The sequence below is a fragment of the Lytechinus variegatus genome, chromosome 14 (assembly GCF_018143015.1).
Source record: "Lytechinus variegatus isolate NC3 chromosome 14, Lvar_3.0, whole genome shotgun sequence".
In the NCBI taxonomy this organism is placed as follows: domain Eukaryota; kingdom Metazoa; phylum Echinodermata; class Echinoidea; order Temnopleuroida; family Toxopneustidae; genus Lytechinus; species Lytechinus variegatus.
The window spans coordinates 23,138,513-23,242,078 of NC_054753.1; the positions used below are offsets into that span (position 1 = coordinate 23,138,513).

General features: G+C 36.0%; 2 protein-coding genes across 3 annotated transcripts; one reads left to right on the plus strand and one right to left on the minus strand.

The window, feature by feature from the left end:
- Window positions 1-43,092: 43,092 nt before the first annotated feature.
- On the minus strand, window positions 43,093-70,522 carry LOC121427249 (E3 ubiquitin-protein ligase MIB2-like). Of its 2 annotated transcripts, XM_041623569.1 has the most exons (22): window positions 70,375-70,521; window positions 66,554-66,785; window positions 65,357-65,528; window positions 64,657-64,763; window positions 63,230-63,424; window positions 62,317-62,468; window positions 61,167-61,277; window positions 60,538-60,642; window positions 59,761-59,932; window positions 59,130-59,263; window positions 57,578-57,726; window positions 55,595-55,751; window positions 54,859-55,013; window positions 53,346-53,472; window positions 52,640-52,849; window positions 51,553-51,728; window positions 51,134-51,228; window positions 50,347-50,576; window positions 49,616-49,724; window positions 47,729-47,794; window positions 46,333-46,416; window positions 43,093-44,326 (listed from the first exon to the last, which is right to left on the minus strand). In XM_041623569.1, the coding sequence occupies exons 2-22, from the start codon at window positions 66,780-66,782 to the stop codon at window positions 44,046-44,048; spliced, it is 3,216 nt and encodes a 1,071-aa protein (XP_041479503.1). In that variant the 5' UTR covers window positions 66,783-66,785; window positions 70,375-70,521; the 3' UTR covers window positions 43,093-44,045. The 2 variants fall into 2 exon arrangements, with proteins under 2 accessions (XP_041479503.1, XP_041479504.1); XM_041623570.1 differs by lacking the exon at window positions 46,333-46,416 and having other exon boundaries at window positions 70,375-70,522.
- Window positions 70,523-76,512: 5,990 nt separating this feature from the next.
- On the plus strand, window positions 76,513-100,307 carry LOC121427410 (spermidine synthase-like). Its single transcript, XM_041623787.1, has 8 exons — window positions 76,513-76,865; window positions 82,694-82,814; window positions 85,029-85,121; window positions 87,859-88,012; window positions 93,714-93,797; window positions 98,002-98,147; window positions 99,115-99,237; window positions 99,764-100,307. Exons 1-8 carry the CDS (start codon window positions 76,735-76,737, stop codon window positions 99,809-99,811), a joined length of 900 nt encoding a protein of 299 aa, XP_041479721.1. The 5' UTR covers window positions 76,513-76,734; the 3' UTR covers window positions 99,812-100,307.
- The last annotated feature ends 3,259 nt before the right edge of the window (window positions 100,308-103,566 follow it).

A 103,566-nucleotide genomic window follows, 5' to 3' on the forward strand; every position in this document is an offset into this window, starting at 1 on the left:
CTTAACAATAAGGTTTTATCTGGTATACGTGATTACTTCATTGCATTTACTTCATAAGTATATATTTATGTATATTACACACCGTTTAATCGTGCATGAACACACAGACTGAGAGAGAATCTGATAACTAAAAAAAAAATGCTTTAAAATATATAAGAATATATAAATATATATATATGTGTGTGTGTGTGTGTGAGTGTGTGTTTGTGGTGTGTGTGTGTGTTCATTAACATTATTTAGAATGTGCAAAAATAGCAAGTCCCCATGCATGATATTACAACCCAAAACGCCAAGGTTTTATACATATATGAATTCTAATTCATATTCTAAAATAATTTTGAATCTTTAAAACTATATTTCAGAAATGTAATGCCCTATTAATGCGAAGATTTTGTCATGTGACTTATAAAACACAAATTTTTCCGAACTAATACTTTTCATTGAATACAGCTTACCAATTATGAAACGCAGCAAGGAAATATACTAGAATAATGCTTAGAAAAATACTTCACGTGTTGTATCCACAAAAGGACAAACGGATTAAACAGAGTTTTTGTGTTATACCACTATAAAAATAAAAATAAAAATATATCACTTCCTTATGAATCCTATACATTACTTTACTAACTTAATTTATAGCTTACTATCTTCTGAAGAAAGCATGCCCATTTCTCAAGTAATACAAAAAATAAAAACAGATTTCCCTATCACTTTCGTGGTTTATAAGGGATTTTTTTCTCGAGGAACCTTGAAGACCTCAGCCAATCAACTTTAACCCCTTCTAGCGAGCAGCCCGAAATAAGAAAAAAAATATTCCATTGAATTTCTTATCTCTACAAAACACGATAAAATATGTGTATTAGTCAAGTATAAACTTGTTCAAGATAATCTTTTAGACAAACTCAAAGAGTATCTCTTTTTCTTTCTTGTTTTTTCTGACTTGCTTGTGATTTTGTTTGGACTGGGTGCGTGTGTGAGCGTGGGAAAACAAACGTTGCAATGAGGGTTACCTTTGTAATGGGGTGGTATTAGTCGAACTAGTCTTTGGCAAACACCAACGGCACTCGAGTCAACAACGCCGAGGGGGGAGGGGATCGCTCGAGACGTGACGGGACATAATTTTACCTTGCTATCGGCAAAAAATAACTTTAGGGGGTTGTCCATGAAAAAGAGAAGTAAAGGAAATACCATGGGGAAAGGTGTGCGTGTTGTGCGTGAGGGGTTGTGGGTGTGGGAGAGGGTGAGGTGTGTATGTGTGCGAGAGAGAGAGGTACCCTCAGGGTGAGGAAATAGAGTATTGTGTTGTGTATGAGTGTGTGTGGATGTGTGTGTGTGATAGAGAGAAGGAGAGAGAGAGAGGAGATTTATGGAGAAAGTAAGCAAGAGGTAGAGAGAGAGAGGGGGGAGCGGAAGAGAGAAAGATAGACAGATACAAACTCTATATATTCGCAGATGGAGGGATGATATTAAGAGACACAGGGATATACAAAGTGAAAGAAAAAGAAAGGAATGTATAATGCAATAAATATGAAATAAATACAACTACAAATACTCCTGTATACACTTTTTATCCAAGCATAAGCAGAAAAATAAACCTCTTGTTATTCGGTCAAAAAACTATTCAAAATGAAACTATACGTCAAACATTTTTAAGCCACCTGTATATGGAATTTCTTGCTTTCCCGTTTTAATTTCAGTTTCTTTTCTCTTTGCCATGTTTGCTCTTAACCTATTTTCTTTTACATTTTTGGGGTATTTTTTTATTATCAATAGGTATGATAGGAGGCATTTATTCTTCGGCATTGATAACGTCATTTCTTATGACGATGACCACACACCTATTTTCTCTAAAAAAAATATAATGTATTTTCTTTATTCAACAAGTTGTATAATTTGGCAGTTCCATAATGAAATTCATTCTCGTCCATCTGCCTCGTTTCAATGATTTCTGTCAAAATAAGGCATTTCTTTATGATGCACTTTGTTTTACCATGATATGTTTCAAAGAAGGTTAAGATTCTTAGATGATTCTGCATGCGGCCTAATTAAGGGAAAGAATTTGTATACACTATTTGTTATTTATCACGGCAACATGATCATAATTTGTGTCATTTTCCCCACAAGTTTTTTTCCCCCTTCACAGCATTATTATTCTTACTTTTATCAACTTTATCATTATTATTGTTTTCTAAATGGTAGTACTGTATCAATGTTATTTTCATTATCATTACTATCATCACCGTTATATTTATCATTATCACCATCAATTTCGTCATCATCATGATCATCGTCACCATGATCATCATCATCATCGTCATCATCGCGGTTGTCAATTAATTGTCAGGCTGATTGTCTACTGGACGTGATTTTCCTGAAATTGAAACTGCAACCGAGATATTTTATTTCAAAGAAAGTGCACTACGTACATGTCAACACGAGAAAAAAAATGGTTAAATTGTTTTAAAAGATAGTCGTATGATCCCCACCAAAATTTCCAACCCCTTTTGTTCAAGTCAGATTATCTAGATTAATCCCTTAAATTCGTAAGCCATTCGAATCGAATCGCAGATTTCCCTTTTATTCAGAGGGTGCAGATCCCGTAAAATCCCAAACGTCTGAAGCAAAGATTAGGCATAGAGTGTACGACTTCAGGACGAAAATAGTACAAACTAGAGGTCAAACGAATATCAAAAAGATTTACAGAGCTCTAAGTTTATCACTCCATAAAGTTAAAAACGTCGAAAAATATCTTTTTAAGTAAAAAAAAAAAAGTTCGTTGAGATACGGACGAGACTTCGTGGCGACCATTGGATTCTCTTACAACAAAAAAAATCATTGTAAAAAGAATAATCCTGAGAACTTTGATATTTTGTATTATTGAATATATCATTTAAAGTACGTGACATTTTTCAGCAAAAATAATACAAAAGTAAACAAAGACATCCGCCCTTTATGAAAATGAATCAAGTGAAGTCATTTCTTATATTATTCACCGCCCAATGAATTACATGAAAAAAATATTTCTTCATTTATCAGTATCTTAATCATTTTCGAGCAATGAAATACAATTAATGACTTGTATATCGAGATTCTGGAAAGTTAGGCCTAAGCATTATACGAACAAAATAATTTAATGACTGATAAAAATCAGGTTTCGTCATTACGCACAATCTAGATTTCGAAGTGAATGTTTGGTTGCATTTCGTAATTTGACAACCCCATGCCACAAATCTCTATACTGGATTGTATTAATTTCGTTTAAAACAGTAAGATTATCCATCGAAGCAAACTTTTTAACGTAAGTTTTACATCCTTACACGAGCTGGAAAACCACATTTTCCTCCTTTTTCTTATTTCGAATTTTAGACAAAAATTGAGGTTATCAGGTCATCCCTTTGATATTTGAATTCGCTTTACGTTTAAGCGTGCCTTTTCATACTCTTTTATCAACCCAATTAAGAGCCATTGTGTTACCTTTTGATGAAATTTATACAAAAAATAGACTCTTTTTAAGAAAAGTTTACATGACTGGCGATCGGGAGGCGCCGGTCAGACGAAGTGAAGGACTGTAATTCGATTATCCGGGCTTAGGGTTAAAGATAAATACCCGGCGAACTATTGAAAGAAAGGCGGTGTATATCCACGCACTTCGCCCTTGTATAATCAAAGCACTGGACAACGACTAACGCCTAAAACAATCTTATTCACCCCCTTGTCTCTTTAGGTTTTTGTCCGTAATCCGTATTACTAAATCGGATAAAGTTATTTCTACAGTTAAGTCAACATATCAATTGCATCGATGAGGGATAAGTGTTTCGATAAACCTTCTATACCATTCCGACTCCTCCCCTTCGGATGGTTTATAAAACTTTGTGAATGTACACGAACATGACGAATAAGGCAACATATAAATGCTCTATGTTAATCAATTTGAAGGAATGAAATTGAAATATGCTGATGTAAATTTGGTGAAGATAAGAAATACATTTTACCGTCAAGCATCATAGAGTTGTAGATGTCTCAAATAAAAATGCGTTTCATATTCTGCTCGTTCGATAAGTCATACTTAATTAAAGGACTTCTTGAAATGTATTATGTTGGTAAAGGGTAACATTAAACTGGAAACAAAATACTGCATTTGTTTTATTATCTAAAAAATCATCTTTAGAAAGAAAATAAACTTTCCATGCATGATATCAACATGATCAATCGAGTGTCTTAGCATTTTACTGTTTAAAATATGTTGTTTGTTAATGGGGGAGAGTCTCTACACTATATAGAATTTAATGCCAATAGACTAGAAAAGTGGTAATAACTGAATTTTCGGTAGCTGGTAGTTTACTGATGATAAGATTGCATTCTGACCTTACAGAGCTGTGAATAAAAATTTCTGATAGAAATGTATTATTCAGCATGTTCAAATTTATCTTGAAATGTTTTATTAAGATAATCATCGTTTTAAAACTCTACATTACAAATTAGGTGAACACATTTCAACTTGGTCATGTCGGTGGTTGACTTAAAGCATGGACCTACATGCTTAGAGTAAGCTGTAAAAAAATCCGTTCATTTTGAAATAACCTCTTACCGTTCAGTGAACGAGAATGGAATTTAGTTGTATTTCCTAACATTCATTGCTTAAGATGATCTTTAAAGGTTTTTTCATAGCTTTTAATACAAGGGCCCTCGAAGTAAATTAAGTGCGTTTGTTCCGAAGGGAGCTCGTCAGCTTTTAATACAAGGATCCTCGAAGTAAATTAAGTGCCTTTGTTTCGAAGGGAGCTCATCAATATCGCAAATTCTGTCGGTTTCCGCCCCAAATTGTGATCGATAGAGGAAGAAAATAAAAATCTATATCTTTAAATGCCTTCACTTGTGACACAATATCAGCTCATAAGTGGATGTATTGATCAGCATTGTTTTGGTCACACGACCAACAATATTTTTAAGGATTATGCTCAAAAGTCACCAGGGACAGTTGATCTTAATACATCATGGTCGTTTAAACGTGCGCAATGACGAAACAATGTTGATCAATAGTGAAATTGATATTTTTAATTGTCAGATTAAATGGTTGATTACACTTAAGAGAATGTGCGTCGCCCTTTTAATAAGCGTTCCTTGTATAAAAAGCGTGACATCATGACAGAGAAAGAGGTTTGAATTTAAGACTTTTATATTCAATGAAGGAAGTCCGCGTGGCGTCACTTTTAAAACAAATGAAGAAAAGTCAGCTGATTAAGACACAAGGGCGTGGTCTAAAATAAATTCTTTCTTCAACATTCACTCAGCTCAGTCCGGTTACACTTTTGACGAGCCTTTTAAAGCACGGACCGGATAGTGAAGCTTAATTCAATCAAATATTTATTTTCTTCCACTTGACATTATACAGGTTACATCCAATTTTATAGAATATAAAGAAATCAATAATGGTAACATTGAATGTGAACATATGTGATTTATTTACATGGTAGAAGGCGTAAAACCCCCCCAGAAAGCTGTTTAAGAACAACCGGAAGCTTAATTGAAAAGGTGGACTTTCTGTATTTTATTCATTTGGGAACAATTTTCATTCATTTGGGAACAAACTGGAAAAGGAAGTAGAGATACATGCATATGTTAGATTCGGTCATGACGATATAGAAAATGAACTTAAATACATTTGAATAAAATTTCAAGTGCATGTTTGTACGGGTCGTAGCACATATACACACTTAAAATGTTGGGCAACATACTGTCCACTGTGTTGGGTAATGTTTGTTGTTAAAATATATATATTCTGGGCAATTATTATCCAATTTAGCAAATTTATTACCCAACTTTGGGCAGATTTTAACCAATAGTTGTGTGGTCATTATTTTGCCAGGTTTTTTTTAAAGTTTGGCATTTTTTGCCCAACTATTTTGAGAGTGTAGATATGATACATGAAAGAAATTTGATTTCTACCTTATTTGATTTTTGCCATGCTTATCAAGTTAGTATAGTTTTTGATTGATTCATAAAAACATTAAATATTCAACTGCAAAACATTATAGAAATATAATTAGTTTAAACCAAAACCTTTACTTATCAGAGAAATATTTCATTCGATCATTATTTATAGAGTATTTATAGAGTATATGGGTATCAAAATATTGCTAACCGAATTATTGGTTGACAAAATGTCTTACCATCTTGAATTATTAATGGATTTAAGTTTCAAGTGAAAAAAAATCATTTTTATTTCAGGATTATATATATTATGACTTACCAATCCCATCAAGGAATATCATTAATTAAACAAATTATTAAAAAAAAAATCTGGTTCATATTCCGCAAGAACGATACGGTTCGGTTATTAGCCAAAACACACAGGATGTTTAATTTCAGCTCCAATTCATCATCCCCAAGTCTTACATATCATTTGCTAATGATTGACATAGGCATATAACCTGAACCCTCCATTCTTCAAAATTAATCGCTATGACCTTGCTAATCTTACCATGAATCACGCTCCACTTATTGTTTGAACTGGAAATAAAAAAGCAATAAAAAATTATGAATATTGTATACCCTTGCCATACTTACCGCTCTTCCGCTACACGCGTCCCGCATTGTGTCATAATATTGATTTCTTACAACCTCTTGATTTATGCAGTGGTCTTATGTATTTAATTCAATGGAGGACAGAATTTTGATGCTATCATAGACACAGATCCAATTAAGAATTATATATGACTCCGATGAAGAACTGATAACGTGTGGTCTTTATTAATAAGTCGTTAATAATTTATCACCCGGTCAGCAAAATAACGTATTGTTCTCGTGGTTTGTTTGGTCATGGGGTGGAATGGTTTAAAATTTACGAGATATATCTATTGAACGGGGTGAGATATTAACACTAAAATTGTGTTTTGGGTGGTGGCTCGTAAATTTATCCTTTTATGGTGGAGAAGATAGTTTCTTCCGTTCCCCGTGGCAAGGGGCCGGGGGATAACAATCTCGCCTCCCCTACCCTCTCCTCCTCTTTCTCCTCATCCCCTCCCCTCTCGCGACACGAATACAACGAACGGCGCACTCCCTCACATTAACACGCCATATAGATGCACTATTAAATACCGTAAATGGCACCCGGGTCTCGGACACACACACACACACAATATACATGTATATGAAAACGCATAAACACACACTCTCTCTTTCTCACTCACTTTCTCTCTCTCTCTTCTCCCTTTCTATCCACCCAACGCCAATTTGCCGCTCTCTCTCTTCTTTTCTCTCCTCAAGTCCATTTGTCTTTCTCCACCGTTCCCTCTATAAATTTCTATCACTCCTCATTTCTAGTACCTGCACTTAAATTCCTATTGAAACGTTTAATTAATGATTATCAATCTTTTAATGTCTATTAATAACTCTCCTTCTGATTACATTAGTTTATATCTGTTTTGTTTGGAACTTACAACACTTTCTACGCCTTCCTCGAATGGCTATGTAGGCCTATTTTTTAATCGAGAAAATAAAATAAAAAAAAATGAATTCAAACGATCCCTTAAAACCTTTTGGTGGACATGCGTAGACATCGCGGCATGCACAGTGCGTAGAATTCCGATGTATTTTGTGTCCACGGCGCGGGTGGCGCCTCCTCGTGCCCGCCACGAGCATGGATGAGATCGTGTGGCCGCGAGGCGGTCTGCTTGGCCTGCAGCGTAACAGTTTTCCTAATACCATGGTCACATTTGTTCTACGGCGGCCTTACGGCGAGTCGAAAACAGCCGTTTTATCAATTTTGATTCAAACCACCTATATGTAGTTGGACAAAAATGTTAAAACGGCTGTTTTCGACTCACCGTACGGCCGCCGTAGAACAAATGTGACCATGGCATAACTCTACGGCGAAGACGTACTCAAATCAGCCTCATAACACCCAATGTGTTTAATTAGGCCCATAGAGTTATGATGACTATAAATCTTTTCTTAATTTTCAAACTAATAAAGTATACATAATCATTGTTAAAAGTATGTGTCTTTTTGCTCAAATAGCAATCGATTTTGGTGATTATTCAGGCTGAAAATGATTTTTTTTTCTTGATTTTGCTGTACATGGCTGATGTGTGCTGAAATTAAGCGTTCTTTTTCTATTGTTCTAAGTTCTATTTTGTCTCATACTGTAATACGATAACACATCACCGTGTTTTTCTTATCAACCACACAAAAAAGCGCTTTCCTTGTATATACACTGTAAAACCTCTGTTCAAAACTTTAAGCACGATGTTTAACCCGTAATTCTTAAAAACAAGTTGTTTACACGTTTTAAAAGTTATGTGAACTTTAATTTTTTTATAACAACTTTACAACAATAGTATTAATAGTGACTTGCTTTATAAGAACGCGCTTAAAACTTTAAACATCGTTTTACAATGTAGAATTCACTCTTGACTTCTCTGTCGGCTTGTCACACCAACGGAAATGACTCCGGATCGATGACAACTGGAACATAATTTTAATGGTATAACATCAATTTTGGAGTCGGTATCAATGGTGTGTCTGAATGAATGGTGCCTGCATGGGACCATTGCGTTTGAACAGTTATGAAGACCTCCCTGGGGACAACCAACTCCGTTCATTCTCTCTTCCTCTTTTACGGTATAACAAACACAGCACAAGATGGCACTATACTCTGTAAGCATCCGATATCTCAACCGAAACTGTAACACTGGCGTGACTGGAGGCACAACTTGACAAACGAAATTAATTGTGAAGGGCCAACAATAACTCCCGATCTTTAAACGAATGTCAGATTTTCAGTATCCAGTGTTGAAATTTCATTTAATGTTAATTCTATTTTTATTCCTCGTTTGACATTGTTTGACACAAAAAAGAACAACAATGTATGATATAAAATTACAGACAAATGAAAAGTATACAAGTAACAATTTTATACAATAAAAATTTGTAGTTTAAGTTGAAGACCTGCATTAAAGCAAGCATGCAGGACTGCGGGACCCAAATGAAATGAATAAGTAACAAATGGTGGAAGACAATTACAAATTTATTACCTCAAATAGACAAATGTGATTTCCATTTTAAATACAGAATACGAAACACAGGAAGGGATTGAAATTAAACATGTTAAATAAAATTGGGCAAACCAACCAAAGTATAGGTGAATATGGAGTACTGAAGTGATGACGTCACAAAAAACTCGTTTTTTTTTTTGCATTTCAGATTTTTTGTTATCATATTTTTGTAAATCATGATGAAATACCTCAACTACCAATATTTGGTGCGAATCGGTCAATGGGGGCCTGGGATATGACCTCATGAATACCTAATTAGCCCCAAAGAAGTCACTGCCTGTATGGTTCTAAAAGTTAGGAACAAGGCCAATAATAAATTAATACATCATTCCTTTTCTTTTTTTCTTGGTCTTGTTTGTTTTCTTGTTTTTTTTTGGGGGGGGGGGCATGGCCACCAAGCACCCCCATCTGTACACCAAATTTCTGAAAGTGGTTGCCGATGTCTGGATTTTCAAACTCTGTGGAAGTTAATTCTACAGGGTTGACCCCGCATAAGCAAAGATTGGTATGAAACAGACTTGTTGATAATGCAAATTTCCAATTACATTATATCAAGCAAACGATAAAATACGTACCTATTAAAGAACAGAACCTTTGCTTTCCATCATTTATATTCCAGCCTGTCTTGAAGTCGTTCGTAACTTAAAGAACAAACATAATAGTCGTGAACCAAAACAGATTCATGATTTTGTTTTCCGAAACTCATAACTAGGTGCAGTATTGGAATTATTTCATTTGTATTAATTCCGTAATTCACAAGTCCATTTATTTGTTTGTATTATATGTATGTTTGTTTCCTTTATTGTAAAGCGCATAGAGGATTTTCAGTTTATTATGTGCTGTATACGAGAAGTATTATTATTATATTATCATTTTAGAGTTTGTCCAACACGGCTGGAGCTGATAGCCCCTTTGGAAGAAACTTGAGAACTTTTATGTTTGAAAATATGAGATTCTACGTTTTCTTGGTATTTTTACTGGATGTAAATACTTTGACCATACCACTCCCTTCCTCTACTTTTAAATATGTTGAAGAAAAATACATACATTAAAATCAAAGTGAATTTGCTGATGTGGTTTACGGTACACCATGTGGAGTGTTATAGAAACAGTGGATAGAAGAAGAGAAGAAGTGGATAGGCGAGTAGAGATGATGAGTAGTATAGACTCTCTACTACTCATCATCTCTACTCGCGGACTCAAGCCAGCATCTCCTCATCAGCTCTACTACTCAAGCTGTTCTCACTCAGCATTCCTTCTGGTTTACAGTCCTTTTCATGACTATTTTCAAGAAAGAATACACTCTACTCTCAAATCGCCACTTTCTTGCCTTTCTTCTATTCACTGTTTCTATAACACTCCACATGGTGTACCGTAAGCCACATCAGCAATTGTACATGCCATGCAAACCTTCAAACAACATCCAAAGTGAATTTAGATTAAGAAAACTAAAACGTTCGAAAATGATCACCCATAGGCATATTAATATCATTGTCAAAGTAAAAAAGGTGAGGGTGAATATCCCTTGGAAAATGAAAAGCCGCCACCATGCATACTAAGTATAGCCGAGTGTAGAACAGGGGGCCGTTGCAGAAAGAGTTGCGTTTAAACGCAAGTAAAAAAATCAATCGCATGTCCCAAATGCGCGCTGTTGATTGGTTGAAAATCAAGTTGGGTATGATTTTTAGAGTTGCGATTGATTGCAACTCTTTCTGCAACGGACGCCTGGCGAGCTTTATATCTGATTGTGTATACAGGGTTACGAAGCCAGGGAACAGATAAGCATCATACAATGATCACATAATTGTACATTGAAGTTCTTTAATAACATAATTGGTTAAATTAATTCAACATCTTCTTAATATACACCAAAGTAAAGTAGAGTCAGTATGAAAGGCAACATTGTAGAGAAACGGTCTGTAAGAATTATTAATGAGTAACATCGGTCCAATCACGCATCCTTGGGATACCCCACAAGTACACGTTAATGAGACAATTCTAATTGTGGCTGCGTCCTAGCTGTACTATATCCTTTCCAATCATTTTTGCGGTGAGCGTAAAGCTTGATAATTGATTATACAGGTCCATGCAATTACTCCAAATCTCCGAAAGAGACTTTCAAATGGCGGCCGAGGAAAAGGGAAAATTCATATCCTCTTAAAACCCTAACTACATTTCTCCCGAAATGTAACTTCTCCAATCGATTGCTCTTCATTGTGTCCATTTTGTCGGTATTGTATAAGGATATTTTTCCAACAAGATAGAAGCTTAGAGTTTGGAAGATGGAGAAAATGAAACAGTTGGATATTATAAGGCATTTTCGCATACTCATTCAACCGGATGCACGTCTTGAATAAAAGATCTTTTACCCTTACTTCTTTATTCAATGAAAGTCATCCCATATTTTGCTGTATTTCCTAACAACCTAGTAGTTATTGTCTTTAATTCAAGCTTTCAAGCGTAAGTTTACCAGGCGATAAAGGTGTATTCAAATCAGAAAAATATTTGTGAAGGATTTACCACAACGTCCAAAAAAAGAAAAAAAATGGCAACTGATCATACAGGTCCATAAAATTATCTCCGTAAGGGACTTTCAAACGGAGGCTGACGAAAATGGAAAATTCATCTCTTCACTAACCCGAATAACCTATAGTATTTATTATCTTTAATTCAAGCTTACAAATGGAAGTTTACTTGGCGGTAAAGGTGTGTTAAAAACGGAAAAAATATTTGTGAAGGTTTTACCACAACACCCCCAAAATGTAATATAACACAAATTTTCACAAGTTACCATTTTAAATTTCTCTTATGCAGTGCGTATCAAAAAAAGTTTACACTTTGAAAAAAACCTGGGAATTAAAAAATATACAACATGTGGGTATTTTTTTCACCTATAATCTTAGGTTTGGGTCTCATCTATCCAATGAAAGTAAAAGTTTTGACAGAATGTTACACTTGAGTGAGCACTGTCCATTTTTGTAAAGCTCGCAGAAATCTGCGCACTGTGTCAAGTGGAAAGGGCGAAATCAAACTTACCCTGCGACACATTTCTCATACATTTCCCTTGCACTTTTAGTCAATTGAAATAAAACGGATACATTCAAGCATCTTGTAACAATTTTGCCGCCCAAATTGACATTTCAACACTTAGTAAGCATAACCTTTAATCTTTTTGTGCCAGCTGGATCTTAGGACATAACTGAATCTGAACAAAAGTTTATTTCAGACATCTCTAGCATTTTTTCACTAAGTTTTATCATTTAAAGTTGGTTTACATTTCATTTTTCATTTAATACTTGTTTCTCCACACTTTTCCCAAGCTTGACAATGATTATCAAAATGAAAATCAAGCCTTAGCCATTTCATGTAAATTACAGCTCAGTGTAAAGCAAATATCGTCACGATGGCCTCGGTGTGTGGGGAAGTGGGGTGGGGCGCAATGCACTCTTCGAAGTGTTTTTGGCAAGGAAACAAGTTTAAAAAGGTAAAAGATATCTTCAAATCAATTTTCCTATCTAAATTCCACATGTTCTTCATGATTAAGGTCTACTTTTATCCGCATAACTATTTCAAAGTTCTGCGCAAATCATTTTTCACTAACTTTTCAAAAGTGAGTGGTGCTCACTCAAGCGGAAATATTTTTCGACAGTTATATCGTCATTTGCTTAAATGGATCTGTACCAATGTTAAAGTGTGGAAAAATCTTCAGGAAATTGCAAATGTATAATTTTACAGGATTTTTTCAAAGTGTAAACTTTTTATACGCACTGTAGAAGTGGAAATGAAATGAAGAGTCTGATGAATTCTCACGGAAATCATTCTCAATTTTCGAAGTAAAATGCATTTTATGAAATTGATATCACATGACCACGAGGGAATCGTTCTGATGAATTCACACGGAAATCATTCTCAATTTTCGAGGAAAAATGCATTTTATGAAATTGATTACACATGACACCTGAGACGTCAAAAATAAAACTTTAAAAATCTATGACTCTTTTAAGTATCTGATGGATTTTCTCCAAATTTTCTCCAATAGGTCGATGTTACGTTATTCGCATGAGAAAAGTAATAGTATAATTATGATACTGGCTATAACAATTTGTTCAATACACGATACACATCTGTTACAAGATTTCAGATAAGATATATGTTTTAAGTAACAAATATGCTTCCTTGATGCAAATATGAAGATATGATTTCCTATATTTAATACATCATATGATTTTTTGTCAAAATCATACATCGGAATGTAGGTCGGGTTTTACACTGTTTGCTTTCATAAAATCACTTATTATTTGCGCATTTATAGACCGACTCTGATTGACAGTGCATACTTAAATCGGGCTGTCCTCCGTTTCTTAGCCATATTATAGTTCTACTCAAAGTTGTGAAGAATCCCATGAAAATCACCCAAACTTCTCACCCTCCTGCCAGGCAGATCCGACCATGTTTTGTCAATGTTGCAGCCTCGATTAAAGGGGGCACAAGAGTGACATGGAATCCCCTTTTAAAAACCACCCAAACTGTCAATCAGTTTTAGATTAAACAAGGATTTAAATCTTTCACTGGTGTATACCGGGTGTGATATGAATGTCATTTCGGGTGACAGTTCTACTTAATAACAATATTTTCCTCCCTTTTTTCTGTTTTATATGCTAAATGACGCCCGAACTCTGTTGAATACCTGTCAGTCAAAATAGATGTGTGACGCTATTTTCAAGAAGCCGGCAATCTAGCTGGTTATTATTAATGCATGATTTTCATGGTTTGGTCAAAGAAAATACGTTTTTGCCATTTGGAATGATTGGAATTTTGCTTAATGATTAATATTAGTATATCATTATTTTTCTCAATGATTTAAAAAAATGTGCAATCCAGTTACTAGTATATCAATTTTAGGCTACATCGGGCCTAATAAAACAAATGATTTGCCCAAAGTCACCTTTGAACACAATGGTTCGAAATAACTCCTGATTTATACATGTGCGAATGGTGAATATAGTATTTAAAAAAAATACAGTGTTCGTACCCAAACGCATTACTAATACATTAACCAATATGCGGGTCACGTGACATAAAGCTTACGCCAATCATCCTGTCGCGTTACATGAATGAAAGATCTAATTGGTTGCCTCGATCAAGGGCTACTAAATTGTGCTGACACTTTACAATGCCGGATTAATGCGCCCATTTTACTGCTCATTATATTCGAACATGGTTCCCCACAAAGGATTTACGATCAATTACAATGCTTTGTGATTTTACGAAAATGTTCCCCCACTTCTCCCTCTTTTCATGTCTTTACCTTGTAAGCCCTTAGTGAGTATCGGGGGTGGAACCTGTAATCTAAATGGACGTTTGCATAAGGGGTTACTTACAAGTTGTCACGTCAATCCTTAGTTGACGTAGAATAAACCTTGACGAACAATACGCCAACACGGCAGGGTGGGACTACAGTTTGTTTTGTCACCTAAAAATGGCCATTTAGGCTTAAGCTTATATGATGGACAATAAGTATTGTGCTCTACACTAGGAAGTAACGAAATTTCGTGAAATTTGCCATTTTCGTCGTTAATGAATGGATACATTTCCATCTGCATGCTCTATTTCATTCTGATTTTTTTCATTGAAGTGCATGTAAATTGTTAATATATTTCTGGTTCAAATTACCTTTTCGTATCATGTTTAAAATGGAAATGGAATAAACAATTGAATTCAACTATCTTTACGATAGCATGAACATTAATGTTTTGATTATCTACATACACTACATAAGTTCTCGATTATTTTTACATGAAATTCTTTCTCTTGTTCTAAATTAAAGTTTCATTATAATAATATACAAAATTTATAAAGCGCTTTATACGAAAGTTTCAAAGCGTTAAGGAAGGAGGGGGGGGGGTGTAAGTACAAGTTATCTCGGTAAAAGAACAACAAAGAAAATGAAAGTGAAAACATCATTTCGAAAAATCATTTATGCATACCCAAAAAAAGATAATCGGCGAATATACAACTTGAATAAAACGGATCGATAATCATGTATGTATGATTTTTATTTGTGATTATCAATTTCCGTGTTGCTCAACGATTAATGGTTAGAGATTTATGATAGTCACCGGAAATTAAAATATACATTAAAAAAAAAGCTCACTTTGAAATTGATAAGGGTTTTATTTTTTCCCCTCGAATTCTCTCTACAAAACTGAAGTAATTAAGTGAAACCCATGATATTTCAGACATTTTTATACATTCTGTTTCGTCACAGAATTACACAAAACATGCTAACTTGTGTGGAAACTCATGAACGGGAAAGAAGGCAAACGAGTTCAGATAATTTCATCTATCTAATTATCGTGTTTGTACTAATCATATATTTCTGATACTACTGAAAATGAAGGGGTAAAAAGAACGAAATTCATCATACTAGACCCAAAAATTAAAATAATCAGCTACCCCACAGATATATGAGCTAGAATGAGGAAGCCCCCCCCCCCAGAAAGAGTCTGGGTTCGAAACAAAATACCAGTGATGTATGTGAGCGTGAACAATTTAAACTTTCAATCATTGTTCAAACTTTCAACAAAATAAATCATTTAAAATTAAAAAGTGATATTTTCAACTTGACAATCAACATTTCCAAAGAAAGAACATTGCATGAGATATATTTTAACGTTCACGACTTTAAAAACACCCCTCTTAAATCACCATCTTCAATATGAAAAGGGCAATTTGAAGTCGGATCAATCTGAAGCACTGGCTTGGTACTCGGGAGGGGGTTGTATCCATACCTGTCCTCAAATACTTTGAAAAGTTTTACAAACTGCGGGCACGCTGTTTTAAAGAAGCATCAATCCCCAGAAGAGAGTATTGTTTGAAAGTTTGATGAGTCAATTATGACTGTCTCATTGTTTGCTTCTTCGAGAGACGCGTGACTTTTCTGCCTGTCACTGCCGAAGAATTTAACACTCCTGGGAAGAGCCTCAGTCCCATCCGTAATCGATTTTGTTGGATAAAAGGGCACTTGATGGACGCAGCGGTCATTACTGTTTGTTTTGGTTGAAAGACGTGTGGAAAAGCACACTTTAACAAAGACAGGAAAGTCACCTTTTGAGTTTGAGTTTTCTTTCCAAAGATCAATATTTTTGGCCAAATGACCCGGTGATGAGGGATGATTGTTGGTAAAATCATGGGTGGGCCATCGATTGCAGAAAATGGGGATGATTCCCCCCCCCCTCGCTTTCCAGTCTTAACTCGAAAAGATGGAAGGGGAGTAATTAGGTTTATAGTAATTATATATGGCGCCAATATATCGAAGACACACACACACACACACTACAAAAAATGTTAAAGTTTGGAGCATAACACTGGCAGCATTTTTTTTGTGCAATCTATTTCGCACCCTAAATTAGATTCTATTTTCACCCAGAAATGCTCGTCTGCATCCTAAATATGCTAGAGGATACAACCTTGTACCCATGTTGTATTATTTAGGGCAATTTTTGTTTTCATTCGAAAGGTGCAAAGTTGCCCCCTTATGATACAACTAGGCACCCCCAGAATTGTGCAAACGGTAAATTTACTGCAACTTTAAAGGTGCAAAGTTGCCCCAAAATATGCAAAAGGGAACTCGAGGTGCATGATGTAGTTGAAGAAAGTCCTTCGAATATGGTACTATCCACCCACTCCCACCCCCCAAAAAAAATATATGTCACATATAGTTAACTTTGTTAACTATTTACGAAAAATTACGAAAAAGCTGAAAAACTTCATCGGATTAAACCAAAAATATCTCGGCTTCTGTAGAAGCCCGTCGTAGGTAAGTGAATGACACGCTGGGCTTCTGTGGAAGCCCGTCGCACGCAAAGGGTTAAAAATAATGCTTTTTACCGTAAAGAACATCTTTCAATATCACTTTGTCTTTTACTTTTACTTTTTTTCAGGGCGGACGTCTTTACCTTTTTAATACTTATGTCACTGCCTCTTCATATCTTTTTAAAGTAATCTACATTTCACACACCATGCTTATGAAGATTCTGTAACTTCTTCGGTATAATCAGGGGCGGATCCAGATTTTTCGAATGGGGGGGGGCACATTTTCCCGAGGAAAAAGTTGACAAGCAAAAAAAAAGAAAAAAAAAGTCTTTACTTTCAAAGGGGGGGCACACTTCTGTTTTAACGGCATTTTTACATTACAAATTTCAATTTTGCCTCTCAAAGGGAGGGGGGCACGGGCCGGCTGTGCCCCCCCCCCTGGATCCGCCAGTGGGTATAATTATGATAGAGATTATCTGAAAGAGTAAAAAAATTGATGTACACACTAAAAAATAAAGGTTCAAAATTGAACCCCGAAAGGTTGATGCAAAATCAGTACCCTATGGGTTCAAAAATTGGGTGCAAAAATGAACCCCAACCGCAGGGTTCAATTTTTCAACCCATAGGGTGCTGATTTTGCATCAACCTTTCGGGGTTCAATTTGAACCTTTATTTCTTAGTGTGTAAGTGAGACGAAAGAACAATCGATCGACGGCATGTCGGATACAATTTGGCGGGAAATTGCCCTTCTCAAGATCAAAAGCAATGTGATTCGTTTATCAATTAGTCAGAATGCATAAAGAATATCAACTTTGACTTTAAAAGCCCGTGTGTTTGATCCTGACGCTTAATGCAAAAAAGCCTAGAAGAATTTGGATTATAAAAACTTACAAACATGAATAGGCCCTGTACGATAGGCCCGAAAGATATCTCTTCACGACATAGATTATGACTTAACAGATCCATGATAATTGGTATAGTCCACGGTTATTATCGATGGTATTGGTTTTAACCATGGTCATTGGAGACGTCGAGTCTGGCTGACTGATAATTCTCTGATTTTTACTGTCAAATAACAATTCCTTACTATCTCGAATGAAGATAGTTTGGCCCTTGTATGCCTTCAAAGAACAACCACGATCACGACGGTCGTTTTATATATGTTACACGGTATATATTCTCATGCGAACGATGTCAGTTAGAGGGAAAACAATAGATGATAGAGACAAGAGATGTGACGAAAAAGATTGGAAGATGAGGCCAAAGGAGGAGGGAAGGGATAAGAGTGACAGAAGAAGAAAATGGGAAAAAAGAAGAAAATTTCCCAAACAAGAAATGAGAAATTGCTCCACAAGCAATGCTGTTTTAGTGGATCCCCTCATTTCCATACAAGATTTTGTTTAAACTATTTTACAAATGTTTTGGAATTTGTAATCATTGTGATCATATTTGATATGTATTTGTTTACATATATGATGTATGTTTGATTTGTATTTCTTCATGAATTTAATGATGAAAATGAAAATAAAACCTTGAACTTGAAAGGAATTTCGCCACATTCGCCACGTTTTGCCCCCTCAGAATTGTTGCCGCATTACGCCTTTGCTGACCGTGAACCGACAAAGTGGTAGGGCCAGTCTGACACGACGAGTCGGGGCCGATAATACCTCGTATTAAAAAAAAAAATTGAGGGCAGCTTAGAAAAGGCTGTATTTTTTAAATATAGCAATGGTGGCAGTCTCTTATTGTCTGAAAACAGTCTCCTAATAACCTGTGAAGAACTCTGTCGAGGCAGAAGAAGGTTGCTATTATAACTTTAAAAATCTAGCTTATTCTGAGCTGTCGTCAAAATATTGGAACTTTGAGATACGATGTTTTATCCGCCCAGTTACGACATGAGCAAAACTATAATGAATGGGGAAAGAGAGAAGTCAACTATTAGATATAACATAACAATCATGGATTACATTGATTTGACATCGTATTTAAGTGCATTTCTCAACTAACCTGAAGGGTTCAGTTTAAACAATCACTAACTAAACAGAGGAAATACTTTCCAACTTATAAAAAAAATCGTAAATAATTTATTTTGTCTATAATAGACATGATAGGTTATGTTAAGACAATTTTACACCCCAGTCTGTCGTATAAATCTCTATTACCAAATTTTAGTCTAAATTGCAGTATATCCTGAGAAAAGATAACCTAAATGCCAATCACTGCCGATGAATCGATGCTGGAAAAAAGCATCCCTTTCTCAAAGATGTCGACGTCACCATCATCTTGGAAATGCATGGGCAGTTTTGCACCCCTTTAAAAAAAAAAACCGCGGGTGTACTGCCAGTAGTGTGGAGAGTTCATTTTGGCTTAGAATCAGACAGGTTTTCAATCAAATCGCCAGAATTCACACATTAAACCATTTTTTTTGGTTTAAATCATTCAAAACTTAACAGTTTTGCATAAAAATGCTCAAAAAGTTAAAGTACAAATTTGGAATCATGACAGGAAATTTTTTTTTTTTTGGGGGGGGGTAATCTTAAGAGATGTTTTAAGCTGCATAAAGGGGAAATATCGCATGCAGGTGTGTATTTTTACATACAATCTTCTCAAGGGTCTCGGTTAAAAATGTTTGCTTTGCATCTCAAAAGTTAATTGGTCATCACTTTGGGAGGATGCGAAAGGCTAAGACAACGAAGATTTAGCTAGAGCACGCCGCGTGCCATGACATGAAAATACATGCCAAGATAATTCTTCAAGCGAACGAACAAACAAAATCGAGCAACAAGCAGCAGTAGCCCACGCGACTACTTAACTTTGTAAAAGGGAGGTGGAATTGACGCCCTTGTCCTTTTTGTGTAATCTCTCAAAAGCGACCCATGTTACTCGGTCATCTTTTCAAGGGAGAAATAAAGAAAAGTCAACAAATCTTCGAAGGATAAGAAAAGTCTTTAATTGGAGATGCAAACAATTATTCTAAAAGAATTGAAAGGCAGTTCAAAACTGACGAAAGAATTGGGCGGGGGGGGGGCTTAAGGATAGTACGATAGTATGTAAGTCACAATGGGAAGAAGATAGGATGGATAGATTGGAAACTCGATAGGATTTTTTTTACTTCTCTTACGATCTACAGAAAATGAGAAGTCAATACACAAAGAACAGAAATATAATGATAAACAGTAGAAAGAGCTCGAAAAAACTGTAAAGAAAATGAATATAAATAAACAAGTAATGTACTAAAAAAATAACAGAGATTAAAAAAATACATGATAAATTGAATTGGAATAAGAAAAGTAAAGGTAGTGGTAATGTAAAATGAAAAAAAACAAGAGTGAGGGAGAGACAGAGAGAGAGAAATAAAGAGAGTTAGAGATAGACATAGATAGAGATAGATAGATATATAGATGGATGGATAGATGGATGAATGGATGGATAGATAGAGAGATAGATAGATAGGTAGATAGATAGATAGATAGATAGATAGATAGATAGATAGATAGATAGATAGATAGGTAGGTAGGTAGATAGATAGATAGATAGGTAGGTAGGTAGATAGATAGATAGATAGATAGGTAGATAGATAGATAGATAGGTAGATAGATAGATAGATAGATAGATGGGATTGGGTTCGGAAATAGCGGATGAATAGAAAGCAAAAGAGAGGAAGGTATAAAAGGGGCTTATTTTTCAATTGGTGTAATGCCAATTCGTCCAATTTCCATCTCGTCTACTATCATTTTTGGTCTACCTTCGGTTCGTCCACTATCCTCAAGGTCTAACTGACATTTCGTCCACTCACCGTTCGTCTAATAACCATGTTGGTCCAATAGCCATTGAGTCCATGGACCATTTCGTCCAATTGGCCTAAGTTTTATTTGGGAGAAATTAGTGAAAACAAAATGGGTATTAGACCAACTGGTTATGAGACGAAATGGTCATAGACGAACTGGTGATTAGAGGAAGTGATTATTGGACCAAATAGTTGTTGGACGAAATGTTGATGGACGGAAGGGAATTAGACTAAATGAAGTTAGACCATGCGATGGGTGGACGAGTTGGCAATAGTACGACTTGGCAATTTACCCGAAAAAAGGATGTGTACTTTTGTGTGGGTGATAGAGAATGGGGGGAGGGGTGAAGAAGGGGGAAAGCCGAGATGGAGAGATAAAAAAAGGAGGTGAAGATAAAGTGGACGATAAGGGAGTAAAAAAAAACAATGACGAAGTTGAACTTCTATTTTTAACAACATAATGTGTTTACATGCTAATTTAAATGTTTACTTGGCACTTCTCTTTACATCTCAGCAGTTTTTGTCTGATTCATTCCCCGATCATTTTCATGTATGACCTAAGGATTCCGGGAGGGGGTAATCCAAAGAGCAAAAAGGGGGCATCATGCACCTGTCTTTGGGTTCAGCGTTGGGGGTGGGCTTGCGTGACAAAGTTTACAGAACTTATCCCTAATTTCGTTGTGCTTCTTGATTGCTAACGATAGCCCATTTTCATGAGAAAGGTTACGATGCAGAATAAAAAGCATATTTTAAAATTTTATATTTTAAAATTACTCTAAATGCTCAATCACATTTTCAAAATGTTGGATTATTTATTAGCTGCCTTTCATTGTGGCAGACAGAAACAATCGCAGAAGCGTAGTATTCTACCATGTTCGTTTTGAATCCAGCTTGTTTAAAGTATGAATCTATAATCTTTTTAAGATGTTGCATATATACCCCGAGGTACTTAGAGATAGTGATGTCACATTTTGATTATCAGAATTGTTATTATCGTTTTTGAAAACTTGAGGCTGGTCAATATTTATATAATATTGACTGGCCTTGAGGGGAACATCAAATATATTGCCAGCAAAAGAATCATATTGGCCCGAGTCTTTAGACGAGGGCAATATGGGTCTTTTAAGGGCAATATATTTGATGTTCCCCGAAAGAAGAGCCAGTCAATATTTTTATTATCATCCAAATCAGATATCTAGAGCAAAAATCGTGATAATGGTGATATTTCTTTTTAAAATAGTTATATTGTGTCTTGTTAATATAAGGGTCTAGGCTCTGCACTTTACCATTATGACGTACTTGCAAGCGCTTGGATCCAGTGATGTCTTTATTATGACGTATATTGTTGGCGCGCAGATCCTTATGAAGCGTATCTCTTTATACGCATCCTCAAATGCCCGGATGTGAGACCAGGGAAAATACAAAGGTATATTTTGCGTCGTCTCTGCATGCAAAGTAAATATGCGCATTGAGACCGAGGAAAATACAAATAATATACCTATATCCCTTCCCGATATTTATGAATCTAGGGCAATACGGTTTTGTAAATGACCAGCTCAGATGTCTGATACGGGTGATAATAACACATTTTGCATGGAGGGCAACGTACTGATGAGGAATCGCTCGCGTGTGAGACGATGATGTCATGGTTATAATCATCGGAGTGAGAGCAAGAGGGAGAGGAGGGGGAGATGGAGGGGGGGGGGGCGACGGACATAGAGAGATTCAAAGAATGGAGGATTGAGGTTGACAAAAGATAAGCAGGATGACTGAGATGAAATAAGATAGGAAAAGTTTTGTCAGTATTCCGAGAGACCAAATATGAATGTTATTTCTTATTGGACCCCATGATATACAAATATACAACACAAGTCTCCGTGGTAACTCCGTGAAGATTAATGATACCCAAACTCTTACTGGAATCATCATAGTGTACAGAAAAAAGAATCCAATGGCGTGCACCCGCATGCGAGCCAAATGATGAGGGGTAACTTAAATCGGTGCATGGCATTATGGTGTCACCTCAAGTGCGCCATCCAAAGTGTTTTAAGTGTTTACCTACACCCAATCCTGATCACTTTCTGTCTTACGTCAATATGTTCTTAACTAACGATATACCTTTGGTGACACTGAACAACTTTCCCATAATTCAATTAACACCAGTATGCAGTTTTTTAAACTTGGGAAAACCTTACAAAAAAAAACGCTTCCACCTGTGGATTTGAATTACACGTCTATCTATGCTGCAAGTGAGGTCGACGCGAGGCATTTCTTTTCTTTGCAGGTTAATCTTATTCTATTATTTTATAATACTGATTTTGTTCGAAAACGAGATGTTTCAATTAGTAGGGCCTATTATGTAGACAATAGATTTTTACTCAAACACTCTTAAATAAAATGCCTCTAAACAAATTTTTCGTGGCGATTTATTGAGAATTCACATTCTTTAAACTTAAAAAGAAGGCGAAATAAAAACATAAATCAGTATTACAGGCCCCACCAAAACTTTCATTAGGGATTTTCTTCACTTCAAAATTTCGTGCTTTTGTCTTTGTCGTTATACCGCAATTCTTTTGGGTTTTTTTTTAGTTGTAGTAGTACATGTTGTTCTGGGTTGTTTTCTTTGTTAGAAAATAGCTATTAAAAGGTTCAATTTACAAGTAATTGTCGTAAGCCAGTCAGTAAACGAAATCAGCAGAGAACAAAAAAAATGCTTCCGTTTTATATTATCTCAAACATTAAACAACCAACTTGTTGAAACTAAACTACAACACAAATGACTTTTAACAATGTTTGTTTCTGGTTTATGTTTCTTTGCTTTTAATTTGCTTTTGTTGTTGCGATCATTACCAATGGCGTGAGATTGTGGTGAGGAATTTGCCATACGACCGCATTGGGATCGCGCACGCGGTAATGAAAGAACCAACAAATTAAGAACTTTATTTTCCCGCCAACAATAAATTAGTCAAGTCCGTAATCGTCTCGTGTCGCCGTGCTCGCAAATAGCGACAGACAGTTTGCAGAGCGCTAAGCAACTGGCTACCCGCACGGCATTCACTCAAAGATATGTCGTATTTTAACCTTGCCGTTCAAATTCTGTCGCAAAATTATGGAGCCAGGAAGATTAGAGTTTTCTACGAGCACGGCAACCGGTAACGAAACAGATCCGTTTACAGTCAAATTTAGGGATGCGCTATTTCTGTCCATATACAGTTTTAGTAAAATATAGTGCATTAATAAAGTCAGTAAAGAATCGGAAGGAATCCTTCCCGAAGCCCCTCCCCCTCTCTCTCTCTCTCTTCCTCGCTCCCTTTCACACCCAACCCTCTTCACAATGTTTTCTTCCACTCACAAGACCATCCTAAAAAAAAGCTATTTTTATATTTGAAAAGGTGATCCTGTAGAATATTCTCTCTTCCCTCTCTCTTACTTCCTCCTCACTTGAACAAAAAAATTGAGGACTACTTTTCTAAAATATAATTTCGTTGTATTTATTCCTGAGGATTCCTTTTCAAGCAATCGCCCTAAAAAGACGCTGCCATTACTCGGCCAATTAGGGGGAGATTTGCCCCTTTCCATCCTTAAATTTCATAGTATATAGCATATCAACCAACAAAATTGCGAAGGGTATGTTCCCAAATCATTTCCATTTTTATCTGCTTCTTTCTTATATACACGAATTTTGTATGTTCCAGAAAGCATTCCAATAAGGATAATCATGATAAATTGGCGATTTATCTTTAGAATGTTGACAGATTGATTGCATTCCAACTACAATAGGAAAACATCAAAGATTAGTGCATTGTAATCATTCGTATAGTTGGTAAGATGCGTTGGTTTGCTGGCGAGTTTCTTAAAATTTTTTGTTTTGTAATAATATTTATCAATCATTCAGTTTAAAATCAAAGTGTATACGGTACATTGTGAAATATAACAATTCAATATTAACAAAACACTGTTCACAAAAGTCAAATAATTATCAATTTTTATAATACAAATAATCGTACAAATGTCATGTTTAACATACTCATATTCAGTAAAAAAAAATAACCATTTATAACCAATATAAAATCACAAAATCATACAATAATTATATATGCAGAAAATTTATTGCTCAACATTGATTTAACTGGATTGAATGACATTAACAATAAAAAAATATATGTATATAAATTAAAAATATAAATAAAAAAAATGTGAATTGAATATTGATTATAGTTTGTTTCGATACAATGATACTAATTAGAGTGAACTATTCTTGGTAGAAAAACTTGTCAAATTGAAGCACCGATTCTCACAAGGATGGGAATGAGAGGGAGGGGGGTGGGGGCTTCTCAGAGTAATTATAATGAAATGAATCGAGAATTATATTTCTAAAAAAATGTATATTTTTGCACTCAATTGTACAAAAGTACGCAGCAACAACTGTGGTGTTAACCGGTGTACATAGAGGACCACACCAGTTATTTTACACCGGTGTTAAACTGGTGGTGTTAGTTTTACACCTGTAGGTGTTATTACAACACCTATGGTTGTTACATGTATACTCTTTGGTGTTATGTTCAGTCTCTAGGGTGTTATTTTAACACCTCAGGGTGTGGTCCTCTATATAAACACCAATTGGTGTCAGTTTTAACACCACAGTTTTTACAGTGTACGTGTTCGCATCAGTGTACCCTCAAAACATTAATCAAGCATATTTATTTGAATATAGTTTTAAATGATAGGGATAATTCCATGTAGGTCTGTGCCAATCGTTATTAATATAATATACAAAGGTTAATGCTAAACATTAGTATAAAAATTTATCTCATTTCAATCATTAGAGAGAGTCCTAGGAATAAATGCAAATAGATTTCAAAAGGAACGAATTAGGTATTTTTTTATTAACTTCATCATATAATACCTCTCATATATTTTCAAAGTCAATGTTGGTTTATTCTTATTGAATGAACATTTTAATAATATAGGGTATTTATATTGCGCACATATCCACCTTGTCAGGTGCTCAAGGCGCTCCTAAATTACCCGGCTAAGCTAGGCGTTCATAGCGCACACAGCTTTTTAAGGAATTACTTCCTACCGGTACCCATTTACCTCACCTGGGTTGAGTGCAGCATATTGTGGATCAGTTTCCTGCTGAAGGAATTAACGCCATGGCTGGGATTCGAACCCACGACCCTCTGTTTCAAAGTCCAAAGACTAATCCACTGGGCCACAACGCTCCATTTTGGGCAAGATTGACGGTAATTTCACAAAATTGTATGAATTATCCTAACATTACAATGACAAACCGTTGTGTTGCATCAAACCAAGCTACACTTTAGGAACATTGCAAAAGCAAGATGCATTTCAAACGTTGTGTCCCTTTCAATGTATTATTAAATTTTATCTTTAAAGGCAAAAGCAACATTGATAGTAAACATGAAAAATGTGAATAATGAAAATCATCCCGGATAGTGTCTCTAAATAAGCAATTGGCTTCTTCCCATAAACGAAAACTTTAGTGTTAGTACCTCATAATGAAGAATAATTTTCCTTGATATCCATTTTGAATTAGGAAAAAATATTGTAGCCAATAAAAAAATCATACTCCGATTGACAGGAATATGATCAGCATTATACAGATTTTAACTGCATTGGCTATTCTTTGGACAGATTTCCGTTTCCCAACCGTGAAAAGTATTATTTTTCTCTTGCACAGCACACTCTCATTTTCGTTTCCCACTTCTTGCACAGCATCAGGAGCAGGAGCACGGCGGCGTGTCTACTCTTTTAGCGTATCTAGTGTATAGTCCAGTCAATCTAGCCAGAATAGGGGGGTGACCCGCCACTAATTGCAACACTTGATTTTCCACTGCAATGCTTTCCATGAAGGTCCCCTTAACAACATACTAAAAGTCCCAAAAAATCCAAGCAGTGGAAATTTATGAAATTTGCATATTATGCAAATTAGCCATAAAAATTTAGAAAAATAAGGAAAATAGTCCAAAAATTACAAATTAAGTGTCCAAAACAATTTAATTTGAGCGAAAAGTAATGATAAATAACTGTATTCAATGTTTTTATTCAAAAGCGCCAGCGAATCTACCTAATTTGCATATTATGCAAATAAGCATCCTTATATGGAAAAAATGTCAAGATATTGTGATTGTTCTCATATAGACTGCTTGAAAACATTTCATTTATGTAGACATTTTTTGTTTTTTGTTTTGGACACTTGCTACTATCACTACAATTCATCACAATGCCTGAAAATTAATTTGCATATTATGCAAATTAGCCATTAAAAATAGAAAATAAGGAAAATAACACAAATATTATAAATTAAATGTCAAAAGCAAGCAATTTGAACAAACTTTCACGATGAATAAATAAGTACAATGTTTTTATTTTAAAAAGCTAGCCAATCTGCCTCATTTGCATATTATGCAAATAAGTATCCATATATGGAAAATGTCAAGAAAATTTGATTTTCTCACATTGACTGTTGTTCAAATCAATATGCTGCTATCACTAAGCATGCATATTTATCCTAATATAATTTGTATTTAAGGTAAAATACTGCAAATGTGTTCTTCACGTCCTAAAGCCATGTTGTTAGTCTGACAAGATGATGGGATTGGCAAGAACAAAGCACAGTATTTGAAATTGGTGAGTAGTTTGTTAGAGCTGACGTCCGTTTCTTATATGGATGGGAACGACAGAAGGAAGGCCAAGAAAAGCAAACTTATGGCAGGTGAGATCTGATGAGTAGTCTCATTAAGAAGTGTAGCAGAGATTCTATCTGACTAAAAAATATGTTTTCTGGCCATGTCTGGGTCAGAACAGGGTTCCAGGACTTGCAGAGCAGCGTCATCATCATCATGATCAGTGGTAAATACTAAGACTAATAATCAGTTGTCTTCCAATGTAGTCATAGCATGATAACATGATATTAAGGGCTTTCAACATGCTAGTTGTTACAGCCTGGATCATTGCCAATCCGGTCAACAAATGGTGTATTATAGGCTTGTCTAAAACCATTCTATGGTCCTAGTGTAGCAATTCTGAGCTTCACCAGATGCTTTAGGAGCTCAACATGCGCAAGCCTTCCTATAAAACTCTTCTTCCGACACAACTTATGTCCAGCGTCTATTAAATTGAGGCATCTTGTGTCGGAAGAAGACATTGGTAATGGTTTGGTTCTTGCCAAAGTCCTCTTGATTAACATTCAATCTCCTATGCTCGACTTGTCGGATTTCAGTACAGAGAGTTGTATGATTGTCCAAAGTACATGTGCATGACACTATGAATGTCAGCATTCCTCCAGACTAACATCCTCAGTCGTACCATAATTTCTGACAGGTTTATTCCTCTGTATACTCACAGTATACCAATGAGTAACATAAAGTGGCAAACAAATCCCGGAACGGGTACACACTGTTTAATCATTGTTGGATGGTATTTGATGGGGATGTTAAGGGTGTTTCGTTATGTTGTGCCCTCTTGTTGGAAAGGCAATCATCTGGTTTAGTCCTTCATCTGTTAACGTCTACTTGGTTGTTCATTGTCTCACTGAGGAATTTCCATTTGCCATAAATATCAGGAAATTGATATTATTTGCATACGATTTGCTTAGAAACTATAGTTACAATATTTGGAGATAGTTGCCATTCTTAGGACATTCATCAAAGAGGAAAGAACAGAAAATGGATGCTTCATCCTGAAGCAGCAACTGGATTCAGCAAGAACGTCTAATCATGATTCCTGTATCTGGGAAAGATGTCTATATACACTTTAAGCCTTTATCATGACTTTATGAATGGCTTTCATGTTGCTCGTATGGGCAAATGCTCATTGGAACTCTTATAAACCATGCCAAGAGATCTCGTGATTCGATCAAGTACTCATATTCACCACCACAAGTGGTGTGCTACAAGGACCAAATATTCGAAGCTAACGAGCTTTTATTTGTACTGGGTGTGACATCTTGTGCTGATCACTTGACAATCAAGGAGAATGCTAGCGTGGACTATACTAGCAAGAAATGCAAAGACTCTACCAAGTCAAGGAGAGAGCAAGACTTGGATGAAGCATTCAAGCATTCAAACAGTGGGACCCATGTAGAACTGACTCATCATTGCACAACATGAGTGGAGCATCTGCTCCGGTGGTAACTGCTCATGAAAAAATTCAATATCAACCAAGCAAGGTCATCAAGGTTACACATAATCTACGTGGAATTTTATAGGAAAATATCACAAGTTTCCTTTATTATTTATAACATGCCGGATGCTTTTTTGTATAACACGTACATTCCACTTCAGATATAGATCCACAGAGGGGAAACCTTTGAAGGACCTTTCAAAGACCAAAAATTGGCAAGGTCTTAATTTATACAGCAGTCTCCAATATCACTGAAATTTGTCATCTCTGTTGTGGAATGACTCAGAAAGACCCCTCAAAGAACTCTGAAAGACACCTGTCCTATAGAGATCTTTCAATGGTCTTTTTTGAGAGATGTTTATGCTTTAAGTGATCTTTCAAAATTATTTCCATAGACTTTGCCTGATCTTTCATTTATCTTTCGATGATATTTCAATGATCTCTCATGAGTCTTACAGTAATCTCCGTAAAAAGCTTGAGAGACTGCCGAAAGATCATAGAAAGACTAATAAGAACTTTGAAAATTCATTGAAAGACCATTGAAAAATCATCAAAAAATAATTTTACTGTAAGACCACTGAAAGACTGTTTTGAACCGTTTCAAAAGTTTTGGGACTCACGAGGAACATAAAGACCATTGAAAGATCTATCAGGAATCGTGAAAGACATCAAAGAGATCTTTGAAAGTTCATTGAAAGACCCTTGAAAGATCAAGCAAGTTTTATCGTCTTATAGCAGTCTTTCAGAGGTCTTGTTCTCTGTTGAATGGGGGTTTAACTGTTTGTGTGAGAAAAATCAAAATTTCTGGGTTTTTTTTCATACAAGGATGCTCATAATTATATATGCAAATGATGTAGATTTATTTACATTTTTTTTATTTGAAGAATTATTAAATTTGTAAAGATTACCATGAGGTTCCGTTCAATTTATATTGTTTTCCGCACTTGATTTCAAAATTTTTGATTATTTTCCTCATTTGCAAATTTTTGATTATTTTCCTCATTTGCAAATTATTATGGCTAATTTGCATAAAATGCAAATTTTGTGATTTTCCTATGATTGTCTATTTAATGACTTTTAATATGGTATTACTTTCCTGTAAGGCATTTCCATATTCCAATTTCAATAGATAATCTACTTGCAATTTTTGAGGAATATGTCACCAGTGTGTTTTCTTGAATATTTATTACATGTTAGATACTTATTTGCATAATATGCAAATGACACTACAGACACTGAGCTTAATATTAATGTTTTCAACGTCCTTAGTGATAGCAGCATAGTAATTTCAACATTATTCAAATTTTCAAGCAGTCAGTGAGAGAAAAATCACAATATCTTGACATTTTTTTCCATATATGGATGCTTATTTGCATATTATGCAAATGAGGTAGATTTGTTTGCATTTTTGATTAAAAACATTGATTAAAGTTATTTATCATAAATTTCCGCTCAAATAAATTTGTTTTGGACACTTAATTTGTAATTTTTGGACTATTTTTTTTATTTTTCTAACTTTTTATGGCTAATTTGCATAATATGCAAATTTCATAAATTTCCACACCTTGGATTTTTTGGGACTTTTAATATGTTGTTCAGGGGACCTTCCTGGAAAGCATTGCAGTGGAATATCAAGTGTTGCAATTAGTGGTGGGTCAAACCCTATATTGACTGGACTATGTAATTCTTCCCGGCTCCGACGGCTGATTTGTCTGACTTTCCATTCAGCTCGTTATGCAACGATGACCTGTTGTCCGTTTCATCACAACACGGCGCTTCGTCAGAAAACCTCTATTTTGATACTTACATAAAAAACTACCTGAATGATAATACTGCTGATCTTAACTCAAACTTTGACCCAAATGACCCATGTGGGCAGCTTATTACTTCACAGTATTTTACAGAACAACATTTTAAATCTTTAATTAATTCTAGCAGTCTTGAAGAAGATATTTTTCTTCTCCATCTGAATATTCGTAGTGCCAATAAAAATTTCGATAAGCTAAAATTATTTCTTGATAGAAATCAGTTTCCGAAACATTCAATCATTGGATTAACTGACACGTGGTTTTCGGAAAATCCTTGTTCTCTTTTTGCACTCTCCGATTTTAATCTAGTTGTTAATAACAGAACTCTTAGACCTGGTGGTGGTGTTGCACTTTATATACCCCAGCAATACGAATATAATCTTATAAATAATATGACTTTATCCAATGACGCTTTAGAATCACTCTTTGTTGAAATCATCAATCCAAAAGGAAAAAATCTGATACTGGGAGTCTTATACCGACCTCCTAATTCAAATACTCGACATTTTCTGGAAACCCTCAATGACTTTTTACTCAATCCTTTTCTGAAAAACAAAGATTGTTTTTTTATGGGGGATTTCAACATCAATTTAATGAATTGCAACAATAACAATATCTCGCAAGAGTTTCTCGAAACGTTTTTGACTAATTCTTTCTTACCACTAATCACTAAACCAACGAGAGTGACTAACACTTCTGCAACTATTATAGATAATATTTTTAGTAATGTAACTTTTCCTACCCCCAAGCTGGTATAGTTCTTAGTGATATTTCTGATCACTTTTCAATTTTTGCGAAGCTGTCTAAAAATAAACTTTTTAAGAATGAATCATATAATACTTCCTATCGTAAAATAACCGATGATAACATTTCTCATTTAATTAATGATTTAGACAATACAGACTGGTCGACCATTTTTGACTCCACAGAGGTTGATGTAGCTTACGACATTTTTATTACCAAATTAACATCTTGTCTAGACACCAATGTCCCTCTTATCACCCACCGAAAGAACTAGTGATTTCTTCAAATTACATAACATTTTTTCAAACTTCCAATTTGGATTTCGTAAAAATCACAGTACTTCCCATGCAATTTTGTCATTTATAAATAAAGTCACCACTTCCATCGATAATAGTTGTCATACTGTCGGTATCTTCCTGGACTTCTCCAAGGCCTTCGACACTATAAATCATGAAATTCTCCTTCATAAACTATGTCATTATGGAGTTAGAGGGAAGGCCTTGGAGTGGTTCAGGAGTTACCTCACTGATAGGACCCAATTTGTATCAGTGAATAATTGCAATTCGACTACTCTTCCAATTACTTGCGGTGTCCCCCAGGGTAGCCTACTAGGCCCACTTCTTTTTATTACTTACATCAATGATATTAAAAATACATCAAATTTACTTTCATTTATACTTTTTGCTGACGATTCCAATATTTTCTTTTCCCATGATGATATTAACCAACTCGTTAGAATCTTAAACTTTGAACTAACAAATGTTACAGATTGGATCAAGGCCAACAAACTTTCACTTAATCACCAGAAGACAAACTACATGCTTTTCAGTAATAAAGTCAATACTCTAACTGACAGGATTTTCTTTGATAATTTTGTTCTTAATAATGTTTCCACTACTAGATTCTTGGGTGTCCTTATTGACGACAAATTATCCTGGAAGCCTCATATCGATAGTATATGTAAAACAATTTCTAGAAACATTGGAATTATTAATAAACTTAAACATTTTCTCCCTTCCCGCACTTTGTTAACATTATATTACACACTTATTCTACCATATATTAATTATGGAATTATTGCGTGGGGATGTGCAATACAAACACAAATAAATAGAATATTACTTCTCCAGAAAAAAGCTCTAAGAATAATTTTTCAAACACACTTTAGATCACATACTGATATCTTATTTTTTGAAAATAACATTCTTAAAGTAAATGACATATATCTTTTCGAACTTAGTCAATTTATGTTTAAATTAAGCAGGGACGATCTCCCCGCCATTTTCTTTAATATGTTCCGTAAAAATGCTTCCGTACACAGCTACCCAACAAGGCAACGTCTATGTTATCATCTTCCTTTAACAAGAACTTTATTTGCAAAAAACTCGTTTGTCTTCTCCGGGCCTGCCTATTGGAACTCTCTGCCTCAAGATTTCAAAGAATCCCCTAATGTTAATATTTTTAAACGCAAACTGAAAAAAATGTTAATTCTGAAACATTCGTCGCAAACAGGTCAAGCTGAATAACTAAAATAACTAATTTAATTATACTCAAACTTTTATGTATATGTGTTTATATTATATACATATAGTCATGTATATTATTTGTTTTACATTCCTTTTTCTTCTTAAAACTGCAATTAGCCAAGTACCTGCTCCTGCTGCCTGCCATATTTCTTTTCTACTTAGTGTATTGCACTGCTCTGTCCCTTCTGTCCCCCCTCACCTCCCCCTCTCTTAAAATATTGTATAACATAAATATTTCTTTACATGACCCATCAGTTACGTTTTTTCAAGTGCACAAAAATTGTATTTATTTTTAAACAAATTTATTATTACGAACCAATATTTATTTGTTGTAGTTTTATATTGAAACTAAGTTAGGGGCTTGCCTCCTGTACAAGCTTTGCTTTTTTCGGCAAGCCCCTCCGTTTTACTTTCAAATACAAATGTCATTTCAGATAAATTTATTTACTCAATTGTGTTCTTTAAATTTATGATTATTCATGTATACATATTATATTTCGTAGTATTTTCGACCTTGTTTTGTTATGTTTATTATATTATTGCTATGTTCATTATACTATTGTGAAACGGAAATAAATAAATCAAATCAATTATTCAGTAAATTGTCAGAATACGACTACAAGACCAATGTGTTTAGGAATATGATATAATACTTGATCGATTATCAAAATGATAATGGAGGTGCCATGGCCGAGTGGTCTAAGGCGCCTGGCTATACATGGAAAGTCTGGGGTTCGATCCCCGGCCGCGGCACCGATGCCCGTGAGCAAGGCATTTAATCTACAATGCTCTTTTATCCTGATTTCAAATAAATGGAAATGCTATATGCATTACTGGTAACTAGGTGTGCACTTGTTTTTTGTGTTTTTTTTTTTTTAAATATATATGTATATATTCGATATTCATCCGTAAAAAAAACACCATTTTTTTTTATATTGTAAAGTAGAAAATTACATGATTATAGCTAATGATTAAAGTGGATAAACTACATGCGCAAGTTTTCCTTTCCCACACTTGAAAAGTATTATTCTTGTGAATAGAGGACAACAGGACAAGCGTGGGCAAACAAATTTTCAATTAACAATCTAAACTTACGCATATCACTCTCTATAGCGCATGCGGGTATTATCCGTCGCCTTTTCACACTTGAACGCAAAAAGGTCTCGTCAGTTTTTCGCGAGAAAGCTCGAGAAAACTTTTTGAAAGGCCGTCGGGCAATTTAGCTCGAAGGTTTGAATGGGATGAGTTTACTTTGTGTTTTTATCTTGTTAAAGTTATCTCAAAAAGAGTTTGCGTTTTTAATTGGAACTTGGTTGATGAGAGATAATATTTGAAAACGATTCGCGTCAAAAAGACTTTATAAATTTTCACGAATAAGCAAGAACTAGCATGGGTATGAAATGAAACGACTTTGAGAAAAGACGAATTATAATGAATTTGAATGAGTACTGATAAGTAGTTGTGAAAGTTGGTCATTTTTTTTCGTCCATCCTTAATTTTTTTTTTACAAGTATACACAAAAACATCATGTAATTGAGTGTATCATGGTTGTAAAAAGCAGTGTCGTAATGAACCAACATTTTTGAGGGGGCCCAGACAATGCGTATGGGGCAAAAAATATAAAAAGATGCAAGCTAGAAAAAAAACAAATACAAAAAATGCTAAAATTTATAATTTTTTGAAATAGATTTTGACATCATATTCAGAAGATAGTAACGTATTTCACACTTTTCCTTTTCTTTCTTTTTTTCCTTTTCTTTCTTTTTTTCCTTTTTCTTTCTTTCTTTCTTTCTTTCTTTCTCTCTTTCTTTCTTTCTTTCTTCATTCCTTTCTTTTTGTGCATGATCTTTACGCAAGTGGTAAAAGGGAAAGGTCAAAGTTTTAATCAGGGTCTGACGATCTTTGCCTGCGTACGAGATTGAGGGAAGAGAAAGAAATTTGGAAAGCAATTTGGAAAGATGTGTCCGTGGTGAAGTGTGGGTGTGTGTGTGATGATATGTATGTAGTTTTGTGTGAGAGAGAGAAAAAGAGACAGCGAGAGGGGGAGAGAGAACGAAACATTAAGAAAGGGGGTGAAAAATGGAGAGGAAGGGAAAAGGGGGGCTTGTTTGAGCATGGTGATTGACGGAATATCATGCATCTTCGATTTCTTTCAGAAGTATGTGACAGTTTATTGATAAAACATAAGATGTAACAGTCACGTCACAGTGCTACACGAGCTTCATTTCTCCTCATGAACCCCATGTTCCCCTTTTAACATTCCTCCGCACTCCAAATGTTTGGAGAACTCTCCCAGTGTTTCTTTCCAACATTAATAACAATGCAGCCAAAATTTCACGCCATTGCGCTACTTGTCTGACAACAAAAAGACAATTGTTTGAGTTCTTGTATCTAAAGAAGAAGAAGACAACAACATGATTTGCAGTTGATGGTTTGCGTTAGCGATTTGGGAAAAATAATATTTGCAGAGCCCGGTCTTCTAATTAGCATTCTTTTTGGAGAGGTTTTCTTTACCATGTTTAAAGGAGAAATTGGCGTGCAGCGTCGTTGTATTTGTGTTGAATTGAGGAGCGTATAAAAAGGTAGCGGGCCAAATTAAAACACTCGAAACTGACAATTGGCAAAGTTTGACAGTTGGGGAAAAGGTTGAAGTGTTTATATTGGAACAATTACCAAAGGAATAAACGTATTCACTGATAAAACAAATAAAAGATTACTACTACATGACGTAAGTCGGGTTTGAATCTTGAATAGATCTAGCATTACTTTTCGTGGCGAGTTATAATTCAGTTATATGGACTAGAAGTTGAAATAATTGTGAACCAATAAAAAAATCCTTCGTTTTTTGGTTGCTATAGGTAACAGGGTTGTCAGTGGCTGTCATGAATGGAAGTTTATTTCCCTCACCATCTTCACTATCATCGTCACCAATAAAATCACCAGCATCGTCATAATCGTCATCGTCATCAACATCATCGTCGTTATCATCATCATCATCATCAGAGCCATCATTACCGTCGTCAACATCACCATCATAGCCATCATCATTAGCGTCATCGCCATCATCATATTATCTAAATAACGACCCATCGCAAAAGTCTCCTTCACAACTACTATCAGTTATCACATATGTCATATCACAATAGAAAGAAACACAACATAAATTAAGAATCACACAATCTCGAAAATCTTATCAGTATCATCATGATCGTAACCAACAACATCATCATCATCATCTCATCATCATCATCGTCTCTATCACCATCATCATCATCGTCTCTATCATCATCATAATCAGCAGCATCACCATCGTAACCAATATCACCATCATCAGCAGCATCATCATCACCATCGTCATCATCACCATTACTATCCTCGCCACCACCACCATCATCATCACCATCATTATCATTCTCATCACCATCATCACCATCACCGCCATCATCACCACCATCATCAAAACCATCATCATCTTATACCTGTCATCATCACCATAATCCTAACCATTACCATCATCATCATGATTGTCATCATCATCACCACCACCACCATCATTATTGCTATCATTATCATCATCATCATCATCATCATTATCATCATATTTCAATCACAACCCATGGTAAAAGTCTTGTTCATAATCACTATCAATTATCACAATCGTCATAACTTTCCCAATAAAAAGAAACACAACATAAACCAAGAATGACACAAACTCAAAAATCTTATTATAGAAAAAGTGTGTCCACCCTTTAATTTCTATTGCTGTAGCTGTACACTATGTATAAGAGCAAATGTGTGAGATTTACAAAAACAACTTATTGAATACTTGTACTTTCGCTATACCGTGCATTCTCCATTTTACAATTTAGAAACATCTTTCATCTTAGTTTTAATTTCAACTAAGTAGTTTTATTTTCAACTAAATTAGCAGTATATATAGTTCCACACACTGGCCCTCCGATTTACAGAAGCTACAAAAAATTGCAAGTACATTTCATATAATATGGCTTGAGTAATGATAAGAGATCTATATAAAAAAACTTCCATCAAGTACATAAACAAGCATACAAATATATATGTAGTGACAATTATTTTTACAATACAATATCTTCTCCTTGTATTGTAATATATTATCAACTAGCATTTGCACTAAAGTAAAACCGATGTGATCATTTCTTAAAGGTCAAGTCCACCTCAGAAAAATGTTGATTTGAATCAATAGAGAAAAATTAGACAAGTACAATGCTGAAAATTTTATCAAAATCAGATGTAAAATAAGAAAGTTATGACATTTCAAAGTTTCGCTTATTTTTAACAATGTAGTTATATGAACGAGCCGGTTCATCCAAATGAGAGAGTCGATGATGTCACTCACTATTTTTTTTGTTTTTTATTGTTTGAATTATACAATATTTCAATTTTTACTAATATGACGATTAGGACCTCCTTACCTGCAGCACAAAATTATAAAATAATGGAATTCCACATGTTCAGGGAGGATTGAAACTTCATTTCACATGACAATGACGAGAAAATAAAAAACAAAAGAAATAGTGATTTCATCAGTTCCTCATTTGCATACCGACCGAGAGGTGCATATAACTGTTTTGTGAAATGAAGCGAAACTTTAAAATGCCATAACTCTCTTATTTTACATCCAATTTTGATGAAATTTTCAGTGTTAGGCTTGTTGAATTTTTCTCTTTTTATTCAAATCAAGTTTTTGTTGGGATAGACTTGTCCTTTAATAAATCACTCAACTGAAATAGTGGTTGTATTATGTATGGATATGACTGTTTATAAAATTATTAGTATCCAAATGTTCAAATTCAACATTGTGAAGTAAGTACTACAGAAAAAAGTAAATTGATAAAAACAATACTTTGGCAACAAGAAAATTAGCTTAGAAGGCAGTAGAAGCAGTGAAATAAGATATATTATATATGTACATTCCATCATGTTTAGCTTCTAATAATGTAGATAATTCAATTTCAACAGAATCCAAGTGCCTGTAACATAAATTCATAGACTAATAGTAGGGCTTATTTCACGATCGATTATACACAGTAATCAATGCAATAATCGTAGAAACCACCCCAAAGATCTATCGCTAAGCTTTGTCTTACAGAACCCATGAACTCATTGGATAGCATCAGCAGCCTGTATTCTGAACTCAGTTTTAAATTAAACCCTGGTTTAAAGTTGTGGTCTAACTATGGAGAGCCAATTGGAGCACAAATCCCTAACAGTACACATCCACTTTATAAACTCATTTGACACTCCATTTGCTCCTAACTATCTGGGAATGATAATATTCTGAAGTATTTTCTTCATTATGAAAGCAACAGCAAACAAACTAGTAAACATAAGTGCCTGGCAACCTTAAGCTTAGCAATTGATCTTAGAGGCTGATTTTATGATTAATCATGCACAATAGTAATCAATCGTAGAAATTAGCTCCATGATCAATCGCTTATACCACGGTCACATTTGCTCTTTGGCCGCCGTACTGTGAGTCGAAAACAGCCGATATATTAATTTTTACTAAAACCACCTATATGCAGCTGGTACAAATAAAATTGTTAAAACGGCTGTTTTTTTTACTTGCCGTATGGCCACCATAGAGCAAATGTGACCAAGGTAAAAGCTATATGTTACGGGGCCCTGATTTCACAGAATAATATAAGAGGAATTTCACACATTTCTCTATATTGTAGGCTGGGGAAACTTACATTCTATCATTAAATCAACATCAATTTACTTAAAAGAGATTGTATAACGGGTATCCATTTCACTTTGAATTTCATAGCTCCAAGTCAAGATTGGAGATTCTCAATATTGAATGGCCAACAATAAATGAATACAAATTTACTAATTTATCATAAGGTCACACACAAACTTGATCAGTTCAATTAATGCGGAAAAAATTGTCCAGAAAGAGGAACATATACATAAATTCTATTAGACTAACATTAACAGACTTATACATGTGGAATATCTAATTTCTACGCTTGTAAATATGAATTGTTTGTATATGTCATTTATAAATCGTACATGAGAGGATTTCACATAATAAAAAATTATTCATCTCATGTTAATTTTCATTGGATGCTTGTTTAACCAAAATATACTCAAAGGGGAATGAAACCTTTGGAACAAATAGGCTTGTGTAGAAACAGAAAAATCAAAGAATAAGAATAAAGAAAGTTTGAGAAAAATTGGACAAATAGTGAGAAAGTTATGAGCATTTGAATATTGCAATCACTAATGCTATGGAGATCCTCACATTGGCAATGCGACAAGGATGTGTGATGTCACTGATGAACAACTTTCCCTTTGGTGGACTTAAAATACCCTCAAAATGTCTCTTTTTGCTTTTTCTTATGATGATACAAACTCCTTATCCATGATGTATTCTTAAAAAATATGTATTACATGCCCTCATGTAGACAGAACACATGATTTATGGATAGATGTGATAAAAGAGGCAATTCTAGTGAAATATATACTAAAGTAATGGGGAGAGTTGTTCACAAGTGACATCACACATCTTTGTTGCATTGCCAATTTGCAATCTCCATAGCATTAGTGATCGCAATATTCAAATGCTCGTAACTTTCTCATTATTTGTCCAATTTTTCTCAAACTTCCGTTGATCTGTTTCTTTGATTTTTCTCTTTTCACACAAGCTATCTTGTACCAATGGTTTCATTCTCCTTTAATTTCAATTTATCCCTTAAATGTGATTCTGATAGAAATACTGTTCACATCTGGTTAGCCAACTGAGGTACTGACATACTTCTCAGCTCTGAGGTTTTGATAATCAAAATAAATTATATTTCAGCAAAACAGAAAATACATCAACAAAAAAATCATTAAAACTTTATGTTTTCTCTTAGGAAATGCACAAATATCATTTAAATTCATAAAGAACCTTTGTGATAAAATACAGGAAATAAATATACAGCAAATGGTCGTACATTATATAAAGGACTAAACTTATTTTCTGATACCATCTCTACTAACAGTAAAGTAAATGCATGGGACTGACAAAAAAACCCCAATATATTATTCATTCCTAGCACAAGCTTGGGTAAAGTACACACATTGTACTATAGCTTTATGACTAAAAGACATTAACATATTCAGTATTTATTGCATGCACAAGATTAACACTGCAGCAAAAATATACAAACATAAATATTTCTAAATAAATGACAAACATAGCATGTTTGCAGCATTCAACATATGTAAAAGAAAAAGAAAAATTCCTTCCTTGATTCAAATATCCACAACATAATTCCATGAAAATGAAGATGACTATGCCATAGGAAGACAAAAATATATATGCACCTGTTTTAATACTAATTTCACTTCTATAAATATCTAAAAATGATACATTTCTGTCATTTCTGTACTGGACTCAAAGGCCAAATCTCTTCATTTTCACGGATGAGAAGGGAACTCAATTTGAAATGGTTTGCTATCAAATGTATATTATTTAATGATATGGTATAATTTTCCTGTTGGAAATGAATAAACATTTGAATTTGAATTTTTTATTTTTATTTTGTAAAAATTTTACTCTGATTATAAAAGATCTGCTTTTTTAAATATAAACTTTCAATGAGGCCTTTGTAAATGACAAACTACTTTTGTCATTCAATTTGACATAATAGAGTATCAGAGAATGAACCCTCCAATACATGCTATTCAAATAAAGCACTTAAATAATCAAATGTGTATAAATGCCTTGCGAGAATGAATTCCATGAATTGAGAATACATTGGTTGTTGAAGGATATGAAAACAATAAACAAAGGAGTGATGTGTATAATACATGATAAACAATATTATCCTGCTTTTTCTATTTCATAAATATATATTATAATTTCTTATCAGGAGTTATGACAATTTTCTTGTCACAATAGAATTCTATCTTAAAGAATTGCCATTTTTTAAGCAAGCATGCGAAGACTACGACTTGAAAAATTAGAAGAATATATTTCATTAAAGAAAAGACGTGTACAATAAGTGAGGTAACATCTTGAAAATCATACAATAAAAAACGGATGAAAGTTCAAATCCTCCCATTAATCTTCAAGAATTTAATAACTTTTTTTGCACTATAAATCATGTTAGATACCAGATTAACCACATACATAACTATTCCTGTTTATGTAAAGCAAATAAAGATGCTTTCTTATGTTTTTTCTAAAACATTATTATTCTCATGATTGTCACATTTTCGCTCCAAGCAAAACAACATACAATTATTCATAATTCATTCAATCAAATCTTGACCGGGTTTCATAAAATCTACATATTTCTGCAACACTGCTAAACAGCCAATCAAAATCAAGTATTCCATGCAAGAAAACAAATTTTACCATCGATCATGGTCTAAAGCAACAGAACATATCTCTATAGACAAACGTCACGAACGCATATATTTGAAACTCTGACAAAATGTTGAAAGCATTTACAGTTTCATAAGTAACAGACATAATCTGAATAAATTCTTCTTAAAGTGATGTAATATTGATCTTTAATAGGCTCATATTCACAAAAGTGCACTATATTAAATTGTAGATTGACATGAGACATATTTATGTGTAGTTCAATAAAAGTGTTTACTATTAGACTTTTCATGGATGTTCACGCTAATGCTTTAACAAAAATGGATTGCAATGTACATAATTCTCCTAGATATTTTTGTTTCAAATATAAATGTTGGTAAAGTGAACATATACAGTCTGCATTTGCAAACCCTTCACTAGAGTGAAGAGGTCCGAATGTGCAGCCTGCAATATCTTGTGTACTGAAATTGAATGTTTATATGTGTTAGTCTTGAGTGAAGACCCACTTTGTTGGTCAAAGTTTCAATCAGGGTCTGTGCCTGCAGACTATATTGTAGATGCCTTTTTATTACACAGCTAATATGAAATATAAAGCTCAAATCATGAGTTCTACAATGTAAAAAAAGAGGGGTCTATTAAGAATTACACAAATTGATTGAAAAATAATTTTCTTAACTATTATATGATACAGTGGCATACTTACATGACATTTTCCCAAATACTGACATTTTGATATGTATAAAAATAATGTATTGTGATGAAAAAAGGAATGTCATGCAATGAATATAAATGAAAGAAATTTGAAGTTGTTTAGTTCTGTGAAAGAAATTCATTTCAAGCAGAGAAACAAAAGAATTAAAGCACTTCAATTGACAACTTCAGTTGAACATGATGAATTTGAATTTGTTCCCCTTGATAAATGTCACTTAGAAAAAAGTACAACATTTGAAGAGAAAAAACAAACATTAACTTGTATACTTAAACCTTTTGGCTCTGAAGAGGTAATGTCATTTCAAAAAAAATCATTCAACAAATACAGCAAGTGCACTTTTCCAAAAGGAAAATGTATCAAACGTACTTAACAAAACCCCTGATTTACCAAAGGCATAATGGAGAAATCGTTTCCTTTAGAAGTGAATACTCGCCAACTCTGCGAGCCAAGAATTGTAACAAATTTCCAAAGGCCTCCGCACACCGTACGACTGGTCCACGGTCCGATTTTGGAACAAAGCACAATTTGCTCATTTTCTGACAGTGAATTGAAACGGGAAGTTTTACATGTGCTAGTCTTTGCGTGGAGACCCACTTGTTGATCAAAGTTTCTATCAGGGTCTGTGCCTGCAGACTATTTTACAATTGTGATGTGACATGTACCTGTCCCTTGGGATGAATATCCAGGGTTGACTTATTTTCATCAACACTGTAACCTATATTGTTGCTGTGCGGCTCAATATGACGCATATGACAAGGAAGTCCCCTTTTGAGGCATTGGCTAGACATTGATTTGACTTTTTGAAAATTTGAGGTGCGAGATCCCACTTGTCACCTGTGCCTGTGATTCGTTACAAAAATGAAGCCCAGAAAAAAATTGCATCTGAAAATCATTATTTCATGCTTCAAAAAAGTAAAATATAAAGTGACCGGAAATACCATCTTAATTTCATCACATACATGTGATGAAATACATGTGTTCTATCATTATCAGCATGATAGAAATAACACAAAATCTTTGATTATAACGTATCACAAGCATTTCTTTTGAGTCTTTGTTGGTTTCAGAGTTTTTAGGCTGATAGAAAAGCATCCATGTAAATATTTTATCCCTCCTTTTTTTTTTTTGAATTACATGTCTATAAACGTTAATTTATACCTTTAATACAAAATAGTACACAGGTTCTTAAATCGTAACATGGGATAAATATTGCAGCTTTACAACTTTATGTGATGTCAATTGGAGATTAAGGCATGTTAGGAGTGTATATATAGATTCCTGGTGACTTTCCTCCACATGAGGTATCCATTTAACATCCTATCCCAAGGACTGTGTGGCTTCCACGGTGTCATCAAGTCTGCATCTATGACAGTGTTGAAGTACGCATGAAGAATTCTATAAATTCACTTGAGAAAACACTGCCTTCAAACGGGGAGCATGTGTAGAAAACCTTTTGCATCAAAGTGCCATTTGACCGATCATCCTCCAAAAGCAGTAAATATTTAAGAAAATATTCTTTCATTTAGCAGACACCTAGTACATGGGTTGGAACCGCACTTTCCTACTTCAATGGGGTCATCCTTCAAACTTTCCATACATGTGGACCGTGCTTTAGACTGCACTCACTTGTGCACATGATGTACATGTTTTTGGACAACACTAGAATCAATATCCGCAGCAGCAATCAAGCATTTTACTTACCTATCAAATGATTTACATGATCCAAATTTTTTGGGTCAGAAAAGGGATTTCGAAACACACTTAGACAAAAAAAATAGCTGCTTCTTTTCTCATTATTGTATGAGCACCCTTCATGAACTCCCCAAAAGCTTAAAGGTGCACACTGAAATGTAAATCAATAAAAACACAGACATTTCAGGTTTTGCCTGTAACTTCACATATATGGCACAAACAAATACAACGCAATGAGTTATCTTGCTACCCCTCGACGTGCACGCTCTCCTGCCTGCAAAAGTCGAACAAAAACAAAACGTTTTCCCTTGAAGTGCACTCTCAATCTGCATTTACCATAAGTGTTTCAAAACGGTCTCTCTACCCTTGAAAATTCTGGGCATGAACGTACCATCCCGCTAATTAAAGAGCACAATTTTCTTGGTGATAGGCTTCCGACACAGCGGACACTGCTTGAGCGATCTTGAACACTTCTTGCACACGCTGTGGCCGCATAGGAACACCACGTTCCTTTTGGTCTCCATGCAGATCGGGCAAAGGACCTCCTCCTCCATCTGTTGATACTGCTCCTTGAGACGTTTAAGCTCCTCCTCCTTAGAGACTCGCCCTGACGACGACGACGAAGCCCCTCGTGGGGTTGATGAGCCGGAGGTTGATGGAGCTTGAGAACTCTTAGCTCCTAAAAAGAGAAGATCAGAATAATAATAATAAACGGTAATTCTATAGCACTACTTGGGGGGGGCATTGTGGTCTGGTGGTTAAGACTCTGGTCTTTCAATCTGAGGAACATGGGTTCGATTCCAAGCCATAACATGTTTTCTTCAGTAAGAAATTCACCAGAATTGTGCTGCACTCAACCCAGGTGAGGTACATGTAAATGGGTACCCGGCAGGATGCCAGTGCACCTGTAGGCAGCACTGCTATAGCTGAGGTAATTATAATAATAACATTATTGTAATGCGCAGTTGAGTATATACAGTACATATAGAAATTGCGCAATGTAAATGTAGAATTATTATTTTTCTAATTCTCAAGACACTACATGTATAGTTGATTTCAATTACAGCTTCATACATTTCAATGAACAATGATATTTACTCTTTCAGATTCTTGAATTGATATTAGCCTTTGCATTCTGTACCATAAGATTTTACTGCAATCTTTTCCCAATGTCACTTTCGTCGAGAATTCTCACGTAAAGTTTAATTGATCACGAGCGTAGAGGCACGTGACATCATGAGCTATCAATATTAGCGATTTTTTGGAGCTGGTTCAGCAGCGTTTTCACAATCAAAACACCATCAAGTAACACCCTACTTAAAATCACCAAATGCTTCTCAACTTGGGATAGGGTTTATATGGAAAACATTAGTTATATTGAAAACAATTTTTCTATCTCACTATGATATCTAGTACATGGTTATTCATCATGAGTTTTTATTGTGAAGATAACATCCAAACTACGTTGATCAACATATATTCATGAGTGAAAACACAAAATGCTAAAAGTATACATTAAGATTCAATGAATTTATCTAATATAACTGTGGGGGTACATATCAATAAAATAGTATATTCTATCATGCATCTCACTTATGGGTAATATAACCAACATGAAAAATATTAACAACGGAAAATACAATCTAATCTACAAGACTATATATTCCATTGTTTTCAAATAAAGTATACCAATTAAACATGCTATTTAATAAAGGAATAAATTAATCATGCTATTTAATAAAGGAATAAATTAATCATGATATTTAATTAAGAAATAAATTAATCATGCTATCTAATAAAGGAATAAAAGAGTTCAACAAATGCTACAAGAAACTCTGATATGGCATATCGGAATTTGTTATAATGCTCTTAGCTATTGTGCCAAAAAAAGTTCCCAGTTTTCACTGGTAAAAAGAGGTCACGCAAACAAGTGACAAAATGTGCAGAATGATTTTTAAACTACACATGTGCTAGTGTCCTACACTTAAAAACAAAAAAAATCTTCTGAGCCCCATTGCATAAAAGTTACTATTATGGTAACTACCATGGCAACATGGCTCAGCAGCCAATCAAAATCAAGGATTCCATTCAAAAATACCATTGGATGGCAGAGTTACCTTTATGTTAACTTTTATGCAACGGGATAATCAATTTAAGGATAATCAAGGTTCACATACTTACCATTTTAAAATGGGTAAGCGTATGAACCATGATTTTGAATTCCCTGACTTAAATAAAAGATCCTTGACCTTTATGGACCCTATGGCCTGTATTCTGAAGTCAGGTTTAATTCAAACTCTGGTTTTAAGTTGTGGTTTAACTATGGAAAGCCAGTTGTTACATAAATCTCTAACAGTACAGGTTCAATGTATCAGCTTATTTGACTCCCAATACATTATTAACTGCCTGGGAAAGACAAGTATGACAACTGTCTTCACCACTAAAGAAATAGTTAAGAACGCAATAAACATGAGAAGCATTCACTGTAAACAAAATTTTGAAACATTTGGCTTCTCATAATTTTAGCTCATAGTTAGACCAGGGTCTAAGTTAAACCCGACATCAAAATACCGGCCTATGAATGTGTCTCCATTCCTAAATGAACAAATACTGCAATGACAGTGACTTAATACTACAATGACTAGTAACTAATTAATATAGATAACATAGAGAGTTGACATGAACCTTGTTTGGAGCTTGAAGGACGCTGATGATGGTGCTGTGATGAGGATGACGCAGACTGGGACGAGATGGTTATACGGTGACCGGCTGGGGTGGGGTCGGGTTGGTAGTGGGCGGGGCACGATAAAAAAACATGCATAAAATCATAAAACAATGGACATGCAGGTCACGATGCATTGTGTGAAGTGAAAATGGACAATGAAACGACAAATCATCAAAAGACTAAAACAAAACAAAACAGAAATATTGTGAAGGTGGTCTGGATGGATGAATCTACTTTGTCTCAATTTGGAGTAGGTGAAGTACTGGAGTTGTTATATTTGTAATGAAAGATATCAATGAGAAAGATTCAATAGTGCCCATGTTTTCCTAACCATGTATTAAACTGTACCTGTATTTTACAAAATATCAATTTCATTATGGCAAAACACTTTGCATAATTTCATTTATTTATCCTTTTTTGGAGGGGGGTGAACAAACTCAACCAATAGTGAATTCAAAATGTATGCCTATATAGAATAATGATCTTTAATTTTTTTTCCTCTTCAAGATTGAGTCACTTACAAATCGTTACATATACATGTACATAAAGCTACATGAAACACAGTTTTGAACTGAACAATCCTCCAGATTTGGGCCAAATAAAAAAAATAAATCTGCTAGATGTTAAGGATGAATTTTCAAAGGTTTTTTTTTACAGAAAAGAAAGGTAGGCTCTTTGAAATTGACCAAAGAGCCTCAATATCAGAATTAGCTTTTTTTTATATTCTTCTATTGTGTTAAATGATAAACCAGGACAAAAATTTAGGATATCAACTGAAAAGGGTATCCTAAAAACACACACAAAGAGAGCAATAACAAGATTTATAAGGACTAACTTCAAAATATAAATGAAGGGAACAAATCTAGTGACCACATTTGAAGGCAATCAACATGCAAAACAAAATTGAACTATGACATAAAAATAATCATGGTATAAAATGCAAATTTAATTAAACAAGACAAATGAAAAAGTAAATTAAACTATGACAAAATCATAACAAATGATTTTAAGACAATTTTTCACAAGAGGATTCAGAATAATTTGCTCCTTGTGAAAGAGGTACAAGTGGCATTCCATAACTGAATCCATCCTGTGAGAATACCGACCCATAGATATAAAAAAGCTGGATGGAGCTTGCTGTATGCTGCCACATGCAAGACCTTGAAGCTAAAGGAAAAGTACTCCTTGACACAATTAACAATATGATGGGACCATACCGAGAGGAAAGAAAACATGCACACACAAGAGAGAAAGGTGTGGCCCTTTGTGCACGCTTGACCTTTTGGAGTACTTTCAATGACCTCAAAAGATTGCATTGTTGCTCGATACCAACCACAGCAATGGCCGCCATCTTACCTTTATCAAGCATTTCTCTCACTGGTTGTTTGCAGGTACTGCACAATTTCACTTTGTTACAGCATCCTACAAAATAATAATGGAAATGAAGAGGGGAGGATTAAAAACAGTACTTATCACCAGTGGTAGACCATGAACCGGAGGAGATAAAGCAATGGAGGAGCACTGTATTGTTTGTGAACAGTGCTGTGCCCCTCCAATGCTTTGTCTCGTACGGGTCACGGTCCGCCACTGCTTATCACCTACAAGACTCTACAAGGATAGTGTATTAGGTTTTACAGTACACCATGTATCTTTCTTGGACAATACTTTTCAGGACTAACACTTGCCCAAGAGAGATACATGGTGTACTAAATGATTCTCCTTCGCCATGGAAACCTTCAGAAATTACTCTACAAGGATTGCACCTTCATACATTTCAGAACTACTTCAACGGTATCACCCTCCGAGCACCCTTCGTTCACAAAGTCACCTACTCCTCCGGATCCCATCTGCATGTAACAAGTCCTATGGTTCTAGGACATTTGCCTTTACTGCACCTGCACTTTGGAATGCATTACTACTGCACATCAGAAGCAAGACCATAGTTGAAACATTCAAGAAATCGCATAAATGTCACCCCTTCACCATGGAATAAACTTTTATTGAACATTTATATTGTGTAGTTTACCTCTTATAATGTTTACGTAACGTTAACTTATTATAATTATTTGACTTACTGTAAAACGCTTTGAGATTTCTTTTAACATAAGCACTATATAAGCTTATTATATTATTACCATTATTAGGGCCCCCTTTATAAATAGAGTAATCATTGATTGTAGGACTGATGTTTATATGCTCGATTACAATGATGACTTTGTACAATCAATTATTATGTGCAAAATCATCTGAATAAAAAAATAGGTGGAATTGATACCGAATTTGATGTACAAATATGTTGTATTTTTTAAGGTGGGCAGTGGGGGTACAAATTTAAACAAAATTTTTTTTTTCCATCAAAATTGTCTGTGTAAGCTTTTAAAATATACCTGATTTATGGGCTACATATAATTATTTTCAAGGTTAGTTCAGATTTCATCATTTGAAATTGCACCAAAAGTATGTTTGTTTGTGTTGATATATTGATTGACAACGTATGTCAATCTGTGTTTTATGTTTACCTGCATATGTTCAACTTAAACCTTTGTTTCCTCAAATTAAGGCTTTTCAGTCAAAATGCTAAAACTCGAGAAGTTTTCATTCAACTCTGATGACATTTGTGGAGAGTTTGTTTTTCCATAAGAATATATCAATGACGACTTTTGGGAGTATCTAAAGGATCAACCAAGAATATCCAGTTTCTTTACATATTTTTTTTTCCAAAATCAAGACAGCCATTTTCTTTGAAAAGCAATTATCAAATTTTAGCCCTCATGTTCTCACCAGGTTCACTCTCATGCAAAGCCAGGATGGTGTAACCAGGGCCCTGTAACACAAAGTTTGGCAATCAATCGCTAAATGTCAATGACCAATCAAGATCATCGTTGCATGTGCAGTCAGTTTAAAATACTGACCGGGAACTAATCAGTGCGGTTCTTTCATATTTGCAATGCATCGCAAACCTTTGGTGTTACAGATCCCAGGGCCCTGTTGCATAAAAGTTACTATCATGGTAACTTTGCCATTCATTGGTAAATTTCATGGAATCCTTCATTTTGATTGGCTGATGAGCATTGGTTCCATGGAAACGGGGACCAGGAAATACGATTAATCATAAATTTGATTTTCACGATTGATTGTACACTGTAGTCAATGGAATCAATCGTAGAAAAATGTTCTACGATCATTGCCAAGCTTTGTTACAGGACCCATATGACTTGGGTCTAGGAGTAGGTCAACACTCACCTCTGCACACATTCCGATGCCCACACGGTACCAACGTAATTTCAGCCTTGTTTGTAGAACAAATTGCACATTTCCTTTCCTCTACCTTCACTCTGTCCTTGACCTCCGCCTAGCAACAACAAATCGAGAGAGAATGAGAGCGCTTTGCGAATACCTAAGAATGGTTCAGAAATATTTTCACGCAAACACCTTTCTGTATGAAATTGCAAATATTTCAAATTTTCTGCTCTTGAGAAAGCGTAGCATGTACAGACTTATGAGCCCAAATTCACAAAGGTGGTTTTGAAAACCATCGGTTGAACCCATGGTTTATGGAGATTTCCTGTATAAATTACACTTAAATATCATGTTTATCAAAAATTACTACCTATACAAGGCATTTTGAAAAATAAACGTCATATTTTGCTTGCTACTTTCAATCCGAGTTCAACGGGGTAAAAAATTGCCATGTTGCCCTCCCCGGGCTTTGCCCATAGGAACCCTGTACAAAAAGAGAATATTAGCCATATTTCTGCTAGAGCGCTTGTGCAGTTGGAACCAATTTTTATTGCTAATTTAAATATTTGAGAAATCTGGTTGACGCCCAGAGCACACAATGCGACAGGATGGCACTAAAATTTGATTGCAACCAAATTGTAGATATGTGATTTTAAACTTGAAAAATAAAACAGTAATACGAATCTCTTGGAAACATTATAGACTGAACATAAAGGATGAATGGACATAAGTACCTTACAAGAGTAGCACTTCTGGAAGAGTGCGGCACAGTCCATGCAAGCCACCTGATGGCCGCACGGTTTGAACTGACAGTTGGCGGGTTTCTCGCACATCCTGCAGTCCGACATGATCGCCTCAAGGTTGGCTGGAGAATCCCCCGTGGGACCCTCCACGGGTGCAGGAGGTACGGCTGGTGTGGACGGTCCGGCCGGGGTGGACGGGCCTCGGACATTCTGGGAGGTACCTGCAGAAGAGATGATGATGATAAGACTAGTATATCTTCGTTGATGGATAATAACGTAAAAAACAGTTATTTTTTTTTCTGAGGCTTCTAATCACATCCAACTGCAGAAATATGTGATATTTTGATAAGTTTTAACCCTATCTAGGTCATGGTATTTTGGGAGATCATATGGCCAAGGAGACGCCTTGCAGGCGCCTCCTTGAGATCTCGGCCATCGACTGCACAATCCCACCGAAAGGTTATCTATGACATAATCAAAATTGTATGGTAATTCATTTCATGCAAATTTCTATTAATTGATTATGCTAATTTATAAATAATAAGTATGCAACATCATACTTTTTCCCTGTAACTCCCCAAATAAAGCTTCAAATGTTCTAATATTTGGGTACCATAAGGGTTTTGTTATGTTTTTTATTCATTTGTGCAAAAGACAGAATACTTCATTCAGTGAAAGATGAAATGAATGATCCACTTCACTCAGCTACCCCTCATTCAATGGACCATTCATTCTGTCATTTGCATTCAAAAAATTTATTTGTATACCATTGCCTTACCTGGTGTATCTCCTCTGCTAGCCAGGAGTCTCTCTTGACTTGCGCTCCTCCGTCTTCTACCCTGCTTGGAATCCTTATCGTGCCTCTGCTTTTGTCTATGAAACACAGAAACAATCGGATGTATATATATTCAAAATTTATTGTAGGGCTCAAAGTAAAAATAAATCAACATTGGCATAGAAAATCATATATAAACAAAACAGTCATATTACTTGAGACTCTAGCATCATCACCATCATCATCACCCATCATCATCATCATCATCATCATCATCATCACCACCATCATTATCATCATCATCATCATCATCATCATCACCATCATCATTATCATAATCATCATCACCATCATCGTCATCATAATCATCACCATCATCATTATCATCATCATTATCATTATTGTTTGCTTCTTTTTCTCACCTTCTCTGATCATAGAGCTGCAGCAGGTAATTCTTGATCTTGATATCCAGGACCAGGTCTAACGGAGACTTACTCTGGTGGTTCCTATGAGTTAGACTACCTCCGGCCTGGACCAAGAAACAGACCGTCGCTATCGCCATGTTCACCACCAAACCACTGACTATCTTGGTTCGGTACTGCAGAAAAAAAGATAAAACCAAACTCTTGAAACCTATAGCCCATTATCTTTTTCTTCTGTATCCTTCCTCCGCTGTATCGGAGATCCGCAGTTTAATACTGCGTCATAAGCATTAAATATTTTGACGTGAGAGTAAGGTAGAGCGAGAGATGTGAATCTTATGCAAGAAATTGAAAACAAGTAGGTTGAAGTCGTTTTTGGAGGAATCTGTCAGTTCGACGTCGGGTAGAAACAGGACGGAAAAGGTAAATTGTTGCGGTTCTTGATCATTGAAATACTCAGAAAAATACTGCAGTTCTTCGTCTTCTTTTTTATTAAGTTTAGAAGTGCATTCTTGTGCGTGTTAAACGCTAGGCATTCTCAAACGAAATGGATAACACTTTCCAATTCGGAGTGGCATAACTTGCAGGACTTTGATCCAGAGAGAATAACCTTCATGTAATCATGTATCATGTAAGACCGCAAGGTCAGCCAGAAATTAGCTTCAATTCAAAATTACTGAAAATCTCAACAAAAATATTTTATAACAGCAGTGAGCTAAAAATGTATATACTGGTAGTACTACTTGTTAGGAGAGAGGTGCGTCGTCTCTCACAGTATAAACCATTTGACATAATAGATGGCAAACTGAAAACCCTATACAACACAACTTTACGAGGACAATCTACATACACCATGCTACAAGCGAAATGAAAAGTGAGTTGTCTTTCTTGGCAAACACTTGTCATGTCATAGGAGACAGCAAGGCTACAAGCTGCCTAAAGCTCATCGATCACCTTACCTTATTTTGTAAGAAATTGCAATTTGCTTAGTAATCTCTCTCAGCAAACACTCTTATGCCAAGACTACAAGCTGCCAAAGATAGGGAACAACTTAATGAAAGGGCCAATACAGTACATGAAATATTACCTGTTGAATGAGGGGTGAGTCGTCTCTCTCAGCATACACTTCTTGCCTCACCAAAGCTAGATGTAGACTTGTATCGCCATCCTCGTCCTCGGCCGATACCTCGGCTCCTTTTGTCACCAGAAGCTCGATGACATGGGTGTGGCCTTGGCCCGCTGCCAGGATCAGGGGGGTCTGACGACGATTGTTCCGCACGTTCATGTCACCGTGCCCCTACAATGAGGAAAGGAAGGAGGAGAAGAGAATAAGATGGAAGGGATGAGGATGACGAAAGGATGGAAAGAATTGAGTAGGGATCATACAATGAGTGGACATCGGATCTGAAAATTTTGCAGTTCATTATATATCATTCAATATCATTTAGAAAATAATATGTGTGGAGTGGTGACAACATTTTATTTATTGTCAGGATACTTTTTCCTACTTATGTAAACTCCAAATATTTTGTATTGAACCATCCAAGAACTACATGTATTACAATTTATGGGGCCCTTTTGCAACTGACAAAATGTATATTTTGAAGGGCATTTTTTCCTAATTCAATTAAATTCAAAGGATATTTTGTACTGAACATTATAGGAAATATGGGGCCCAATTGGGACTGACAATTTTCTTTCTCATTTATTTAGGGAGTGCAAATTGTAAACAAGTTCAAAACTGTTTTTTTTATCAAATATTCAAGTTCAAAAAGAAGCTAAACAGGACATACCTGGACTAATAGTGTCTCAACCACGTCTCTGTGACCATTGAGAGCCGCTAGATGAAGAGCAGCATAGCCGTCGTCTTTTTTCAGGTTCACAAGCTGCCTGGCCTTGGTAACCAATTTCTCAGTGGCACTGAAAAAGAGAAAACAGTTTACAGAATGTCTATCACCAGAGATTATAGTTATGTGCCACTATCAATAATAATAATAATGAGACTTGTAAAGCGCCAAATCCACTCTGTAGAGTGCTCAAGGCGCATAAAGAGCTAAGAGTTAAATAGCAAAGTTTTTATAAGATTTTTGAAAGTTTCGACAGAGGTACATTTTTTTATGTCTTCAGGAAGGCTATTCCACAAAGTGGGGCATGCAAAAGCAAATGATCTTTCCCCCAAAGTTTTTGAAACTTTCGGAATGACAAGTAAGCCAGAGGTAGATGAGCGCAAACATCTGCCTGGTCTGTAGTGATTGGTAAATGAAAGACTGTATTGTGGTGCTGATCCACGAATACTATGAAAGGCAAGTAACAAAATCTTAAAGATAATCCGTTTTTTATAGGGAGCCAGTGCAGCGAATATAAGATGGGGGTGATATGTGAGCGTTTACTTGACAAAGTGACAATGCAGAAGGAAATAAGTTTTACTTTCTGGGGCTACTTTTCTTTTCTACTTTCAGGTGATTGCAGATTGTGGGGTTATTTCTTTCATTTGAAGGGCTACTTTTTAGGGATAAAAGTAATTATGCACATATTATTCTTCTGCCACAGTTAGAATATTGATTTTCTTAATAACTTTGAATATTGTTTGTGATCTTGGGGCGACTCTAGAAAGAATGTTCGCCCCAAAGCACGTACTTTGGGGGAATTTTAGGGGCATTTCGGGCTGTCATGTGGTGAGAAATCACCCGTTGCCCTCATGTATACATGTGTCGTCAATCAGACATACTGGAATCTGTCATTAGAGTTAATGGTACATCATATTACAAGACGGGTTCAAGAAAGTAAACAACCTGATTGGTCCAATAACCTAAAATTGTAAGTGCATTGAATGTTCCCACTGTGCAACACATCTCCAAGCCAAAAATCATAATCCTTCCTTGACAACTGCCAATAATCTAGTAATATTTTTGCGTAACTCAGTCAAATATGATTTAAAGCGTATACAAGACGGCCAAACTTAGGCCTAATTTTAGATCCAAGATCCAATATCACAAAAAGTTACTATGACAGCAACACTTGTCAGAATATCAGCTTCCATTGGAAGAGCCAATCAGGAAGCTGAATTTTGAATGTTGTCATGGTAGTTGACAATAGTGGACAGCATGTTATATCTGCAGCAGCGCTCATTCAGCTAATTGCACCTGCATTTATTTACCAAGCGCAATAAATTGAAGTGTATTGTGATGGCACTTCTTAAATAATGCAACAGTAAAGCTCCTATTTGCTTGCGTAGAAGCTAAGTAAGTGTTTTACAGAATGATTATACAAAATTGCATCGATAAAGATAAAATTGGCTTGACTCACTAGTTATTGCCTTTGAGGGCAGCATGATGGAGAACATTAAATCCTCTCCTGTTCTTGAGGCTCAGGTCTGCTCCGTGAGCCTCGACTAGGAGATCGATGATGTCACGATTGTCCTTGGCAATGGCGTCGTGGAGTGCAGTGTCACCATACAGGTCCTACCAAAGTAGAGAGAAAGTGTAATGAGATTTTAAATTGATTCTTGGTAGTAATGGGAAAGATTTGTGATATTACGTTTCAAATCAATATAAACAAGTCATGGGCTTCGTCTTATAATTTTTATAATTAAGAGATAGAAATTAAGATTAGCCTCAAGTTGAGTTTGATTGCATCTTTAGCAATACTTTGAAAGACAGGACACATGTGTAGCAATTTCCCGGTAAATACATTGGAGAGATCAAATAGCTTGATAGAAAGAAAAAATGGTTTCCATCTTAATTTCACTAAAAATGGATTGTTAAAAGAAAAAAAAAGAAACTACGGGATAAATGTTATTATCATGATCATCACCATCACCATCATGACCACAATCATCAGTAACAGTATCATCATCATACTCATCATCATCATCACCACCATCATCATCAGTAACAGCATCATCATCATCATCACCACCACTACCATCATCATCATCATCCCCATCATCCTCATCATCATCATCACCATCATCATCATCCTCATTATCATCATCATTAATTACATATTAATGAAATAATTGTCAGAAAAATTAATAATTTACCTGTAGATTAGGATTACACCTATGCCTGAGTAGTACCCTGACACAGTCAACAAAGCCTTTATTGACCGCTACATGCAGACTGCTACAGTTACCCTTGTTGACAACATTCATGTCTGCATTCTTGCTGATGAGATACTCCACAATGTCCGGCTGTTTGCTACAAATATACAAGAAAACCCAAGCTTCATGACATTTTTTCCATTATATGAATTCCACATTTACTGAAATCAATTCATTTTATAAAAGTAAAAAAGTACACTTCAGAGTTAATAACTTTAACTTTCATATCCTTTTCCCTCGACATTTATTCTATCATAGTGCAGACACTGCAAAGTGCTTGATTTCTTAATAAACAATTAAAATATTCCTTTTCTTACATAGCACTTTAATAAAATATTGCAATCAGATGCCAACCTAATCAAGATATTTCAGTATTTTAAAGGCTTGGTGAAGAAATCAGTATTTTCACAGAAATACCAGAGGACAACACATAGAACTGAAACTTTAGCAATCAGTATTTTGCATGAAACCACCAGTATTCTTTCTCATTTTCAGTATAGGGATGCTAGCTGGAATTGATCAGAGGGCCTGAAAATCACCTAGAATACAATATTTTGTACACAAAAATGCTAGAACTATGGCCTGAAAATAAATTGCCAGAGCCTGAATGCAGGCTTTTGCCTGAAAACGAGCATCCTTGTCAGTAATAATTACTGAAAACCAGTACTACTTGGCAGCTCTGACAATGGTGTATCTATGTGCCCACTACCCTAGTCATTAGATCCAGGCTCTTTCACTGACACAACATATGCTCCTCCAACAAGTGCTCCAGGCTTAAAGGGGAAGTTCACCCTGACAAAAAGTTTATTGTAAAAATAGCAGAAAAAATAATAAAAAATATTGCCGAAGGTTTGAGAAAAATTCATCATGTAATTAAAATGTTATTAGAATTTCAATTATTTGATTTGTGACGTCATCTGCGAGCAGAATTCCTACACTAGCGAATGGTAAAAAATCAATGAAATGTCATTTTCTCAAAAAATTGAAAATGGTTTTCACTGTACCTTTTGTATATCAATAGAAAAATCATTTCACACCCGATCATGAATAGAAAACAAAATTAAGTCATCAGGAACCATACAAAATTTGAAATTCATGCATTTTATATTACATAACACATGGGGCAGCTGCTCGTTTATGACGTCACAAATCCAAAACTTTGAACTCTAATAACTTTCTTACTCTTTAACGGAATTTCCTCAAACCTTCACCAATATTTTTTTACTATTTTTTCTGCTATTTTTACAACAAATTTTTCTTCAGGGTGAACTTCCCCTTTAATTCTTTCTAAGATATATAGGATTAGGGTTCGGGTTGCAATAGGGTTTGGTGTTAGGTTTAGGGTAGGGTATAGTGTTAAACCAAGGGTTGAAGTTGGTCATTGGATTAGTGTGAGCGGAGCAATTGTCGCCGGAGCAAATGTCATGGAACCACTTTTGTCCACTCCATGGAGAGCATTCCAAAAAGAGTTTCTAAAGTCAGTTGCTACGCTTTTGCATCCTACCAGGTGCCTAAATTAGCACCCAGGTGTGGACGAACGCCTTGCCAAAAGATGCTAGGCCACGGTAGGATTCAAACACAGAACATTCTGATTACAAGGTGAGATTCGGAATCAGTACACCATGACCCTTCCACTATTTCTAAAAGCTGTTGCATACTAGAACAAACTGATCTCTAGATACAAAGCTGATGGAAAATACATAATTCAGTTGTCAATTGTTAAAGAGCAGTGTTCTTCCAAACTCTCAGCAATCTATCAACTAAACATCTACTTCTCCTGAATTATTTTTGTTATAATACAAAATAAAACCATCATGATTTTTATTTCCCCTTTTCAATTAAATACGACTATGGCTTTTACTTTTCTTGTGTTAAATAATCATGAGGGTTATTTTCCTTGTTTTGGCTGAAATTCTGGCTTACCCAAAGACAGCGTAGTGGAGTGCAGTATCACCATCTTGATCCTGGAGTTCCATCGATGCTTTGCCGAGACTCAGAACCTTGATGACCTCCAGATGACCTTGGTGACTAGCTACCTGTAAAGCAGTCTTCCCTGAAACCCTTGCATTCACCTAAAACATTTCAGAAGTCAAAAGCTGAGAATAAAGTGCTTGAAAAAGGCTTTTACAAATTTCATATTTCTAGGGGTAAGAGATTTAAGAAGTTAAAAAACAGGGGATGCAAGTGTTTGGATCAAAATATCTTTTGATACTAAAGGGCAATTTTCTTAGGTCACATTTCTACATTACAGTACAAACCTGGAAGGTCACAACGGATCTCAAAGCCAGTTGAGAGAATGGAAGCCAGTGAGCAGGCAGTCTGCTGTGTATGAGATGAGTGGTCTAAATGTCAATAAATATATCACGCTTTAAGTAGAGTGGAATTATTTATCCGAAGTTGGTCTGGCAATTACTATATACTAGTATATAGCGTAGTAGTTTTGCCAGTCTAACTGAGGATTAATAATTCCCACTATTCTTTCGAATGATTGCCTGATGTATTTGTTTTATATTATATTCTTAATCATTTATAACCAGAATCTATGCGCTAAGCTTGCAAAGTCTGGTTATTTGCGTTGCATTACCTACTTTTCTCCGCGATTAGTGCCTGCACCTACGCGTCGCGGGACTTGCCCGGGAGAGAGAGCTTGCTGGCCGGTGCGCCTGAGAGTTTAGCTACATATCCAGTTTTCTGAAATAATGACGTCAGAATATTGGTATAGCGAAAAGTATATTGAGGTCTGACGGCACGCAACATCATAGTTGAAATATATTCAGTCACATGATGCTATTTCAACCAATCACTACACAGGATTCAATCTATGTAGGATATAATAAATTTTATATGTGCTAGTCTTGCATGAAGACCCATTTGTTTAACTTTCAATCAGGGTCTGTGCCTACAGACAAGTCACCAGGGCATTTGTGGCCCTATGATCAATCTGAATTCAATTTAGCACTGCTTGTAAATCAACTGGTAATTATTTCCCTCTATAAATTTATGGAGGTGTTCATCTCTAGGGGAAAAATTATGGGCTATTCTGCTATGGAACCAGTTATCAATGAATGGGCGACAAAACTTGGAATTCTGTTTGCATTTTTAAAATTTCTTTGTATGTTGGGCAAGGATCATCATCATCACCATCATCATCATCATCATCATCACCATCATCATCATCATCACCATCACCATCACCACCATCATCAACATCACCACCATCATTACCATCATCATCATCATCATCACCATCATCATCATCATCATCATCACCATCATCATCATCATCATCATCATCATCATCATCATCATCATCATCATCATTATCATCATCACAATAGCAATCATCATTAAAATCACCAATATCACCACCGTGACCAAGAGTAATATCAATTGCTCCAAAACATTTGTATTAGCTCTTCATGAAATCTCACACAATTACTCTATAAAGATTGTTCATTTTAACTTTCAAACCTACCCATTCAGGATGTTTCGCTACAAGTTCTGTGACCACTCTCTTGTTTCCCTGAGCAGCTTCACTGACCAACTTATCAGGACTTTCATTTGGGGTTCTCAGGGTTAAGATCTCCTGCAATAGCTCATGCAGATTACCTGAGAAAAAAAAATCATAAATTCATAAATTAGCATATTTAATTCACATAAGAATATCTCATTTTGGAAACATTAACATACAGCCTTGAAGATCTGGGTGTTGGTAGCTGCCCCCCCCCCCCGGCTGTCAGATGAGTCAAAACAACCTGGCTCTCCATGTCTTAGGGTAAAAAAGTACAGAATGATCGCCCTTAAATCTTTGCTTTGTTATGGGAATTTTTTTAAAGGACTAATCAGGCGTATAAAATCAGCCTTATGATCATACGGCATCAGTGTTATGATGGGACTTGAAACCAAGACCTTCTGAATCACAGTCCAAAGACCAATATCCCCTGATCCACAGCACCTCTACAACATTCCAAAGAATTTCTATGACATGTTCATTATCAGCCAATCAAATTGAATGATTTCAGTAGCTTAAAACTGATACTAAAAATCTGTTATCCCAAAAGGTTTTATGAAATGGGCTCCATCTCTACATTTCAAAGAACACTCACCTTGTAATTCCTCTGCTCTGTCCGCTGTCATGGTGTTATTAAGGTCAGGTTTATTTGACCTCTCAAGAGGGGTCAAGCAAGCAGGATTGAACGTCCACACCTGTTTGTCCACCGACACACGAAGGTCACCATCAGAGTAGATCTTCAGTATCTTCCCATTCTTGCCGAGAGTCTGAGTGCAGAACAGAATTATATATTTAGTTATTCATTTATATACTTATGTTTGTTCATCAATTTTATCTATTCATTTGTTGATTTATTTATCTATTCATTCATTCATTTATTTGTTTATTTATATACTTTATTTATTCATTTATTCATTCAATATATTCATTCATCCAATTATTACTTATTTATTTACTTGTGTATTCATTCATTCATTTATTACTATTCATTTATCTATCTATCCATTATTTCTTTCTAAACTTTTGTCACAGTAGCCCATTTACCAATACATATAGGTCTGCCATAGGGCCCTGGGAATTTATAAACATGTTTACATTAGAATGCATAATGTGCATACAGAAAAGTTCAAAACAAATTATAAAAGTGTATAGGCGATGGCTGTTCTGCAGCCACTGTGCATGGTCTTTCACATCAGACATATTGCTGATGATTTGTGGTACAGCATCTGACCCGTAAAGGCATAGACAAAAGCTGCATTCTTTGCCCAGATTTTAGCTAGCCATGGTGTTTAAGAATTAGACCATCTGTGAATAGACCATATGGATACAAACCCACTAAGATTGGGACTCTGAAGATCAAAGCTATACTCACTGCTGCCATGCCTTCACTCCATTCTCCATGACCAGGTTGTAATCTCTTGACCAACGCCATGTCAGATAGAATGGTCACTTCATCACCTACAGCATAGGAATTCACCTGTATATAGCAAGACAACCCATTGATGTGTTATGAACCCAAAGCTATATATTATGTCATAGCATTTTTCTGCACAAGGTCAGATGGGGCAATACAAAGCAAGTCTGACATATCATTGTATTGTATGATTAAGATGTGAATTGCAGATATGTATCGTTATTCAGCTACACATGATGATGATCATGATGTTGATAATGATGTTGATGATGATGCTGATGGCGGTGATGATGATGTCGATGCTGCTGATGATGTTGATGATAATAATGATGTTGATAATGATGTCAATAATGATGATGATGATAAAGATGTCAATATTGAAGATGATGGTGGTGAATAGTGTTGGTGGTGGTGATGATCATGATGATAAGGATATTCTAAACAAATTGGCATGGCTTACGAAGTTCATAAAGACAAGTAAGACAGGAGAAAATGGGATTCTGACATACAAAAAGTTAATTACTACAGAATTGCCCATACACTGTACACTATAATAACTATAATCAATCACATTTAGTGGAACCAACCTTGCTTAGAGCAGCTGGATGAAAGGTCCACCTCGTACCACAGCCCGGGTAGGTTACTCGGATATCTCCTCTATCAGTAACACGATGCACCAGACCAATCTTACCAACATACTGTATCATGAATGGAAAAAAGATTACTAAATCAAACAAGCTATAAAAGATCTGCCAAATAGCTCATGCACACTATCTGACGAAAGTATAGAAATAAGAATATTCACATATTTTGTATTTCATAATATCTCTCTGGAGTCTTTTGAAAATTTTCTCAAAACGCTTTTTTAATGTATAACCCTTTAAGTGCCTTTAGTAGCACTATACAGTATGGATGTGAGTCTTTAAAAGTCATATTATTATTATCATTAATAGGAGTATCTATAGAGGGTGTTTTAATAATGCAGTAAAACCATGTATTTTGGTCCGAATGATATGCCTGTGCAGTATTGGAGATTATCATCTATATAGAGTGTTTTAGCGATACATTAATAACACAAAATTTGGTCTGCATCGATTGGCTGTGCAGTATCAGAGCGTATCCCTAATAAAGACTGAAATCCGACAGACATCCAAAAGGCTCCTGTACAAAATTTGCTGTTGAATATTTATTTAGAATTCTAGTGCACATGAGTGAAATATACAATGCGCACAACAATGAAAACATGTGACACACAGCATAGACTACAATGACACTTCATGCTGTCATAATTAACTACATGTAAGTCGCATGTCAACGACAAAATTGATCCTAATGAAGTGACGATGCCATAATGGGATAAGTGATATGACTTGTTTAATCAAATTTCTCCCTCTTTTTTTATGGGGGGGGGGGGTGGGATAGATGATATTATATTTGATGGCTTTATTTCATGGAATACCAGGAATATTCCACTCATCTGTGATTCGTGGAATATTTGCCCAAACTCTTGGAATATTACTGGTATTCCATTCTGAGCAATCCAATATAATATAAATATTGCACATAGCACCAAAATCTGACGAGTATCCCTTAGGCAACTATAGAAATCTTGTTGTTGTGGTACCATATTAAACAGTCTAATGCGCATGCATGATCGCGAGTAGTAGCAGTGCAATGCACATAGTAGAGCACAGTGACACTAAAGGACCCCATAAACATTCTAAAGCAGTGACTGACCTCAGCCATCTTAGGGTTCCATCCACCGTGACCTTCCTGCATGGCCTTGAGGACGTCAACGGTGAGAATGACCTTGACCTTGTCACCAACGCAGAAGGTCACGGTCGGTTCATCAGTGGTTGCTCTCTGGGGGTTCTGCTCTCCAATCTCACCTGCACAATAAAAGAGAGAGAGAGAGAGAGGGGAGGGAGGGGAAAGAAGTATAAAAAAAGGTAATATTAATACTGATTTGGAGCAGATCTTTGCATTATCACCAGCCTTGGAAGGGGTGCAAGACCCTGTCCATGGAAGATTATTCTATTATACTGGGGGGTGCTGAGCATTGTCACAGCACCCCCAGCATCAATAGATAATCCTCCGTGGCCAGGTCCATGAAGGGGTGGGGTTGGACAGGAGCAGCACATAAATCACACATGGTTGAACCATGGTTAATCAAGATTTATGACTAACAGATGTTATGTAATGCCACTGGAAAATAACTTGTGGTAAAAGTCATCACCTCACCTTCCCTGGCCAGACAATGTTCTTCAAGGCTTTAATTCAATTCAATTTCAATTCAATTTTATTGTTTAACCATCAAATACAAAAATAATACAAACAAATTTACAACAAAATCAAGGGAAAACACAGTAGCCAATGGTAAGGTGACCCCGGAGAAGCAAGGCTTATAAAAAGGGGCAACCAATTGAAAAAAATATCAACAATTATCTAAAATACAAACATAACTATCTTTAAAAAATACTTTTATCCATAAATAACACATTCATGCAGCAAAATAAAATTAACATTAGCAATTCAGGGAGGTTAAGAGGTTAACCTGGCTAATGAAGTTTGGTTGAAGATTTATCATCATCATCATCATTCGCAAGCTAAATTTGCCACAGATAAATCTCATTCTAATTATATCACATACCAAGTTTAGGGAGGTGGTCCTTGTAGTAGTAACCTGCGGCTGCGTCCTTGGTGTACTTGAGATCCACCTTTCCCTTGTGACCTATCCGATAAACGTTGGTCAGACCAGTCCCCCAAGTCACGTTGGCAACGCTACGGCCCGATTCTTGCTCCCAACCACGGATATTGATGATATTCCCTGCTTTACCGTCTCCGCCTATGAATATAATATAAGACATATAATCAAAGGTTTTGCGAGACGTTTACAATGCAAATGAGGAATCAAATGTTTGAAACAGAAAAAAACAGTAACAAAAAATTATTGAAACAATTGCATTTTTATCTATGTATGACATTATTTTGGACAGAAAGAAAAAGGTAAATTAAAAAAAAAGAGTTTTGCTTTAAAACATGTATTTTTAGAAAAATAGGATAGAAATGTACAGCATTGCTAAAAAAAGATCACAGAAGAGATTAATTGCCTAAGGGATCGTTAAATATTCATTTAAGGAAAATTAAAGTAAATATGAATTTTGTCATCACTGTGACAATCGTTTCATGATTTACCATCCATTGTGTAACTTGATTTGAATGTGATTTATTATATTACCTTTGACTTTAACAGTAACTGAATACTAACAAAGATAAAATAAATAAATACAGTAAGGTTCAACTACATGGTGGTTTACTTAAACCCCCCCCATCCCAATGTGTCTTGTTCTTTGAGCTTGTAATGGGCGGATGGAATGAGCAAATGCGTTATAAATCTTCTCTAAATCTTGGACGTTTTTACTGAAAATTTTACCTACAGGCTGCACTTCATCTTAAATTTTGGAAATGAGCTGCTTTTTATGATTTTCAGTGTTTGGAATATAGCTTTAGTTGGAAAAATTATTTTGGGGGGCAAGGATGAGATTTCAGTTGATACATTTTAGAGAGGATTCTGCCATTTTCAGTGCAGTACAGCATTATCAGCATACGTGTGTACATCTACGCCACAGATCCAATTCAGTAGAGTTATGAGTTTTATGGGGTTTGGGTGGACTGCTGGGCAAACCCTTCACTCGAAATAAGGGTCTGAATGTGCAGCCTACTCATGCCTTGTGTAACAGCAAGTTTTGTATGTGCTAGTCTTTGCGTGGAGGCACACTTGTTGATCAAAGTTCCAATCAGGGTCTGTGCCTGCAGACTAGGGTTTGGGGGCTCAAGAGGGGCAGGCTGACAGCCATGAACCATAAGAGATTAATCTCCAATCAATTCATCATGAGATTTTTTGAGGGGAGAGGCTATGAGTTTGGCAAATTTAAAAAAAATCATAAGTGAGATTGATAAAACTACAGAAAAAGTAAACATATCTAGTTTTCCATCCAGATAGGTAACAAAAAATTGATTAGATATGCACAGAGCATTCAAAATTTATTTCGTTTAACCTTTGACCTCTGAACTTACCGTCTTGGTCACCCCAATCCCAGTCCGCACCCCTGACGACCCTGGCACCAGGAAGTAAACCCCTGACCTGTGTCTTTGCAGAGTTCTGCCGTTTTGATACACGAGCGCTACAAACATACAAAAAGAAAAGCGTCATTGATATTATCATGTAACAAACAGTGATGGGGCAAAATAGCAGAATCTCATTTCATAAAAAGTTAAATTATGGTGTAAATTAATTGTTCAAAGTTCCAGTCAAGCCTCACTAATTGCGCTTTTCATTTTCCTCTTTGGCACAATGGGTTTACATGATCTAGCCATTCTTTATCCATGATCTGGCTTGTCCTGTTTTTCCTTTTTATCTAGGGGCAACAGTGTAGCCTGTGAATGTTGACCAGTGAATTGAGTTGAATTACGCAATGATATTTGCAGTTGTTAACTCTAAAACATTTCAATATGTTGCTTAATCCTCCTTTGTTACTTATAAGAAGCCTCTAATAGGGAACTTGTCAAAAAAAAGTCTTGTGTCTTTCAGAAGGGATCCCACTATAAATTGCATTTTTTCATTGCAGCTTTCCTATATGATACAACGTGATAATTGATAATGAATAAATTCTTGAACTGGATTTTGCACGAACTCATTAGAATTGTTACCATAACTGGCGTTTTATCTTTAAAACTGTGAAAAAAAAATGAATGAAGACGTCAGATATATACATACCCTGCTGAGCTCTGGGTGACCAGCCTGATGAACTCGTGATTTGGGTCGTGCTTTCCAGCAAAGTAGCAGACAGAGCAGAGATCGTAGTCTTCACAAGACATACACTTCCACCTCATACCTAGGATCCCTTCCTGTTTACATCCGTTACATGTGATGTTTTGATGCTTTACTCCTGCATAACACAATGATGGTATTTCCATCAATAAACAACTAATCATTAAAATGAAGATGATGATAATACTACTTGCACAACCACTAGTATTATAAAAGTCTAGCAGCAACTACTACGACTGCTACTATACTACTACTTACTTCTTCTTCTGCTACTACTACTTAAAAAAAGGATAGAATACCGAAATAATAGCCTGATTTCAGACAAGAGTCGAATAGCAACATAAAGCAGCAGTCTTTCCCAAATGTACCAATCCCCTTCTGAACAGAGCAAATTACTGCCAGTGCATAATGCATGATTGCTTCTTCCAGTGCAAACTAAAATGTGCATGTCAGTTGCAAACCCTTACACTACTTTTACTACTACTACTACTACTACAACTACTACTTCTGCTACTACTACTTCTACCACTACTACCACTACTACCACTTCTACTACTACTACTACTACTACTACTACTTCTACTACTACTACTACTATACTACTACTACTACTACTACTACTACTACTACTACTACTACTACTACTACTACTACTACTTCTACTACTACTACTACTACTACTACTACTACTACTACTACTACTACTACTACTACTACTACTACTACTACTACTACTACCTCTACTACTACTACTACTACTACTACTACTACTACTACTACCTCTACTACTACTACTACTACAACTACTACTACTACTACTACTACTACTACTCCTACTACTACTACTACTATACTACTACTTCTACTATGGCTATTGATGATGATGATAATCCAATTACAATCATCATCATCATGATATCTGACTGACTGTGGGCAGCTATTTTTGTGTACAAAATCAATTACTGATTGGCTAATGAGCTGTTATCTGTAAAAATATTCCATGAATGAAGTCAGACAGGAAATGTAACACATAATTAATAAGGCTACATGTAACCAAGCCATATCCTAAACTGCCTTAAGGAGAGTTTACTGCCATTATTACTTGATATGATCGGGCCGCGAAGAATGAGACTTTATAAATACCTGCAGGAGCGTTATCATATAGAAGCAGATCATATGCTCCTTGATAGCCCACTCTGTAGTTGGTCCTTGTTCCGCAATCCCATTGGACGACAACTGTCTTGTCCGGCGACGTACTGCTCCCCTGGCGGCCGATCTCTACGATCGTCCCAAGATGACCATCACCATCATCCTGGTTGCCCCACTTCCATTCTGGCCCTCGGACTACTCTTACTCCGACATTCACAGCCATTGCCTGTAGACAGGGAAAAATTAGTTATATATGAACCGTACCGTAGTCCAGTCAATATAGCAATAAGTGCAACTATACTTGCTATTAAAGAAAGAATGAGTTTTAAAGGTCAAGTCCACTTCAGAAAATTGTTGATTTAAATCAATAGAGAAAAATCAGACAAGCACAATGCTGAAAATTTCAACAAAATCGGATGTAAAATAAGAAAGTAATGTTATTTTGATTATTTTTCATAACATGTTATATGCACAATTTAGTCACACGCAAATGAGCGAATCAATGATGTCCCTCACTCACTATTTCTTTTTTTTATTGTTTGAATTACACAATATTTCATTTTTTACGGATTTGAAAATAAGGACAAACTTGACTGAACCATAAAATGTTCATCAATGGTAGTTCCACATGTTCAGGGGGGACTAAAACATTGTTCTGAAGGACAATGAGGAGAAAATTAGAATATGATGTCATCAGTTCCCTCATTTGCATACCGACCGGGATGTGAATATAATTGTTTTGTGAAATTAAGCGAAACTTAAAAATGTCATAACTTTCGTATTTTACATCTGATTTTGATAAAATTTTCAGTGTTTTTTGCTGGATTTTTTCTCTTTTTATTCAAATCAACTTTTTGTTGGGGTGGACTTGTCCTTTAAGTATGGATTTGAATATTTCAACAGAGGGAGCATTTTGGATATGGTTTTGTTCCATAGGGCGAAAGCAAATACAGTAAACACACAATCACTATATCGAGATTTGTTTTAGGGTCATGGTTTAGATGATAAAGGGAAAAAGTTGAGCAAAGGGATCTACATGTAACAAAAGAGGGAGAAGGCAAGGAGACTACATGTAGGCAGGGCTTGACACTAGCGGCGGTCCGACGGTCCCAGACCGGTAAAAATCGCCGTCGGGCCAGTAATTTTCAAAAATAGGAAGATTTACTGGTCCGACATGACCAGTAAAAAATATCATTGTCGGGCCAGTAATTTTTCAAAAAACAGCAAGATTTTAAGGGTCCGACATGACCAGTAATAAAAACCATTGTTGGGCCAATTAACTTTTCCAGAAATGGTCAAATTCACTGCATGAACATTTCCCCCGATAAATTCTGCCATTCACACACAGAATGAATCGCACGTTTACAAGTGTTACTAGAGTAGATCAGTGTAAATGTAGCCAGCCACGGCCATACGTACACAACCCACATGGTAAATTCTCTACTGGCTGCGCGAACGAAGCTTGGCTAAACTCTGGCAGAAATCTCTCACAGAACTGTCAAAATTCACGGTTCATACTCATGAAAGGCTCTTACAATGTCCATATTTCCTAAAAATTGGAGTAACTCTGTCATCTGTAAGCAGTAAAAGGGTAAATTTTCACTTCTGTTTGGTTCAAACAGATCGGGTTTCGGGTGGTATCGTCTGAATACATATTAGCCCCACATATGCATTTATGTGTGTGTTGATACACTTGGTTTCTGACTTTCTTTCGTAGCTATTTTAATTGAGCCAAAAAAGAAACATGAATTATTTATAATAGTTTTAGCTTTCTTCCTCTGTTTTCTTCCTGTTTTCTTTCCTTCTTTCTTTTCAATCTTTCTTTTAAATTTTTTTTCTCTATTTCTTTCTTTCCTTCCTTCCTTCTTTCCTTCCTTCTTTCCTTCCTTCTTTCCTCCCTTCTTTTCTCCCTTCTTTCCTTCCTTTCTTTCCTTCCTTCTTTCCTTCCTTCTTTCCTCCCTTCTTTCCTCCCTTCCTTCTTTCCTTCCTTCTTTCCTCCCTTCTTTCCTCCCTTCTTTCCTCCCTTTCCTTCCTTCTTTCCTTCCTTCTTTCCTTCCTTCTTTCCTCCCTTCTTTCCTCCCTTCCTTCCTCCCTCCCTTCCTCCCTCCTTCCTTCCTTCCATCCTTTCTTTCTTTCTTACTTTCCTTCCTTCCTTCTTTCCTTACTTCTTTCCTTCCTTCCTTCCTTCCATCCTTTCTTTCTTTCTTACTTTCCTTCTTTCCTTCTTTTCTTCCTTCTTTCTTTCTTTCTTTCTTACTTTCTTCGTTTCTGTCTTGCTTTCTTTTTGTCCTTCATTCCTCCGTTTTACGGGGGGGGGGTGGGTCACGAAAGGCTAGAAAAATAAACTTGCGCCTTTTTTTTAATGTTTTCTTAATTTTTTGGGACCAGTAGATTTTAGGTTCGGACCAATAAAAATTTGAAAAACTGGGTATCTACTGGTCCGACATGAATAGGTTGGACCAGTAGAAAAAATGGCGTTTCATGAAAGGACTTGTCGGACGTTTTATCCGACAAGTCCCAGGTAGGTCACCGGAATCCGAACCCCCCCCCGCTCTACCGACTGAGCCATCGTAATGTTACATTACTACCGTTCTGTTGAACATCAGTCAATAAATATCATGAATCTTACCTTAAAATTTCAAGGTAAGATTCATGATAATTATCGGCCGATGCTTGTATTTTTTTATCTAAGTTAGCACAACTTATGATATTGTTGCCCTTATATACGCGTCTTGTAGCTAGGAAAGACGTCAAGATGTCGACAATAACAGACTGAGTAAACGCTCCTCTACTTTTAATATTTTCAATTTTTTTATGTTTAATATTATTTTGAAATATGACTCTTGACTTAAGTTCCAAAAGGGTCCAAATTGTATTGTAGCCTGTTTACATAAGTTTGGGCTCAAAATCCTAAAGAAAATGAGAATTTTGGAGCAACATTATTGTTTAAACAAGAATTCATTATAAAAATCGAGAAAAATATTATGAAAAGACGGGGAAAACTTGCTCGATGTTTAAGCCACCATCTTGGTTATATTGTTCTTCGCCACCGTAGCGTCTGTAAGTGTAGCATTGGCGAAGAACTATAATGAAATCAATATCGTAGAAATGTCGGAAATAAAGTTGTATCCCATGATTTAGGCCAAGGATAGATCTTTTACTAAAACTTTTAGAAAGAAAATAGAAATCTCGGGAGCGAAAGTTTCACATATTTCGGCAGTACAGTGGTACAAGCACATGAATAATGGGACGCAATCCCCGACTCTGTGGAGAGTAAGCCTACGTTAGTAATAGTAGAATGATATTTACTCTCCAGGAGCCTAGTCCTGGCTACTCCTAGTCCTGGCTAAAGTTAGGCTAAGACAGATTTGACTTGTTTTTAACTGTTGACTATTTGACTGTGTTTAGATTTGTGGAAATGAATTTGAATACACATGCGAAAAGAAAATAACCCAAATTTCACAATAAGAAATAATGTGTCACTTTGTCTTAGATGATCAGATCCTTTGTTTGTTAAAATCACTGTCTTGTTTGCATACGAATGATCATCGGCATCGCGTTCGCGTTATCTTTTTTTTCAATGACTGAATGCGCCTTCCTCCCAATAAAAAAACACAACATCTAATATGTGGGACTGTGATGGTTACATGCACCTGTCTATGCAAACAAACCGTTTAAAAACAATCACATGCATGGGATTAATACGACCGAAAATTACACAAATCATGATCATATCGGGTACGCTTGCTACGTTAAAATGATAGCATTAAATACCAACGAATAAATATATGAATAACATGCATATGGTAACTTACATTCAGATTTGTCGGGTCATGTTTTGGTTTTCTTCCGCCTCAGTGAAAATACGTTGCAAGTATATCGGTATTCGAATACTAGTATACCGATCGCCGGTCTTTGATCCGAGATGTGACAGACAGTACAGTACTACTAAAGTATCATCAGATGAAGTTGAACAATCTGGGAAAACGATGACGATAAATGATCGATGATGATGATGATGATGGTGATGGTGATGATGACGATGATGATGATGATGATGATGATGATGGTGTGAAGATGATGGTGATGATGATGATGATGATGATGACGACGATGATATAGTGTGAAGATGATGATGGTTATGTGATGACGATCTGGGGAAATAGATTTCAATTACATTAAAGTCACTGAGATCATGGTGGTACCTATAATTTCACATAGCAACAAAAGGATGCGTGTTTTTCGCATGTTGCAGATTATTGCAATTCATATAGTCCATTTGAATTATAAAGAAAAACTATGAGACGAATTACACGGACATTCATTTCATACTTCTGAGAACAGGACCATGCTGAAAAAATAGATAATCTGATCATTTATCTTGTGTAAATATAATATTTGATAAAAATAAAAACAAAATTATGTTGTGATTTTGACCTAATATTCAGATATAATATCACAATTCACAACCCACGCGCCTTTTTTTTCTTCATTTTTTTTTTCTTGCTCGTAGAAATTTTAAAGAAGCAAGAGCCCCTATCCCTACACGCAAGGGATATACCACTAAACTCTGCACATCAAGCAAAGACGAACTGATCATAATATTGGCCTCAAATAACACCCCTAACACTGGGTTTTCATTGTATTGATTTTCTTTGATACGAACTATTATGACTCATCATGCTAATGCAAAAGGTCATCTTTCATTCGTTTTTCAACATATAATCTTGGTACATTTTTTTGGTATAATTATAGTAATACCGAAACTTCTTCGACAGGGGCGGCACTTTAGAAGCAAGAACACCTAAAGATGACGCCTCATTTCCCCCTCAAATTATTTATTCCATTCGGCCTATAAAAGGCCTAAACCCCTCGTTTTATAACTTTCTTCTCCTTTAGTCCGTCACTTGGCCCCCGATACTTGAAAATGGCGCGGTCCTTGCTTTTCGGTTCCATACCTACTAGTCTCGTAGTGCTTCTGGGCGACAATACTGCTCCGCTCTAAATCATATGATTAACTTCAAAGCTGTGTTAAAAGGACAAATCTGTCCCAACATAAGTTGATTTGAATAAAAATAGAAAAATCCAACGAGTATAACACTGAAAATTTCATCGAAATCGGATGTAAAATAAGAAAGTTATGACATTTTAAAATTTCGTTTCATTTCACATCATAGTTATATGCACAGTTGGTATGCAAATGAGGGAACTGCATGACATCCATTACGCAAATTTGTGTTTAAAAAAGGATCTCATCTGACACCCCAATTTCAAATTCCAAGCTACTTTCACTCGCCCCCCCCCCTCCCCGATATCAACAAGGAATGGTTATCCTTAAGTAAACAACCACGCACTCTCCCAGATAATCCACCTTCCCCCAAGTGACCTTCATAAGGCCTGGCAGAGAGAGAGAGAGAGCAAGAGAGAGAGGGAGTTAAACTGGGGGTGATTTTTTAAAAACTTATTGTTATTTCGGCAATTGTGGGTCATTTTGCATCGTTCAAAATTTCAGTTTCATCTCCATCTAAATTACGAATCGTTTTTAGACATGCTAATGTCCTAAAACAAATAGAATACAAATTTCTTCTTTCAAGATTACTGTCAGCCAGGAAGCTCTGAAGAGTTTGTTTACACTATTGCGTAACAATGACAGCTGTAATCCCACTCCATGCTGTTCATCAGCCTGATGCAGTGGCATGCAGTGTTTTATCAGCTCTTATCAGCAGCTGCAGTCACTAAATCGACCCCACCCCAGTTTAAACGAGAGAAATGAAACTTTCCCCAAAACTGAAAGTGGGGTGTCAATACCCCACTTGAGCTCCCATTGACTAACACGCAAGGCATATCAGCTGTCAGATGAACCCCACCCCAGTTTAAACGAGAGAAATGAAGCTCTCCCAAAAATCTGAAATTGGGGTTTCAAATACCCCACCTGAGCTCCCATTGACACAACACGCAAGGCAATGGAGTTCCTGTGTTATAAGCTGGTGGGGTATTTTTTAAACACAGGATTTGCGTAATGTCACTCACTCATTTTTTTTTGTATATTATTATAAGAAATATGAAATATTCTAATTTTCTCCCCATTGTCCTGTAAAACAAATTTTCATTTCTCCATGAACATTTTGAATTATCATTGTTAAAATTATATGTTTCGGTCAAGTTGGTCCTAACTGTCAAATTTTTAATTTGAAATAATGTATAATTCAAACAATAAAAAATAAAAAAATAGTGAGTGAGGGACATCATCGATTTGCACTTGACTAAATTGTGAATATAACTATTTTGTGAAAAATAAGCGAAACTTTAAAATGTCATTATTTTCTTATTTTAGAACCGATTTTAATGAAATTTTTAGCATTTTGCTTGTCCGATTTTCTCTCTTGATTCAAATCAACATATTTATGAGATGGACTTGACCTTTAACACTATACCGAGGCGCAGAACAACGGGGGGGGGGGGCTTGAAAAGCAACATTAAAAATATAATGTAGAAATGCCATTGAATCCGAGGTTTGCTCCCTCTTTTGAAATTGAACACCTTTTTGGGGAGGGCTTGTTAAAATTTTCCTCCCTTTCGGGAAATCCTGGATCCGCCCCTGACTATACCTTTCCTAAACGGCTAGACCTATAACATGAGACCCTATCGCAACCCTAATCCCAACCCAACATCTTTGACGAAATCAAGCCCAGAGCAATTTTCGCAGGAGAAAATGTGTCACCTGCTTCAGGTATTTGGGTATTTGTAGTTTTGTTTTTTACTTGCTATTGGCTTCAATCATCGTCTTTATTGCGATGTTATATTGCATATTCAGAGAGAGGGCGCCCCGTGGCAGTTGCTGATTGAGCTCCCTCCACTGAACTAGAAATAGGCCTACGTTCTTCTAGTTCAGTAATTCCTCCCGTCCCGGCGCTTGTCTATTAGTTCAACCATGGAGCTAATAGCTCTATGGTTCAACAAGCTGTGAGAGCAGACAACTTTACTTGATTGGAACATGGACCCTATCATGATTGGAATGATCAAGAAAGCAGGATCACTGTTAGTATAGTAACTATCGGATACAATAGACTTTGTTGGATAACATCAGACCCCGGCATCCGACAAAATATACTATATAGAGACAAAAAACCACAAAAGGGGAATGTTTAATAAACTATTTTCGTTGTAATTAACCTCCATGGAAACTTCTATTGTGAATGGCTGTCGTGCCCTGTTACCATGGTAGCTGCCAAAGGTTACGATTAATGTAACTCTTTTTAAAAAAAATCAGATCCATGATTAAACGGGCAGGCTGAGCATAAGGACATTTAAAGGACAAGTCCATCCCAACAAAAACTTGATTTGAATAAAAAGAGAAAAATTCAACAAGCATAACACTGAAAATTTCATCAGAATCGGATGTAAAATAAGAAATTTATGACATTTTAAAGTTTTGCTTCATTTCACAAAACAGTTATATGTACATCTCGGTCGGTATGCAAGTGGGGAACTGATGATACCACTCACTCACTATTTCTTATGTATTTTATTATATGAAATATTTTGATTTTCTCGTCATTGTAATGTGAAATGAAGTTTCATTCCTCCCTGAACACGTGGAATTCCATTATTTTAACATTGTGTGCTTCAGGCAAGGAGGTCCTCATCGTCAAATTCGTAAAAATGAAATATCGTATAATTCAAACAATAAAAAACAAAAGAAATAGTGAGTAAGTGACATCATCGACTCTCTCATTTGGATGTAACTGGCTCGTTCATTTGTTAAAAATAAGCGAAACTTTGAAATGTCCGGGAAATGTCATAACTTTCTTATTTTACATCCGATTTAGATGAAATTTTCAGCATTGTGCTTGTCTGATTTTTCCCTATTGATTCAAATAAACATTTTTCTGAGGTGGACTTGACCTTTAAAGATGACGTTTAAAGGACGAGTTGAGTTCACCACAACAAAGAATTGATTTGAAGTAAATAAAGAGAAACAAACAAGCAAGCATTTAACATTGAACATATCAAAATCGGATGATAAACTGCAAAATCTTCGTTGGTGATTTAGCACCAACCCAGAATCTCTGCAAAATCTCTGGCCATGGTGTTGATTTAACACCAGCACGGAATATGTTTCGTTTTGGTCTGACACTAGGTGTTCGTACAACACCAATTCAGCATTGGTTTGATTCCAAACTGGTGTTGTTTCAATCCCGGTTTCATTTATCTCTGGTGTGGACATACATAGATTCTGGGCTGGTGTTACATCAACCAACACAGAAGCTTTTTGCAGTGTGTATATAGGCCGAGGCTTGTAATTAAATAGGCCGGCCTAAAAATAAAAATAAGCCTATATAAACCCTAAAGATTTTTTTTTCAATTTCCTCCAATGTTTAGAATATCCACATTACTTTGCCAGGAAACTATATTTTTACAGTATTATTATGCATGTATCACAAGTTTTTTAAATTAAAATTTGAATTAATCATGTTGAATTTAAACCATAGAGATATATACTAATAACGTAATTAGTATACATCTCTATGATCCACAATCCACAATTTCTAATTTAAAAACATTTCAGGGTACTTCCATGAAAGTTTTCTGATTTTTAAGTGTCTTATAGGCGCAAGAATTATATTCTCAGTCGAAAAAAGGGGGATAGAGCACGGGTTCTCAAACTACGGCCCGCGGAGCTCTTTAATCTCGCCCGCGAGACTCTGCTGGGTTTTTTTTAATCACTTTTAAGTCACAAAATGAAACATAGCTCAATATGATTACATTATGTATCCATGTAGACCTAACCGTAGTGAAAGTAATGGCAGTCAAATTAATTTGACTTTTAAACAAAGTTTAGTGGAGTCTTTTCTGTCTGTTCGATATACTTTCTCAAAAGATGACCAGCACTGTTCTCGCCATGTTTGGTGCGAAAGTGCATTTTCCACCATGAATATTTTAAAGAACTAACTCATACCAAAGTACCTTGACAGGGCCGCGGAACGGTTTTCAAAGTGGGGTGGGCTGGCCGCGAGGCAAAAAATCACAATCATATGGCCATTTTTACGTTTTTGGACATGGTTTTTGAAAAAAAAACGGGGGGGGGGGGGAGGGCGCTACCGCGGCCCTGTTTGGCCAGTGAACATTTGCATCAGTGCCTTCGGCTGGCAATTACACCTTTTGTGCCGAGGTTCAAGCAACTTTTTGCTGACAGACTGTCACCTTTTCCCATATTGAAAGTGACTAGGAGACTGACATCCTTTGTTAGAGTCTACAACAGACATAGTACTCTATCATACATTCTACTACAAAATATATTGATACTTCAGTTCAAGACATTATCTGTCTCCCCAATTCCAGCTTTGTATAGGTATAATCTAGATTCCTTTTAACAAAGTACTACAATTCTGTTTTATTGATTCTCGCTGTATTTTGAAATCTTTTTTAAGTTTGCCTGCGTTCAATATGAAACTATTATAAATTTGTTGGATTAAATGCTCCCAAAATAAGGGCCAGATTGCACAAGAGAGCATCTAGGACCCCGAGGGTCTTTGCGCTTCGCGCACATTTTTTTCTAAATATCCACTTCATGCACCCTGGCCCTTTTAGGTTTACTTGGAGTCTCGACTCATGATCATCTGGCTCTTCAAAGAAAAAGTTTGAGAACCCCTGGAATAGAGTCACACGTCTTAGGCCTACGATATGAATCTCTTTTTGATACCCGGGCCGCCACATTACATCTCATCTTCCTCGCCTTTATTTTTCTTGGCTACTTGATCACAATAATAAAAATTATAGAGCCGAAATCAGTGTTGAAATTTAGATAATTTTTTTGTAAAAAAGACTGATTTTAAGTTTGACGCGTGTTTGGGTGCACCAAAGCACTGCATGGTCCTGTGAATGGAGTTGATCGAGAGGTGGATATTTACGACTGCTGACAGATCGACATAACATTGCGTAATCAATTCAATCATTCATTCGCACGTGGACCGTGGCACGGTGACAGACTGCACAGTTTGCACTCGTCAGCTCCGTTTCAGAGATACACACGTTGTGAAGCTTCACGGCGCTCTATAATCTTTGGCCCCACCTATAAACTTTTGTGTGTTTTTTTTAAATTCTATGTTACTCGTGTCGAGTAGTATTCTGACATTCGAAATTACATCAATTAGCTAAAATTACTCAAAGAAATAATGGATTCTCTGAAAAAAGGATGGTTCAGTGAACTTGGAACGCTTTGGCCTGGAGAAGCTGCTTCGCTGGAAGTGGAGGAAGTTTTGTTTCATGAGCGTTCAAAGTTTCAAGATGTTCTCGTTTTCAAGAGGTATGGTCAGTTCCCCCAATGTCTGCGCGGTCTCCCAAGTCTGCGCACCCGTACCCGCGTATCTGCGCGATTTTAGTTACAGAAGATGCGCAACGAGCACGAACTTTAAACATGCACTACATAGAAGACAGGGGTGGTATTCTGAGGTCATTTTGTCTTTAAATTTTTTTATTTTATCTCTTAAAATGAAATTGGTATTCTGAGATGAGATTTTATCTCTCAGATAAAATTTTAGATTTTATCTTGCGTATAAATTTTATCTTCATAATCTTGCGTATCTAGACTACAGATGACATACAACAGAACAATGCCTGCGTACACCTACCCATCGCGTATCTGGCCGTTGCAACGCGGATGATGTGCTTGCGCCCATGCTACTTTGAAGAAAAAATAAAATAAACTTAAAAGAGGGTAGAGGCTATTTTATCTCTGCGACCAGGGTGACCAGACGTCCCGTATTTCCCGGGATTGTCCCGTATTTTGCTTCTTTGTCCCGGCGTCCCGACAAACCCTTCCCGGGACGCCTATTTGTCCCGTATTTCAGAATATTGAACAAAATGTATTGAAAAGTGACAAATTTTCATCAAAATAACCAACACTGCAACAGATGACGAAGCAGAGACAATAAAATCTATAGATCTAAAACTTTTGCAAGTTCTGCGGTGATTTTCTTGCTAACCCAATACATCGCAAACGAAACGGCCTCCTGCCATTGTGTGGCAGGCTACTAGCTAGGCATGTAGGATCTGAGCAGATTCTCTCCACCAAACATGCCAAAATAATCACAAAAAAGGCAGGAAATTTGCATGATTATATTATGGGTTCTCAGATTACTGATTTGGAGATGTAATCTCGGAGGAAAAAGTTATTGAGTTTTCATAACTAGATCTAGTTTTTTCAGCTTTCGTTTTGAGTCTTGTTGTGTATGATGCCGCTATGTTTCATCTAATTTTAAGTAAAAAAATCACTTTGAAATTTTATTCATTTCTAAAACATTTTTTTTATTTTAAAGATATATTTAAAAAACACCAAATATTATGATTTTTGCTAGATGATTGGATTTTTTTGCTTGATGTTTGAACTTTTTTCCTCACCTTTCTTTCTTTTCTATCCTTCTTTCTTCGTCCTTCCTGCTTGCCCATTTTTGTTCCATCTATATTTCATATTTGTCTTTCCTGATCCTTTCTCTCTCTCTGTTCATTTTTTCTTTCTATCCTCCTTTTTCTTACCCGTCTTCTTTATCAAATTTCCCTTTTTATATTCCTTGTTTCTTTTTTTCTCCCCCTCCCTTCCTCTCCTTTTTCTTTTAATTCTTTCTCTTCTTCCCAGTGGCGTAACTAAGGGGGGCATGGGGGGGGGGGCACGTGCCCCCCCAATCGGCTGGCCAAAAAAAAAAAAAAAAACGGGGAAAGGGAGAAAAAGCAGGAGAAAGGAAGAGAAACGTAGTGGGGAAAGAAGAAATTATGTTCATTATAAATGTTATATTATAATTATGTTATATTACATGAAAAAGCATTTTTTTTCATAACTTTATGAAACATTATTTGCTCACAGGGCCTATGACTTTATTGTTCCTGGTGCTCGCATAGACCGTTTAAAGAGATAAATAATCCTGATGTACTAAAACCTCCTGTTTTCAAATCAATACTGTACACCAAATACATTACCTCGCAATTCGAGTCATAATTTTTTCATGTAGTGACATTTGCTCTTTTTTATGACTACTTAAATTGATTGCCCTATTTAAGGTCTAATATAAAACATTTCCTGTCCGTGCTAACGTTCGCATTAGTTGATTGGTGAGATGTCTATTCTTCAATGAATTCCCAAAATCAAATCTTACAATGTCTAGTTTTCTGATCTCAATATCAAAAATTTTCAGCTCGCGCTCGCATCATTTGGTTAATGAAATTCCTGCATACAAACAAGACTTAGAATGCCCCTCTTTAGGTCTGAATTTCCGAAATTGCTTATAATGTCCCTTTTTAGGTCCGAATATCAAAAATTTTCCGCTCGCGCTTCGAGCTCGCATTATTTAATCAGTGAGATACAGTATATCCGTTTAATAGCACTGCATGTCCTTAAAATGTTTCTATTAGGTCAGTATACCTAAAAACTGAGCGCGCTTTGCGCGCTCCCTAAGTGACTCGAATTTTTTGCTGGTGCCCCCCCCCCATTGCCGTGGCCCATGGTACGCCACTGCTTCTTCCATTATGTTTTTATTCCCTCCTCACCTCAGTTCTTCCTCCCTCTCTTTCCTTCTTTCTTTCATTCTTCATTTTACTTATCTAATACTTTCCCTTATTCTTTCTCTCCCTCCCTCCCTTAATTCCTTCCTTCCTTTCCTCCTAACTTACTGCTTTCCTTCTTTCTTTGTTTGCTTCTTTCTTTCAAAGAATGAAGGAAGCATTTTTCTTTCCTTCATTCTTCTATTCCTCCTATTTCTTACTCTTTTTCTTTCTCTCCTTTATGTTATCTTTTATTATCTTTCACATATTGTATTCTTCTTCCATTCCTTTCTTTTTCTTTCTTTCTGTATTCAATTCAAAGAATGACGGAAACATTTTCTCTCTTTTATTCTTTCTTTTTTTTTCTTCATTTTCCCTTATTTTTTTCTTTCTTTCTTCTCAATTCATCTCTTTTCTTTCGTCTTTTCTTTCTCTCCTTCGTTCTTTCGTTCACCCTCCCTTCCAGTTCTTTATAATTTTTCATAGGTGTAACACGTGTAGCCTTCTTATTTGATCTTTTTGTTGATTGTCCCGTATTTCATTTTGTGAAATCTGGTCACCCTGTCTGCGACGTTTATTTCACCAATATTTCTAGGTGAATTAACACCAAATGGTGACATAAAAATTAAGAAAAATTATATATTTATTGAGAATAACACCTTAACGTTGTTCCTGTACAATCAGAGAGTATTTCATAAAACTTTTCTTGACTAATATTGTCTTTGAAATGATGCTTGAAAAGATGCGATAAAGACTTCGAAAAAAGATGAGAGTATTGTCCTTTTTGTTAAATGAAATCTCGGTAAAGACGCGTAAGCGTATAGTGCAAGCGTATTTGAAGTCAATAAATTGACGCAATCTCACCCCTTTGCCACACCTGGCGGAATGGATTTTAATTGGTTGAGTGATATGAGAGAGCTATAAAAGCGCGTTTCTAATTGGATATTGATTAAAAAATAGGTGTGTCTTACAGAGATAAAATGAAGATAAAATGGTTCTCAGAATACCAATTCAGAGAGATTTTAAGGGTATTTTATCTCACTGATTTTAACGGAGATAAAATATTTTATTTTATTTTATCTGAGATAAAATGGATCTCAGAATACCACCCCAGGCATTCATAAAAAAATCTGACTCAAACTGGTGGAAAAGTAATGAATTCAGGGCATTTCATGTGACGGCCTCAAAATGCAGCCTTTGTCATCAAAATCCCCGAATCGTGTGCAAAGTGAATGAGTGCGCAGACATGGGGTAGGCCCTACCATTTTTTTTTTCAAACTGAAAATGACTGCCCAAGGTTTTTTCAAGAAAATCCTATATTTCCTTTCACTTTTTAATGAGAAATTTGGTACACTTTTAATAATATAAGGAACACTATTAACCAATAGATTTTGTGAAATAAGAAATTCACATTAAATCTTGACTCAAATTGTTAGGTGTGCAGACTTGGGGCCCACCATCATATTTAAACCCAAGCACTTGTTCACTAGATGAAATGAAACCATGTAAAAATGACCCCCATTTTTACACTCAAATTTCCATTCCAAGGCATAGCATTTTCTTATCGAGAAAAAAGAAGAGAGGAATCTGCTCCAAAGCTTCGCATATTTTTCGTTAAGCCGCTCCGATCGAATTGAATGAGCTGCAATTTTGGTGAAAAGCGGCCGCAGAGCTCCCCCGGCAGTAACCCAGGGAACTCCCGCCCGCGTGTAAAGGCATACTCACCTGACAAGCGTGAAGTATGGTCAAAATAATTCTCCGAATAAATAGTTAAAACAGAAATCAAGCACTTACCACGAATATATGGATGAAGGTCTAACGAGTGGCAGTAGGTGGTTTCAAACCGCCTCGATCACAAGAATCCCCGTTAAATTACGAGAACTTTTTAAGGCTAAAAAATACCCGTTAATTATTCCTGCATTCACACCGCCCCGAAACACATCCTTCGGGATAAGTTCCCGAAGTTACGAGCATGCGCAGTGTGGTCTGATAAGCAGGCAAGGCGGGAGATTCAAAATCACTAGCCCAGCAGCCACCAACGCCGCCGCGCCCAACGACACGCTGGGATAAAAGTTCCCGTAATTTGCTTTCACATCGCCAAAATACCTGCGACCTTGGAAAAATCCCCACGAAAGTTCTCGTAATTTCGCCAAGTACCTACTATTTAGCGGGTATTTTCTTTCGGGGAAATTACGCGTAGTTTGCTTTCACATTACCAAAATACCTGGTATTTTCTGATCGGGGTAAATTTCCCGATCAGAGAATACCTGGAACTGGCGAACTTCGAGGCGGTCTGAAACCGCCTAGTTTTTCTGACATCTGGGCACAGACTGGAACCTCAAAAACGAAAAGTTCTCTCCTTCTACCCCCGTCTCGATCGGCCATTTTTGTTATGAATTTTAACAAATAAGAAAGAAAGAAAGAGAGAGAGAGAGAGAGAAAGAAAGAAAGAAACACTTTACATTTCATATTGTTATCTTTAATTACACTTTTAAAGACATGTATGGTAATGTGTTTGATGTTGGATGGCTTCAGTCAGTCCACAGAAAGAGATAAGTTTGGCAACCAAGAAATGATCACCTTTCACTAAATATTTTTACCTTAGACATGTGGCAATGTTATGGTGTTGGATGGTGTCATTCAGTGTATTAAAGAGAAATGCCAGTAATTGCAGTAAACACTGATTTCATGAGAAAGTCTATAAATCCAGGCTTAATTGTCAGTATATCATCGAGGATCTAGATCTGGTACAGTTACTTAAACTGAACTTGTGAAATCTTGAAATCTACGCTGAAAAATGTTCACACTGAAGATCACCAACACAGATAGGCACAAGTGGGACAGTGTATTATTATTGCTGGAATAAAGACCCGACGGAAGTGACCGAATCCGCGCTTATTTTGCTTATTTCTCACCAATTACACAATTTCTTCCAGAATCCTTTGGTACACATTTTTTATTCATACAAACAGACACTTAGGTGGTCATTACGTATTAGATTCTGTAAAAAGTCATTTTGAGATCGTTACCAAAACTGGAATTTCTCTTTAATCGCCTGTATTAATCTTTAAGTGTGAAGGACACAGGTCTACCCTGAAGAAGAAGAGAGTGATGAGTTAGGCAATGAAGAAATTATCACCTTTTATCAAATATTGTTACCTTAGACGTATGGCAGTGTATTGTTGTGATGAATGATTGCATCATTTACTGCACAGGAAGAGATTAGTTCGGCAACCAAGAAATGATCACCTTTCATGAAATATTGTTACCTACATGTAATTAGATATATATGGTAATGTTTTGGCGTTGGATGCGGTAATTCAGTGTACAGAAAGTGATGATTTTGGCAACAAATAAAGTAGAAACTATCACACTTCATTACATATCTTTTCAGTAAGACGTATGGCAATGTTTTGGTTTTGGATGGCGTCATTCAGTGTACAGAGAGAGATGAATTCAGCTACCAAAGAAATGATCACCTTTCATTAAATATTGTTACCTTGTAATGTTTTGGCATTGGATGTGGTCATTCAGTGTACAGAAAGTGATGAATTTGGCAACAAAGAAATTCTAACATTTCATTACATATTATCTTTTCAGTAAGACGTATGGCAACGTTTTGGTGTTGGATGGCGTCATTCAGTGTACAGAGAGAGATGAATATAGCTACCAAGAAATGATCACCTTTCTTGCCCTGAACTCTCACCCATGCCCTGAGAAGGTAAGTGTGAACTTTAAAGGGGGAATCTAGCCTTGGTCATAATATGTTGTATTGGAAAAGAGAAAAATAAGAAAAACAGAATGGTTGAAAGTTTGAAAGAAATTGGACAAGCAATAAGAAGGTTATGGCTGCTTTGAATTGAGATCGCTAATACCCTTTTTACACACTCTAAAATTACCTTAACCCCGTACTATAGGTGGGGCTAAATTGCCATTTAGCCCCACCTATAGTACAGGGTTAAGCTTAGCCCACTTTCTTTTTACACAGCGTTTTTGCAATGTGGGCTAACCCCACCTTTAGTACAGGATTATTTGGCCCAGCAAAAAAGCAGGGTTATCCCAGCAATTGCGGTGCTAAGAGCGATAGTACGGGGTTAAGATCGATAGTGTAAAACGAAAGTGGGCTAAGCTTAACCCTGTACTATAGGTGGGGCTAAATGGCAATTTAGCCCAACCTATTGTACAGGGTTAAGTAAATTTTAGAGTGTGTAAAAAGGGTACGAGTGAAGTACTTGTACTACGAATGATCGACAAGAACCACTAGTCCGGGGTTAGCAAGTTTCGTGTGTGAAAATCAAGCATTTAGCAAGTTTCGTGTGTGAAAAGCAAGCATTCCTTATCAGGGGTTAGCAATAACAATTTGGCATGTGTGAAAAAGAAAGAAAATAGTACGGGGTTAAGGATAGTATGGGGTAAGTGGTAGTCTGGGGCTAAGAAAATCCTCTGTAAAAAGGGTATAAGACCATTTAAATTTGAAATTGGCAACTGGGTAAGTAAATTTAATTATGACAAGGGGCAAGGACAACTTTCCCCATCTAGGCCATGTAGTTAATTATCAGGAATTTGTGGTTTTTCTCCTAATTACCTATTCCCCTATGGCAGTAATAATATAACCAAGGTAGCATACTGTTTTAGTTCGATTTTAGTTTGAACCTTCTCTTTCTATTTTGATTGGTTGTTATTCCTAATTTGAATACATAGAATTGTTCTATGATCCTGAGTTGAGCTGGGCAAAGGAGCCCTGACTTCTTCGCCTTCTGTTCAAGTTGTTTGCATATATAGTTTCACTCCTTTCCCCCTTCTAGTTGATGATTTGAATTGTTACTTAAAACTTAATTATTTGCTACCCCTTAACTCAACTTATAATTTCAACACCCTCACAAAAGCTAGCTACATGTATGGTCTTTCAGATTACAAACTCAAAGAATGAATTAGCCCGTGATTTCATATAGATTCTGAAATTCTACACAGGAAAAGTGATTGTTATAGCTACATGATAATTATTTGGGTGTGTTATTGTAATGGGTAGTGAATAAGTGTGTTACCATTCAAGCGGGTTTCTAATGACAAGACTATCCTGCTGAGAATGATGCATTATGGGGTAAGAATCTGGCCAGATATGAGTAGTGGAGGACTCAAGGCTGTTCTTGGTTGATATTTGCTTTAAAGATAAATACCAGTTGTGGTAGCGATCTAAAGATGAGTTCGAACAGAATCCAATCAAAAAATAAAAAATGTGTGCCAAAAAGCAATATTAAACACTGTCCTACATGTGCTTAGTTATACCAAGCGATCACCAGAATTATCCATTTTGGGATAAGATTTCATGATTTTACGAAGATCAGTTTACATTAATCTACCAGATCTCTATGTATGATGATATTTTGACAATTAACCTGGATTAATAGACTTTCTTGTGAAATAATTGTTTGCTGCAACTATTGTCTTTTACTTTAAAAGAAAAAATCATCATGAAGATGAGTTGTTGTTTTTAAGCGAAAATAGTGAAAGATAATATTGAAAAAGATGTGATCAGATCCATCAAAGATTTAGAAGAGAGTTTTTTTTTTTGGGGGGGGGGTATTTTGGGGCAACTCTAGAAAAGATGGTTGCCCCAATTGATTCAATTTGGGGAATTTTAAGGGCGATTGGGATGCCAAAAGGGCGACATCGCCCTCAATGTAACCCAATTTCCGACCAGACACATGAAAGTCTGGAGTTTGATCCCTGGCCACGGCCCTTACACCAATAAGCAAGGTATTTAATCAACAGTAATATTTTATTTTGCATTCAAATAAATGGAAATGCATGCATTCTGCATAACTATACGTGCATTTGTCACAAAAAGATATCCTACTCGGCATCTGAAAGGGGATCTGTAGTTTTCATGATGACCTTTGCTTTGATATGTCCATCTTTCCTTTGCTGCTTTCAGGTTCTGGTAATAGGCGGGGGCGATGGAGGGGTCATCCGTGAGATCGTCAAACATCCAGATGTGGATTCTGTTACACAATGTGAAATTGATGGGGTAAGAAATTATCATGGATTAAATATTCATATCTTATGTCTCCTTCCGTTACTTAAACATGCATTAATGATTCTTAAAACACTGCCCTAAGTCTGGTGAGGAATTTTCAAAAGACCATTGCAATAATGTTGTAACCCGCACCCGTTGCGGTACGGGTTAACCTGCCGGTATGCCTCCGATCGCGGGTTGCGGGCCGGGCCGAGTTCATTCTCAAACCCGCAGACCGTCATGCGAAAAAAAGGGAGAATAAACGACGCATAATAAAAACATTCACAGTGAAAATTGAGTTAAGATCATGTGCTTCTTACGTGGCAGATTCTTTTAGAGACGTAGATATTTCCTTTTAAAAATGCCGGCGTATTTTTGTCTTGTGAATAGTGAACAGGACTGAGTCTGAGACAGTTCAACATGATAAATACATCGAGTTGCTCTCTTTCAAAGGCCAGCGCCAGTGCGTGCATGCAGCGCAGTCAAAAGCAACCGCATGGGCCAATGAAACTCGATGTTGAGTTTCCCGTCCCATTTTTTCCAGCTCATAATGAGGAACCGATTTCATTATTCATTATTTTTCAGAAGATGAAAGTTTGACCTTTTGTAACCTTTTAACGCACTTTATTCTGTGGAACTTGAAGCCAGGGAAAAATTAATCATTTTCTTTTGTGGGGGGCTCCATTTTCATTTTTTTTGCAATATTTCAGGGGCTCTTTTCAAATGCTACGTTTTTGTATTTTGAGGAATACCTGTTCACTTATTAAATTAATTATTATTTTGTTGTTTAATATTGTATGATTTTTAAAGTTTTTTCATGCCTAGAATCTTGGATGTGGGTGTGTTTGTGTGGGTGAGACTGTGAGTTGAACTTGATATAAATGAATTTAATATCTAATTTTTACTCCATCTAATTCCAGTACTTGGCCATGTAATAAAGGCCCACATACCCTTACTTTTCCTGAAGTTCTTTGAAAACGCAGATCTCCACGAAAATTGTATTTCTCTATGGGGGAGTCTAAATTTGGTGAGAATGAACTCATTAATAACTTAAATATACATGACAATGAAGAAATCATCAAACTTCATTGGCAGTTTTGAAAAATATACCCGAAATATAAACTCTGTCTGAAGCAGAAAATCACCATCATTGAGGCCTTTACAGAGAGAATTGTCCCCCAGAGCTCTGGCAGAGAGACAGAGCTCAGACTAGCTAGCACAAGCGCCAATGCGTAAGTGGGTGAGTCTCCCGTCGGCCTTGTAACAGATTGAGCTTTGATGATTTTTTTGTCTGATATTTAACTCATCCCCTGGAAAAATAAAACAAATGATTTTTAAGTTATAATTAGCAAATAAGATAAGTTATTTTGGATGAGTACTAGGCCGTATGATAACTCACCAACGCAAGGTTACTAGACTGGGATTTATTGAGGTAGCTCAACCGTACCTCGAGCGATGTTCGTGCAGGCTCCACCACTTCTACGGTTGTTGAATGGAGCCTGCACGAACATCCCTCGAGGTATGGTTGAGCATGCAGCGTCATTCCATTCACAAAAAAAGAAAGAAAGAAAAGATTTGCAGGTATTTACAAGATATACAAGTAATTGTCTTAAGTACTGAAAAGCTTATATTAATGTTTAAAATCAATTTTGAATCTAGATATCCAAATAGTTTATTTTCAGAATTTGATTTTCAAACGCGGGCCAAATTTCATAACGCGGGCGACGGGAAACTGAACATCGAGTTTTAGCGGCCATATTATCGAATGAAATACAAAAACAGAAGGAAATAATATAGAGATAAACGAGAAGAAAAAATTGACTGTATCATTATCCAGGTATTTATTGCAATTTTGATTACTTTATAGACGAGGTCCCATAGAATTGAATATTGTTATTATGATTGTTGTGAGTCGCAGTGTCGACCGACCTGGACTGAAAAACAACATTGCCGTCTGCCGATCCTTGCTGGGCAGCCTGGGCTAGCTAGCTCGCTGAGCTGCGGCTCGCTAGCTCCGATCCGAGGCGTTAATTGCGTAATGCTTTCAATTTCGAGATCAGAGCGGACCCATTTCGTGGTACAAAGTCACCCAAAAAACATTTTCTCTCCGGAATAAAAGGCGAATTTGCAAATTGTAAGTAAATTCACTCTAGGCTAGGTAGTAGTAGACATATATTTTCCTGATTTAAGCCTGTATAGTGTGGGGATTGCAGAAATAATGTTTTTGATTTTTCAAAGATAAATTGACTTGCGGGTTAAAACCCGACGGGTCAGCGGGTCCCACTTGCAAATTATTGGATTATACGGGACGGTACGGTTCGGGTTTTCACTTGCGGGTTACAACATTACATTGCAATCCCATTATCTAATGCAGGATGTTAATAAATTGTTTATTTAGATGATTTTTATTTTTTGGCAAATGTCATACCTAGAAGAAAATTTTATGGCAGATATCATATCATACATACCTAATTTTGACATCATTCTGTCAATCCGTATATTTTTATTTTATTGCAGATGTTTGTAATAACTTCCTTACTTGTTGACTATAGAAGATTTTAAGTTTTTGACATATTTTCTGGGCATGATGATTTTTATACTACCAGTATATGGTTTTCACAATTATCACTGCTTTTAATTCTCATATCATATTCTTTTTTAATAAAAACCATGTACACTTGTGATATTTGAATTATCATTTTTGACTATTTTGTCATATTCATCCGTCTCGGTTTTCTTGAAATTTCAGTGTGTTGTAGAAGTTTCCAAGAAGTACCTACCTAACATGTCTGCAGGATACGACAGCCCAAAGCTTACACAGCACATAGGTGACGGGTTCGCCTTCATGAAGGAGAACAAAAATGCCTTTGATGTCATCATCACGGATTCATCTGATCCTGTCGGTGAGTGTTGTTTTGAGAGGAATCTTCATATGTACCCTCAAAGACTCCCCACCCACCCCTCGGGGGGGGGGGGTAGCATTCTTGCAGGGAAACAAAACTGCTTGGGGGTCGGGGCTAGAGGAGGTGGTTGAAACTAAAGGCTTGGTCACACCGCCCGAGCGTTGTTGGAGCGGTCGTGGAGCGGAGAGAAAAAAAATCATCAACGCTCGCTACAGTTAACCATTTTCGATTTTGATTGTTGTTTTCTTGTTTTCGATTTTTTCCCCAATTTTGAGAGCGAAATTTGACCCTCTCCGCTCCAACAACGCTCGGGGGTGTGACAAGGCCTTCAGGTTCCTGAAGTGACGCCGGAATGCAATAATTTCCCGAGGGGCACAGCCCTGATGGAAAATAGCATTTTGACTCAGCCATATCGATTGGTCAAGCTTCAATTTATCACATGGGTAATTTTATACAATATGTACATGTACGTCTCTGGATATGATCATTAGATCATACAGGAAATGCTCCAATTCAAATTTCATAGCTTGAGCAATTTGTGAAGGGAAGGAAAAAAGGAGAATGAGGATTGAAACTGTGAGATATGTAAATATAATCTAAAAAAGTTTTGTTTTTTTTTTGTTGGGGGGGCATGGAATTTCCAACATGTTATATTTTATTACATCGCACAGCCTAGATGTAATCTTTTCTAAGACTATATGATTCCGTCAAGTTGGTCCTTATTGTCAAATCTGTAAAAATATGAAATATTGTACAGTTCAAACAATAAAAAACAAAAGAAATAGTGAGTGAAGGACATCATCGACTGTCTCATTTGAGTTGTGCATATCACTATTTTGTGAAAAAGTAAGCAAAACTTTAAAATGTCATAACTTTCTTACTAATTCTTAGTTTACATCCGATTTTGATGAAATCATTAGCATTTCGCTAGTTTCATTTTTCTGTATTTGTTCAATTCAACATTTCTCTTGGGTGGACTTGACCTTTATTTTTTAACAATATAACATTAAAAGACTTGTAAACGCTTCTGCGGGCAACTGCGTGTGAGATACTGTCAAAGCGGGCGACCCGCAGGTAGCAGAAATAGTTACCAATACTCGCAAGTCACACGTAAGGCTTGCACAGGACAATGTGACAGGACCTACAATAAATAATTTACTTTCCAATTGCTTACAGTTGGTCATTTTCAAACAAAAGTGGACATGGGGGTGAAAATTAAAACTTGCTAGAAATCATTAGGCATCAATGTTTTTTGAAACTAGACATCTTAAAGTATATTTTTCCATTTCATTTACATAAAAGTATTAATTATGTCTTGAGATACAGTGAATTTTATGCAAGGGAAATTAAATGTTACAAAATGTTGATTTTTGCATTAAAATTCACATATTGCCTATCACAATATAAAATTTGTATTAGAAGCACATTTGTTGGCAAGATACAAGCTGTGTATTGTATCTAACTCCTAAATAGCAAAAAAAAATTGTGTGAAGTGTTTTTCTGAAAAAATTGGGTTTCGAAGTTTTCAAAACTGGTTGTCGTGTCACTCACGTTTTAAATGCAAAAAGTTTTCTAGAGCTGTGTATTCTGAAAATTAATTTATCCCAGTACTGGAGCAAATACAGTTTATCTGTACCTTATTGTATATAAAGTAACTTGGTCCAATGTGTTAAGGTAAAGCTAAAATTAACTGTTAAAGTTGTGTCGTGTCACTCACAATGTCGTGTCACTCACGAAATGTCGTGTCACTCACAGTATTATAATGTGTATAAAAAAGGACATCCAGTAATTTTTGAAGCGTTTTACCATGGATACAGTCAAAATGTTGTTCCTGACATCATTTAGGCCTATTTTAGGCTAATAATTTCCTCCATCTTCCTAAATTTACACCTTTTTATGGAAATATTGAATTTGACATTGAGTTCATCTATTTTCTCTCCTCTCCGTGGTTGCCTTGGTTTAAAAAATCCTGACAATTTTCCATTGGTTTGAAGACTCGGATCCTAATTCATATTTTGGTGAATGTACTGTGATTAAGAATATAACAACATAATCAACACAAAATTATGAATGTATCAAGAGAAAAACCACTATACTTTAGCAATGGACATATTTACAATGCATAAAGGGTTGGTGATGGTGATGTTTCAAGTCATACCTAGGTATTACTCGAACATTCACTGTCTCCATTTACAGAAATGAGCAGAAAGTTCACCTTTCTTTTGAGCAATGTTATTTCTTTGTTATACTCATAGAGCTTTAGAAAAGTCAGGGATCCTTTTTTGAAATTTGCAGAAATTTAGTGGTAAAGTAGTGTACATGAGATATAAGAGATCACCATGAACACCAAACATTTTTTTCAAATTCAGAAAAGAAAATATTTTTCTTTTCCTTCTGATTGATTAAATCAACCTTTTCATTTGCCATAAAGCTTGTATTCCAGGACATGAAATAAACAAATTTGCAAGAAAACAAACATTTCAGGTGAGAATTTACTGAGATTTGATAGAACATTTTGGATATTGCTTGAAGCAGCTACATGCCAAGTTCAAAATCATTATTTGTTCGGCCACCATTCATACCGCTAGTGATTAACTACATGTAGGGTCTGAACAGCAAACTATCATAAGTGGGCCGATGTGTGTTCAGAGCAGATTTGCAGTTACACATATTCATTACAACAAAATGATGCATGTTCATGTAGGTCCCAACAAGTCCCAACCGAGACCGCATTTTGATTTGAGCAACTTTGGATGGGTTGCCATGTACCAGTAGATCAAATTTTTTTTTTTGGGGGGGTACCCTGATAAGAACAGAGCTGGACCTCGAGGGGGAAAAGCTATTGAGGTATAAAGGGACCATGCCAGATGATGTTAGCGACTATTGAGAATACCTTTCTTACAAGGAAAAATTATTCCATCCGTTGTGGATGCTGAATTGTAGGAACCTGTAAACTTTCATATACAGATAGGGAGAAAGAGTTAAAGTTTTGAATGATATCAGGCCACAAAAAGAATGTTTGAGTTGATGTCAATGCCAAGACCTTATAACACCTCCTTCAAGTGCCCCCTCCTCTAAAGAGGAGAGTGGTAGAAGCCCTAGTGTGACAATGTGGTATGGTATAGGGAATGTGAGTTGATGGGCAAATATGACCATAAACCAAGAATAAAACATCAGGATGACATATTATGAACTTTAAAGAAAGCAGTTATTATGTAATTAAGCTTGTTTTTTTATTAATGGTATTTTACTTTTCTAGATCATGCAAAAAATACTTTCAATGTTGAGATAAATGTTGTATTTTTGCACTTGTCGTGTCACTCACGTTTTGGATGTCGTGTCACTCACGGTATATAGGAGGGTACCATTTTCCATAGAGAAGGTTTGATTGATTTTGACTATATGTGTTAGATAGGTACACTATTTATGTCCATTTACTGGTACTCACAGTACTCCATGACAATTACTTGACAATTACATGACAATTAATCCAACCATATGTGTTAGTGGTCAGAAACCCATGTCCAAAATTTGTCGTGTCACTCATGCACCGTTTTTTAATCATATCTACTAAACGAATTGTTGAATTCAAATCAAACTCGCAGTGGCCCATGCCAGTCCTACATTGTATATAATATAGTAGTCATGATTGATTCATAACCTTTAAGTTTGAAGATATGAGCCCTTAAACCTCTCCGATTGTCGTGTCACTCACGTTTGAAAATGACCAGTTACATGATACATAAACAAAGTGGATGTTATACAGAGAAAATGAATAGGTATTTCGCTTGATTTATGAATATCCTTGTTGATGTTAAACGATCTGATAATCATTACCATCTGCTAATTCAATATGTGTAATTATCTAAATATAGGGCCTGTTAATGGTGCTTTAGAGACATTCTAGTCAGCATACACGATTTCCCTGTTCAATATCAGATTATAACTTATGAATAATGACCATGATGATAGTAATACGAATAATAAATATTGGAGTGCTTTTTTTATGGCATATGAGAAATATTCAACTTAATAGGGACATTATTGCACTCATCTTTGATTTTAATATGCAACATTCTACTCACCAAGTGCATACAGTTACAATAAATAAAAGTGGGTGTTAAAAAACTAAAATACAGAGAAAATAAATTGGTATTTAGCTTGTTTAATGAATAGTCGTGATGATGTTAAATGATCTGATAATCATACCATCTGCTAATTCAGTAATTCAGTATCTATATACATGTATAATAGGGCATATTAACAGTGCTTTAGGAACATTCTCATCAGCATACATGATTTCCCTGTTCAATATCAGATTATAACTTATGAATAATGACCATGATAATAATAGAAGAGGAATTAATATTGTAATAATGATTATAATAATAATAGGCATTTACATAGCCTCATCTATCTAGAAATATTCTATTATAATAATTATAATTATACTTGCTTATATAGCGCTTAACACTTACTTTGTCAGAAGTCTCTAAGCGCTCTGCAGTATATGCAGCATAATTACCCTGGCTTTAGCAGTGCAGCTGTTACGCGTGCTGTGTTTCAAGGAAAAAATTCCTGCCAGGTACCCATTTACCTCACCTGGGTTGAGTGCAGCACATTGTGGATCAATTTCTTGCTGCAGGAAATTACGCCATGGTTGGATTCCGAGGCGCGTTGTTAGTATTATCATTATTACCCCGGCTTTAGCTCGAGCTGCCTTTCAGCACTCATGCACTCAAGAAATTAATCCTACCGGGTACCCATTCACCTCACATGGGTCGAGTGCAGCACAATGTGGATAAATTCCTTGCTGAAGGAAATTACGCCATGGCTGTGATTCGAACCCACGACCCTCTTGTTTCAAAGTCAGAAGACTTATCCTTTTTGATGGGATGCAAGAATATTCCACTCAATAGGGACAATATTGATTTTCTTGCAACATTCTCCAAATTGATGAATATTTCTAGTATCCCATTCTGAGCTATAAAGTTTAATATTACCATGGCAATGTATAATATCTACAGGACCTGCTGAATTATCATTTTTTAGCAAAAATTAATGTATTGCTTTGACCCCTCTACATTTAAAATATTCTTTTTCTCAATGTGAAGATTTGTATTTGTGGAAAATGAAGTTCTAAGTTTCATTGTTACTAGAAATGTTCCACATGTTAGGGACAACATTGCACTTATCTTTCATTCAGGCAAAATTCTCTTAAAAATATCACTTAACTCGGTTTTTACATTTCTGGTATCCCATTTCAAGCTATGCAATATAATATTTTTACCTTGATCATGATAAAAGGTAAATGCCAGCTGTGGTAACAATGTCAAAATGAGTTCATACAGAATCCAATGAAATGACCACCAAAGTGTCTGTATTTAAAAAATATGTGGCAAAGGATCCTGGAAGAAATTGTGTAATTGTTGAGAAATTAGCAAATAGCACAGGATTTGGGTCAAGCTTTTGGCCGACATTCAAAGCAATAATAATACACTGTCCTACGTGCGCTTATCTGTGTTGGTGATCTTCAGTGCGAACATTTTTCAGCGTAGATTTCAAGATTTCACAAAGTTCAGTTTATGTAACTGTACCAGATCTAGATCCTCTGATACTGACAATAAAGCCTGGTTTTACAGACTTTCTCATGAAATCAGTGTTTACTGCAACTACTGGCATTTCTCTTTGATATCCACAGGACCAGCTGAAATGCTCTTTGAGAAAGAATACTATGAGTTAATGAAGAATGCTCTAAAACCAGGAGGAATCGTCAGCACCCAAGGTAAGTAGCACGCAGAATACAACAGCACACTGAGGCACACAAAAAAATATTTTAAAATGTTGTATAAAATTGGGCTTACAGGGCAGTATTGTTTGATGTTTTTCCCCCATCTGCATGTGTGATACCACTATTTGCATGTACATCCCCAATCAGGGGTGGATCCAGGATGTTTAGAAGGGAGAGGGGCACATATTCCCATTGAAAAATTTGACAAGCAAAAAAAACACTTGTGTTTTTACAGCATTTTTACGTTGCAAATTTGAATTGTGCCTCTCAAAAGGGGGGGGCCACGGGCCAGCTGTGCCCCCCCCTTGAATCCGCCAGTGCCCCCAACACTCACTGAAGACAGGTTAATTTTGTTATATTAAATGGTACTTTATACCCATATACCCCAGCCTTAGAAAGCTCCAGCACCGCCTCATATACACAACATACTGGGATGCCAGTAATACCTTTATAGTAAGACACCATGTTGAGGTAAACGGACATCACTATCGCTAGGCTCACTAGCAGTTGTGCATGCATCGAGAGGCTGGCGAAGCTCTCGGCCTGTATCGCGAGGAGAGCATTTTACACTTACATTGGGAACATCATTTTTGTCTCACCTGCATAGCAGAGTGAGACTATAGGCGCCGCTTTTCAGTCGGCGACGTCAACATCAAATCTTAACCTGAGGTTAAGTTTTTGAAATGACATCATAACTTAGAAAGTATATGGACCTAGTTCATGAAACTTGGCCATAAGGTTAATCAAGTATTACTGAACATCCTGCATGAGTTTCATGTCACATGACCAAGGTCAAAGGTCATATAGGGTCAATGAACTTAGACCATGTTGGGAATCAACATCAAAATCTTAACCTGAGGTTAAGTTTTTGAAATGTCATCATAACTTAGAAAATATATGGACCTAGTTCATTAAACTTAGACATAAGGTCAATCATGTATCACCAAACATCCTGCATGAGTTTCATGTCACATGACCAAGGTCAAAGGTCATTTAGGGTCAATGAACTTTGGCCAATTTGGGGGTATCTGTTGAATTACAATCAAAACTTTAAAAGTTTTTGGATCTGATTCATGAAACTTGGACATAAGAGTAATCAAGTATCCCTGAACATCCTGTGCGTATTTTAGGTCACATGACCAAGGTCAAAGGTCAATTAACTTTTGCCATAATGTGGGCATCTGTTGAATTACCATCATAACTTTGCAAGTTTATTGATCTGACTTTTGAAACTTGGACATAAGAATAATCAAGTATCACTGAATATCCCGTGCAAGTTTCAGGTCACATGAAAATAAGTTCTGACATTTCAAAGATTTGCTTATTTTTAACAAAATAGTTACATGAATGAGCCAGTTACATCCAAATGAGAGAGTCGATGATGTCACTTACTATTTCTTTTGTTTTTGTTGTTTGAATTATGCAATATTTCAATTTTTACAAATTTGATGATGAGGACCTCCTTGCCAGAAGCACAAAATGTTGAAATAATGGAATTCCACGTGTTCAGAAAGGAATGAAACTTCATTTCACATAACAATGATGAGAAAATCAAAATATTTCATATTTCATATAATAAAATACAAAAGAAATAGTGAGTGATGTCATCAGTTCCCTCATTTGCATACCGACCGAGATGTGCGTAAATGTATAAATGTTTTGTGAAATGAAGCGAAACTTTAAAATGTCGTAACTTTCTTATTTTACATCCGATTTTGATGAAGTTTTCAGTGTTATGCTCGTTGAATTTTTCTCTTTTTATTCAAATCAAGTTTTTGTTGGGGTGACTTGTCCTTTAAAGAAGTTTAAGGGAACAGTCTCAAGATCTTATGTCATATAGGATTGAATTTGGAGAAAACATCTGCTTCAAAGTCATAGTGATTTGGGAGATTATCATGCTACGCCTAAGAATAAGTGTATGTTATATGGTTATAAAATCTCCAAATAACTGGGGGGGGGGGGCACTTACATTGACGAGAGGATACTATGCGCGGCCAAAAAATAAGTAAAACGGATGTCTTTAAAATAGGGCACGTTTATGTGGGTAACATGATAAGGGTGTCAAAAACACTAAAATAATGAAAAAAGGGTATCTATTTCGCTAGGAAAGCTACGTGTTTAGGGTCATATTTGCGAGGGTATAAAAAAGACAAATGCTTTATAAAGGATGTACATTTTGCCCCAACAGTCAAAATTACGTGTTTAGAGTCCGATTTGCGCACAGTGTGGCCGTACTAAACCCAATGATGTATATGTAGGAAAACTTAATAGCGGCGTCCGTGACGTATAAATATCAATGTACTTGTTTAGGGGATCAACTCAGGGAATACTTTCAAAGGGTATCGTTTTGTTTCCAATATTGTTAAGGGTAGGGTCTCACACGCCAATACTTGTTAAGGGATGCGTTTTCAGAATATGGAAAATACTTGTTAACTTGTTTAGGGTGCTTTTGGAGACCCCATGGTCGCACATGGTATCCACTCGTCAATGGAAGTGCCCCCTATAAGCCAGTTCGTAGTTCCTTTCTGCACATGATCAGAGGAAGGTCATTTGTACTAAAGTGACATTGTGGTTTAAAATCTAATGAGTTAAGCACCAACTTTGATGTCTTGATTATTCATATATTCTTTTGAATAGTGGTGTTCATTTACATCCGCAAAAAACAACAACAATGCATCCACTGACGACTGGTATTTCACAGTTTGCAAGTACCTTTAATCTTTTGCAACATACTATGATATGCATTCAAAGTATGAATGCAACAATTACCTTTATAAAGTGTTCATTGGTGTGATATCCTAGTTATCTGGTCTATTCAATTTCTTCATCCTGCTATGTAAGGCAACCTTACGTAATATCTTGCTTTGCAATCTGCCTGTCATAATGAAAAGAAATGAAAGGTCTTTTGACCAAAATTGTCCAGAAGCAACTACGAACTGGTCTATTATGTACTGCATAGTGCACGGTACAGTGATAGGGAGGCCTACATGTAAGGGACTACACACAATGTTCAATCTGTTATTCTAGGGATGTTTTTGTTATATTTTTTAAATGTGAGGTCATCAGAAGAGCAGTCTCTTGCAGTAACTGATTCTTTTGTGATGTGGTATTCAAGGTGAATGGAGAATTCTAGCAAACATAGCAATTGGGGATTCCTCCAGGGCTCGTAAAAGATATCAAAAAAGTTGCAATAAATCCTGAAAATACATGTAGTTTTCATCGTCGCAGAGAAAGGTTGAAGATGATTTATTACAAATCTATTTTTTCCATAAGCAGTTGCTAGCATTTCCAAAATAATTTACGCGAAGCTCTTTTTGATTATTCAATATCCTAGCTACTACGTGGCTTCTTTAAATTTGACCTTTTTATTTCGCAAACAAACATTCGCAAGTATTTGTAACAATCAGAAAGATTGACGAATCTAATATCGCAATAGTCATATACAAAAATTAACTTGAAAATGGTGGGGTTTTTTTACCTTCGCACAGATGGAAGAGTTCTTAAAATTTTACTTGTTACAGACAAAAAGAGGGAGCCTTTCAAATGCACTATAGAACTGGGTGCCCTCAGGGTGCTATGTATCAGATTTATCGAAAGTGTTGAATAATTTTATAATTAAAAAATTACTTTGGATTCGGAATGAAAACATTAATGGTAATATAAATGCTTTTCTAATCTATTGGGAGATCAGCATTCAAATTAAGGAACAAACTGAAAACCTACTTGTTATGCTACTCTTCCAAATATCATTTATGTACATATCGATTCTTACAATCCAACCCTCTCACAAACCTGTGAATTCCTTCCAAGAAAACCATGTACGATAAAGAGAAGTCCCTTTCATCGCTGTAAATCTCATAAGTTTTTGCTTATTGAATGAAATTCAGCCAACCTGTTTACTCAGTTTTTTTATTGATTGAAAGTGAGCTTCATCCTCAGAACCTTAGGTACAAGGACAGCCCAAACCGGACAATTTTAGGGTGACTTGCAAAAATAACCAATGGACAAAGTTTGATTACCATTTTCTTTTTAAATTTCAAATTTTAATTTTAGTGTTAATATAAACGCAATGCACACACAGGCATGAGTGTGTTTTATATCACGTGACTGTTGGATTGGAGTGGATGTAACATGTGACTTGCATACCCACTCCCCATTGGCTACATCCTTGAACTTGTTTTATTTATCTGTTTTTCAGGAGAATCATTATGGCTCCACCTGGATCTGATCAAGTCAATGCAGAAGTTCTGTCGTTCATTATACCCAGTAGTAGACTACGCCTTCACAACGGTTCCCACGTACCCTTCTGGTCAGATTGGCTTTACTCTCTGTAGTACGAATCCAGTAAGTAAATGTAATACGATATTTATCGAAAAAAAATCAACTTATGTTCATAGGTTTCAAGGGGGGTTGATTCAAAGCCTTTGGCCAGAGAACGGCCAGAAAAACCCAGCCTGGAATAGGGTTAATGCCCTATGGTTTTCCATCTCTTATCATTCCGCCGTCCAACGGTCCTTTCTGGACTGGTCACGTGAAAAGTGGAAGGCTTCTTCTACATTAATGTGATTCTGTTTATTCATATGTACATAATGATAATACCTTATTTGTCCAGTCCACCAGTGCAATTTTTGTTTCATTTTCTGTATGTTTAGTCATGAATGTTCACAAGTACAATTTTCTTTTTAATTTCATATGGTGATGTGGATGATTCTTTTTTTTTACCTGATTGCTAAGAACTCACGAGTGTCTTTGAGCAAGCAAGTAACCAGAGGACTGAAGGTTTATAATCCTTTCCGAGGGACCTGGTGGGTGTTTCATAAAGCTGTTCGTAAGTTAAGAGCGACTGGTGATCCTTGTGGTAAATGATATATTCATTGGCGATGGTTAAGCGCGTAAAAAAGGATCCCCAGTTGTTCTTAAAGTTGCTCTTAACTTACGAACAGCTTTATGAAACGGCCCCTGGGTAATGAGGCATGTAATGCCATTACCCAGGGGCCGTTTCATAAAGCTGTTCGTAAGTTAAGAAACACCCACCTTACCGGGTGGGTGTTTCATAAAGCTGTTCGTAAGTGAAGAGCGACTTTAAGAACGACTGATGATCCGTCTTGTTTTAAATGGTATATTCTTTGGCGATGGTTTAGCGCGTAAGAAAGGATCCCCAGTCGTTCTTAAAGTCGCTCGTAACTTATGAACAGCTTTATGAAACGGCCCCCAGAGGGCGTAAGCGCACCAAGTGGGGATCAAATCTGGGTCACCGGATTGCTGTACCTGAAACTTGAATTGTGATTTAATCTTCCTCTCTCACCCCCAGGAAACAAATTTTCGAGAACCTGTGAATAAATTATCCGACGAGCAGATAAAAAAGATGGGACTAAGATATTACAACTCTGACGTACACAAAGCTGCATTTGTTCTTCCTCAGTTCGCAAGAGAGGTGAGTTTTTTTCAGGTTACCACCACCGGATTGGGGTGAGGGGCAAAAAAAGTGAGTTATTATTATTATGTACCGGTACTTGCTCAGAACAGCTCCTCCTTGTCTTGTGCATCCACATAAGTGTTGTTGGCCAGATATAGCATCACTATGGAAGCTATAATAATAATATGTAGAGTATGTTCCATTTATATAGCGCAGCTACTATAATTGCACATATACTGCGTTTGAAACTTGCTCTCATGTTATTACCCTTGCCCGGGCCGAGAACAGCATACATAAAATGGTGTACATGTGTGCCAACATGGCGAGATACATTATCTCGCCAAGTACACATACATCTTTTCATAAAAGTCAACTTGGGGAGACCATGTACAATATTTTATATTTTTACTTTGACTTAAAATTTCATCATGAATATGATGTGACTTGTAAAATAGTTTGATAATTGGTGTAAAATATAATTATGAAACAATCGGAGAAACAGTTGTGGAACCATTATGTTTACTTTTATCTATCCTGTTCATAGGCACTTCGGGAGAGCAGTGAAAACGGAGCAATGGAGAACAATGCCTAATTGGACAAGATAGATCACTTACATGCTGCAAAGTGTGACCACACTTCTTCACGTATCCTGGTCCTGTTTCATTGAGGCTTGTTATAAGAACAAATACATGATTTCTGTGACAAGTTTGCTGTCAGCCAATGAAATTGAATGATTTCAGTAGCTTTAAACTGTTATTGCAAATTTGTTTTTATGAGTAGTTTTGTGAAACAGACCCCTGAATTCAAGCTAAAACTTCATCTTGCAGCTGGAATATTGTTATAACAGATTCCTGTGACCCTGTTCTCATTAAAGTCTTCAAACTAGCTTAGTGGAAACTAATTTAAGGTGTAATGGGAATGCTTGAAGCAGTCTTGGAAGCGATCTTAAAGTGGTCTTTCAAACCACCTTTCGATATAGATTTCATGATCGCTTTGCCTGTTAAACTGATTTTATGGTAGGTGAGGACACGACCTTCTTTCAAGGAGCGATCTTCAAACATGTTGGGCGAGCTACTCGACACATTGTGTAGAATGTCTGTACACTGCGGTTTTGAATTTCACACGAAACATGTGACTTCATTGAGAGCGTTCCCGTAGCAACAAGACCGTTTTACATGAACTTTTGGGCAATCAAATGGGAATGCTAGCAAAGTGATCTTCCAAAGTGGTTTCTTGAGCCGGTTTTCCACTAATCTAGTTTTAAAATTGTAATGAGAATGGGGTCTAACTTGGTAGATTTGGTTCTACCTCTACACTTGTGGCATTATTCTGATATTATTTTCTTGTTCTTGCATAGGGTTCAGGTATTTTTGCTCAGGAACTTGAATTCACCTTTTGTTTTTGGTATGGGAAATTTCTCATTGAAATGAAAATCATGGAAATTAATTTGTTCAATATATTTGACAAATATATATTTTTTATTAATTTGTATGAATAACACTTAATATGGTCCGGTGGTATTGGGTTCGACCCCTCTCAACTATATGAATTCACATTGTGATAGTATTAAATATCAGGGGTGGTATTCTGAGATCCATTTTATCTCAGATAAAATAAAATATTTTATCTCCGTTAAAATCAGTAAGATAAAATACCCTTAAAATCTCTCCGAATTGGTATTCTGAGAAGCATTTTATCTTCATTTTATCTCTGTAAGAGACACCTATTTTTTAATCAATGTCCAATCAGAAACGCGCTTCTATAGCTCTCTCATATCACTCAACCAATTAAAATCCATTCCGGAAGGAGGTGTTGCAAAGGGGTGAGATTGCGTCAATTTATTGACTTCAAATACGCTTGCACTATACGCTTACGCGTCTTTACGGAGATTTCTTTTTAACAAAAAGGACAATACTCTCATCTTTTTCGAAGTCTTTATCGCATCTATTCAAGCATCATTTCAAAGACAATATTAGTCAAGAAAAGTCTTATGAAATACTCGCTGATTGTACAGGAACAACGTTAAGGTGTTATTCTCAATAAACATATAATTTTTCTTGATTTTCATGTCACCATTTGGGGTTAATTCACCAAGAAATATTGGCGAAATGAACGTCGCAGAGATAAAATAGCTTCTACCCTCTTTTAAGTTTATTTCATTTTTTCTTCACAGTAACATGGGCGCAAGCACATCATCTGCGTTGCAATGGCCAGATACGCGATGGGTATGTGTACGCAGGCATTGTTCTGTTGCGTATCATCTGTAGATACGCAATATAAAATTTGTACGCAAGATAAAATCTAACATTTTATCTGAGAGATAAATCTCATCTCAGAATACCAATTTCATTTTAAGAGATAAAATAAAATATTTTAAAGATAAAATGACCTCAGAATACCACCCCAGCTCTGTAAATCTGAGTGTATTATGACCTTTCATGTGCATGTTCTTGAATATTCATACAAATACAAAAACTTTTCATGGTAACTTTACTTTTCTTGTGTTATGGTGACTGTACTTGGCTTTGAGGCTTTTTAACAACATACATGTATATGTTAATATTATTGATAATGATAATGTATTTTATTTTAGGCGAACTTGTTTTTGCTTCGGTGGTGAAATTTCACTCATTGAAAGATTGGTTCCAAAGATGAGGATATCATCTGTAAAAGATATCTATATAGGTTGGCTCGGTATACTGCCCCCGGTTGTTATGCCTCCACCCACCATACGTGCCGGAAGCATTATATATACATTTTTTAGTCATCTTTCCTGTTTTCTTTTCGCTATCAGTTCAGAGAACTATTCATATACTTGAAACGTATTCTGATACAAGGTTACTATCAACACAGTCAATTTATTTAATACAGACTGTTGGAAGGGAATTCTATGTTAATGTGGAAAATCCACTCAGGGACTTTTGACTTATGAGAAGTCAATCCTGTTTGTAAAAATATACTCAACTGGTTCACCTAGATGAATTCAATTTAAAATTGGTATTCAAGGTCAAGCAATGTGAGAAACTGCTTGTAAAAAGGCCCATACATGTCTTGATTTGGTTGCATTTCTGTGCATCACACATTGTGTGTTGGAAGATGTTTATGCTCAGCCATGCACAACTTACGAACGGCTTTATGTATGAAGTTTCAATTTGTATATTAAGAGTATGATCTACTTTTATGCATGTATCATTGTTTTCATCAATTAGTGTGCTATTCTCCCTGTTACTTTTTAAAGGACTGGGTATCCGTTTTTAATTCTAAATGAGTTTCTAAAGTTTGAAGTTGTATGTTTCAGATAAAAATGCTCATTTACAAGCATTGACTGCAATTTATTTTAAAAAATGCACCAAGAAAGGATCACCATTCATTCATAAAGTTTAATGTAACTTACAAATGAACAGCTTTATGACACACATCAGTCATGCATTATGAAATCTTATTCATTTGAAAATAAATGTTCATATCCATTGAAAGATAAAAATATGTAATGTACATTGGTAGACTTATCCTGGGAAATAAGATGCTCTATACTTACGCATTTTCCAATATTTTCCTTGATATTGTCTCACCTGCGAAGCAGAGTGAGACTATGGGCGCCGCTTTTCCGACGGCGGCGGCGTCAACATCAAATCTTAACCTGAGGTTAAGTTTTTGAAATGACGTCATAACTTAGAAAGTATATGGACCTAGTTAATAAAACTTGGCCATAAGGTTAATCAAGTATTACTGAACATCCTATTAGAGTTTCATGTCACATGACCAAGGTCAAAGGTCATTTAGGGTCAATGAACTTAGACCATGTTGGAGGAATCAACATCGAAATCTTAACCTGAGGTTAAGTTTTTGAAATGTCATCATAACTTAGAAAATATATGGACCTAGTTCATATCCTGCATGAGTTTCACGTCACATGACCAAGGTCAAAGGTCATTTAGGGTCAATGAACTTTGGCCGAATTGGGGATATCTGTTGAATTCCCATCATAACTTTGAAAGTTTATGGATCTGATTCATGAAACTTGTACATAAGAGTAATCAAGTATCACTGAACATCCTGTGCGAGTTTCAGGTCACATGATCAAGGTCAAAGGTCATGTAAGGTCAATGAACTTTGGCCATGTTGGGGTTTTTTGTTGAATAACCATCATATCTCTGTAAGTTTATTGGTCTAGTTCATAAAAAGTGGACATAAGAGTAACCATGTATCACTGAACATCTTGTGCAAGTTAGAGTAGTATTCAAAGTCAGCACTGCTGCTATATTGAACCGTGTGATGCAGGTGAGACGGCCAGAGGCATTCCACTTGTATTAATTTATATACCCTTATTTTATTTCAGTATTGCTA

Excerpts from the sequence above, each read along its gene's own strand:
- LOC121427249 (XM_041623569.1), bottom strand. The coding sequence starts at position 66,782 with ATGGCTGTGAATGTCGGAGTAAGAGTAGTCCGAGGGCCAGAATGGAAG. Across the intron at positions 65,529-66,553 it reads ATATGATAACGCTCCTGCAG|GAGTAAAGCATCAAAACATC; the intron begins GTATTTATAAAG and ends TGTGTTATGCAG. Across the intron at positions 46,417-47,728 it reads GAGAGAAATGCTTGATAAAG|CCGGTCACCGTATAACCATC; the intron begins GTAAGATGGCGG and ends ACCCCACCCCAG.
- LOC121427410 (XM_041623787.1), top strand. The coding sequence starts at position 76,735 with ATGGATTCTCTGAAAAAAGGATGGTTCAGTGAACTTGGAACGCTTTGG. Across the intron at positions 76,866-82,693 it reads GATGTTCTCGTTTTCAAGAG|TAAGACGTATGGCAACGTTT; the intron begins GTATGGTCAGTT and ends TTATCTTTTCAG. Across the intron at positions 85,122-87,858 it reads CACAATGTGAAATTGATGGG|TGTGTTGTAGAAGTTTCCAA; the intron begins GTAAGAAATTAT and ends TTGAAATTTCAG.